This window comes from Bemisia tabaci, chromosome 4 (assembly GCF_918797505.1).
Source record: "Bemisia tabaci chromosome 4, PGI_BMITA_v3".
In the NCBI taxonomy this organism is placed as follows: domain Eukaryota; kingdom Metazoa; phylum Arthropoda; class Insecta; order Hemiptera; family Aleyrodidae; genus Bemisia; species Bemisia tabaci.
Genome location: NC_092796.1, coordinates 26,426,090 through 26,570,268, shown reverse-complemented (window position 1 = coordinate 26,570,268; position 144,179 = coordinate 26,426,090). Strand labels below are relative to the sequence as shown.

Genomic DNA, 144,179 nt, shown 5'->3' with positions numbered 1-144,179 from the left:
CAACCATGTTAAAGCCCGTATGAGGTACGGAGTACCGCGATGGAGCGATACCCGTGCGAACCCTAACGTAGCTTTAATACTTCGGGACTGTAATTAATTCATTAATGCCGGGATACGCTGCGATATGTGTCACTGCTCTTTCGTAGCGCTGCCAAATTCTTAAAAAATTCTCCCGGGTTCGCACCAACGCAACGTTGGAGACCCCGGTCTTCCGGCTGGGCAATGGGCAACGCCATCGTCTTCGGTGAACCGGGCAGCGAGATGTCCCGCACGATAACAAAAGAAAATAGCCCGAGCCCATCGCAAATTAGTCATTCATAGCCACACATGGCCGCGATCCTGCACGCGATTTGTTCTAACGGGGTTTTTTATCTTTATTATTTGTCTTCTTCTTTACTTCATGTAGGTGGTTAACCGCATCATTTTTATAGTATGACACTGATTAGCCGTCCATCAACCGAGAGTAGGAGGAGGTTCTGCCGATGCTATGCCGTGCAAAGTCAAAACCCCGAATTGCCGAGCGGTTTTTTATGGGAGATACACTGTTTTCGCCTTAAGCAGCGGCGTTGTTCCCCTTACTCCCTCATTTCAGTCTCCGGCTAACAATAGAAATGGACGTATTTCTATCAAACGGAACTATGTGCATTAAGGCATGAGCCCTGAGACCTATAAGAATACACGCATAACAGGGCTCACGTCATAATGCACATAGTTCCGTTTGATAGAAATACGTCCAAATAATAGAAGTCGCTCATGGAGAGACTCGCCGAAACGCGGCAGTAATGATTCTCGAGAACACGCGGCGAGTTAACGTCAAACCGATGCAGAAAATCCAATATCCAGCTTTCTCACGTTGAAATTATACGACCTTTCACTGAGTACTCCTGGATGGACTGCTTCTGCCACAATTTCTCCCATTTTCTAGAAATTACATCGAATACCGTAAGGATCGGTGGACGAAGTCAGAACTTAAGGTGATTCGATGGTTGCAATTTGTTGTGTCAAAGCGACGTGCGATATATCGCATCAATTCGTACCATAATTTCAGCTACTTGTCATTTTTTTCGAATTTTGAGATTGCACTTCTGTTATCATGAGACTAAAGAATTCATGTTCCGAATTTGACAGAGAAATTCAACGTAATAAAGGCAGGGTTTTTTTTAGAGGAAAAATATCGCATTCGATACTGATATCGAAACTGTGCTCGTATGCGATATTTTTCCTCTTGAAAAACCTGCCTTTATTACGTTGAATTTCTTTGTCAAATTCGGTACATAAATTCTTTAGTCTCATGACATCAGAAGTGCGATCTCAAAATTCGAAAAAAATTACAAGTAGCTGAAATTATGGAACGAATTGATGCGATATATCGCACGTCGCTCTGACACAAAGAATGGCAACCGTCGAATCACATTAAGAGCACTTCACAGGCCCAGAGATGGAAAGTGAAATTTCAGAAGGCTCGAATAAATTTCACAAGATTTGAAAATTGTTAATTTCCATCGGAATTATTCATTAAACCTTCGGAAGTCCGGAAAAAGTTTCAGACGGTCTTCCTATCGAGGCGGCAGTATTATGTTACCCGGCCGCCACGGAAATACGCTCCTAAGGTTCCGTAGTAAGGTCCGGAATCCGTACCTAAAAAATGTGATCATGCTGAACCACACGAGAGATCGCCGAGACGGCAAATTGCAGGAATCACTTCATAAAACTTTAACGCAGTGCAGAAAAGTAGCCATACGATCGCCGAGACGGCAAATTGCAAGAATCACTTCATGAAACTTTAACGCAGTGCAGAAAAGTAGCCATACGATCGCCGAGACGGCAAATTGCAGGAATCACTTCGTGAAACTTTAACGCAGTGCAGAAAAGTAGGCATACGAGTTTGCTTGACGCATGGGGACCTTACTATTTGAGGATGTCTTCATGCTGAACCACATCAGAGATTTTTAGATCTTTAGTGGCACACATTTGTTTTTTGCCTGGAATATCGATCAGAGGAAAACGCGATTCGCTACAGCTGCGAATGTGGCAATGTTGCTGCAAAAAAAGAGGTTGCCCAATCCTTGTACGGGAAAATGATGCGAAACGCGTAAAATTATTGAATTACGCAAAAAGTTGTGTCCAAAAGAGCACTTTCCGCTTCCTCTCATATAAAATACTAGGGGGCTACGCCCCCTGGCCGCTACGCGGCCCAACCCCCCGAAGGCGCTCCGCGCCATCAATGGGCCGCTTCGCGGCCCTATTTTTACCCTCCTATTAGTATTAGTTTTATTTTTCCCCTAAAAAAATTCGATATGAGGTATACTTAATAGAGTGAAATAATTTTTGGTTTTGATGAATAAAGAAAAAAAAAATTTTGAAATCAAAAGGACGCGTTTTGGAATGACTGCTTGATGAAATATTACAGTAAAACAACGATCTATTTAAATCGGATAATTATTTAAAGTCTCTGGAGGCGGGGATCGAACCCACACCTTCATCAATGTGGACGCTTCCGACGTCGTAGACGACTCGGCCACCGCTCGCCATGAAGTATCTGGCGGAAATCTTGTGTACATAATAAGTGTAGAGCTGATGCGCAGGCTACACACCTACTGCGCAACCTCCTCGACCACTGCGCATCCTCCCTAGTAGCACAGCTCCCCTATATTATACCCATAATATACATATATATACATATTTTATAGATGTTTTATACTTATATTATAAATATATATACCTATTTTATACCTATAATCTACCTATATTATAGGTATAAAGATTATATTAGTTTGCGCTATATTCTACATATATTATAGGTATAAATATATATTTTATACCTATAAAAGATGTATTAGGAATTTGTAGGCCGGTCCTGCTCCCCACCCCCCTCCCTTCAAAAATTTCCAGGACAATGCCCCCTCCCTAGGCTATGTAAGAGGTGAATGGTCTCAATGGTCCTTACCCCTACTTTTGATCATGATTAAAGGCTTGCGTATTAAACCTGCAAGATGAAAATGTTGTTCTATTAGGAGGGTATGCATGAGCTTTCAAAATATACTTGATGCCATGGGTTTCACTGCGACGGAAGACATTAACTTGTTGAGCTCTGGACATGCAACACAAAATGGATAGGTAAATGATGCAACTCACCTGCGAAGTTCAAAGTGGTTTTAAAAGGCGAAGTAGGCTGATGAATTCAACAACTGCGAAATGAATTTTAACAAAGTCTGCCTGGTTTGAGTTTGGATCAAACGGTCAGATTCTGTTAAAAATCTTATACGAACAGCTGTCCATTGATAAGTAGACATTCACATTTTGATCTGGTGTAATTTCAACATTCTTCATCTTACTTGCCACGGATCATACAATGGAGCAGAACTTAATACAATGAGGATGATGAGTAACTACAGATCCTGCTTTACATTACCTACATATGGTACCATTATCCTTGATTTTCCGTGCATTTCCCAATCATTTCTCATTACGTAATCTGACTCTTAAAATTGCAACACTTATCAGCTTCACCTAATTCTAGCCGTATCGGAAGTCAATCTCAGCCTACATTTCCATGAAAATCATACTCGCCTGAGTAATGAAGAAAGCAGAAACTCATGGTTATCGTCAAAGCGATCACTTAATCTGTGTCTTCTCTTAGCTGTGTCCAGGCACATTGAGCAATCTGCTTAAGATACTTAAGTTTTTCATTCTCTTTACCTCTAGGATTGTGAAAATGCTCAAATTGATGTTATTTGTCATGGTTTCTGGGGTGGTTAAACTAGACTGCGAAATATTGCATTGAGTAAATCAAGTATCTTGGCACGTCTCGAATTTTTCGCCTGAAAACAGAACAGTTGCCCCTGCGCACGAAGAATCATTCTAAACTAAAATATTGGCAACACTCAGAGAATTTAAAGCAAGATCTTTTTTGAAAGAAAAAAACCTTGCATTCGATGGAATTAGCAATAACTGTATTCGATGCAAATTTCTCTCCAAAAAGGATCCTGCTTTCATTTCTCTGTATTTGGCCGATTTTATGGATTGAATTATTTTTACGGCTCATGCCCAGGGGCTGTTGTTATTTTTTGGCTAGGAACCCAAAATCTGCCAAGATATTTGACTTGATCATTGCGATATATTGCACGCCAGTTTTAACACCCCAGAATATGACATATCACCTTAATTAAATTTTTCTACACAAAGAGCTGCCACTTCAAGGAGAAACCACACCGAAGTACACTAGATTTAATGTGAGAAAATGACTGAACACAGAACATAACAGACCGATAGATTTACACCCATCATCAAATAGGCATTGATTAACTCTCATCAAGGGCATTATACACGGTTATAGGCTTAGAACAAAAGCCATCACAAATTGAGACTAAAGTCAAGTATTGTTTATGTCATCACCCATCAGTACCTGTATAGTGCCATCTGACTGCATGAATTAACCTGTTAAGTAGTGCTGATTCAGAACTGAGCAGAGATTGACATTTTTCTCAGCATACGATGGCTCTGTTCCAATGAGCGGGCTCTACTCCCACTGCGGTATCATGTGAATATACTTCAATGAAGCAATTTAAGAGAAGGCGCACCTTAATTTTGGTGAATGCCCCATTATCAATTTTAGAATACTTCTGGTAATGCTTCTTGTTCACTGATGCGAACAGAGCCTAGCTTGCAGTGCTGAAAGAATGCGTCAGGCTGCAAGCTGTGTTGCTTATAACTGAAATACCTGCTACGGCTCTCTCTTATCTTCCTGCTCTCATTACCCGAATGTGATAATGATTGGATGACATTACCATGAACTAGCTTAAGGAGAACACCATGTATGTGCTTATGCAATAATAACCAGAGAGGAGTTGCTGAAAGTCATACGAACAATGGAATTAGCGCCTGTAGAGGAACATAGATACAGCCATTACTCCTAGAGAGATTGGGTAAAAGGTAATAACTGATGCACATGGAAACTTACAGAACCAGAAAATTTTCCTAATCAGATTTCAACGAGTATGATTGTGTTATGTAGGTACCACAGATTAGGTTAAGAAGATCAGATGAAGATGTTCACGCCAGAGGCTTCTAAATCACTGAGCACGTGAAGTTGCTTTGATCGGTGTTTTTGAAAGAAATAATTGAGAATTACAGAGAAAAAAGACACACAATACAGAACCAAAGAATTCTCGCGGCCTCTGAAGGAGCCAGGAGCACATAGAATTGAGTTTTAGTTCGAGCTTTAGAGCTCATTCGACCATTTACCCTAGGGTAGCAAACCATTCATCACGAATTCACGAAACAAAACCACAGATCCCCAAAATAGTAATGAGACTGGTAAGTATCTATGAACCGAACCACACATTTGTGAAATTACGAATTACATTACACAGGTACTTGATACTACACTTTCAGTAATTACACGCCAACGGTCAAAATGAAGTGGATGTGGATTGTGGATTGGAAAACCGTTGGCCGTTGCCGTTGGTTGAACCGCTGGCTTGATGGCAGCCATCTTGAAGATTTGCTGTGACGTAGAAAGGTACACGGACTGGCGCGCTGTTCAAATTTTCCGCGATCCTATTCCTAGCAATCAGAATGGTTCATTTTTAGCTGTGCCGTAGAAATTATAATGGGACAATAAATCGCATTTTTAGTGATGCATGTATATTCATAGATTGGCACTAACCGTCACAGCTGTGCCCGTAGTACGTACGTGCAAAATTCAATTTTAAGTTCCTCCAGTGGAAACTAGTAAGACTGTAATACATATTCTAACTCTTGAACCCTGCAAATTTTGGGGACTTTCAGTTTCACCTCCAAAAAGCTACACTGGAGAACACGTTATTTTTTGGGGGGACGGAGAAAAAAATGGGGGGGGGGGAGACAATTGAATTTGGAAGAAAAATCTTTTTTTTTGGAGGGGGGAAATTTTCTCGGGTTATGGAGAGCACAATTATATTAATTCGTCCGACAGGGAGACATATTTTCTAGGGGTGGCGGGAGGAATTTTTCCTGGGGTGGGGGAGGGGAGGAGTATTCTCTTAAGGAAAAAGAAAAATTTCCTGGGGGTATTTACCAAGAAGTAAAAAAAAAATCTCCCCCCCCCCCCCCCATTTCAAAGTTGAGGAGTATAGCTCGTTAGAAAAACTCTTGCATTGTACCCCTGGGGAAGTGAGAAAAAGGCGTGTAGTACCGATCCCCCCTGCCCTCCAACAATGAAAAATCCCTACCGACTACCTACCCTCCCTCCCTCCCCAGAACCCAAGGAATTTTTGACATTATATTATACATAGATTATAAATATAATATATATATTTTTATACGTTTTTTATAACTATAATATATGTATTCTAAAATTTTATATTATACATATATTATAAATATATTGTACATATAGTATACATATAATATGCATATAATATAGAATGACCTTTTCAACCCTCAGCTCAAAATATATTATATATATTTTATACTTATAAAAGATATATATTAAACATATATTATAGAATGCTCTATATTATATGTATATTATATGTATAAATTTTCAGATGTGCTACTAGGGCTCCCGCGCATAGCGGTAGCAGTCCCGGAGCACTCTGTAAATTCACTCACTTTAATAACGTGATTTTAAAAAAACCTGGGTCTTTTTTCCAAAATCTGATTAGAGCGGGCTCATCTAGAGCCTATTACCTGTCGATTTACGCAAAAATCATGGAAATCGGCCCAGTAGAATGCTCAAACGAACTATGACAAAACACATAAATTTACATTGTTTATATGGGAGAATTCGCAACTTTACCACGTAATATAAAAAAACCTGGGCCATATTTTCAAAATCTGAAAAGAGTTGGCTTATCTAGAGACAATTGCCCGTCAATAGCCGCAAAAATCATGAAAATCGGCCCGGTAGAACGCTGGAACTAAGCGTCACCAGTTTCGCAAAATTAGGAGGTCTTGGAGCTTATAGTATAGATAGATTATTTGCGGTCTGAGAATGCACTGGCGGATCCAGCAAATCGGCAACGTTGTTTTTCTCCATTTAAACCTATGGAAATGTATCGATTCTTAGAGGGGCCAGATGCTCCGACAAGAATCGATTTTCTCCAAAGGTTTAAATGGATGAAATCCGGTGTTGCTAAATAGCTGGATCCGCCTCTGTGAGAATGTCCTCTCGAAATAGTTGAGCACGACAAAAATAAAGGAATTCCGATTAAGTTTGGCAACTCGCTAACTGAGGCGCCTCCGATAGACCCGCCTTCCACTCTGGAAGCGCGATCTAATTTTACCTTCAATTTGCATTTAAAAAAGGATGACAAATAAAAAAATAGGATCTATTACCGTTAACTAGGGCCTCGCACGCTTAAATGGGCAGGTGTGTTGCGGCACGGATAGAGATAAGCAAGATTAAACGATTGCGACAAACGTTGCATCAGCCTGGAACTAAGGCGACACTGGGAGGCGTGGGTGTTTCAGCGGAAGAGTTAAAGTTCGTGATGGTTCAAACAATAATACCGTAAATAGGAGTCATTGTCAAGGTCGATCTTCAGCCTCATTCGCAAGAGGCGAAACGAATTTAAGCGGAATGCAGAAGCTTGCTGCGTATACTCGTATTATTTTTTATCTTGATTATCGCGGATAGACATATTTGGTTACCGCTCGCCTACTAGTTTTTGCTGGTGATTCGCTCTACTTTGTCCGTATGCGCCGTAGAAATGACGGTATTTATGTCAGTTAGAAACGTCTTAAGCACTTGAAATTGCACGGAGTGTCCTTAGCAAAGGTTACGGGCATAGGCGGTTCTAGACCTTCATGCTTGGGGGTGCCCAGAGGTAGAAAATGTCGTAGACCGGCCCCGAAGGGGAACGGTCACTCAGGGGAGGCCTAAGTTTCGGCCCTCCTTTCTCTTTTTCTCTCCTTCCTTTCTACTTAAATACCTCTAAATTCAATGTAGAAAATTTTTAGCAAAACTTTCCATCAAAACTACAACCTTACCATAAAAAAACAGTAGAATCTTTGTAAAACATGGCTATCAATATTAATTTTTCAAGTCATATCAACCTCATGATTTACCAGAAGTCAATTTTCGACGAGATCTCCCCTCCTCCCACCTTCCTTTGCCCATGATCATTGAATACTGGACACCTGCACATTTCAAAAATTTATGAAATACAAATATTGCCAACTGTTTGCGCTTCATAATGCGATTTTTTCTCGACGTTTTTACTTGCCCAAAAGCCTATTTCACGGTTCCGATAACCGTGCTTAATTTTTGCTTGGGGGTGCCCGGCACCCACTGGCACCCCCGTAGAACCGCCTATGGTTACGGGTGTGTAATCTTAGAAGGGGTGGATTGCAAGGACGTTATTATACGTCAGGGTTTTTCTTCGCGGATAGAGGGGTACCCCCTTGACCGCTTCGCGATCCGATCTCTGAAAGCGCCTCGCGCGTTATGCGTTATTGCTCATACGATTTTATGTTTTAGAGTAAGGTATAAGCAGAAAATTTCTTTCAGACCCTTTAAAATTGAAATATTCATATTATACCGCATGAAAAAGCTGTTGAATGAAACGATGAAGTCACTGTTTCCTAGGATGGAACTTTCATTTATATTTTTTTCAAACTTTTACTAAACTTAGAATAATAACTTGAAAAGCGAGTTTGGTGAGTTCATAAATTACATCGCACTTTTTCGGATTTAGGACCCCCTCCCTCCCCCTTGTAACGCTTTTGTGACGTAAGTCCCTATCCGTTACGCAAAAACATAAAGGCGTTATGCTCCACTGGACACCCTCCCCCTTAAGCGTTACGTAATTATTGGACGGCCCCTAAGACATGATCTGTCCAGCAATATCTGTAGTTCCAAACCCCGACTCAAATACTCACTTTCGCCTCATAATAACACTATCAATTACTTGAGAACAAGTAATTGATGGCAGTAAAAATTAGACTTTATAATGCATATAAGACTTCAAAAGGTGCAAGAGTTTTTGAAAAGCAATGAAATCATAATTAAATCAATGAAAATTAGAGCCTATTTTTTTAGACAATTTTTATCGGTGGTTCAAGCAAGTATACATCCCTCATGAGATAAAAGGAAGTAACATAAACGCGGAAATGTTTAATTCTATACATTGTGAATAGCTGAAATTAGCAGTTCCTATATACCTTGGCATTTGTAAAAGGTACTATGACTTCCGAATAAATGCATGCTCGGTCATACATTAGGACGAACAATTATTTATAACATGTTGAATCAAAAATGTAGTGTTTCGAAAAAAACCTAAGAGTCAGAACCTCGTGATCTATCAAACTATCCAAATGCGAGTGAATGAACTAAAGGAAATAAAATATGATGGATGGATGGTAAGTAATGAGTAATACAGCGTAATGGATGGATAAGCAGAAAAAGATTGTTTTTTTTTTCTTTCTTTTTTTTTTTGTCGCACTATATTAAGGCGTTTCTTTTTTTCGAGCAGGAAGTTGGACATTGTTCACGGAAGTGCAAATTTTGCTGTTGCGGAATCACATCCGCCCGTGACTTCGAGGGGTGCCTCGTACTTCTACAGATGTTTACTTGCTAACGCGTTGCGTGCTCTCACGCGCGATTCTTCATCATACTTCAGAGGAGCGTGAGGACGACTGCTAGAAAATGACCAGCATGGGATTAATGATGGTAAGTGCGACATTAATATCGGTAGCGAAGCGAGAATGAGCAACTATCGATATTTCCCCATTTGAAGCTATGGTAAAGAATCGATCATTAAGGTATCCGTTGCAACCACCCTGTTTATCGATCATTTTCCATAGGTTTAAATAAGTGATAAATCGATACATCACAAAGCACACAGAAAAAAATAGATGGTGTGCTGACGACAAAACCTTCTGTTCACAGGGCTCCTACAGTTTCTTTGTTACACTTACAGATTTTTTCTGTTGTGAGAGCAGAACTTCAGTCGTGGGAACAGAGTACTCTGTTCCCACGGTTTTTGTCGTCAGCACCATCTATTTTGTTCTGTGCACGTCACACCACTGATTAATAGAAAAGCAAGTCAATATTTTAGATTAGTACTTCCCAAATACTATAAAAAGACTATACTTTTAAGGAAATTTGGTGTTTCATATGTATTTTCTTCCCAGGAGAATAGATATGAAACACCAACTTTTTTTCCTGCAGAAACTTGCTTCTTATTTGATGTGAGCAACAACAAAACTCGTCGGAAAGGAAAGAAGCGCCACGGTTTTTAAATGGGGCAAGAATAGATCTTGAGTATCATCACTCCATCCAGGCTTGTTAAATAAAAAAGTCAGAACGGAACCTGCAGAAACTTCATTTGAACCTGGCGGATAATGATGGTTGTGGAAACTTACACTGGAAAAAAAAAACCCATTAGATCTAGAATCCAGACTCTTGAAGACATTGACAAGAAAAAGGACTCTTGATTCAATCAGATTTAAGCTTATATCAAAAGGAAATCCGCTCAAATTAAGAGGCTTGGTTCTTGATTTAAGCTTAAATCTGATTGAATCAGGAGTATTTTTTCTTGTCGATATTTTTAAAGTCTGGACTCTAGATCCAATGTGTTTTTTTTTTCCAGTGTGGTTGTGGAAACTTAGATGTTGTTTGCTACCAAGCAATAAGCGTAACGTACTTGACTCCACGCAGATTCCTATACAGGTGGGACGTGGGAGAGCGCTGCTCGCGGGATATTTTGCAATATATACCTTCAAAATTGAAGGCGCGGAGGAAACATTGAATCATGCACGATCTTAAACCATTGGCGCGCTATTTAATTCAGCTTCTATTAGTGATCTGTTTATCATTGCCACTTCTTACTAAATGAACTGTTTTAATATAGGGTGTGAAGAAGGTCCAGGGCAAGACTCAAAAGATGGACAGGTCTCTACCCATCACAATTGATCCAGCATTCCGGTCCGTTTCAAAAAATTCCACGAACTTCTTGATATGGAGGGTGGAGGTGAGGTTTTCAAGGCATTTTGCATGATTTTTTCCTTTTCGCTAGGTGAACTCGACGATCAAAGATTTAATCGACAATAATTGTCGAGGCTCTAAAGAAGGTATAACCTGTGCGCTCCAACTACCCAACTTCAACTATACCTAAGTGGTAAAAACGAAGCCAATGGATGGCTAAATCACCTCACCACTCCCAAACTTTCCCGCAGATGGGCATTATTTGTGCCAGAAACATTTTAACTAATTCAATTATTCCTTTATGGGTCATGTATTGTAAAATAATTTCATAGAAGAAGAAAAGTTAAGAATAGCTTATATTTTACGAGATTTTTTATCAATTTATTTCCAGGGTTAATTACACACTGCGAAACTTCTCTACTAGGTACAAACGATGAAACGCGAAAATGCATGTGAAACCTGGGGTAGAACGAAGGTTTAGGTATAAATTTTCCTCCTCTATCGACCAATAATGTATGGTCTCTCTAACTTATCCATGATAAACCAAATCATTCCACACTCAGGTTATCCGCACAATAGGTAAATTTCTCAACAATATATTTTACGCAACAACTTAGAGAACGGTTGGATTGCTGACATTTGCTACACTTTAATGAGTATTTTCAACTGCTATTCAAGGGAAAATGAAGGCTATGAAGGATAAATAAGTATCAGATGGTTTTTATTCGCCGAAAATGATGGTACTTCTGCTGAATGTTAAAGTACCGCTTTTACCTTTCCAGAAAATGCAACTTTTACCTCTGGCCAAATCACATTACGGAACATTTCATACAGAAGATGCGTACATAGTCTACGTAGCCGCAGAGCGCGGAAAAATTGCTAGTCATGACATGCCGGTAGGTTGAAGATTATTACCTACTTTCTCTCAGTATTATTTTTTCTTTCATACTTGTTATGAAGCTAATATCGGACCCACACAAAACTGCACAGTAGGTGAAGAAATAAGTCCAAGAAGAAAATTTTTGGTGCCGAAAGACAAGTAAGTACTTAAGGACACTTTAAAGGTCCAAGTTGGAACAGATTCGCTAACTTCAATAACCTTCATGAAAATTGACTGTCCTTAGTAAAAATTGAGGATTTTAGAGTTACCGAGGTGGTGTGTTTTCGTTCTCACCGATTCCATTGAGGATTGCTGGTTTTATAAATGCTCTCCTAAACATGGGTTCGAACTGACAAGATCTACATCTCATTCAATTAGGAGTGTCTTTTGTATACATGACAAGAATTCTAAACATTTTTGAGAAATTACAATCTTGAATCATGTTCTTAGTGAGGAAACTGAAATGAACTCGCAACGCGCAAAGTGGGAAAAGGGTTAGAAGTTTGATTAGATTCCAGAATCCCTGTCTTTCCTCTATATACCCAGCTCCTGAATTCACGTAAACGATATGCCAATATTCTCCGACTTCAATAAATCAAAGATCCATATGCACTGAAAAAGAATACTCCGCCCGTGAAAGTCGAAATTACGGGCTAAATAGACATACCGTCCGCGTTCCGGGCTCAGAGGCCGTAAGTCCAGGCGTAGCACCCAAAGCAACTGAAGCTACGGCTCCAGCACCCGGAACTTTCGGGCTCTGAGCCCGGAACGAACGGTATGTCTATGTAGCCCGTAACTCATTGTTTCAGTGTGACTATGGCAGGTACTAAATTTCTTCCATATACCTATTGTTGTGTGCCCCAACATGCCTATATCTATCTATACCAGCCTGGCGCCTGTCTCTCCTTTTCATCCTCTCAACCCCGCGCCAGGCACCTCCCTTGTCCGCGATTCCGCGACCTCGGAACTCCCGTTAGCCCGGTACCGCCTGGCACGGATGATTCCCTACCTGTTTCTTTCCCGGCTTTCCCTTCATGATGATCATCCCCTTGAACAGCAACCAGGAGACAGTAGAGCACACTCTGATTTTGGCATCGCTAGGGCCACCACGCCGCGCCGGGATCGCGACCTCCTGACATAGTCACATAGCAGTTAGATTTGTTGTCACCTCACTGTACGCCTATCGACTTATACATAGTTTGTACCCACGATACCTGTAGTTGTCTTTTCGTTCATTCATCATACCCATATTCGGTACCACCACGGTACACCTACGTACACTGGCCCAGCACCAGAACATTACAGTGGCGCAGTCGGTAAAAGAACTACTCCCTTGAAAAAGAACTCTCCCAACCATTCTGGCAGTCGTCTGGCAGTCGAAAAGAGGATGAGAAGACGGACATCCGAGCACTTCGCCTATTTTCTGGACATACTTCCATCAGGACTGCATCGTCGCGAAGTTTATCGAAACTAAACATTTTCTGGATACACTACGGCCAAGACCACACCGCCCAAAGTTCAACGTTTCAAAGCTCATCGAAATTTTGTGCAACATGTGTAATTTAGAAAACCCATCGCATTTTCTAAGTGTTATTCTTCCCTCGTTTTCCGGTGGTGACAGACACAATTATGGCGAATTCGTTGAATCATGTGAAACTATCATTTATTTTACCAAGCCTTTGCTTCGAGAGCAAGTAGTCTCTCAAATTTTAATTCCAAAATTAGCTTCAAATCTTAGCCATAAATTAAACGCAAATTCCATCAATTCTTGGGAAACTCTCAAGCATGCTTTAATTTACAACTTTCAGAGTGATTTAAAGTCTAAGTTACGGGAAAATTTTGGTAAGTACTGTCCGCAGTGTCAAACTACAGAACATAATCATTTAAATTGTAAAATTTGGGTAAGTCTGAATGTAGACACTATCTCTGATGCTAAACCTCCTTGTGCATTCTCCACGGATGAACCTCAATATTGTCGAAGATTAATAGAAATGGTTTCTCCCAGAATTTCAAAACTTACTGAAAACGAATATGATTTCTTAATTTGTGTATTTAATTTCGTCAAAAACGCCCTTTCCGAGCAAGCTGCAGTATGCTTCTTTCTAGTCATAAGTGAAAAGTTACCTCCAGTTATTAAAAATAAAATTCCAGAAGACTCATTTGAAAATTTAGAAACTTTTATGGAGACTCTGAACAAGCAGAAGCAAAAGAAAACATCTTCAATTTCTAACTCAAAATTCGCATATCCAAATAGGAATGTAGGATTTTTATCAAGCTACAAATATGATTCAAATCTCGATCAACTTTCAAATTCCATTTCCAACTGTACTTCTATTTTTGTTCCTGAATCAAATTTTACATCAAATCCTGATTCCTTTTCTTTCGAAACTCCAGACCATCGATTAAATCCTGATTCAAATTTTAAAACTACTTTTAAGTCGATCACTTCCTCAAATTCAAATTTTCATTCTAATTTTAAGTCAAGTCGTTATTCAAATCCTGATTCAAATTTTAAAACTACTTTTAAGTCGATCACTTCCTCAAATTCAAATTTTCATTCTAGTTTTAAGTCAAGTCGTTATTCAAACCCTGATTCAAATTCTCATACGAATTTTGATAGTATTAATTCAAATTCTCCTTCAAACTTTGGATCAAATTCTGATACAGATATTGAACCTAGTCTTAAGTCAAAAAAGATTTTAAATTCTAATAATTTGAGGTCTTTGAACTCGCACTCAAATTCTCAATCTAGTTTTAAGTCAAATTCGCCTTCAAATCCTCATGATCAGTCGCCGAACTCTGATTCACATTCAAATTCTAACTCTAGTTTTAAGTCAAAATCTGCTTCAAATCCTAATGATTTCAAGCCAAATGCTCATTCGCATTCATATTCTTACTCTAGTTTTAAGTCAACATCTCCTTCAAATCCTCATCATATCGAGCCGAATTCTGATTCGCTTCATTCAAATTCTTACTCTAGTTTTAAGTCCAAATCTCTCTCAAATCCTCATGATATTTCTTCGAATTCTGATTCGCTTCATTCAAATTCTTACTCTAGTTTTAAGTCCAAATCTCTCTCAAATCATCATGATACTTCTTCGAATTCATATTCAAATTCTCACTCTAGTTTTAAGTCAAAATCTGCTTCAAATTCTAACGATTTCAAGCCGAATCCTCATTCACAGTCAAATTTTAACTCTAGTTTTAAGTCAAACTCTCCTTCAAATCCTCATGATATTAGGCCGTACTCCGAATCGCATTCAAATTCTGACTGTAATGTTAAGTCTAGTTTTACTTCAGATCCTCCTGAATCGGATCCCACATCTAAAGAAGGTCAAAAACTCCCTTCTAATAATTTTAATGTTAATCTTAAGGAAAATCGAAATCAAAATAATTCTAATCAAATCAAAACTCTTAGTTTTAAGCAAACGTTGCATCAAACTTCATTGTCCGAAGATTCTCGCAAACGTACATTTAGTACTACTAGGCATAGCATAGATAATCATAGTATCGATAAGCATAGTATTGATAATCTTTCCAATACTCTGAACTTATCTGAAAATACTACTTCTTCGCCTGATCCTTCGATCGATTCAAGCACTACTTCCATGTGTCCCAACTTTAACCTTAGACCTACAGATTCTACCTTTGAACTCACCAAGCCATTGTTAAATCCTGATCTTAAATCTTCTATGAACAACTCAAGGTCATTACATTTAGATTCTAGCTCAAATTATGTTCATGAAAATCAAAATTTTCTCAAACCTGTGTACTCTGAAATTTCCTCTTCTGCTTCAAAATCTTCTATTAGCCATTCATCAAATAGTGACACTTTCAACTCTTCTAACGTTCATCCTGTTACTTCAGACTCTAAAACATACGTTCTTGACAATCGAAATTTATTAACTACATTTTTCCCAAATTTAAAGATAAAACATTCAAAAAGCAAAAATACTAACTCGCGTTCAAGTCGCATACATCATGATATTCAACAGCACCCAAGTTATCGTTCCCCTTCAAAATTCGGTAATCAGCAAAACTCAAGCTCGTTATATTTTTCTTATTGTAATTTTATCCCAAAATCTGATATCAACGTTCGATTTAATCACCATCCGAATAACCTTCAAAAATCTGAAAATCAACGCTTTAAAGATAAAAGTAACAAGAACTACAGTCCAAATTTGTATTTTCAACCATACAATTTAATCAAAAATTTTCAGAGCAATTCTGTCCCCAATCATCAATCCAAACAATTTCAAAACAAAATACAGTCTAACTCCAAAAATTATGTTAGTTCCGAGGCTAAAAATAATCGCTCTGAAAACCGAGGAAGGACTTCAAAAAATAAATCGCCTAATTCACATCCATCACAAAAATCGACAAAAAAGTCGCTCCCAAAACCGCAACACACTGGTAAAATTAAAGATGAAGTGTTAACTAAAACGCCCATAGTTTCCTCTCCTAACAATCTTAAATCCAATAAAACCACAAGCGAACATTCTCTCGATAAATCAAAGTGTAATTCATGTTCTAACATCAAAATTAAATTAGATCCAGCCATATTCATTTTCTCAGCTCTTTTTCTAAGCGAGTCCGTTTTCATCACCACGCTACTGCACTTACTTCTGATCCTTCATTTTCTCCAAGATTCTGTTAAAATCTCTGACAACACTGTTTTTAAGAAACTTTTAAACATGCTCTCCAACCTACCCTTTAAACTGCTCACAAAATTGCACTCATTCCCTAAATTTCACTCGGCAAATTTCAACGTAAAAAATCATCACCCAGCTACGAACGAACATAAAAATGAAAACCCCAATTACATTCGAAAAAGTAATCAGCGATCTTCAACCTGCGTTTCTCACTCACATTAATTCGTCTTCATTTCAATTCAACATACATTACATTTCTTCTGTTTTCTCCAAACTATCTCCTTACGTCTATATCTACATTCTACTTTCTTTAATATTCTCTAAATTACCTCCATCATTCATGTATTCTATACTACCTCTTCATTTTTCAATTATCCAATTTCCTTTAAAAAAAAAAAAAAAAATTAAAATTTCTTCGAAATTTTAATTTTTTTTTTCTTTCTCACATGGAGGGAGGAGTGTTGTGTGCCCCAACATGCCTATATCTATCTATACCAGCCTGGCGCCTGTCTCTCCTTTTCATCCTCTCAACCCCGCGCCAGGCACCTCCCTTGTCCGCGATTCCGCGACCTCGGAACTCCCGTTAGCCCGGTACCGCCTGGCACGGATGATTCCCTACCTGTTTCTTTCCCGGCTTTCCCTTCATCATGATCATCCCCTTGAACAGCAACCAGGAGACAGTGGACACTCTGATTTTGGCATCGCTAGGGCCACCACGCCGCGCCGGGATCGCGACCTCCTGACATAGTCACATAGCAGTTAGATTTGTTGTCACCTCACTGTACGCCTATCGACTTATACATAGTTTGTACCCACGATACCTGTAGTTGTCTTTTCGTTCATTCATCATACCCATATTCGGTACCACCACGGTACACCTACGTACACTGGCCCAGCACCAGAACATTACACTATCCACCTTTTTGGCCGTAAAATTCAGGCTTGCGTTTGCAAAAATTGCCTGACATGTCACGAAAAAGAGAAACTTTTCCCGACTTTCTGACTTTTCAGAGCGACTCCTCGACCCTCACAACCATCACTCAAAAAACAAGTAAGTAGTGACTTACCAGCCGAGTTATGGATCATGGAGCTATAAAATATAGTTCGTGGAGCCATGCTCATAGGTTCACGACCAATAAAGTATGGCTCAGAAAGCCATACTGTAGGCGGTAAGTCACTTTGGTTAGAAATTATGGATCTCCGAGCCACACTGGTGAAAAAAACCTCTTAAAGAGTGCAGTTTCTTGTCGCCAGATTTAAGAGTCTGAACTCATGTTTCAACGCAAAATCCGCTTAAATCAATGCAAAATCCCCTTGAATCAATGCAAAATCCGAAAACAAGAGTTCAAGACTCTTAATCCGGCGCCAAGAAACTGCACTCTTACGTCAATGCACCGCGGCATTGGTCCAAGAGTTTTTTTTTTTTTTTTACCAGTGCATTTTTTAAGGGTCTCAGAGTCTCATATACCTTTTTTTGAGTGCATGAATCGGAATGGGTCCCTTGACAAAGTAACGGCGTTCGATGTGCTTTTTGCCTATCGTAGAGTTATTCGCCGCGAGGTCCACTGGAGGTGCACATTCATTTCTGGCTGGGCGCTGAGTGCAGCACGGACAGCGCGACGATGGCTGCATACAAAAGCGTCGAACTTGACACGTATCTCGGAGGCTCACCGGTCCAGCATCGGGAGGTGCAGAATTCCGAGTCGCCTCGCTTCAAGTCATACTTCAAATCCGGCATAAGGTTAGCCACATAACGTACTCTCCCCGCTGTCTCGACATGCTCGTTGTAAAATCGTCAACCTCCAGAATGCTGCAAGCACAATCGGTGCACACTGGACCGAGTCAATCAGAGAGGTCGGACGCGAAATTTTTTACTGAAACTGCAAATTTTTATGTTTATTTCGTCACATTTTAAATTTTAAGGGGTGCCCCCGGAAGAAACTTTCACGAGGAAACCAATAATACCTCTCTCAGAACCCAAAAATTTTGTACTTACGGGGTTATGAGCTTTTAAAGTTTCAAAATTTTGTCCGACCTCTCCTATTGCCTCGGTCCACTGTGCGGTGTGCCCAGACCCAGGAGTAATAGTCAGGGCAAAATAGCGAAAAAAAGGGGGTCAACCCGGAATAAATTGCAACAAAGGTTTTTTGCGGGAATCTCTCTGGTTATACTACCTAAACAACATACTAAAAGTTCGACACGATCCAATGACCGGAGGGGGGGGGGGATGGCCCCAAAACGATAATATGCACGAAAAAATTTGCGGTTTTTTTTTGTTGATATTTTTGCATTTTTGAAGAAAAGTATCGGGTTTCTGCAACAAGTGCATAGAACTTTTTTAAAAGTACATTAAATTTGCTTCAAAATGAGTGGTCGCACAACCTTTATACGGAGAGAATGGTCCCTCGAAGGGTCTACACTGGAAAAAAGAGTATCTTCGATCCAGAGTCCAGAATCTTAAAAGAAAATTGACAAGAAAACATGCTCTTGATCCAATCGGATTTTTGCTTGAATCAAAGGAAATCCGCTTAAATCAAGAGGCTGGGCTTTTGATTCGAGCAAAAATCTGTGAGAATGAAGATTATGTTTTTCTTGTCGAATTTTTAAAGAGTCTACACTCTGGATCCGAGAAAACCTTTTTCATAGTGTCCATTTATGTTTGGCTTGGCCATGATTGGTTTCATAAAGCGCTCAAGATAAAAAAAAATTGCAAACACAGCATGCAGATTATTCAAAATCATAATTTAAAACCATTATCAGTCACCGAAGAAGATAATATTTCATTTTTTTTTTTTTATTGTCTTTTTACGGTTATATTCAGCACCAAAGAATGGAGGTTATGGTTATAGAAAGGTATAGATATCCTACCGCTCTACAGCCGAGCGTTTACAAACCGCAGAAATTGGATCTTTAGTCGACTTTTGCGAAAATTTCTCTTTCGGATCTCGTGAAAACTTGCTCAAAAATAACGACGTGCGCATCTGAAATAGGACATTTACTCTTCTCTTTATCAAAATTTGCGCATTTTTTAATTTCTAACTTTAAAAAATGAATGCAGTGCATGATTCGTGTTCTGTGATAATGGTATAAGAGCATTTATTTATTTGACGCCCTTCTGACACAAAGACGTAAGTACACTTCGCGGTAAACCCTCGCGTGCATAAAACTCAATGCTTCCCGCGGCTCATTTTCAAGTGCAGTTACGCCGTTTTGTCAGCCAAGCACCAATTTGATGCATGCAGATGACTTTTAGTCACGTCGGTCATTCAAATGGAACTTATGAATTTTACGATTTCATATTTTGCGTGTGGAAGTCTTAGCGCATTAGTGCTTCGAAGTTGGGAACTATACCACTATTATTGCTAAAGATTTGCATTTTTTAATTGTGTCTCAGATTACTGATTGGAGGCGTTGAATTTGGGCAGAGTTCACTGCGAATAGTGGAGCCAAGACTGTTCCAAGTGAGGGGCCGCCGATCTCCGGTGCTGCTGCAAATGCCTGAAATATCGTGGAGATTTTTCAATTCCGGCGATGTTTTCATTTTGGATACGAAGGACGTCATATTTGTGTGGATTGGAAAGTTTTCAAACAGCTTGGAGAAACTTCAAGCTGCTAAGGTAATTTTTTAATTCCGGCGATGTTTTCATTTTGGATACGAAGGACGTCGTATTTGTGTGGATTGGAAAGTTTTCCAACAGCTTGGAGAAACTTCAAGCTGCTATGGTAATTTTTCAATTTCGGCGATGTTTTCATTTTGGATACAAAGGACGTCATATTTGTGTGGATTGGAAAGTTTTCAAACAGCTTGGAGAAACTTCAAGGTACGACGATGTCTCCGCATGGATCATCAAAAAGGAGTCATGAACTGTAGAGTTAATTTTGTTCACCTTGCTGGTAAAAGTGACTGTTGAGGTTGAATCTTAAAGTAGCTCTCTAACCTTTTGGCTCAAAATTTAGAGCTGCATACAGGCATGAGTACGGTGAACACAGACAAGCGCATACGTACCTATTAAGCAAGGCATTTTTTGGAATCTATAAGACCAAGACCGTTTACCAAAAAAAAAATATACAGATGGTTATTTCATTTCGTCTGTTGAATATAGTAATCATTCTAAAGGTCGCACGGTTATGTTACCATTACCACCGAGGCAAGGCTGCTCAAGTTGCCGTTTACTTGTTTCCGGTGACTAGAAGACAGCCTCGAGGCGCAGGACAGTGGAAAAAGCGTGCTCCAAACTACGTAAATTGCGCACAAAGGTGTGGATTTTAGAATTATTTAAACAATCGTGATTTCCGTGCCAATTTACCCTTAAAAACTCAATTTACACGACTGTTTCTCTAGCGTGCAACTGACTAATTTTCCACTCGTAAGTTTTGAGTTTAACTTGATCTTGATCTCTCGCTTCCGTATTTTCAGATTGCCAAAAAATTGATGGAAGAGCACCACGCTCTGTCCATCGTATTTGTCGATGATGGCAAAGAGATGGATCTACCCCAGTCAGAGAAACTTCTTCTTGGTGTATATTTGGATTTAAACAAGAGGAATCTGGTTCGCGATAGGATATTTGACGACGACAAGTCGATGGAAATCCTTATAAACTCAAAATTGAAATTGTACCACTGTTCGGAGGAAGATGGAACTTACAAAGTTGTGGAAGCCAAAACTGGGCCTTTGCATCAATCGGATTTGCACTCGAGCGTGAGTTATTAGGATTTTCTCCCGGAAAATAAGTTCGGCTAACTTGTACTTTTAATACATACATCAAAGCTGCTTTCACAACACTCCCCAAGTAGCATGTTTCAATGTATAAGTTGCAAAATGTTGAAACAAAGTTGGTATTAGTTGCAACTTTCGGTCAAGTTTTGGTCGATAAGTACCGATTTTCGGCGATCTGATTGGAAGACAAAGTTGCAACCTGCTGACATTGCAAAATTGCTGCACCAAAGTTGTTTAAAATCTTGAAGGCAAATAGCAATAAGTTGAAACATGTTTCAACTTAATTGCAACTAGTTCCAACAATGATAGCTCCTTCGGGGGAGAGAGTAGGCAATCTGCACATCAATCTATTGTTGCAAGAATCAAACGATTTTGTTGCAAGTTGGTTGCAACCTCTGCTACTTGGGTCTCTGGCGCTTTACGACAACTAGCAATTATGATAATTTAGTTTATCCTCACGTAAATTTGAGGGCAAAAGAGAATAATTTCAGCTCTGAGAATGAATTTGCTTGCAAACTGCTAGGAGGAGTTAGGATTACACCGATTCAAATTGACTGTTGAGTTAAACATCACTAGGTAATTGTCATTGGCTTTCCTATTACAAAAGGGGCAGAAATTGTAGTCCCTAATATCGGAAAGAAGTCCATTTGATCTTCGCGAATATGGCTCGGCTAAACCACTATTCTCTCAGACAATGACTTCGCGATGCACTTACCGTGCACGTATTATGAAGGTTGGACATTTTTCATGAAAACTAAAATCTTGAAATTTCCAGCGAAATATTTCAATAAACTTCAGGAATGTACTACAGATGTCGAAAAAATTTTTCGAGGATACATGCAAAACATTGTGGCTACTTTGGTCAGTTGTTTTGTTGAATTGCATTTTGCATACTCAACCCCTGAAGATACGTTTCGTACTTTTCACAGCTTTATGAAAGTTCATGATGGATTTCACGGAAATTTCCGATCTTTTGAATAATTTATTTCACTTGTGCAACTCTGGATTACACTGTTAAAAATCGAGGAGTGAAATTCGGTGCCGGAGTCTCGGTATGTATCGCCCAAAAACCCCGAATGATATGAATAAGACGTGAAATCAGCGCCATTAAAGCTCATGATACCCCAAGAGAGTGGATTCCGCTCAGAAATAGCGTAAGTCTTTCCGTAAGGCAAATTGACTCCGCTCCGCATACATATCACTTGGGATTCTTGAGCGTTATAACTCCGGAACAGAATTTCAATCCAACTTTTTAACCGTGTACATGTAATATTGCGGAAATAGGGAATTTGCAAACACTGGGGGAAAAAAACACATTGGATCTAGAGTCCAGACTCTTAAAAACATCGAGAAGAAAAAAAACTCTTGATTCAATCAGATTTAAGCTTAAATCTGATTGAATCAAGAGTCCTTTTACCTGTCAATGTTTTCAAGAGTCTGGACTCTAGATCCAATGAGTTTTTTTTCCAGTGACCTAAAATTGTATTGCCTCACCTGAGATTGCTCAATGAACTAAGTTCGAAGTATTTTTCATATTTTTTTCAAATGGGAAATTGTAGAAAAAATATTATGTACTTAAAAGTGAGAAAATATGCCGCCTAGTGGCGTCATCAGGCGGCATTTCCCATTTGAACACATGTCTTTGAGTAGATCAGGTTATTTTATCATATTTCCTCCAATGACTGTACAATTTAGAGACCAAGAATATTCTCCTGCTCAGTTCCATTTTAAACATGAAATTACAAAATTTCAGACACCTGCAAATTCTCTATCATCCGTTTATTTTAAAGTGACGTGAATTTACGCAGGATTCGTTCATAATCGACAACTGTGGACACAGCGTTTGGGCGTGGATAGGGAAACATGCGTCGATGAGAGAACGAAACGAAGGCATCAGGAACGCGCATGGGTTCGTTAAGAAGAAAGGCTACTCGGCTGGGACACCCGTTTGTCGTGTTATTGAGGGTGGAGAGCCACCAGAATTCAAAGCACTCTTCCTCTCTTGGAAGGATAAGGATGATCTCAACTTCGGATTTACTTTACCTCATGGTGAGTACAAATCATCGGCTTACTCAATTTTCTACAATTTATCAATTTGAAATTAGACGATTGAGATCAATCCTTGCGTTAATGATATCTTAATGAAACGTGCAAACTTTTAGAACAATTGGATTACATTTCCTATTTTTGACTCCTCTATCAAGCATGTATCTACTTTGGGAAATCGGTATCGCATTATGCTGTTTCTAGAGCGAGCTAGTTGAGGCATTGTACTATTGCAAAATGTTTAGTCCAATTAGAATGCAATGAGCAATGAGGAATATTCATTGTACATTCATAATAGCACCCGTGTACATACACATACATACGTAGAGATACTGTTGGGTCATAAGGTGTCACTCAAATGAACTGGAAAAATAGTTTCTTTTTGCAAAATATGAACTAATTAAGATACATTGATTGCATGTTATAACGTAACATAAATCTGAGAATATAGGTACGCGTTAAAAATGTTGTCTTTGCAAGGCAATCTTGGATAATTATTACCACAACTTTGTTACGTAATGTAAAAACAAAACCCTCGGTTTTATTAAAAAATATGAGCAGAGCGGGTGCATCAAGAGACGATTATCTGCGGATAACCGCAAAAATCATGGAAATCGGCCCTGTAGAACGTCTGGACGATTTGTGACAAAAAATGAAAAGTATAGGAGGTCAGAGAGCATTTATTATATTCATAAACAACGGAACACGTTTTTTTGTGATTTTTGACCTCCCTCCTTGTAACGCGGAGGACCCTATCCTTCAACCATTAAAAAAATGGCATAACGCTCTTCTTAACCCTCTTCTGCCCCCTTAAGCGTGACGTAATTTATGAACGACTCCTAATTGAACTTGTGACATTTTTGGGATACAGGAAGTTACAAGGCATCACCAAAATCGGCAACAGTCAAGTTGGATGCAGCCTCTCTTCACAGACCTTTACGAATCCAAAACGGATCCATGGAGTCCATACTGAACATAATAGACAGCAAAATGGAAGTTTGGCGGGTGTCCAGATCGGTGCTCAAGGAGGTTCCATTCTCTGCAGTTGGCCGGTTTTACACTAACGACTGTTATCTCATTCATTACAGTTACAACTACGCCGGGAAGAATCACCATGTTCTTTATTATTGGCTCGTAAGTTAATACCGGCGTTTATTCCAGCACTGGAAACATTTATCTTGAGGTATTATTTTGACTTTAAGCGTCGTGTTTTGTCGACAAAGTTTGGTTTTTTTTAGTTAAAGCCGTGCGAATTCAATTTAAAGTCAGTTTTCTTAGATAAAAAAGCGTCGTATTGTTATCATGAAGTTTAAGTTAAAGAAACGATAACGAATCAACGTTTCTTTACCCAACAAGAAACACCAAATTTTGTTGACAAGAAACGACGTTTTAAGTTTAAATAATATCTCGAAAAAAAAAAAAAAAAAAAAAAAAAAAAAAAAAAAAAAAAAATTCAGAGCAATCTAGTTTTCTAACATGGAAAAAAAAGGTTACAGAGACTGAACTTTCGCAGTTCATATGGAACACCAAGTTTTCGGTTCAGAAGGTTTTTTCACTATGCAGCAAATTATTGAGAATATTTGAAAAGTTATTATAAAGTGAGATATATTAACATATAATGAATGAAGTTGAAAATAACACTTCCTAGCAGATTGTTATGGACTAAAAAATAACTCGAGGGTTTTAGACTTTCGTTCTTCATCGTAACATGCGTTAACATTTTCCGAAAAATGTAATCAATTTATCTCACTGCTTCATCCTCCCCGGCCACAAAATCGTGAAAAAGAGCAAAAAAGGGCTCCGAGATGATTATAAGGGTTTGAATTTCGTTATTACCGAGAGCTTTGAAAAATTCGCGTTCACTACGCGTGGCGTGGTGAACGCTCAATATCGCGGCTTGAATGTACAAACCTGTCCATGCGTGAAAAAATGTTGAAAATATTTTGACATATTACTTTATGTCTGGTGGAAAATTTAGATTTGAAGCGAGAAAATTTTGCTGCGGGCCTCTAGGCTCAAATCGTAACGTAGGCCGATGTTTGAACAACTGTTGAATTTCAATAAAGCCGTTAAAATTAAGCGCGGTCTTGCGTCACAAAAGAGCAGTAGGTAACACAGTCACACGCTTTTCCAAGCTTTAATCCGATGGATGATTTTTGCACAGCGGAAAAATGAGGACGGATTAAGTTATATAAAATTCATTTGAATTTAGCAGAGATAAAATTGAACGAATAAAGCAGATGCGATTCCAGATAATCAGGGTCTCAAAAGTATATTCTAGCGGTTTTTTGGGGGAAAGGGGAAGGCGCGGTCGCAGCGCTGATGACAATGGGCGATGAATATTAATTTTAGCAGTGCAGTTCGAGGCATTGTCAGATCAGTTTAAGATATTGGCCACATAATGAGAACAAAACTCTATAACTGTAATGTATAACTGTATGTTTCGGCTGTTGGCATCATCTTGAACATGAACGTCATTCAGTGTTTACGTCCGCAACCAAGTCCAAAATCCTTTACGAGAATGATTTGACAAACAATCATAAAAAAAGATGCCATGTCAAATTGGATAGGGTTGAGCAAACCCGCACAGACCCCATAACAAAAAAACAAAAAAATAAAAAGCGTTGAGTGGTATATGAACGCTCTTTTTTGGTAAATATTGCACCCACGCAGAATTTGTAGGAGTCTGGAATTTTTTTAATTACATGTTTAAGAAGAAAATACTAAGCGAGACGAGCACAAGAATATCCTCGATATCTAAAATCAACGATTATTATAGGAGATATGACCAAATGACCTAATCTGCATGTGTTTAAACGGGGGATGCCACCGCCTGCTGACGTCACAGGGCCCAGACTTCCTCACTTTCAGATCAATTTTTTTCGCTTCCCGTCTCAGGAAAATAATATGAAAAATACTGCGAGTGCAGCTAACTGAGCACTCTCAGATGCAGCAATAATCTGTTCCTGCACGGAGAAAAAAAAATTGTGCGTGGGACCCGAAGTTTAGGTCATGTGGATCTCTGAAGTTTTTGGATTGAGCATCTGAACATTTTAGGTTTAGCTATCGAGGTTCAGATCACACATCTGAAACTTCAGTTCTTACATCTGAAGTACTTCGGTTTTCACATCCGAAAAACTTCGGTCCTCACATCTGAAGTACTTTAGATGTAAGAACTAAAGTTTCAGATATGCGATCCGAACCTCGACAGCTAGACCTAAAGTGTTCAGATGCTCAATTTGAACACTTCAGAGATCCATTGACCTAAACTTCGGTTCGCACGCACGAGTTTTTTTCCTCCGTGTGCAAATTCTCCAACATGTTTCGCGTTTCAATTGCAAAAGGTTGGTATCTCGTTTTCAGGGACTGCACTCGACGGTGATGGAACAGACGGCACTGGCATACCACACGGTGGCGGAGGACGAGAGGCTGGGAGGGATCGCGGTGCAAGTGCGAGTGGTCGAGGGGAAAGAACCACCCCATTTCCTCCACATGTTCCGCGGGAGACTCCTCATAATGCAGGGCGATCACTCCGACGAGATGCCGAGGAATTTCATGCTCCAAGTCAGGGGCACATCTCAGGAAACGACTCGTGCCTATCAGGTAAGCCGCTACCATAGCGCTCTTTCGCCTCTGCGACACCCAGCGGCCAAAGTCCCTTACGCTCCCAAAGCCCTTCAGGAAGTTGGTACTCCCTCATTTCCTCAAATACCCCCTGTCGAAACCCTTTCACTTGGCGTCCCTTTCGTCTCCTCCCAGGAGGAACCCAAGCAAGTATCTTCTTCGGCAGCCTCTCTTCTGTCTTCCTGTTAACATGACCACACTGGAAAAAAAAAAAAAACACATTGGATCTAGAGTCAAGACTCTTGAAAACATTGACAAGAAAAGGACTCTTGATTCAATCAGATTTAAGCTTATATAAAAACGAAATCCGCTCAAATTAAGAGGCTTGGTTCTTGATTTAAGCTTAATTCTGATTGAATCAAGAGTATTTTATCTTGTCGATGTTTTTAAGAGCCTGCACTCTAGATCCAATGTGTTTTTTTTTTCCAGTGCATAGCAGCCAAGCTGTTTCGACAGCTGTTTGCTGACTTTCTTCAATACTCCATTTAAATCCATCGAATAAATCGATTCGAGGTGAGACTGCCTCGCCAAGAGCCGATTGTTTAACGTTGAGTACCTGTACAGCGAGTGTAAAGACAGGTGTGAAACTCCGAAAATCTATCACAGAATCTGTGGCGTCATCGAGTTTCTTGAGAGATATGACACTGAAATGGTTTGTTAAATATCTAACCCTCCGTTTTGGTAGAGACTCAAATATGCACAGCTGTTTTAAAACGATCTCAGAATTACACTTAACGTGCCTGATAATTTCGATACTGCTCAAGGGGAGCACATCACGTTTGATTGATTCTTTTGAAAGCTTCAAAGCTTGAAGTTTCACAGTTCACATTGTTGGCAGCAGTATTTGTATTGGTGTTTCGATGATGGAACTATAATTGAAATGTAACGGTGAGAGTGTTGGAATTAAATCTCTACTGACAACGGCGTATTTTCTTGGTGTCATCAAAATATACTCTAACGTAGGAAAACACAGCATGGCCTGATTCCTCTGTGTCTTATTTCGGGTAGATTTGAGAAGATACATTAGTTAATTTGCTCCAAAAGAAAAACAAATGAATAAAATACGATCGGAAACTTTGACACTTCGTGGTCAGGGTGCATGTTTCCCTGCGAATTAGGTATTTAAAACCTCTCTTTAAATTTTCTAGGTCCACTTGAGAGCTGCGTCGCTAAATACAAATTACGTATACGTCCTAAAATTAGGGAAAGATGAACAGAATTACATATGGTGCGGGCGGAAATCGACTGGAGATGAACGAGATATGGCCAAGCACATAGCTGAAAAGTACGCTCCACAACATCTCGTACTTTATGAGGGTAAGCGTTTCAAAACGACTCTTTGCTTTGAAAGTATATGAGGAAATTATTAAAAAGTAAAATAAAAATAAAGATAAATAAAGAAAGAAAAATATGTGATGTTGAATTACAGCGAAGACGGAAATGAAAAGTGTACTTACCTTTAATAGTGCATCGCCGCCGTGCGGTAGTGAAAAGAAAAACACACTTTGAAATTTTCCAACGATTTAGTTTGTTCTCTTCAGCCAGGATCTTGGCTGGACAAAGTGAGCGCTTAAAAGACAGGAGTATTTATAGCAAACTTTAACAGAGGAAAATTCTGTTTGCTGATTTTTAGGACAAGAAAAAGAAACATTTTGGGAGGATATCGGAGGAAGAGACATCTACTCTGATAAAAGACTACCAGAAAATCCGGTTCACTGCCTCTCGCCACGACTTTTCTGCTGTTCTAGTCCATGCGGATATCTCAAAGGTAAGCAAGTCCGATCTACTGCTTCTTTGATTATAAACAAAGAATTATTATTGTTTGATAAAAATGGAGTGGCCTGTTAAATGGGTTTATTTTCCCATGTGCTAGCGATTCATGGGATGGCAGAAACTTTCTAAAAGAAATTCTAGATGCGCATCACTGAATACTACAAACTATGAACAAACATGTTCTTCTAAACGGAGATTGAGATTCGAGATCGGATTTGCAATGATGTGTTTTTTCCCAATTTAATGTACTCCGGATCAAGTATGCTAAAATCCTCACTCTTAGAACGTGCGAATATAAATATTCGTTGTAAACTGTAGTGCGGAACTTAATTTTGGGGCCTGAAAAATTATGCACATTCTTTGCTATCCTTGCGTTTAAGTCTCTCAGGTAAAATGAATAATTTTCGCTGTAAAAATGTAAAATGCAATACGGAACTTAATTTTGGGGCCCGAAAAATAATGCATATTCTTTGATAACCTTGCGTTCAAGTCTCTCGGGTGAAATTAATAATTTTAACTGGCATGTGAAATGCAATACGGAACTTAATTTTCGGGCCCGAACAATTATGCATATTCTTTGATATCCTTGCGTTTAAGTCTCTCGGGTGAAATTAATAATTTCACTGTAAAATGCAATACGGAACTTAATTTTCAGGCCGAAAAATTATGCATATTTTTTGATATCCTTGCGTTTAAGTCTCGCGGGTGAAATTAATAATTTTCAATATAAAATGCAATACGGAACTTAATTTTGGGAGCCCGAAAAATTATGCATATTTTTTGCTATCCTTGCGTCTAAGTCACTCAGATGAAATTAAGTTTAACAAAAATAAGGTTTTGCTTCCATATCCGATTTCAAAATATTCATCGCAAACTGGCAAAAACATTCTAGGAGCTCGTTTAGGCTGTTCTAAAGTAAGATAGTACGTCTACCAAATAATTAAGAAGCGAATTGAAGTTCACTTCACTAGGAGCAATACTTTTTGACTGGGATTCTGAAATAATGATCTGTAATTTTTGACAGTTGAGGAGGTTGTCCATTATCAGCAGACAGATTTGATGCCAGAGGATATCATGATTATGGATACTTGGGAAACACTTTTCATTTGGATTGGTGCCGAGGCAAATCAAGAAGAGAAACGGAGCTGCATTCAACTTGCTATTGAATACTTGAAATCAGGTTGGTGGTTTGCATTAAACGTTCTGGTTGCTTCTTTACGCATCGAGTTGACTTATAATTATATTATGTATCAACATTTCCCAGTTTATATTTCATGTTAAGGCAGGTGCGTGCAATCTACATTCTATCTCATCAACAACAAAACATTGAAGGAATAGAATTCTAAAAGAGACCTACGAGTTTCAGAAAATTGGCCCTTTTCGAATTCCGACCGTTCACATCTCAGCATGGACACGTGACTAACTTCCAGTTCCCTCCAAAAAAATGTTGTTTACGTTCTCTTCAAAAAAGGTTGTTAAAGAGAGACGATGAGGGCGCAATTGGGTTTGTTCTTGAACGATCAGAGACATTGAAAAAATAGCTTCTGATGGCTTTATAAGGATTTTTCAATCTTTATATTTTCCTAGTTCTAGAATGTCCGCAGGCTTACAGGATACTACGAATATTACATCCGATTAATATTTTTCCTCTTTCATCAACCATGAATTAGGTATTTCACTGAAATAATGACGCAAAATTAACGTTTGAAACAGCTCAGACGAGCTATCACATATTTATTGAGACAGGATCATAAGTGCACAATTAATTACAGCTGAATGATTAAGTCCTCGATGGTACATGGCATTGACATTTGCAAAATGAATACACATAAATGAAAGACAAATACATAAAGTGGACTATGAAAACAAAAAACACATTTCGCAAAAACAAACAGAAGCTTTAAGAGAGGAAAATGTAAGAGGAATTCTCATTTATAATATGAGCCAAAAATTGATTTACACATTCTCGCTCCGCTTGTTTTTTTCCCTCCATACCCGCCTCCTCCATAAAACGTACTCATGTATCACAGAAATTTGTATTCAGTCTCCTAAAAATTTTACGTTTTTGTCCAAATATTTATCTATTTTCATAGAGTACAGAGTAATTTCACTTTTCCTTCTTCATTTAATGGAAGAAAGCTGAAGGATCGAGACGAAATCAGAATCTATTTAAATTAATTCTGCAGGAAGGGGTCTAATACATCTCTGATTGTGCAAATGAGTCGTAGATGCAATTTCGTGCAAACGTAAGGATCTTTCTACATGTAGAATGCTGAGTTGCTTTGTGGTTACTGAAAATTGTATTTTTACAGGACCTTAAGGCTCATTAAAACAATTTAAAGGCGAATTCCTTGTTAAAATATATGGCATTTCACTTCGATTTTTCAGATCCCTCCGGAAGAGATGTGAAAATTCCCATCGTATTGATAAAACAAGGACACGAACCACCAGTCTTCACCAGTTTCTTTGCCCGATGGGACGATGATTTATGGAAAGTAAGTGATTTTAGGCGGACAATGCTGCCGTGCTAAGGAGGAATCGCCGTATGAACATTCGAGAGCAGCCAAATTTACTTGAATAAAATGTTTATTTTTGAGGAAAATTATAAATATTTTTCCTTGGAATTTTCACACACTTTAGATAAAATTACAAACAAAATTATCTAAGAAATTGGCAGAAAAATATTCAAAAATTGGCCTGAAAATTAGTGATTTGCCAGAGGAAATTTGGCAACGCCGAAAGGCTCATACGTTCTTCCTTAGCACGGCAGAATGGACCTCATGTGGCATTAAGCGCGGAAGATTTTATTTTATTTTTTTTACTTTAATTGATTTATTAATTAAACACACAGGGTACTACAATAACGTTTTTAACCCTAATAATTTTAGCTTGGGATAAACACAAGCGATTATTGGGTGGGCCAGTGTCCTTGGCACTATCTAAGTGCATAATTTACAGTGACTGTGCATTATGGTTACTTTGAATGAGTAGTGTCAATGAAATATTTAAAATGAATTGCTTCAAAACTTATTTGGTCCCCCTACCCCGCATTTAAAAGAAAATGACAAAATTGGGAGTCTCGATGGCATTTGAACATTATCTAACGTTACCGTCCTAGGTTTAAAATATGTGTTTTGAACATTTAAAGGCATTTTAGGAAAACCCCGGATTTCGCCTTAAGATCCAAAAAACGCACAAAAGATAACAAAAATAATAAAATGACCAGATACATAATTAAATACTATAGGAAGCTTCAAAACAAATAAATAACTAAGTCAAACAAATAAGGAACAGAAACAAACAGTAAAAAAGTGATGCTAAAAGTTATCACTTCGCTCTTCATCTTGACATAAAAGAACGCCTGAAATAAGGGAATGATCATGACAGTAATGGATGCATGGGAACTTAACATCCCCTTGAAGTAATTGGCAACCCGGGCCAGGGATGGTGCGATTCAACTTTTGTCGTTGATTAAATTTAAGGAGGATTAGCCACACTTAAGTCAAGATAACTTAGAGAAACGATTTCAACCACGTCTTGTGGAATTTAACGACTTGATTGAATAGTAAAAGAAAATATTCAGCTGAGACCACGGGCACTCGTAAATTTTCAACTTCTTCATGTACCCAAATCCACGTGAATGTGTTACTGGAAAAGGCGATGATCAGTGCCCGCTTTCATTGAGACCGAATACTTAGACGCACTTAGGCAAAAAGTATCCGTCTGCATTTCCACGTGAGCCTTAGTAAACATGAATTCTCATGCAGCTTAGTTACCTCGGAGAAAATGAATCTTAACGGAGAATTTTAACCGTTGCAATTGAGACAACAATTTAGCTATCGACAAAATTATGTTCATAGAAATGGAAACCTACTAAGCTTGCTTGAGTGCATTTTTCTCAAAAGTAACAGGTAAAAAATTAGAACTGGATGGAGTTATAGTACATCGCGAAACATGCAGTTGTGTGATATCATTTGATTTTATTATTACTTCATTTATTTTTTCTTGGTCACCTCTAGAGCCACAAAACCTTCGGAGAGGTGCGAAAGGAGCTTGAAAACGCTAAACCGACGATTCAAGTGGAGTTAAAACTGAACACGGGACCAGCCTTTGATTTTGAGGACTACCCGAAATACCCTTTTCATAATTTGATCGAAAAGGAGCCCGAGAAACTGCCGAAAAACGTGGATTTACTTCACAAAGAGGTGAGCATTGCAAATGAGTGCGCCGCTTGAAAATTTTCAATCTTAGAAGAGAAGAACGGAAACAAGGAGCGTTTTACAAATGGACTGTATTCTGCAATTTGGAACTATAAATTCTGGCTCTTCTAGAAAAACACTTATGTGAATAGGGAAACTAATGGCACATGCGTTGTTTTTAAACCGGGCTAGAATTTATAGTTCCAAATTGCAAAATGTAGTCCAAATGTTATCTACGAGTACTTTAGCTATTCGGCGGTAAAAACAAGTGAAAATTATCGAATGAAATTTTTCCTCTGACTTGGTGCCAAGGGTGGTTTTTGGAGATGGACTTCTTCAACATTTTATCCAAGCCGAAAAATAGTGCGTTTTATGAAAGGAATATTTGAAAAAATAGTATTTGACCATGATAATCATTATTTTGTGTGGAGATGCAGTGGGAAACTTTCGAGACTAGAATAAACATAATGCATGCTGTAAAATCATACAGAACATGTGAGGAGACGTATGATATCAATATCACCCGCCATCTACTAGTGATTCTTAAGACAGAATTATTTTCCTTACTTCCCGTTTCGTTCGTGTTAAGAGACTTTCCGTTTCTCATACTTTTTATCTCTTTATTTTGCAGATGCACCTCAACGAGAAAGATTTTGCTGCTGTGTTTGGAATGCGGTACAAGGAGTTCGCGAAATTCCCGAAGTGGAAGCAGGACATCCTGAAGAAAGACGTCGGCTTGTTTTAACAAATTCGGGAACAACAGAAGCACGCCACGCCGCAGGGCATTACTGCCGTGCTAAGGCAAAACGTCGTATGCGCCTTCAGATTTTGTCAAATTTTCTCGAACAAATCACAAATTTTCGGAAAAAGCTGCGGATATTTTTCTCCCTATTTTTCTGAGTTTTGCTTGTAATTTGGATTACATTTTGCAATAAGGAACCACTATCTCTGGCTCTTCCGCAAAAGCACCTTTCTGCATACGGAAACCAATGGTATATATGTTGTTTCGAATATGGGCCAGAAATATAGTGCTACTTTATTGCAAAATGCGGTCCATCTGATGTAAGTGTCTGAAAATTTCAAGAAAAAATATTCGAAACTTCATCTTCAAAAAAAAAAAAAATTCTGGGAGAAAATTTGGTAACATTTGAAAGGTCACGCGGCGTATTTCCTTAGCACGGGAGATTGGGAGTCCGTCCCCACCGAGATTATCAAAAGGCTCCTTTTACACCCTCCGTTCTGCCGTGCTAAGGAAGAACGCCGTATGAACATTCAAGAGTTGTCATATTTCCTTCAGTTACAATTTACTATTTTTGAGAGAAGATACGAATGTTGTTCTTTGAAATTTTCAGGAACTACGGTGGAGTTGCGAGCAAAGTTAGCGGAAAGACCGGAAGGAAAATATTCATGAGTTTGCCAGGAAATTTGACAACGCCTTGATGTTCATACGGCGTTTTTCATTGGCACGGCAGCGTTGAAAGGTCTTGCTCTCCAAGCTTCATTCTGCGATCACTGGTTTCGCTGCCCGCCTCCCTCCCCGCGTTTCGCTCTAGGCACTGCTAATGTTCATTGAATATAATTCGCACATTGTTAAAAAAAACGTGAAAACGCCCATTGAAACATTTCGGGACCTTACACTGAGAGAACGTTTATAGTGAATAATTCCCGGACGAGAATGCTCGTTAGGTCAACCGGATACATCTTTGAAGTCACAGGTTGTCTCTTTGGAATGGCAAAATGAAACGAGGCGATTTCTTGTTGACTCAACGAGAATTCTCGACCGGAAATTCTTAATAATTGTAACCGGACTTGAGAAAGGGACCTTATCTTCGGCGAGAAGATTTTCCTAAACTTTTTGCAAATGCGTAGAGGTAGAAAATCTGGAAATTGCGACGCGGGTTTGATCCTTATCTTAAAAATTGAAGGAGATGTTAGTCTCGAAACTTCCAAGAGAATAACTGTTGGATTGTAAAAAAAAAAAAAAAAAAAAAAAAAAAAAAACATGATTTAAGGATTTGCAAAAAGGGAAGGAAACTTTTCTCAGGAGAACAGGTCCCTTATCGGTCACCTATTGATCCAATGGAGAATTTGCACGAAAGTGTTGAATGCTGCATCTGATGAGCTTCATGAGCTGCGTTCGCAGTGTTTTTCATAAGTTTTTAGTGTGAAAAATTGTAGGGAAACGCATTTAAAAGTGAGAAAATCTGCCTCTTTGCGACGTTAACAGGCGGAATTTAACATTTGAGCACGTGTATTTAAGCAGATTAGGCGTCATACCTCCCTTAATAATTGTCTATTTTCAAAACCAAGGATATTCTCATGCTCAGTTCACTCAGTAGTTCCTTCTTTAAAATGAAACTCAACTATTTCAGACACCTGCAAATTCTCCAATACGATTGTTCTCCGTGTATCCTTGGATACAGTTCGGTAATTAAAGACCTAAACACTGTTTTGCTTCGTTAGATTCGTATCTGCTTACCAAATTACCTTTAGAAGTTTATACTGACTTATACTGAATTTCCGCGAAGTTAGAATTAAACCGTTTGTTTCGCGCATCTGAGTTCATACTGCAAATGAACAGTAAATAATTTCCGAGTAAGTTGCTTAAGAGGCTGAGGTGGAGTCAGATTTATGGGTTTCAATGGGTCACTAAACCTTGTTTTTATTGTTTACTATTCTGAGAGTACCAGGTGCGTAGATTACGCGGTGATTTACTGCGTACTTTTGCAGCCAAAATCCCAGACAAGCCCGCTTTTAAAAAGTCTAAAGACTCGAAGGAACTTCGAACGTCCCAGAATGGGACTACGAAAGTCAAATCGCTCTCTTCGCTTATTTTCCACTGATGTTTGTGGGAAAAACACGAATTTCAACAGGAAATTGTTGCTTGTTGATACCACGAATAACATGGATGAGATTCATTGAATCTGGGGATAAAGTTTCGACTTTTTTATTATTTTCAAATACGAGGAGTTCAAAAGACATTGGACGGTCGTAGTCGTAGAAAGCCGTGCTAGCTTCTGATTGGTGCCGGATGTCATCATTCGGTTCGGTGCGAAAACGGGGCGTTTTGAATTTGCAGAAAACTTGCGTTTTTTGAACTGCGTATTTCTCGGTTTCTGAGCTACTATTTTGCGTTTTTAATGTGCGCATCGTGCGTGGTCCACGCGTCATTTACCTGAGGAAAAATGAATTCGACAGTCAAAATTCGTTCATTGTTTAGTGACTCTTGCTCCGATTAATACTTAATGGACTGTCAATGTTGCCTACTGTATGCTCCACATGTGAGGAATGACAAATAAGTGGACATTTTTCATTACAGGGGGATATTCAGCACATATTACAGTTAATTACAGTTAATCACATTTTTTAAACCATTGTATTTGAAACGGAGTGAGGTGAAACGCTGTTATATATTGATTTAAAAATGTTTTGTTGTTATCACTGAATAAAATTGTCTAAAAAATGCGTACGGAATGTTATTTTATACTAAACTGACATTATTCCTTAGCCAGGATGTGAATAAGTAATTTCGTATGTTTGTCACATAGTTTTCGCCTCAACGGCTTATCATTCTTTTCCTCTGAATCCGTTCTGTGCGTAGAAAAAAACTTCCAAGCGATTGCATGGCCAACATCTTTGGAAGTTAATGTTGCTTAAATGACATGGAAATGAAAACCACATAATTTTGATAGGTTCATGCGGAAAATTCCTGAACTCAAAAATTTCGGTAAACGTCTTGAAAAATAACGAATTTTGTATCTACATTTTTACTTTTGAATTCTATTAGCTTTCGATGGACATTCTTTTCGAGCACTTTCAAAGTTGACGATAGTATACGTTGAAAAATTATTCTGCCTCCGCAAAAAAAAAAAAGAAAAAAAAAAAAGTGCTTTGCTGCAACTTGTTGATATACTGGTCAAACAGGCAGGCCAGTAAATACCAGAGTAAGAGTGCATAAACACTGGAAAAAAACACATTGGATCTGAAGTCCAGACTCTTCAAAACATCGACAAGAAAAAATACTCTTGATTCAATCAGATTTAAACTTAAATCAAGAACCAAGCCTCTTAATTTGCGCGGATTTCCTTTCGATTTACGCTTAAATCTGATTGAATCAAGAGTCCTTTTTCTTGTCAATGTTTTCAAGAGTCTGGACTCTAGATCCAATGTGTTTCTTTTCCCCAGTGAACGCCACGCATAATAATGCCTTCTAATGCGAGGTAAAAAAAAAAGTAGAATATTAAACGTAACATAGCAGTTCAACATTGACATTTGTAAGGATGAAAAACTCCTCAATTCACAAATAGAGAGTAATGTGACATCACTGATCATACCTCCATCCATCCTTTCCTCTTATCAGGATAAATATATGCGTCAAAATCAAGCCAGTAATCCCTGGACACTTCACGCATCCTTATGCTTTTATTAATTTAGTAGTGCAGTTTTAGTGTTTTACAATTGGACTGCATTTTGCAATTTGGAACTATAAATTCTGGCTCTTCTGGAAAAACATTATGTGCATAGGGAAACTAATGGCATACACGTCGTTTTTAAACCGGGCTAAAATTTATAGTTCCCGATTGCAAAATGTAGTCCAATTGACCGCGATCGCGAGTGCGTTCGTACGGTTTTTATGGTAGTTAGCATACCTGAAGAGGCTGAGAAAATGACCGAAATGATCATTGTGTAAACAACCAACACAACGAGTTTCACATCGGGAATACAAGGTAAAAATCTCAATTTTCAGCAGTTCCTTGCCTTGAATGATAACATTTGGTCAAAACGCTATTGTTCAGATAACTGGAGAATTACATTAAGATATTTATGGGCTCCGACACTAGAAGTCACGAGCTATACCTCACCAGTTGGGACGGAAGGAATAGAATCGAATTATTCGTGGCAAAAGGACCTCTACGTAAAGTCCAGGTGCATAGCATGGAAATATACATTGGTACTGTGATATACTTGTGGACGACATGGCAACGTATACCCTCGTAGCCAAAATAGTGCCGTCGAATCGTTATCGTACAGATACCCTACTTTATAGGTATTTAATAGATATTTTTATGGGGTATAAAATATTACATAGTTAGTCTGTAAAATGGGATGACAGCTTAAATCCCTTTGCCGCCAAGTCCGGGTTCCGTCCACCTTTCCGCTCACCAGAGCAGCGCTTGGTGGAGGGGGAGTGGACGGTGCTGATTGGTCGTCGAGTTCAGTTAGGAAGGACGTTTCCGATCCAGAAAAGATGTAGTTCTCCAGTTTTTCTCCTTTGGGGTGATTGTTTTAGTTTTTATCCTTCGTGATGTGACGGGAGTGCGCGGCCCCCTAAACCCCTTAAACCCTTAAAACCGTGACTTCTCCTTTCTTGTTTACTTTTTACGCCTCGAAGCTCGGCGGTCGATCGGATGGCCCCCCGGAGCCGATCGGACTGCGATTAGTGTTTGTTGTTGTTGTTTTTTTTTTTTTTTTTTTTTTTTTTTTTTTTTTTTTTTGTTGCATGGTCCCGAGCCATTACAGATCAATCTATTTTATAGGTATTTTACATGATTTTTGAATAGGTGTATCTCAAAAGATATTTTATTACATATTGCTAGATTAAAAGCCAATTTCCTTCTTTAAGTTTCATGAATGGGAATTTTCATCTCTGCATCCGCGTTTCGTGATATAAATGATAATGGGCTTTCTTTCCTTTATTTTTCAAACAACCGAACCCCATGCATACCAGAACGGGCAGACGCGACGCGCAATCTCCAAATACTCACTACATATCAATAAGCACCCACTCTAGGGTAACCTCGAACTCCGGTGGTTATTGCTTTGCTCATCGCTCCTGGAGTGGGTACTCCAGATCCTCACTTCTTATGGCAGGTAACCCAATGCGACGCCATCTTGTCATACGACTGAAGGTTTGAGGTTATGTTTCCTTGATATCATGTGCTAACGAGGACCGAATGGAACGTACCTGCAGTGTCGGTAACAAAGTAACCATTGCAGGCAGTAGGACGGCCTACTCTTGAAAACTGGGTACCTTCCACTTGTGACGACAAACGCTACCACAAAATTAAGAAGTAAGGAATAGAGTGATGCAACAGTAAAGAGAGAACCCGCATTCCGATGCTCTGTTTCGAACCGAGGTGGTTCAACGACTAATAAACTACTGCGGCCCTAGAACTAATAGACATGTTTTCTGTTACAGACACTGCAGGTACGCAACACTCGGTTCCGCGTTAACGGCACTGGCGGGAAACCCTCGGTCGTTCGTTGTCGGGGAAGAATTTGACAATACCCGACGTAAATCATGGAAATTAATGATTTCTCCGGAATACCTATTTCGACATATCCGTAAAAAGTCTAAAAACTTCCTCGAACACACGTGTTACTACGAGGTAATCCCTAACTCTAGGAGAGTGAAAGTTTACCTGGATATCGAATGGCCCATAAATGGTGATATCCAAGCAATTATAGTTCTTTTCAAGGGCCTCTTCGAAGCGTACGTGAGAACAGTGATTAATCCCGGGGGCATTAGTGAATTTTACTGGGCTGAGGCGAACAGCGATTCAAAAGCATCCTATCACGTGATTGGTTGAATTGTGTTCGTTTAAATTTTATTGTTAAATCTAGTCATGTAATAGCTGTTCCTTAATTATTTTTTTAATCACCAAGTACCATGCCTGCTACGTGCTGTGCAGTCCAATGTTCGCACAATGCAAAAAATTGTAAATTAAAACGATTTCCAGTGAATGAAGTGAGAGCTAAAGTGTGGGAACAAATGCTCTAGGAGCGATCAGCGAGGCAATAAGCACTAGAGCTCGAGGTTACCCTACCCGAATCCTATTGCGACCGGACTCTTTGGGCCCCTATCACGCGGAAACGGATAGTTAGAGCGGGGCAGTTCAACCTTAACGTTCTGGGGTGATACGCTTTTCAAGTCACGGCCCGAAGTGGGCTTGTACGCCGCGCGTCGGGAACAAATCCTGCAGTCGCAACGAGCCGTATGGAACGGGCGTTTACCAGAGGGGAGCAGTTGAAGATGGATTCATCAATATTCCCATCCCATGAAGATGGATTCATCAATATTCCCATCCCATGGAGATGGATTCATCAATATTCCTAGCCCATGGTACCACGGTGTTTCGTCCATCGGTGCATGCCTCCCCCGCGCGAATCTGCGGGGGATGGAGGGTAGCAACCCCTAGTCCTGGCTCTTATAGAAAACCTCCAAAAATCAGGGGCAATCAGTCCTGCACCGCTTCTAGCGTTCACCGCCAGGTGTGTTGATTCTCGCGCTGATCATTCTCGATCTCCTCGCGATTTTTTTCGCTTACGAGTGAATTTTTTCGTATGTCTTGTGTATTTTTTGTGTTTTTAAAAATACACTCTTAATTTTTTAATAAAATACATTTTTCTTTGTGATGTGATTTATAAGGTAAGCTGCATGGTTTTATTATCACACCCTCCCACTTCTCACGCCCTCATAGCGAAAGTGTTAGTTTATAAGAAGTGACTTTATTTATAATTTTCTTGAGTGCGCGAATTTTTTTTCAAATTGCAAATCTGAAGTTTTTTATTTTAGAAACCGATCATTAGCAAAAGCGACTGTCCCTATTTTAGAGGCAAGAGTGAGAATGTACAACTTGACATTTTTTTGTTTTATAAAAGTGTAACATTTTGCAATAACGAATTAATATATTCAGGTGTTTCTAGAAAGTTTAAAAATAGTAGTTCCTTATAGCAAAATATGTTCCTTATGTGATTTTTAATTTGGCAGTGATACAAACTATTGGAGGGGTAAAATGATGGGAGAAGGAGGAGATGTGGACAAAAAGGCTCGCGAGTCCGTGGGAGTGGTGGATAGCAACCACCCCCGTGTGGCGGCCCTCCACCCCAGCGAGGCGGCCCTCCACCCCCGCGAGCCGACGCTCCACCCCCGCGCGAATTTGCGGGGCAGAAGGGTTGCGGGGAGCAACCCCTAGTCCTGGCTCTTATAAAAAACCACCAAAAATCAGGGGCAATCAGACCTGCACCGATTCTCGCGCTGATCATTCTCGCCCTGATCATTCTCACGCTGATCATTCGCGAACACCTCTCGATTTTTTTACCGCTAATGAGTGAATTTTTTAATGTTTTGTGTATTTTTTTGGATTTCAAAAAAAATACCTTCTTTATTTGTGCTTCTCAATTTATAAAAAATTTGTTTCAAACAAAAGAGGTATCATTAACATTCCAAATAATGATGGGCTTTGTCTTTCACGAGCAATAGTCGTGAGTAGGGCCCATGCTCATAGATTAGACAGGACTGAGACAATGGAAGAATTCAATTGGCTTTCCAGGTCAAAAGGGGATGGGCAAGAACGAGCAGCTTTACAGTTGTGTGACATTGCGGGGGTAAATTTGACATTCGGAGGAAGTATCGACGAAGTAAGATATTTTCAGGATGTATTGCCAGATCACACCCATACTGTATTCGACGATAGACGGGGCACAAGCATTGCATTTGAAGGGCCGCCATCCACCGATGCTCATCCTCGACGCCATATTGATCTATTCTATGAGGATGGTCATTTTGTGACAATCTCAAATTTAAAAGGTGTCATATGAAATATTTATCCATCAAATATGAATGGAAAGAAACATAGTTTTATAAGTGTATTGAAACAATTTGCATAGATTTTTTAAGGCTGGCTGTATCGGTTCATATAGCTAGCAGCAAGAATCCATATGGTCTCGGCCTCCTGTTCAACAGTTTAGTTTTCCTGCGTATTCGGCAACCTCCAGCGAATCCCTCGAAGAGTACTTCGAGCGATTCAAACTCAAGCTGCAACTTAGTAACATCCCCGATGAAAACTGTGCAAGCTACCTTCGCAAGCATTAAAATAATGACCATCTTCAGACCCCTGCCCCTACAACACCCTGAAAGACGCATTGACTACATCATTGACACTCGAACGAACTACGAAAGAGACTTTTTCTCCGCCAAGCCCCGAAAGACCGCTCCCCCTCCCCCCATAGAGATTATAGAGTTGGACGCAACACCATTTTCACAGACGACCTTTATGAACTTACCGATCCCTTCCTCCTCGGTATTCCTCTCCGCTTCGCTCTGAATTCCATTCTGCTCAAAAAATCGTAGATTGATTCTATTTTGGTAGTTGGGATGATTTTATTACACGATGCAATTTTTCCTGCAATTCTGGGGCCTACGAGTTTGAACTTAGGTAAACCTGAAATGGGGCGGGGGTGGCTCGTATATTTCGCGCTGGTCTCTGTCACCGTTTACAATATATACGTTTAGTTCGTTGCACAGCCAGTCGTCATACATTACTTCCAACTCTTGCAGATATTCCAAAGTTACGGCTTTTTCTTCCAATCTGTTTCGCTGTTTCATCCTTTCGTAACAAATAGCGGGGCCTGCTAAAAGTTACAAAGCAAAACTGTCTTGCAAATCATTTGCGTTGCAACTTTCGTGACAACTGATAAGTTGCCTGAATTTTGCGCATGACGCGCAAAATTCAGCAACGATTCTCAATTTCTTAAAAAAAAAAAAAATTGACTCACCTTCGCGGGTGCGTCAGACTCGAACCTGGACTCCCCCCGTTTTTTACCCGTTGATGGTTTCAACGCCGAAACTTAAATCCAGCTTTTCCTTTTATGACAATTCTAGCAATGACAGTAGTATCCTCACAGGCACCACTACATGTTTGATATTATCACCATCATTTAGTGTAGAAGAGAGCTTAGAGGATGATGTGTTCCTCCCTGACCCCCCTCCCTTCATTGAAACGACCGGCTTCTGCCCCTGACTGGACAGATACCCCAAAACGCCCTGGATCTACCGACGAACTTCTGACGCTGACTGACCCTATTATACAATGCAATGGAATGTACCATGAGGAATTCCGTACTCATGTTGTAAAATATGCCGAAGTCTGTTTCGTGTGTGTTTGAGGGAGAGTGGGGAGTGTAAGTGTGTGTGGCGAGTGATTGACCATTCTTGAAACTAAGTCTGTGTTACTCAATTTTTACAGGACACATCAGTGGGTTCCCTACGATGCATGCCGCCTAAAAAACGTTTTTTGGTGATGTACGGAGCAGGGAGACGCAAACCATTGCTCCCAGGACCTCCGCCAGCAACTGAGCGCCCGTCAACGCCGCAACCCGCACCACATCAGCGCTCGGCAGCCCCGCAACCCGCACAGCTGCAACCATCGAGGGACCAGACGCCGCGCCCTAGTCCTCCGCTCGTGGGTCAGCGCCCGGCAACTCCGCAACCCGCACAGCTGCAACCATCAAGGGACTAGACGTCGCGCCCTTGTCCTCCGCCAACTTTCAAACAAAAGAGGTATCATCGACATTCCAATAATGATGGGCTTTGTCTTTCACGAGCAATAGTCGTGGGTAGGGCCCATGCTCATAGATTAGACAGACCTGAGGCAATGGAAGAATTCAATTGGCTTTCCCGGTCAAAAGGGAATGGGCAAGAACGAGCAGCTTTACAGTTGTGTGACATTGCGGGGGTAAATTTGACATTCGGAGGAAGTATCGACGATGAACGATGGATGAAACGAAAAACTCAACGATCACAATACAAGCTCTTTTTCAACAACTTCTAGGTTAACATCTTTTTACAAAAGAAACTCCTCCCTTTCCGAAGCTCCATCAGCTGATGCCGATCGGGGCTTGGACAATCAGATTAAGGTTCGAGGACATCCTTGCCGGCAGACACCTGTATCAGCAAAAGGAAAAGTATCGAAAATGACAGATTGATTGAAAGAAGTCTGCGAAGATTTTGCGAACAGGGGTACCCTCGAATTTTTGAGGGGAGTGGCTCACAACCTGCAGTTTTACTCCTAAAAATATCTATCAGATGTAGAATCAGCAAGCAGCGTTACGTACTGTAAAAGACAATTAAAAGTGGTGTTTCACAAATGTTTTAATCAAAGCATTACGTCTCGGAAATATGAAGTGTTATTTTTCGTATCAATTTCGTGGTTTAAAAGTCTATTCGAAGCGGTGCTTCACAAATATTTTAAACACGCCCAATATACAACTTTTTCATGTATTGGCCAGTCCTAAGCCTGAATAAGTGTGAAGGAAATATTTGTGAAAATATTATATGCGGAATCCCCTTAAAAGTCGTGGAGCGGTGAAAAATCGTGGCGGTGAAAAGTCGTGGCGGAGAAAAGTCGCGGCGGAGAATGTCCGCGGTGAACTGTGGTACATTCAAACAAATCATCGTCGGGCATTCTGTGAACGAGAACTTTGCGACGCGCATCCACTTCCACAAACATTCCACTGCTCAAAACGGAATCGAGTTAACACCTACGGAGTGGTTTGAAGTTGTCGCCAATAGAGTGGAAATAGACGAATTTTTCCTCGACCATCTATCCTGCTGGGTTCTGCCTGCAGAACACTAGAATTCACCAGACTCTACTACAAGAGGACAATCATCATCAAGTCTGTGCCTGCAGCCGATCATTACCCTCGTCAAATCAGTTTCCAGGAGGAAACGTGGAACTTCTTGAAAGGAATCCTGACCATCGTAGACTCGTGTGTGTGCAAATGCTTGAAGAACGAAAAGAAGATTAGAGCTCTGTTTGACGCTATTTGTACTCATCTTAGGCACAACTTATCTTCTCACGACGAGAGCTCTGTTACATTAGCTTTGGCAAATTTAAAACCTTCTGATTTTCCTTCGTATCATAATGACTTCTTAAACTCCCCGGGAGACATAAAACTCTTCAGGTGAGTTCCGAGTTCTTCGCGACGTTCTGGCTGATAGTGACACCTCACAGCATCCACAAAAGGAGAAGCAATCCAGAACGGTCTCGAAAAAGTAGACACTCCAATAGTTAGACTGTCTGAATTAGCCATCCCCGAAATATCATGGATAGAGCGTGACAAAGACGTCTCCTTAAAGACCCATTTTAAACAACTTCTCAGACTCTATACATCGGATGGAACGGGCATGGAAACTTCACTGTCTATTGGTTTGGCATTGATCGGTTGTGTGGACTTAAACTTTTATTCAGATGTAAAATCCTTGTTGACTAAAGAGGCTATTTCGCTAGTTCCATTGAAATTAGCAGATTTTGTTGTTGAGCATAACTTTACAGTACAGTGGCAGGACGTTGGCGAATATGTGAATATGAACCAGCGTCATTGCATTTACGTTACTTCTTTGCTGTTAAATTTAATTGGCAAAACATTAAATCCATCTAATTATACTCCGTGGATGGAGCGGCGGACCAACTCATACGGAGCGGCGTTGGGTTTTGAGCGAGACAGCACCGAACTAATAAAGTATCAACCGTCTCTCGAGTTCTGCAGGAGATACAATGCGGAAATCCGTGCAAGGTGGCAATTGAGGCGTAGATGCTTCATCGAAGCATAGATCTTATCAACGAAGACCGGTCCGATTGGCACAGCGGCGTCGACCGTGCTAGTTCTGCTTCGAGGCGCAGAGCTAACGAATTTTGCTAGCATCGTTCAGCAGTTATTAGTTCTACACCCAGAATTGATGGGCTGGAATGCCCTAGCAAAATACTTCCCTAGTATTATCAAAGCTTACCGCAAATATGCTGCCATGGGGAAATATGCCGACTGGATTAAGCTCCTCCTACCTGATGAAATGGTCGAAGAATTTAAAACTACACACCTTAAGATCCCATTCACAATTGCTAGGGCGGTAGCAGAGGAATACGGACAGACAACTCTGTCCCAGGCGGAAGGGGTGGATCAGTCTCCCGCAATTCAGGAATTAGTACAAGAAGCGGTACTCATTGTCAAGATATCGCAAGGAGCTAGGACAATTGATACTCAATCCATAAGGCAGTGGCGTCTGGGCAACTACTCCAATAAACCTCTCATCTCTTTGTTGGATGGAGAGGAACATAACATCCTGCCGTTACCCCCTGTTCCATCTACTCCGACCATCCAGGATATAATGAGAGGAGAATAATCCCACGATCCAGAAAAACACGGTTGGTGTTGGTATTAATAAAAAAAAAAAAAAAAAAAAAAAAAAAAAAAAAAAAAAAAAAAAAAATGTCGGCCTCCTGTGGTGTAGTGGTTGTAGAGCTGGCCCTATGACCAAGAGGTCCCGGGTTCGATTCCCGGCCAGGTGATCTGAGTTTGATGGTCTCAGGCAATGGTCACCTGGGGCTGGGGTAAGAAGCGTGGGATTAGCCGATAGGCTATTTGAAATTGGCATTAATATAAAAATAAAAATAAAAAAAAAAAAAAAAAAAAAAAAAAAAAAGATAGTCTAGGCAACTACGTACTTGCGAGGTACGGTGTGAGAGGAGTCAGTGTTCTGCGCCTTGCATTTTCGCTTCCCTCTTTTGCGCAAGCGGCTGCCGTTGGTGATCTTACCGAATTTGGAGGAATGTTTTCCGACGCCAAAGTACTTGAGGATATCTATGGCGTCACCATCAATCGAAAACGAGAGGGGCCCGGGCACGTCACCACCACAATCAGAGGGCCCGGGCTCAATTTCCACTTCCACGATGACGTTCTGGGGTCGGGCACCCGTCACGCCATGGCGGTTATTTATAGTCGCATTCCTGATATGTGGAATAGAAATGCTAACGAAATAATGGAGGATTTTTCTCAATGATGGTCTTCTCTCATAGCTTTTGAATGGTTTATAGAAATGTTCCAGAATGTATTCTCTTCACCAGACATTGTAAAGAGATTTTTCGGTCAAGAAGAGGAGACGAATTCATTGGCTTACCGATGACCTTGTCTGCAGCATTGTGACTTACTATGTATGTATTCAAAATTATTGAAATAGTTAATTTTTTTAACTCAATCTTTGTTGCTCCAGCATAAAGTTTCCCTGAATGCAGCAACGCTGCGTATGTGCTTACAGTGTTAAGGATGGCGCTGCTGGCGATTCATAATATGCTAAAAATTTAGCTTTAGCTCTGTTCGGAGAAGAAGAGTTAAGGAACTCAACGGTCACAGGCAAGGCCTTCAAGGGCAGTAAAGAGGGGCAAAACCCAAACCGAAGCTTGACGCCAGAGAATATGCTCTTCTGAAAAGTAAGTAATTGTACCTTCAATTATTCTTACAATGGTTCAAATTAGTCTCCATTTGGACCGCGTTTAGCAGAAAGGAACCAAGCCACATCAGCTATTGCCAAACTTAACGAGGCAATTTAATTTTTTTCAAGACATCCTTTATGCAAATTCTTTGGACAATTTTTAGGAATTTGCTTCCTATGCAAATAATTGCCAAACTTAACGAGGCAATTTAATTTTTCTCAAGACATCCTTTATGCAAATTCTTTGGACAATTTCTAGGAATTTGCTTAGCACTATGCAAATAATTCGCTGTAATTTTTCCAAAAATTCGCACAACCTTCCTCGTGTAAAAAATTAAATTGTCTCATTAAATTTGGCAATAGCTGATGTGCCTTGGTTCCTTTCTGCTTAATGCGGTCCATTTATCACCTACAAAAGCACTCGCACTGCTTGTCAAGCTGTGTGACAGCAACTTCTGTTTTTCAAAAGAAAACCCTCTTAAGCTCTCTATACTGATACATCAATGGTCTGAGGCAGAGGCCGCATTGCAAAAAAAATCCTGATCACCTTATGTCCTCATGTATATTTAAGTGACTACTAATGTGTACATTTTTCCCTGCAAGGCTCTCCAATCATTAGTATGAAATTTTCATTGAATGAGTTTTGAGTCTTTAATGGAAAAACATGACTCACATAATTCAAAGAGATGAGATGATACACCCACACTTTCCCATCATAATTTCTGACAAATCAAGCCTAGGCGACTTTTTTCTGCTCTGAAATTTGGTTACTATGAGTCCCCTTCTGGTAAATTAAATGCTCTCACTGCTGCTCATTGCAATAAATAAGTCCCAACTTGGAAATAACTTTGCAAGGTAATAGCTTTCATAATATTTCCTTTCAAGAATGAAGAAGCTGAAATATGTGGAGTTTGTCCTCTTGCGTTTATTTAAGGTAACCCCATAACGTAATTAAATTATTCTATATTTAAACTGGGATATTGCATTTTACAGTATTTCCTTTCATCATGCCTATGTTTTTGAAACTAAAATTTTCTTATCTTTGCTTTTAGGTTTGTATGAGATGAGAGTCAAATCAAGCACGGTCGAAGGAGATGCCAGTGAAGAGATTCGCCTGAACAGTTTAAATGTGTACATTGCCGATAAAATACAAAAATTATGTTTTGGCAGACCTCGACTCTTCGGTTTCGGCGACCGTCACCTTGACGAAATTTACGACAAAGAAGACACCTGAAGAAACACCGACAATAGTAGGCACTATGATTTCAAAAGTCATTTACCATACTACACCAGCGACCAAAGTACCATTTGCGAAGATTTTTCTCATTGCGGGGAACGGATCACATTTTGTCTTTCCGGACAGCAATGTCATTATGTCCCGCGCAGACTTCAACAAGAAAACGTTCTCATGTGAAGTCGTCAATGAGCTCGGCTGTGTCATGAAAAGAATGTTCACGACCGACGAGGGCAAGATGATGAACCTTGAGTTCGACACGCCTTTAACTGTATATCAAATTACCTCATTTAATTATCACTGCAATGATACTAAAGCTCATGAGCTGGCTGCCCGCCTTGGAGTAGCCATCAAAGCGACTGAGGATTCCGAAAAGCCCTCCACTTCCAAAAAAGACACCTCTACATCTCCAAAAGTCAATGCTAATAAGAATGGCAAGCAGCCAAAGGGTGCCTCTGCAGTTCCTGATGATTCCTCCTCCAAGAAGAAGAAATCGTCTGGGGGCAAAGGCAAGGGGCCCGAAACTGAGAAGCCATCAGTTGAGGTACCTCCAGTAACCTCAACAACGGCTCCTCCAAAAACAAATGAATCTGTCAAAGATGATTTTGAAACTCTTGAGCAGCAATCAACTCCTGTTGATCAGCTGTTCATTGACCAATTGAAAGTTAAGTCAAGATCACGATGACGCGGAGTATATGACCCGGAAGTTGGTGGAGGAGTACCGCAAATGGGGCCTCGAGGTTGGAGAGAGATGGAAGAGATGGAGAGATGCCAGCTTCCGAAGGATCTCTACCATGACAGATTCCTGTGGAGAATAGGCGTCGCAGAGCGCCCTAGCGCGCCGTAAAAGCGGCTCATACATACATACATGTCAAAAGTCCAAGAGGAAATCTTAAGTTGTATGTACAGACCTGTAAATAGTATTCATTATCATTTGTTTTAATTCTAGATTTTTTTGGTGCAAATATATTGATTTTTTGCATTCAATTTTGAGTGAATCATTTTTATCTTAATAATTATATTTCATACAATTTATCCTATATGAATTCATATGGTCGGCCATATGAGTTCATATAGCCGGCTATATGAGTTCACATGACCGGCCATATGAATTCATATAGCCGGCTATATGAGTTCACATGGCCGGCCATATGAATTCATATAGCCGGCTATATCGAATCATATGGCTAGCAGTAAGCGAAAATACCGTATAAGCCTTATAGCCCATATGGCCCATTTTTACCAGGGAGTAGATTGATAAAATTTGAATTTCACCGTTCGGAGAACTAACAGTGACTCCAACCGCTTGTATACTATCAGTTAGACTTTGATAACTGAGAATTAAGTTAAACGGAAAGAAAATCAATGGCCATAAGTACTTCAGTACAAGCAGGGCTTGTATCATCAATGTTCTAACAGTTTCGATTTTTTCAATGTGATGGATCTCTGGAAGCTTCCTGCTGCTAGAATAGGGATAGCTTTTAGAGAGGGGGGTCATGGTCAAGGAACTGTTTATAGTGTAGACAAGAGTGGTGTTCTGAGAGATTTAAGTGTGCATGGGTCAGCTCTAATCGCATGAGCTAACGTCAACACATGAAAAGAGCAGTTTATTCACTCTTGTATGTACATCAGTTGATTGAGGTAAACCTGTTGCCAAGGAGAAATGAGAAATTCTCTTCATCATCAACACTTGAAGAAGGAATAAATATAAGGTCACGGAGTAGAATTTGAGTGAAGTACCTATTCTTAGTATCTAAACAGATTGTTGCCTGGCATTTCGATGGCGGAAGTGGGAAACTTCATACCTCCATTGAGATGTTTGAACTTTCCACTTGTAATTTTTTTTTTCAAAGAGAAACAAGCCAACCTTATGTTAAAGATACGTAAACTCTTGAATTTATCAGGAGTGAGAATTGTCGTACTGAATTATGTCCTCTTATTTCTCAACAGGGATACTGGAGGGCGCTCGGCGCCCTTGAAACGGCTGAAGCCGTCAACAAATTGGAGCCAACGGCTCCCATGCTCCAAATTGCAGTCCTGCTCTGTAAGTATAATGAAGAAGAGTACAGAAAGAATTTTAGTTAGTCTCCTCCTCTTGAGGTGGAATAAGTATCTCTAAGATTACAAATACTTCATACGTAAGAATGGAGTCCTTTGGTTGTCTATCAGGTCATCATCTCTTGTGTAGAATATTATTATAAGAGTCTGTGTACTTGTCATGTAACTACCACAGAACACTCACTTGTCGAGATGTTTACATCCGCTTGCATTGCGACACATGAAAATAGAAGCATTATCTCAGTCTTTAAGATTTTAATTCACGAATTTCTTTTTTTTTTGGGGGGGGGGGGAGGGGGACAAGTAACGAATTTATATTTGACGAGGCAAGAATCAAAACTGGAAACTCAACTGTCTAAAAATCTGTATGGCATTCATTTGAATTTTCCATATATTAAGAAGCTGTAACATCCGTTTGCGTGATTATTAAGAAATTGACTACTTATCAAGGAGAAAATGATGTCAGTATTTTAGATAGGAATTCATATTGCTTACTCCTTTATAATAAATTGAAAGATCGGGCAACATATCAGACAATGAAATGGAAATAGTAGCAGGTTTTGACCTCTGGTACTTCATTTATCTGGTGTCATGAACTGAAAAAAACCTATTGAAGTTGCCTTTTGAGTCCTTCATAATTGTTGGCAGCGCAGAGTGATCTTAAGTGAGAATTAAACTAGATGATTCGATTCCCAGTTAAGAGAGCAAAAATCATCAAAGAGGTCATCAAGGTCTGCTGTTATATTGTCTTTTTCAAATGCAACTTTGGTCTCAAGATCCACCAAATAAAAGTGATTCATGTTATTCCCAGCAATTTAGTAGTTATTTTTTTCTCTCTCTTTTTAGCTGAACATATTCCCAGCAGTGCCACCGAAAAAAGGGGGGTGTCAAATCAACACAGAGTTGTGTTGGGTTGGCACAACTGTTGGATTGGCCATTTTTACAGAACACAACGTAGTGTTAAATCAAGAAAATAGTTGTGTCAGATCAAGTAGACAGGTTGTCACCACTTAACACTCTGAGTTGGGTCAAGTCAAAGAAAGTAGTTGTGTTAAATCAACACAACCTACATTGGAAAAAAAAAAAAAAGCTTGAAGCAAAGGTGAAAAGTTACAGGATTAAATACGGAACTTAAATGGATTTGGTGCCGAGGCATCCTATCGTCACGTGAGCGATATTAAATCTCTATACAATTATCCGCATCACGGTCGTTCCCAAACGGTCTCCCATCTAAGTACTAACTGCGCCCGATGTTACTTAACCCCGCGATCGCCCAAGTGCCGCTGCAGTGGAGTTCCGGAAGCTCTCTTTACATGGTGGGGTAACTAAGCGTTCATAAGCGTCCTCAGCGCCAATTCCATGTTTGAAAGCAATGATATTCTCGGAAATTTCTATGCAGTTTCAAAGGAAGAAGTAAAATTAAGAAAAATAAATTTATAAAAAATAAATAAAATGAAATAAAACAAAAAATGAATAAATATATGGTAACTAGTATAAAGAAACAAAATAAAATAAAGTAGATTGAGATAAATATAAAGAAAATAAAATATGTCAAAATATTTGAATAAAATAGTATTGGTGGTATGTAGAATTTATTCGGCTCCAAAGTAACTTTTGGCTATAAGGCACCTCGTTTGCTCCAAGATCTACACGGCATTGTATCAAGTTAAAGCTACGATTTCTTGATTCAAATTAATTGTTCTCTCAATTTGAGAAACTTTATTGTGTTATTGTATCACAATGAAGATTTCTTGATACGAGAAAATCGTTTTCTCAATTCGAGACAATCAGTTGTGTTCTCTCATTACAAAAAATTGTGTTCATTCATGCCAACAGTAGCCGTGTTGACTCAAGAAAAATTGGGTTGAAATGACACAATATTGTGTTGCGCCAACACAAAGCCTCCTGACCCAACTTCGTAGTGTCAATTTAATGCAACTCGTATACTTCAATCAACACAACTTATTGGTTTGATATATCCCAACGATTTTTTTCAGTGTGACATCTTGAATTTTTTTGGAAAAACCTCGACACAGACAAGACCGCCCCCTCCGCCTCCTCAAGAAGAACGTCCTGTGGCTGCACCACAGCCATAGCAAGGTGGAACACAACAACAATATTATTGGTGTCCTCCATACTATGGTTTTCCTCAATATCAACAGTATCCACCAACGCAATACCAACGGGCCCAATCCCAGGTAATGCGGATTACTTCAGACAATTTTTCTTATCATTCATGCATGTGTTTAAGATCCTTGATTTATCAGAGAAGTTCTCGTTGAAAAGTTTTAAAAAAGATCTGATCATTCAAGGAAACTTGACAGCTATGCTTAATTTAATTCACTTTTAGACATTGCCACTATTAATTTTTCTTCATTTTTCCTGCTGATGTTCGTGACATACAACAATCAGACTGGTAGTGTAACAAGGGCTCGTAAAAGATCATTTAAAATATTTCGAGTAGTTAGGAATGACTCAGTCACTACAAACTGTAAAAATTTTAATCGTCATCACTAAAAATTGAACGCAGGAAAAAATTTACAAATTCCGTAAATTAGGCTTGTTTGCGGACATCGCGTCTTTGGGCGATTTTATACGAGGCACGTTAGATACCTACGATAAGGTGCCACTCAAGGCGACCGTTGTTGAGAGGATGAGATGAAGAGAGGAGACATTATAATCTGGACGTTAGGCAGAGGTGACTTGGCTAAAGAGCAGGTTTTCAGGGCATGGGGGGCGGTAGAAGAGTTGATCAAAACCCTCCCGGAAGGAATAAGGGGAATAGTGTTAGGGGTTAATGAGAGGATGGACATCAATGATAGGTGGATGGCAGGGAAAGTGAATAGAAGCATTGAAAACTTGAATAATAGGATGTATAGTCAGGAAACTGATTATGGCGAGGTAGATTATCTACCGAAGAGTTGGCCGCTGGACAGTGAGAAAGAGGCAAAATATCCTCTGCTGAGTCCCTCAGAAATAAAACGGCTAAGTGATAGCAACCACAATCTTTGAAAGATTGCATGTGAAATTATTCAAGTTTCTCGTTACGATAACAAGAAATACGGTAAGGTAGAACTAACATTCATAATTTTTAGGTGTTGTTCACTTTTCTAACTGATGGATTTATTTAGTTCAATAATATTTGTCTCCCTTGAAAATATCTAAGTATGACTCATCCAATGCAAAAATTGACTTGCTGCGTCGATGGTAAGACTTTTAAAGATGATTGATTCAGTTTTTTTCGACTGTGTTTTAAAATTCAGAGTGTTTGGGCATGACAGCCCACTTTGTAACGGGAGCAACGCCTCTTCCTCCAAGGGGAACAGAAGAACAGGAATCGAAAACCACTCAAAAGAATTGCCACAAAAAGAAAAATCTAGGTCACGCAGTCCTCATTACAACAGCCCTCGACTTAACGACATCCCATATAGTGATAGCAGCAATGTCTACGGCACAAGGCGATCATAGTCGCCTTAAAACCCTCATCAAGATGAAGTCGATTAATACAAAAATTCAGAATATTCTGCATTTTGTGAGTGAATAAGTGTGTATATATACACTTATCTCTCCTATTCACTTAATGAAAAATTTGTCAGGATACACTTTCCTACCCAAAATGTGAATGTTTATAAAAAATATTCTTTCACATTTTTTGGTGATTCGACAAGTTAATTTTTTCCATAATTTGTTGGATGCAAACTTATCGCTCTTAATCACTGACTTTAATCTTCTTTTGGTACGCTTTACTACCCAATTTCTGTTTATATGTTTATTATAAACATGCTCTCATAATAGAGATGTGTGGAGCAGAAGTGAAGAGCGACTCAGGAGCAAAATCCCGTCCAATCCTCCCATTGATTAAAACTCCGGTCCTTTCGCCTTGTGTTACCTCACCAAAAATTGACAAGACATCATCTGCTCCTGAAAAATCTCCTCAACTACCGCCCTCTACCGATAAGCCTGCCAACAATAACTCTCCTGCCGATGCGAACCATAGGGGTTCAATCTAAAGAGAGCTGCTTTAGGGTGATATTTGGTGCTGCTGAAGTTTTACCCTGTAGTGTGTGATGCTAAAATGTCTTCTCTTTAATTTATAACTGTGCATAAATTCCTCCGAGAGATACCTCGAGAGATGCTGTGAGGCTAATAAATCACGCGTCATCTTACCGTGTCACCGCTAAGACGACATTGCGTTGGATTTCACTAACCGGGAGTCCGAAGTGGCAAACAAGCAAAATGAATGTTCATACTACCGACTGTGTCTGCAGAGGGCGGCTGTGCCATCCGGGTCAAACCTCGGCTTGGACGAGGGATCAAATCAGAACCCACGCTCCTTACTACAATGGGACACCTGAAAGATTTTGTTTAGGCTTATACCTTTACAATCTAAGCAGGAGAGGGCAAAATCGACCTCCAGTCAGGAAAGGAGACTTAACTCCAAGGTATTTTCATTTAACTGTGAAGCCTACCAGACAAGCTAATTGTGTGGGATGCTTGCAAAACACGCTTGATCATACTTTCTCTCAGGAGAAAGCGGGATACACGCGCGCTAGGATATGCACAACAGCTGAAGGTGAAATTATTCACCACCGAGATAATGATAGGAGATTAACATCATTAGCTTACTCTACCGAGGCAAACACAAGCAGATTCTCCATAAACTCGAGGACAGCTAAAAGCATTGAAGGCGTGAGACCGATAATGTGTATAAGTTGCGATGATAGACTAGCATACACCTTAAAACGTAAAATAATAACAGAAGATGAGACGATGAAACACATCACTATCACATCTGCGTCAGCAAATGCTGTTGCATTTGGATTTGTTGTAGCTACTGGAACTATGTCTCAAAACGTTTATAAGGAACTCTGCGCCATTGGCGTAAAGCTAGAGAGATTGGCTCAGTATTTTTCGGGTAAAAAATCCGGTCGAGGAAATCGACGTGTCACTTCCTTTGAATCAAGTATACAAGATAGGCAAAAACCTTCGATGAATTCCCAGGGTCCACTAGGACTTGATGAGAGCATATTTTGCAATAAGCGATGGTTTGAGATTAATAACGGTTAACCTGAAATAAATTTATAAATCCATGCTGTTCTTTCAGGACTTACTGCATTGTTGATTTTTGGTCATTTTGTTTTAGTCAACGAAATGAGTGAGGAGGAGATCATCAATCTCCTAGCTCCACCTCCTTCTCCTCCACCACCACCCGCAATGGCAATTTATGGGTATCCAGCGTATCCATATGGATATCCCCCCCTTAATATGACCAGGGCCCCGTCAGCCGCCCCGGTAGCCTTCCCGCCAGCCGCCCCGGTAGCCTTCCCGCCAGCCGCCCCGCCATGGCCTACCTGGATACCCATATGCATACCCTTATGGATATCCTCCATTTTCTTCTTTGTTGGAAAGCAGTGCGATGACAAATTCCGGTATTTGAAAAATACATACATGAAGTACTTATCACCTCAAACTGGAGAGGAAAAATGAAGAAACCTATGTATTTCGATCTCTTGGACAGATACCTCGGAGGCAGTTAACTAACAGCACCAACATGCTTGTATGATTCCCTGGCTTCAACGAGCCAAGTTCCTCCTAACATTAACACTCCGGTGTCTGCAGGAACACCCCCAACTCGAGCAAGTCTTCTGGCTTCAGCGAGCCAAGTTCCTCCTGACATTAACAGTCCTATGTCTGCAGGAACACTCCCAACTCGAGCAAGTCCAAACAGTGGTGGATCAATATCTTCAGAAATGTTTGCCACGTCATCAGGTTCCACCAGTCAATCCTCTAACTCTACGGCCACTCCCCTTTCTTCCAATCGCTCTCGTTTTGAGACCGTGAAAGAAATTCTAAAACCGAAAGCTGCAACAGCTTGTGATATTTTGCATCATTATAAAAAGACGACAGAGGCATCACAAGCTCATGGCAGGAAGGTTCTGAAAACTGAAGGGTTACCCATCCTGCCTCTGATCGGAACCATTCAACCCCTTCGTTCCCGGGTCTTCGCAAGAAGAAGATACGGCTTCCTCAAATGTTCCCTCCGATGAATCGTGGGTTTCAAGGATACCTCCCGCCACGGCTCATGATAATGCTGTGCAAGGGAGTGACTTGTTGGAGAAGATACACCACCGGTTGCAAAAGGAAATCGGCGAGGTGAAAGTTTTCGCCCCTCCAAAATTTTCACTCCATGGCCTACAGTCAATTTTCCTTTTGAACGCATTCATGTCGATTTCTTTGAATTTAAATCTCTAAAAATTTTTATAATTTGCGACGCCTATTCCAAATGGCTTGGTATTGCCATCCGCCCCTCCTGTACAGCGGACGATGTTGAAAAACAGTTATTGACAGATTTTGCTTTTCTTGGTCTACCTAAAACTCTAGTCAGCGATAACGGACCTCCCTTTGATTCTCAAGAAGTTCAACATTCAGAAATTGCATTCCCCACCATACTCCCCAGAGTCTAATGGTCTTGCAGAAAAAGGAGTCCAAATAGTTAAACGAGGATTAGAAAAAATTCTGATGTCAACCACTGCAACTTCACCCTCTTTGTACCAGATTGTAAGTTTGTTCTTATTCAACTATCGCAACACCCCTAGCACTATTACCCTCAAATCCCCAAACGAAATGTTACTCAGTTTTCGCCCCCGTGCCATGGGAACCGCCGGAATAAGCGGCTCCGATTCTGACGATTCCTTCGTAACAGCGGCGCCCATGAACATCTTGTTCACTCGCGGTGACTTAAACGTTCCAGGCTATGCGGAGAGCGGGAGAGCCCTGTAGTGCCCTCCCCGGATAATGTGGCTCTGAACACCAGAAGAAAGGTATATTAACCCAATTCAATAGTTTTCGTATCTACAGGGGAAAAATCCGCTGTATATAGGACCAGACGCGAGGGATAATTTTATTGCTCAGGACTGTATTCTCAAACGGTAGTGCGAAAATTGATGGAGCAACTCGAGGCTGGAATGATGAAAAAGCTAGACGAGAAACTCGAATCGACAATCAAAGTAGGAGCCCAAAGCCAACCGTCAACATCAACTCTCATTCCCTCTGGTACACAAAAACAGCGCGATTAGAGCTCCCCTCCCCAAACGCAGCGCGCTTGAATGGCTTTTATCATGAAATTCAGCCTGAGATCTCATCGCATTTGCGTATCACGTAAGTTGTCTGCAAAACCAATCGAAATGAGTGAAGAAAAGCATCCCTTAATTATAAAGCGAGCGGCAACGTGATCAAGATCGCGAGATCGAGGAAATTCTACACCCCTGTGTGAAATAACTATATGCCTTCTCATGCGAGGTAAAAAAAGTAGAATATTAAACGTAATATAGCAGTTCGACATTGACATTTGTAAGGATGAAAAACTCCTCAATTCACAAATAGAGAGTAATGTGACATCACTGATCATACCTCCATCCATCCTTTCCTCTTTTCAGGATAAATATATGCGTCAAAATCAAGCCAGTAATCCCTGGACACTTCACGCATCCTTATGCTCTTATTAATTTAGTATAGTGCAGTTTAGTGTTTAGCAATAGACCGGGATCGCGAGTGCGTTCGTACGGTTTTTATTGTAGTTAGCATACCTGAAGAGGCTGAGAAAATGACCGAAATGATCATTGTGTAACTTTCACCTACTTTGCACCTACCTTTGTACCTTGTGTACTTTTGCACATACTCAATTAAAAACACCGTAGGCTTTGGCCAAACCTAAAGTTAATGAAATCATATTCCTTCGTGTCTTATAAAACACAAAATCTTCGACAAGTTTTTTTCGCCTAATAATATAGTGCAAAAATATTTTTCACTTTAAGATATCTGAGGGAATTTTAAATGAACATGATGAGGTGGACCTTTTTTGTTTGTCTTGTAGTATTTTTCTGCCTAGAATTCAGAAGAACCTCAACAGTTTTCTCGAATTTTATAATAACCATTCAATATGCACCATGTATGGAAGGACTCCAAAACAAGTGTAGACAATAAATATGCTGCAGCAATCCACTATTAGTGAAAATGGAAACAATAGAGATGATAAAAACTGGAATTAGGTATGATCAAAACTTTGGTGGTAATGAAGACTGCTATGATAATTGTAGTGAAGACTTCAAGCAATAATTGTGAATATTGTGGCAATCAGGAGAATGAGCCAATCGAGGTCCCTCGGTGTTCTCTCAGCAACGCAGAATGATTACATTCAGCTTTCTCTGGAATACTGCCTGACACCTTAATTGATCATGGCAAGTATGGTATTCACATATATGAACTTGCAAGGAATTATGTCTTGACTCGTCTCTCCGGACCTTGACAAGGCACACATATTTCACCGATTTGAAGGTAAAGAGAGAGAAAAAAATTTTGTTAAATGTTTGGATGCGTGTGAAAGTTGAATTTTTCAACAAGGGTTAAAATCTGTAAACCTTCGTACAAACCGACGAAAAAGAATGTGTTCTTAAAGCAGTATCACAGCTGATGAGATCATCGTTAAATCAACCGCGACTTGGGCAACTGGGGTGAAGAAGAAACTGCCTAGTCTTGACTCTTCCTCTGCCTTAATTACTTCCCGACCTGTCTTTGAAATTTAAGCGCCCGTGACTAAATCTTTGCGAACAGTGGTAATTGACTTAGGCGTTGTGAAGTTTTTAATTTCAAATTCTCACAATCAATTGAAAATCTTGCGTAGTGATAGTGGGTGGGATAAAATTCAGAGAGAAATTATTGATTTCAATGAAAAACAAGGTTTTGAATTTTCAACTAAACGTATCAGTCGAAAAACAAGATTTTTTGATGAACTCGGAATTGATTACACTGGAGACTCAGGTAGTTTGTTCAACAAATATTAAAACTAAAGTATTCGTACCTGTGCTTGATAATTTTTAGAGTTTAGTGTTGTTATCTATTTTTAAGATTTTTTTTTCAAAAATAAATAAGAAAAGAAAAGAAACTGAGAATTCTAATTGTTTTTCAATGTTTAACTCCCTATTCTTCCCTAAAGGAAATTCCAAATTTTTCAACTTTGTTTCATACTTAAAAGACAACTTTATTTACAAAAAAAATATTATATTTAGTATTTTTGTTCCTAAAGAGTTTATCTCGAATCGTATAAAGTCAGACTCAACTAACACCACAGAAAGAAAACTATTTTAACACTTATCTTAATAATTGATTCCTTTTTATCTTCTGCCGAGCTATAGTCAGCTTTATTATAAGATAGAAAGAAATCTAGACCTCTATCCGAACTCCAAAGTATATATTTATTCTCTAATTCAAAGTATATATTTTATTCTATATATTCAAGGTATATAATACATATTATTCTCTAATTGAATTACTTACTTCTGAAAAAATATCGAAGAGGGGAAGAAAATTATCAACAATTCTACTTTACCGACAAGTGCAGTCTTGTCATTATTTTACTTATCCAATATTTCGCGGCTTCGGCCGAGATTTGCGATTTCTTGGGTGTTTAGCCGTTTTCCAAGGAAGCACTGCTTTTTGTGACATTTTTCATTTGTGCCATTCTGCGTACTCGCCTTGGATTTCTTACCGTCCTACTGTTATGTACATTATTTCTAGTAAGTATAATTCATGCTATTTTTCTACGCTTAACGATAATTTTCTTATTTCTATCTGTACATTGGTGTCGGACCGCGAAGGATCCTATTTTCGCATTCGGCAACCGCGCGTGGCTTCTCTTCGAATGGGTTTATAGCTGAGGTCCGCAAGGTCGCTGTTGTTCCCTTGTGGTGGAGGTTTCTGCCTCATCACCCCTCTACGGTCTTTGACGTTCGAACTTGTTAAATCTCCGCCATAAAAAAAAAGTTTCAATTTGTCAACTTTTCGCTAACTTTGTAACCGCGCGTTAAATTCTCTGCTGAAATCATTGATCGCTTGACTCTCCGTAGAAATCATTCACTTTGCGTTCGAGTCTCTGTTAAAATCTTTAACCTTGCGTTGAAGTCTCCAAACCTTGCGTTAAAGTCTCCGTAAATCTCTAACCTTGCGTTAAAGTCTCTGTTAAAATCTGTAACCTTGCGTTAAAGTCTCCAAACCTTGCGTTAAAGTCTCTAAACCTTGCGTGTAAAGTCACCGTACGCGAAAAAAAATTTCTCTCTACAACTTGCCTAAACTTTTAACCATATTTCGTCTGACATCAACATCTGAGCGATTATCCTCGATCTTATCGCGATAAAATCACAATTTTTTCGGGCCGATAAAATCGCAATAAAATCGCGAAAAGATCGAGGATAATCGCTCAGATCTTGATGATCCGAGCAATTTTATCGCCGATAAAATCGAGGATAATCGCGATTTTTCCGGTTAAAAATGCTACTTGGGACGTTGGATTTATACGCTGCGTTGCTAAGTTCATGTAATGAGACCAAGATTTTTCGAACAGGTCCATTATGACTTTTAAACTTCATTTCTTTTTTTCCAGGTTGTGGGGACTTGTGCCACTCACAGATAAGGCAGTTGTAGCTCTAACTCTCATCTTAATCGTATTTATCATTGGCCTGCTAATTTACGTGTTTGAGGAGCACGAGGCCCTGGTAAGGGCATACCAAGCCATTAGGACACAGTATGAACGCTGCCTGGACTATGTGCCCTCGCCCTGGGCCACCCGGGCACCAGGCAACGACCGAAAACGCCCAGGCAGCGTCTTCCCTGCAAGCCGACTTTCTTAAATATAATGTCGCTTTAATTTTGTTAAGGATGGATTTTGGATTGGATTTTGTTGTAGTTTTGTTCTGGACTATGTTCCAGGTTGTGGGGACTTGTGCCACTCACAGATAAGGCAGTTGTAGCTCTAACTCTCATCTTAATCGTATTTATCATTGGCCTGCTAATTTACGTGTTTGAGGAGCACGAGGCCCTGGTAAGGGCATACCAAGCCACGAGGACGCATTATGAACGCTGCCTGGACTATGTGCCCTCGCCCTGGGCCACCCGGGCACCAGGCAACGCCCGAAAACGCCCGAAAAACGCCCAGGCAGCGTCTTCCCTCAAGTTCTACATGAAGTCTTATTGTAATTCATGATCAATGAGCTTTCTAACTAGTAACCTTACAGGAATTCAACCAGTAATAACTTCTAACAAGATTACATCTATTTTTGTTAAAGATCTGCCGTTAAATCTAGGAAGAGAGTAACATTTCAGAATAGATATCCAAAGTACTAGGGTACACTGTTACGAAGCAGAATGGCAAGCGGAGAAGCCTCAGTTAGAGTGGTATCCACCGTTCTTGAAGAGTCGCAACGAGCTATCAAGGCAGTAACTACCTCATTGCTTAAACTTGAAGCAACCCCTAGCCAAGCACCGGAGTTCTTAAGCAACTCATTCATCCATTTGGTGCCAGAGCCTGATCAGAGCTTACAGTCATTCTTGGAGGATCTTATATATCTAAATCAATGTGCAGTACCGAAGATGTTTGTCAGTTTGTCAGTAGGGACAGCGATGTTAGAAGTGGCTGATGCTTCTTTCTGGGCCCGCTTGAGATCAGTCCTTATCGACGCAGAATTTAGGATAGAAGAAAGGACAATAGGTTACTTGGTAGCTCTCTATCCAACATACGAGAGATTAATAGAACCTAACCACTATGCTTTTCGTGATGCTCAAGGGTCACACTATATCTTCGCCATAACACTCTTTATGACACTTATAGGTAAGTCCCTAATGTCAGTAAACTTTGCGCCATGGATGAGGAGGAGAAGGATGTCTTTCGCCGGACCTCTCTCAATCCCAATAACAGATGAATTATTAGAGAAAATGTGCCCAAGTATTCAAGTAGCACAGGCTTTCAACGAGGAAGTAAGGAGCTTATGGACTATACGTCGGGAGTTCTTCATAGAAATATGGAACCAGAGTGGTAAACCAAGTTTACTAGGAAGAGGATTCCAAGTGACACTAACCTTGCTAAGGTATGCAGAAACTACCATATGCCTACAATATGGCTAGTGTTGGCTAATCCTATCCTGCTTATGTGGAGTGAGTTGAATAAAAGATAAGGCAGATAAAGCCATTGAAATTTTAAAAAATGCCCCCGAACTTAAAGAATACAGCCTCGAGAATATTAAACCTAGGGGAGCAGTTTTCCGTATTTTTAACATAAACCATGACTTAGAAAAAGAAGATATAATAAAGTCAATGTACGGTAACTTCAGAAGGATACCAGAGATGACTGAAGAGAAATTTAATGAAGCGTTAAATATTTTCATGGATACAAAACGTGAAATTACAAGCCGATTTGGAGGAAAATTCACTAGGAGAGACATTACTATCAGAGTAATGGGAGGTTTAGAAGCGGAGTTCGCAGGGCGAGACGGACTAATAATTGACTTTAAATGGAGCCACATGACTCCAACAGTGGTAGTTACACCCTGTAACAAATGTGGATCCTTTGAACATAACTCCAAGAAATGCGTTGAACCTAAGGAACTATGTTTCAAATGTGGGAAAGATCAGCACAAATTCAAAGAATGCAAAGAAAAAGAAGCGAAATGTCTTATGCTGTCGAAATGCCTGGACTATGTGCCCTCGCCCTGGGCCACCCGGGCACCAGGCAACGCCCGAAAACGCCCGAAAACGCCCAGGCAGCGTCTTCCCTGCAAGCCGACTTTCTTAAATATAATGTCGCTTTAATTTTGTTAAGGATGGATTTTGGATTGGATTTTGTTGTAGTTTTGTTCTGGACTATGTTCCAGGTTGTGGGACTTGTGCCACTCACAGATAAGGCAGTTGTAGCTCTAACTCTCATCTTAACCGTATTTATCATTGGCCTGCTAATTTACGTGTTTGAGGAGCACGAGGCCCTGGTAAGGGCATACCAAGCCACGAGGACGCAGTATGAACGCTGCCTGGACTATGTGCCCTCTCCCTGGGCCACCCGGGCACCAGGCAACGCCCGAAAACGCCCGAAAACGCCCAGGCAGCATCTTCCCTGCAAGCCGACTTTCTTAAATATAATGTCGCTTTAATTTTGTTAAGGATGGATTTTGGATTGGATTTGTTGTAGTTTTGTTCTGGACTATGTTCCAGGTTGTGGGGACTTGTGCCACTCACAGATAAGGCAGTTGTAGCTCTAACTCTCATCTTAATCGTATTTATCATTGGCCTGCTAATTTACGTGTTTGAGGAGCACGAGGCCCTGGTAAGGGCATACCAAGCCATTAGGACACAGTATGAACGCTGCCTGGACAATGTGCCCTCGCCCTGGGCCACCCGGGCACCAGGCAACGCCCGAAACGCCCAGGCAGCGTCTTCCCTGCAAGCCGACTTTCTTAATATAATGTCGCTTTAATTTTGTTAAGGATGGATTTTGGATTGGATTTTGTTGTAGTTTTGTTCTGGACTATGTTCCAGGTTGTGGGGACTTGTGCCACTCACAGATAAGGCAGTTGTAGCTCTAACTCTCATCTTAATCGTATTTATCATTGGCCTGCTAATTTACGTGTTTGAGGAGCACGAGGCCCTGGTAAGGGCATACCAAGCCACGAGGACGCAGTATGAACGCTGCCTGGACTATGTGCCCTCGCCCTGGCCCACCCGGGCACCAGGCAACGCCCGAAAACGCCCAGGCAGCGTCTTCCCTGCAAGCCGACTTTCTTAAATATAATGTCGCTTTAATTTTGTTAAGGATGGATTTTGGATTGGATTTTGTTGTAGTTTTTCTTTTGTTAAAACTAATTTTGTATTTTTCTTTCATTAATAATACATTCTTTGTTTAAAATTTTAAGGTTTACAGGACCGGTGCGATTGATGATTATGATATGGCGTTTGCAACACGGGAAAGCACATACCAAGGGCGGCGAGGATGCCTGCAGCATGACCGGACATGAGAAAGAAAGACAGGTGGTCACTCGCCCATCGGCCAAACCACCCCAAATTCTTCTCATAGCCGCCCGAGTTTTTTTTATGGGCCGTTATCACTGTCCCGCTGCACCGTGCATCCTTCTTATTCATGAAGAGTTCCCTCCCACAAACAATTATACAGTTGATCCCGATATGTTAATGTATCCCGATTGTTTAAACGATGAGACTTATTTCGTGGAGGCTGAAGAATCCAATCGCTATCCACATTATCTATCATTCCCAGTTCCCAGCCAGGAATTTTTAATATTTCTGGTGTTGAGCCACTTGATATCATCCCCGAGCCTGCTTCAACTTATGAAGATTTTTTTGAAGAGATGATGTACAATGAAATAAATGATCTCAAAGTACACAGTTCATCCCTTTTCATTCATGAAGATTTCCCTCCCACATACAATGTCACAGTTGATCCCGATATGTTAATGTATCCCGATTGTTCGAACGATGAGACTTATTTCGTGGAGGCTAAAGAATCGCAATCGTCTGTACACTGTATAGTCTATCAATTTTAAACAGGATGGATTCTCAAATTGGGATCCACCTGAATGAAACTGATGGAACTATTGATCTTTGTTCTGAAGATGATGATGATTCTGTAGTCATCATTGAACAGAGAGAAAGTAGAAAACGATCTAATACCCCGGCATCTTGCAGTGACGAGACGGAAGCAACAGGTCCGTGGAAAAAGTCAAGATATAGTTGTGATGGAACATTTCATTTCGTTTTCAAGGAACCTGTTGCTTACGGACAACGGTTGCAGGATGTTGCGGGATTTTGCACAGATCCCGAAACTTGCACACTCAAAGAGAAAAAAACAATGAGGAAAACAAAATTCGATGAAAAATTTGAAGTAGATGTATCCGAACTTTTACATGACAAAATTGAGCTTTTTGAGAACTTTGTAGCAGAAGCACAGCAGTCGTCACCATCAGTGCATCAACAATCACCAACACAAACCTCAGAGGCTAGTAATTGAAATTTTGAAACTTTAAACGAAGAAGTTCGTGCATTTTACAAATTGGGTGGTGTACAGCAAATGATTTCTTTGGTTTTTAATGATATACCCGATCCTGATCATCAATTGCAATGGGTCCATCAAACATTTGAACAGTTGATAAAATATATGTGCATAGGTGTATGCAACACACCAATGCGCAACCTGGTGATCGTGTACAGCTGGAAATTATTGGGTGGTGTACAGCAAATGATTTCTTTGGTTTTTAATGATATACCCGATCCTGATCATCAATTGCAATGGGTCCATCAAACATTTGAACAGTTGATAGAGTATATGTGCATAGGTGTATGCAACACACCAATGCGCAACCTGGTGATCGTGTACAGCTGGAAATTACAAGTGCTAACCATCCAGAGTTACCACTTTTTATATCTCTCGGACGCGGTGACCAATTGAGTGTTGAGGTGATTGCATCTACACTCGAAAAAGTCCTAAATTCTAATGAGGAGTTTTTGTTGGCCGGTCCTTTGCGTGTGAAATTTTGTGTACTTAGACTACTCAACGGGCAAGCTCCGAATCGGAGGATAAGTAAAAAAGTAGGCATGACGATGTCTTTCGAGCAATTTTGAAAAACTAAAAGGTTATATATAATTAACCTTGAAAATAAAGACAAAATGTGTCTAGCTAGAGCCCTGGTCATAGGAATTGCACACGCACATAAAAATGAGAGCCGCTGAAAGTTAGCTCGTTACGAGAAAATTAGACGGATAGACTATACACTATACTATATTGTAGATCAAGTGTCATGGGGAATTGCCATTGGGAAGCCCTTAAAAGAATTTCATTCGTTTCCGACGGATCTCGCGCGATTCTTGGGAACATTACGTGTGCTTTCACCGCATTCCCGAATTTAAACGAGTATATCGCCCATTCTTGTATAAAGTCCTGCAAGTGCAGGAAAGTTCAAAAAGCTCAACAGCTACGATAGAACCAGCGCCAGTTTACATCAGGAATGACTATAATCACGTTATGAAATCGATTACTACAAGGGCATGCTTCCGTGACAAGCCGAATCCACTGAGGAAATTTGTTTTCAAAATTTGCGAGAGGATTATCGCCTCCGAATCTTATAGTCGTGCTATCCTGCTAATTAAAAATTTTCTCCGTGTAAGTAACAGCGAATACGAGGACCGAATGATTTCGCATCGTATTTTTTGTGTTCGGGCCGGTCGGCGAGTCTTTTTCTATAGATATCAGTGTTTTCTTGTTTTTCGCTTAAGTTCTTCCCCGAGCTGCACAAGCAGCACCGTATCAGTGTTTTGCAGGATGGATTTAGAGATTCACGATCTATCGCTAGAGGAGGAAATGGACAAGATGGACGAATTACTCCGCACAGATACCCCTCCAGCGCGACCGATCCAGAGACCAGAGCCAAACTCTTCCGAGCCAATCTCAGCCGCAACATCGGCGGCCACGAGGGTACGCACAAGGCCCAAGCTACCCCTCAGCTGAGTTTGCCCTTGAAATTTCATGTGAAATTTCAGTGAAATTTCAAAAGGCCTCATAAATTTCAATTTTTTTGAAAAATTGATTTATTGGCCCCTTAATTCCTTTTCTTCACTCATGTTCCTAAATTTAATAATAATTCATTTTCTTATTGTTCCTCACGCCTGTTCTTTCTTTCTTTCCAATTAGCTAGTCTTGTTACTCTCCTATAAATAATATGGCATCGTAAAACAATTGTGTCCCTCAAAAAAAATTCTTATTTCTACGTCATGTCTAAAACTTAAGATGGCTACATCGTCTCACCCCTCCTCCTGTCCGTCCCGGGCGTTCCAGGGTCGTGTTCGAGATTCCTGCCCACCTCCGCCAACGCATACCCGATAATCGAGCTCCACTCTATTACCCTGAAGAGCCTGTGGTGCTCAGACCAGCCATTGACACCCCCAAGGAAGAAGCGGAGAGAGCGGAGAGATACGCCCGCTGGCCGATCTACGACCCTCCATGGGAGGTCACAAATTGGGAAGCCGTTACCACCACTTATAGCCGCTATTAAAAATTTATCGACTAAGGAATTTTAAAGCACTCTATGTCATTTCTTTATGGTATTATGTTTTGCCGAACCTCTCTGGTCTGAGAAGGCGGAGCTGGCTGCACCACGCCAGAGTCGCACTCTTCCCTCCTATACATGTACTCTATGGTTTTGTTGTGTGCTATGTTTTCAGAAATTTAAAAATGCCGGATTACGTTCCATCGTGCCAGATTGTGATGCGTTGGCGAGAGCGGCGTTCCAGGGTCGTGTTCGAGATTCCTGCCCACCTCCGCCAACGCATACCCGATAATCGACCTCCACTCGTTTACCCCGATGAGCCTGTGGTGCTAAGACCAGCCATTGACACCCCCCAGGAAGAAGCGGAGAGGGCGGAGAGATACGCCCGGTGGCCTATTTATGATCCCCCATGAAAGGTCACAAATTGGGAAGGCGATATTCGCCCTCTCGCGGATTATGACGCTTGGGTAAGATTTTTATGCTCTGTATTCTGGAAAAACCACTTATAGCCGCTATTAAAAATGTATCGACTTTTAGCACATTTTAAAGCACTCTATGTCATTTCTTTATGGTATTATGTTTTGCCGAACCTCTCTGGTCTGAGAAGGCGGAGCTGGCTGCACCGAGCCACCACAGCCGAGCCCCTCCTATACATGTACTCTATGGTTTTGACGTGTGTTATGTTTTCAGGAAAAAATGCCTGATTTGATTCCTTCATGTGCAATAGTTCAGCGTTGGAGAAGAAGGTGCTCAAGGCTTGTGTTCGCCGTACCAGCACACCTCCGCCCTCACCTTCCCGACTCCCGAGCGAAGACCTCATCTTACCTACCCTGACGAGCCTTCGGTGCTAAGACCAGCAGTTGACAGCCCACAGGCTGAAGTGGAGAGAGCCGAAAGAAACGCATGGTGGCCAATCTACGACCCGCCAGTGGAGGTCATTAATTGGAATGGCGATGTTCGCCCTCTCCCGGATATGACGCCTGGGTGAGATTTTTATGCTCTGTGTTCTGGAAGAATCAATTATACCCGATTAATTATATCCTGAGTCGTCTGACAAGACCGAGATGATTGCGTTGAGCCACGTTCGCACTCTCCCTATAAAGGTCCTCTACATATGGATACATGGAAGGATTATGGTAATGATGATAATGCAACCATGGTCTCAGGAACATACTCGACGTACAATCCAGAATTTCCATCATCGAGTATAATGGAAAGAGAGAGACATAAGAATACGGAGGTTGTTGATTTGAGGGTTACCTAGTCTAGGGAGGAATGATGGCATTGATAATGACATAAATTATATAATAGACGAATACATCGATAATTACGTTTTTGATGGTGGAATGTTTTTTGATGCTGCTGATTTCGAAACTGAAAGAGTAGTGCAGTGCGAAGAGAGAGGTATTCACATGGTGTTTAACTCGTATCCTCAACCCTACGATGAAAGAATGCAGCGATTAGAATGTTGCAAAGATCCGGAGACCCGCATTTTTTTCACGAACATCAAGAAGCCCAGTTGGGACAGTGGAGACAACCTTTGTTCAGCAAGAGCTTTGGTCGTTGCAGTTGCTCACTGTCAAAAGAATGGCAGTCATGAAATGATGAAACGTTACAATAACATCAGGCTATCTGAGTTACTTTCCAAGAAACACAGCAATCTCCAGAAGTCGGAGGCTCAATTGCTGTGTCGCCGTGCTAAAGTAAACCTGGAGAATGGAGGTCCAATCGACGATGTTGTCTCATTCAGAACATTTTTGGTCGATTATACTAAAACTGTTAGTATACTATTATACTAGAGAACAGGTTGTCGCGTTGGCCTCGGCCACGAGATTTCGTCCCTTTTGGTCCCGCGGTCCGTGAGCTGCTTTGTTTCCGGCGATCAGAGCACTGGTCGCCAGATGGACCCGATGCAATGACGCTCGCAGGCTGAAGGGATTTTGCGGAAAGGAAGGGACTCGGAGTTTGACCCTTTGCGCCTCCCTTGTTCGAGTTTTTGATGTTTTTGCGGAATACACATGTCGATTGCTCAAATTAGATTTTTATCATAACCCCTAATTTTTCAGCAAATCACGTATTTCACCTACTTTAAACGGTAAAGATAGCGGACTCTTAATTCAGTCTGCATAGAGTTTTCAAAAACTGCAATTCTTGTCGAAGCGCTAGTTTTGTCGGTATTATTGACAACAAAACCTATTGTTCTAAGTCCAATTTCTGCTCTAATACATTCTCAAAATTAGACAGAGGTACTTTTGTTGTGACTATGTCTACTTTGAAAAATCATCTTCTTTCTGCAAATCACTGCAAATGAAGAGTTTTTTTTTTTTTTTTTTTTTTTTTTTTTTTTTTTTTTTTTGTGTTATCATTTCTGATTGTTAAAGTGAATAATTTTATAATGTTACTAAGTATTTGTTTTTGTTTATAGCCGAGGTCCTAAAAAATTTCTCAGGAAATGGCGGCGGGAGGACGAAAAGGCGAAGTGGAGCATTTGGCTCAAACTTTTTCTGTCGCGAATGTAAAATAGGATATCATAAAGTTGAAGCTCACAAATGTGCAACTCGGTGTCCTGCCTGTAATAGTAAAACCGCGCGCAATCAGCCCGTTGCAAGAGTAACTTGCAGCAAATGCAATCGATATTTATACGGTACAAAATGCAACGAAAATCATTTTGAGAAGTACGATAAGGAAGAAACCACTTGTGAGGCTATCAATCAATGCAACAGTTCTTTGAAAGTGTTTAATACTAAAAGCCAGAAAAAACCACATTTCTGGGGTGTAATTTTTGTTCGATATGCGGTAAACATGTATCAGTAGAACGCTTTAGTTGAATGCAGCCAATCAGAGAGCGGGTCTATAAAAAATCCGAGAAGAGAAACGCTGACCCAGATCCAGTCCAGAATCAGGGTAGTCCTTCCTGTAAACATGGGCTTGAGGGTAAAAATGAAAATTAATAATTTTTGTGTGTGTTTTACGATTTAAAGGCGACGCAATGTAAGAGGACTAATGTTAAGAACGAATATTTACACGAGCTGAACTTCTGTGTTGCTCGACATCATTGTAAGCATTGTTTGGATGATTTCCAAATTGACGAGGATTGTGAGGACTGCGGGAAAAATAATATGTTTCGAAGTTATGACCGTGAGGGCTCAGTCTTTGACAAGATTTCAACGATGGTTTAAGATTCTTCAGGGACTTAAATATAGAATTGCAGGATACACACTGATCGAATTGTTTTTTCCACTTTTCAATTAGATAATTATTGGTACCAATAAACCGGGCTGCTGCCTCGCAAGTGGGGAAAAATCTCGCCAAAAATCTCGGAAAGTGCAAGACTTCCGAAATAAAGACGAGCCCAGTGGTCAAGATGAAAATGTTTTAATCAACGAATATTGGCGACGCCAAGAAGGGCTGGGGGACGGCAAGGAAAGCGCATCATACTTGTACGGGGCGGAAAAGTTGTGGGTGGAATTCCCTGACAAGTGGTAGTTGAGCTATTGCGTCGCTCGATCGGATAATTTTTCTCTCTTCCTGTATCTACCGACTAGTATGGAACGCGTTGAATCCTTATTCTTGTAAGGAAAGGGGAATCGAGTTCTTTTCAAGAGAAATATTCCCAAGCATTTTCCCTCCTCATTTTGCCTATACACTACAAGCACTCGAGAATTTCTTATTTTTGTTTTCGTTGAAACGATCAATGCGATTAATAAGGACTTGGAGGCTCTACAGAAGAAGAAACCAGTCGAATTTCAAAGATTTCCTACCGAGTTAAAAAAAGACTGGAAGGCAACGGAATGCAGGACGTTTCTTTTTTACATCGGACCCGTGCTTTTAAAGCAATATTTAGATGTTCATAAATACAAAAATTGTATGAATTTGAGCGGCGCTATTCGGATCGGAGTAGATCCAAAACACTGTCAAAAAGAGGTTCCGAGAATGAGACGAATGATTCACGATTTTCGGAGAGGAGCGCACACGTTGTATGGTGCTAGAACTTTTGTATACAACTTTCATGCCTTGACTCATTTGCCAGATGATGTTGAGAGGTTTGGGTCCTTGGACAACTCAAGTGCTTTCCCTTTTGAAAATCACCTATTTATGCTAAAAACCCATCAGCTTAGGAGCATTATTCGACCAGCGGCTCAAATTGCCAAAAGGCAAAGCGAGCTAAACGGCGACTTTATAATATCCTTCCACCAACAGCTGAAGCATAAATGGGTAGTATTAAAAGGGAAGCGCAAAAGACCTTTACCAACAAGGGTGGAAGGGAAACAATATTTCCATTGTCCCTACAAAGATTTCACAATGCAATGTCGACTCCCAAACAATGTTTGTGGACTTGAGAACGGCGCCGTCATAGAAGTCACCAATATAGTGGAGGGAAAAAAGCTGTATGTCATTGGGAAGAGGTACAATGTCAGAGAGTGCAATTATTTCGGAGTTCCTCATGAACTAATTGACATGGTCGTCGTGGACGAGCTTCAAAATGCAGAGGAGGTATGGCGATTCAGTGAAATTAAAAAAAAAATATGTTTTGTTACCATTGAATAGGGGCTCTTTCGCTATTTCGATTATACACACCTCGTAAAAGCTATGAATCCAAAATTAATAGTCACATTACGCCAAGTTATTCTCATATATTACTGATGAGCCAAAAGCTTGTAGATTTTTTGGATGTCGGAAAGGTATATCGTTTTGCAAAGGCAAAACTTAGAAGCAATGTTGCGGAATTATTGCGAAAATTAGCGCAATTTTACTCGAGACTTGCGGCTGTATCATCTTTCTGTATCACTATAACATGACTCTGTAATATTGCTGCAACATCTGGAAAAGAAATAGCCGCGCCAATGAACGAGATCGAAATTGGGTGGTAAGGTGTTCGAACTTGGTGTGACGAACAGTTACACATACTTCGGGACAAAATATTCCAGCTTCGCGTGGCATAGAGAGGACATGTGCCTCTACAGCCTCAACCACCACCTGGAGGGCGCGCCGAAGGTGTGGTACACTCTTCCCATCGATGAATCAAAAAAATTTGAAAATGTTTTAAATAGGACGTTTTCTGAGGCAAAAAGGTGCAATGGATACTCTTGTCATAAGAGAAATGTCGTTTCGCCGAGAGTCCTTAAGAAAAATGGGTTCCACCCAAAGATGATCATCCAGAGGCCCGGGGACGTCGTGGTAACGTTTCCAAACGGGTACCACGCAGGGTTTAACCTAGGGTTCAACTGGGCAATGGCCAGGAACATAGGCACCCCCGAGTGGATACCCTTCGGAAAAGAAGCGGCCACCTGCGATTAAAATATTCCAGCTTCGCGTGGCATCGGGAGGCCATGTGCCTCTATAGCCTCAACCACCACCTGGAGGGCGCGCCGAAAATCTGGTACACTCTTCCAATCGATGAATCCAAAAAATTTGAAAATTTTTTGAATAGGACGTTTTCTGAGGCAAAAAGGTGCAATGGATACTCTTGTCATAAGAGAAATGTCGTTTCGCCGAGAGTCCTTAAGAAAAATGGGTTCCACCCAAAGATGATCATCTAGAGGCCCGGGGACGTCGTGGTAACGTTTCCATACGGGTACCACGCAAGGTTTAACCTAGGGTTCAACTGGCAATGGCCAGGAACATAGGCACCCCCGAGTGGATACCCTTCGGAAAAGAAGCGGCCACCTGCGATTGCCAGTTGGAACAGGGGTTCACATTCGAAATGAGCATTTTTGAATCGAGCTCCGAGTCCCGAGCACCGAGCCCCGAGCCCCCAAACTCCCCAGCCCCCGATCCCCCGAGCCCCGAGTCGCCCAGCCCCGGGCCCTTCCACGAGCGGCGAGACATTTTCCGTTTGCACAGAATGCTCCAGCTCTCAGCCGTTTTCTTCAATACGGAATTAAGTTACGTATGACTGCCTTGGAAAACTTTCTATTTAGTCGTGTCTCAAGGGATGCTCCTGGAATGATCTTTTTTGAAATGCAATCAGTTGACTAAAAAGGGAGACAAAGGTCAGACCGGTCTCTTGTACTAGGGTCGATAATACCCAAAATAATCTGGCCGTCCAACTACAAAATGACTCTTGTACGTTCATCTACTTTTTTGTAGTATTCACTTGAAAGGGACAGAATTAAACATTTTTAATTTTTTGCAGGTGGACACGGAAAATTTTCCCCCCATAGTTTCAAATGAAACAGGAACTTCTTTCAACTGCGGAGAGGTTCCAAACATTTCTACCTCATTTCTCCTCGAACCAAAGGAGGTCTACCATCACTCCTGCCCATACAAGCACGTCAAATAAAATTTTTAATGTTGGCCTCGATTCTGATTTCAGAACACCTGTAAGTAAAAATGATTATTGATGCGGAAAGGATACCATGATGCAGAGGTTCAAGTAAGATTGAGCTGGGATGAAGAAAACATGTTCAAGATGATTCGATGGAGGCCATTTTTTGTGTCAGAGTGACGTGCGATATATCGCAACGATTAGCCACATAATTTCAGCTCAAATTTTGAGATCGCACTTCAAACAAGATCATGTGAAGTCCAAAGTGCGCGTCTCAGGATAGGTCACACTTTTATCACTCACAGTCATATTATATCCAAAAAAAACCATCCCATCTGCCACTTCTGCAATTCATCACCTCTAACCATCAAACACATACTTATGGACTGCTCTTCCCTCCGATATCTCCAATCACAGATCTACTCCCCTACAATCAACAGAAATACAAACCCTCTTACATGCGATGAACCCAATATTACCACCAAAATTCTAAAACTCTTCACCTCTCTTAATTTAAAAATCTAAATTTTCGTTTATACTCCCATTTTCAAAATTATCTGTAAAGACGTTAATAGCCTGAGACATATATATATATTACACACGGTGAATACGGGACAAGCTGATATTCAAAAGTGCATCGTGTCGTGATACTCTGTATGCGAGGGGTGTAAGCGATCATCATACTTCATAACTTGCTCGGCCACCACGCCTTTGTGCGCGGCGTCCTTGGTTACCTTTCAACAAGTGTAACCGAGCGACCGATAGTGACCTTAGTAAATATGCAAGTTTCGACTGTTTTCATATTGTGAGGACGTTGGTGTTGTGAACTGTGAACTTATTACGAACTGCCTTAACTCAGCATTGAAAATGTCAATTTTACAATTACCCCTCGAGCGCAAGGAAGTTCAAAGGATCAATAACATGAGAATTCGAGAAGAGGAGCGTAAAAAACGAATATTCAGACCGAAATATAATATTTACGTGAGTAAGGGAGAAAAAGTACCGTTTTAGGTTTTGCTTTCTTAAAGTTGAACATCTTTTTGTCGGGCTGCATTTTTAAGAAATTACGAATCCACACTAATTAAAATCGGTAAGGTAAACACAGATATTGAATTTAATTGCAAACTATCAGTGTTCACCAAACCAAGTGGCCTGATGATGATGTGTACGTAACATCGAAATAGCTATCGCCTAAAATCTAATGACAAGTTTTGTTTTTGTTCCTTCTTCAAATGCCACTGAAACGTGAAGGAATGAAGCTACGAATACGGAGAGCAATCCAAGTGTTAAGTCCTTAATTTCAACATTAACGTAGACATAGCTTTCTGAAAAATAGGCAGATTGACGTCATGTACCGCGATGATGCATCTTATGGTTTTACCCCCCTTGGAATCGTTAATCGTTATTTATGAATTTATACTTGTTGTAAGACCTTCACGACCGTGGTTGAAAAAACTACGGAAGAGGAAACCATAGGAGGCACTGTCTGGCTCCATAACGTCAATGGACCACTAGACAAGGTACGAATTTCAGCATTCTGATACATGTTTCCTAGTCAAAATTTCACGTAGAACACGATACGCACAACGAAATTTACCGAAATTAACCTCCTTACAAAGATATTTAATGATTCTTGATGCGTGAATTCAAACCACCCGCTCATGAAAACTCAATGCTCTACGTGATTCACATCGCGCGCTAAACGTTATCATAAACGTCTCAGCGATATAAAAATCTGGCAACCTCAGTCTTGACGCTTTGGCTCAGCTATAGCAAATTGCTTATAGTTTGAACAACACATGGTGGGAAATGAACATTGCTCGGTTGAGAAGCTTGCTGAAACCGTTGTAGTGCGCGATTTGACTCACGTAGAGCTTTGAGTTTCTTGTGAGCGGCCAGTTCAAATTCCTCGTAACTGATGTGAAATAAAAACGTTAATATCTTCGCTAAGAGTTGGTTTCAGTAACTTTTGTTGCGCGAATCGTATTCTACGTGAAATTTTGGTTCAGAAACATGTATTAGAATGCTAAAATTCGTACCCTGTCTAGTGGTCCATTGCCGTGTTTTTCAGAGACAGCATCTTCTATAATAATGAAACTACGAACTTGACGTTTGAATGGCTCTTCTTATCTTTGCTATACTCTAAGACCCATAAACATGGCACACGATAATTTTTGAAGAGACGATATCAGGATATTCGATATTTTTCTCGGTTTCGGCCGAGTTTTATGCTCAATCTGAATTTTTATTAATTTTCAAAGAGACGAAATCAAGAATTTGATTTTTAAGGAAACGAAAAAAGCATAAGTCTTGTCTCTATATAATTCACCCAATTACTTTGCGTCTTCGGCCGAGCTTTATACTTTCTTGAGTATACAGTTGTTTCCCAAGGGAGCTTTCGCTCTTTGTGACACTTTCCATTTTGTGCCGTTCTGTGTACCCGAGCCTTGGACCTGTTGTCTGACGACCTTGCCTCCTTAATCCAGAGCAAGTTAAGAATATCAGGGTGTTTGCTGTACCAGGCTGGCCACAAATCAGTATTTTCTTTATACTTTTTCAGTACATTCTGAAGAAATTCAGTGCCTTTTCAACAGAAAGACTCCGTGCTTTTCCAGTACCTCCACTTGACGAAATTCTAAAAATTTCAGATACTTGATATTCTCGCTCGAAATTGCGACAAAAATAACGCAGACACATTTCAGGTGGCTTGAAGATTAATTGACTGCACAATTGCGATCTTGCAGGCAACACTACTCTAAGAATTGCACTGGAAAAAAAAGTAGCTTGGATCTAGAGTCCGAACTCTTGAAAACATTGACAAGAAAAAATACTCTTGATTCAATCGGATTTTTGCTTGAATCAAAAAGAAATCCGCTTAAATTAAGAGGCTTGGATCTCGCTTTGAGCAAAAATCCGATTGAATCAAGGGTATTTTTTCTTGTCAATGTTTGCAAGAGTCTGGACTCTCGATCCAAGCTACTTTTTTTCCAGTATGACGCGCAAGAGATTGCGTCCTTTCCAGGCTTACTTGAAAGGCACGCGTGTTATGAAGGAAACACTTCCGAACCTTCTTGCGGAATTTCCGCACTTTTTTAGTACTTCCGGACCGCCCTTAGGAAATCAATACTATTTCCGAAATTTACGGAAATTTCGTGCTAGTAGACACCCTGACCATGGAGTTATGTAACTCACTCTTGAGTTGAAAAATATTGAGTCGTTCGTTTATATATATTCGTTGCAGGTCGATTCAGAGGCGTTGAAGGCTCAAGCAGACGCGAGAAAAAAGGCGGAAATTTTGGATAAGCAACAAGACGAAGCGATTCAGCAGCATGAGAATTACACTTACCAACTGGCTGTTCGACTCGCTGAACAGGCAGAGAGGGTAATATTTTCAAAATCATATCTTTAGTTGAAGTCCAATTGTTTCGCAGTTCCTTATCGTTACTTTTTCTCCAAGGTTGATGCAAAAATATGTGTGGAATCGCTGTTCAGTCCCCCCCGACACTCGATATTATCAATGTTCTGCGAAACAGAATGGAGATGTTGCATGTGTGAGGAATTTGCGATTTGACAATTGATTTTTATGTAAAAGTTCGCGAGAAACACGATAGTGCCACTGGTTTTCTCTGAAATCAACTCCCATAAGCTCAAAAAAGCTCTCAAGTTGAAGCCGAAATGGAGGGGATATCCCACGCTATCCTGAGAGTTCACCTCTGCATCAAAACATACTCTATACTACTCCATAGGGAGCAAATACATTGACAGGGCTGCTACTTTACTTGGGGACTCCAAAACTGATAACACGGCAACCCTGTCAATGTATTTGCTCCCTATCTTTGCATGGGGAGTTCGTCTTGATGTAGAGGTGGACTCTCAGGGTAGGGGGGGGGGGTGGGGGATATCCCCTCCATTTTGGCCTCACTGAGAGCTTTTTTTGAGCTTGGGAGATGATTTCAGAGAAAACCAGTGGCATCATCGTGTTTCTCGCGAACTTTTACATAAGAATCAATGGTCAAATCGCAAATCCCTCACACATGAAACATCTCCATTGCCAACTTGAGTTCCACTTTTGACTTTAAATATTGTAGGGGGTTGCGCCCCCTGGCTTCTTTGCCGCCCAACAACCCCCCCCCCCCCTCAGGCGTTTAGCGCCTTTACCAATCGTGATCTGTTTGTCTCCTGGTAACCAATCAGACATTGATTGTTTACTGGTTGTAGGACACCGCTCTAAATAAACCTCTTCCAGCAGCTATTATTTCGATAACAGTGAAGAAGTGAGCTGAATTTATGTTGAAATGAAACAATGGAAATAAAAGTCAGGTAAAAATTTAAAAGATGAATACGCTCAGTTTTTCTGCGTAAGGAAACGAAAGGAAAGGAAGTCAGGAAAAAAGACCTCACTAAATCCTCCAAGAAAAGGAAAGGATTTAGAAGTGTTTTAAACGAAATCTTCACCTACCCGGCCCACTGGTAGGACTTGCCGAATTAGGAAGGCCCTGGAACTATATTCCCGTTTGATGAATTAAAAAAACTATTGGGGTAAAACAAGAGTAAGAAAAAGGAGGATAATAATAAATAAGGGAGTGGGATTAGATGACCAAGAGACAGAGAGGCAAAGGAAGGAATCGTGGAAGTTCTTGCTTACGCAAAATGGAGCGATAGGTTATGTAGGTGTACCTGTGCCACAATGGAGCGATAGGTTATGTAGGTGTACCTGTGCCACATCGAATTCTTTGATATGAAAAATTTGTTGATCCCCTGTGGAGAGCTGGATTCCATGTCGAAGCAAAATGTGTAAAGTGATATTGTATTGTAAATTAAGTGGGATACCTAGTCAGTGTAATTAATTTTACTTACTGGAAACTTTCTTAGACGTTCACTCCAACTTTCTTGATTTACTTTAAAATGTATTATTAACCATTTGAACATAATTATGAGATAGAGCTTTACCATCTTTAAGCCACCCAGTATATTGAGTTACATGAATGAAATGAAATTAATTTTTACAAATATGCGCTAAGTGGTGGTATAATTTCACTTTCAACCAAATCAGAGAAAACTCAAATCTCTGCAGAAGAAAACTCCCTTCTGATCAAATCTCCCCGGCAGTGACGCCATAATTACATATTGACTTTTAACTATAAAGGTGCCATACAGATCATGAGAATTTACGCAAAAGAAAAGAGTTACGTGGGAAAGGCACAAGACACTAGGTCGCTTTTATTGCAAGGAAAGAAACGATCGGAGTTAGAAAAATCAATTGAGACAAGCGAACAATTCTTTTTTCTTGTTCGAAGAACATCTTTCGTAAATAAAAGTCAAGAAAAGAGATATTGGATTAATGCGACTAATTTACTTCGATGGCTAAGAAAAGATGTCTCAATTTGATTGGTGTGATTTTTTCATTCGTGTTTCAAGATTTCCCTTCATTCCATTCATAGCGTTTCTTTAATTTCTTTAATGTTAGCGAAAGCGACAGTACAATCAAGAAATCACACAGTACCATCAACTTCATCAACGGCCAGAGAGTAGACGAGAATTCGATCTGAACGACCCCGATTACCTCAGGAAATCAAAGCCGGCAAGAACGTCCGATGATGACCCGACTTTGACAATATCATCTGCACAAATGTGAGTGTAATGATTATATAAAAGTAAGTTGTTCTTTAAAGAGTTCTTTTAGGAGTTTAAGTAGGTAAGTTGTTTCCCAAATTAAGTTGTTCTTTTATTATGTGTACTTTGGCTGATTAAGTTGTTTCTCAATGATTATATATTTATACTTCGCCTTTGACTCTAACATCGTCCTGCGACCTAAATTGCATCTCCTTCGGAAAGGCAGTCTCAAGGCTTTCAAATTCCGGGCAATATGCCTCCTGAAGTCCCGGGCTAAATTTAACCTCAGGATGTTATAGTTTCTTCTTCACTGCAGGGGCTGAGAGGGAATTCGCATGTCATATTTGGTCCTTTCAGGAGGACACGCAGTAAATAAAAACATATGACGAACCGCAAGAAAGACACCCTAGGGAGGGAGATTGATTGGTTACATTTCCGCCAAATACAATTGAGCAGTGGCGTGGCGTGAATAATCGATTATCGATATCTCGCCATTTGAAACCATAGTAAAGAATCGATTACTAGGGTGTTCGCTGCGAACACCCTGATAATCGATCTTTTTTCATAGGTTTAAATGGCATAACGATCGATATATCGCAACTCACGCCACGCCACTGCAATTGAGGAAAGAGAAACCCCACCCGATACTCATTTGCGAAAATTTCTCCGGCCCTTTTAAAGAAATTAACATCGAAAAGAAGAGCCCTAATTTTTCCAGACCTAGTTTCTCCTCGCCCACCGCGATTTTTGAAATTGAGATAACCAGCAGCTGCGCAAAGTTACACGTCTAAATTGCGCATGCAACTCGTCCAAGTAATTATATCCAAATGTGCGCGTGACACAGCTACGTCTGGACGAGTGACGCTGTTATTTTAAAAGTTGGTACCACTGCTTTCCTTCTATTTAGACCCATTAAAACTATCGGTTTTCGGTGAGGCAAGCTGCCTTGCCAAGAATCGATTATTTCACGAACATCGATGCTTACTTTCAAGAATCGCCACTGAACTTGTCCTGGTAAGTCCATCCAATCGTTCTAAGATGAGGTTTACCTTTTAATCAGTCATATTTTATCAGGGTGTCTGGTATTTTTTAATTTTGAAAAATCCTGAGATTTTCCTGATTTTTCCTGATGTTTTAAAAAAGTTCCCGATTTTTTCATTTTGAAAATTCCTGATATTTTACCGATTTTTCTCGACTCCTGGCACGGTAGGCAAAAAGCAGTATGACTTCCTCCACTGAGGAGATTCGCGTAGGACAAATTCCTGATAAAACGTCCGATTTTCCCGATTTTGACCTGATCGGCCAAAATTCCTGATATTTTCCGGTTTTTCCTGATCTTAGACACCCTGTTTATGTTCGTATTTGGGCTTTGTACAGTTATTGTTGATTATCTGTTTAGATTCGAAGGAGAAGACAGATCTCTCACCGAGAGGCGAAAAAGACAGCAGGAACAACAAAAAGAGTGGCTGAATCGACAGATAGAGGAGAGGAAAAATACTTTGGACACCGAATTACGCTCGAATCATGAGTATTTCGAGTATTTACTCGAGCGAAACCGTCGAGCGATACAACTCGACGCTCTGGAGAAAGAATGCAACAAACACATGCTTCAGACTGTGCAACACTACAATACGATTTTGGTGAGAGGAATGAATTAGAAGTTCCGTTGAACCGCGTTAAGCAGAAAAGGAACCAAGCCATATCAGCTACTGCCAAATTGACTTGCCAATTGAATTGGACGATTTAATAGTTTTCATGATAACGATTGTGCGGATTTTTGTGCAAATTTCAGTGAACTTTCTGCATAAAACGAAGAAAATTCCTTGAAATTTCCAAAGGAATCCGCGAAAGCGTTCTCTTGTAAGTAATTAAAATGCTCGGTTCTTGCACGGAGAAAAAAACTTCGTGCATGGGACCCGAAGTTGAAGTCACTTGGATCTCTGAATTTTTCTGATCACGCATCCGAAAATTTGAGGTCGAGCTGCCGAAGTTAGGATCAGACATCGAGGCACTTCGGTGTGTACCGGAGTACTTCAGATGTGTGACCCGAACCCTTCGGTATAAATCGAAGTACTTCAGAAGATGTCTGACCCGCACTTCGGCAGCTAGACCTCAAGTGTTTAGATACGTGATCCGAAAACTTCAGAGATCCATACGACCTCAACTTCGAGTCCCGCGCACGAAGTTTTTTTCTCCGTGTGGCAACAGCTGATGCGGCTTAGTTCCTTTCTGGTAAACGCGGTCCATTTCTGCTTTTAATCTTTCATTCCGAATTTTAATTGAATAGCAAGAGATGGTCGTAGTTGGAGAGGTACGTAGCAGGAAGGGCTCATGGTGTTTTTTGCAACTTTGGACGTCGATTTACCATTGATAGTCGATGTTTTTAGAATTGTACGTAGCCGATTTAGGGACAGAATAATGTTAAACGGGGGAAAATTTGTCGAAAAAAGCTACCGCTTGGCGATATTTAACACTTAAGAAAAACGCTTCAAATATATGTTTTCAATGCCCGCGGCGATTACGACTGAGGGCACCGTGGATAATCCGAAACAACATAGCGCGGCAGGAAAAACAAACTCAAAATTTTGAGAACAATATTTAAAAATAGGGACGCTTACTGTCAGGTTTCAAAAAGAGGTAGAGCTATTGGTTCAAAATAGATTATTTGCGTATACCTGTTAGATCAAGTATGGAGACATCACTCGCAGATGAACTTTCTGAGAAAGTTTTGGGATGCCAATGTGCACTCTCTTTAAACTCTTGGAAACAAAGAGGACAGAAAGCGCGAAAAAAAAGCCGCTCAGAGTGACCGCATACAACGGAAGCGCGGATAAATCGAATCTACTAACGTGAAATTGCAGTTCCATGAGATTCCATACTCTACGAAGGCTGGTGTGAAAATGCAGACGAAGTTTTTGCTTAATGACGTCTCATTAATGAGACAATAGTGCCTGTAAATATTTGCAGGTTAACCCAGCGATGCACTTATCAAAAAGCCAGAGTTCAGTTTTGAATATTGAGGCCTAAAAAACACGGCGAATGGTGTCACGTTTGTATGCTTATAACGTAGAAGATAAGTATTCCGGAGCACACTTAAGCGCAGTGGTGACATGGTCGTAAGTATACAGAATTAAGCGAGTTTGAAAACGATTTGAAACGCCTTCAAAATGACGAGTAGGTAACATGTGAGGCAATCAATGGTTTGCAGCGCGTAATGAAAGACCCACACAATGGCGGCCGAATTCAAAGAGATAAATGTGTGGTATCTCATTCGGAAGAGGGGGGGGGGGGGTTGTTTTTTTTTTTTAAGTTAGTACATTTCGCGCTTAGGTTGAGGGAAAAATATCTCACGTTGAGATGCTCCTTATGATAATAAAGCTTCGTACAGGTGGCATCCAAAACTGTCATGATCTTTTCCAATTTCCAAAAGATTTCGGTAATTTCTTTGAAACAGGTTTGATTTTCATCTTCCGTTGAGTTTAAAAAAAAAAAAATTAACAGAAAAAATCAACAAAAACACCTAAATACGTTTTTAAAAACGTACTGAAATAGTTCTTCTTGAGGTAACGGAGAATGTTACCAACAAGAGCTCTAGGAAAATTGGTTTTCCTTTTAATTTTGGATCATATTTTGATGCCAAAATGTATCAATAAAATTTTACCAACAGCGTCATTCGTTAGATTCATAAAAATACAAAAGACATGTTTACCGACGGATTGGTAGAACAAACAATGTGTAAAAATAGAGAGTAACAAAAAATTCATGCGATCGCGTGAAGACAATGCCACGTTATTTCGTTTTTGAAGACGCGTTTGCAGCTCAGGCCGGGTTTTCACATCTGAGTCGGGGATGTCGAGGTCTTCATTCTGTGGAAAGTTCTGGAATTTCTAGCTTACCTTATCCACCACGAATTCAGATTGTGCAGGATGCTTGATGCTGTAGGCACTTGCTTGCGTTTTAAAAAAGAGAATTCTTCACGGAAGAAAGTTCAGCGTTGCACGTTCAATTTTCCCGTTCAGTTCTCCAGCGACGAAAGAGGCTTGACGAGAGCGACAGTGGTTTTCTTGCTGTTCTTCGTGCGACGGATGAGCCGATGAGCATCAACGAATTCCTGCGATAGTCAAATTTTCTGGTTAAAAAATGTCGTTTGAAATCTACATAAGGCATAATGGACCACTAGACAAGGAACGAATTTAAGCGTTCTAATACGTGTTTCCTAACCAGAATTTTACGTGGAACACGATTTGCGCAACGAAAATTACTGAAATCAACTCCTAAGGAAGATGTTAACGTTTTTATTTCACATTGGTTACGAGGAATTTGAAAGACACAAGAAACTCAAAGCTCTACGTGAGTCAAATCGCGCACCACAACGGTTTCAGCGAGCCTCTCAATCGAGCAAACGTTTATTTCCCACCATGTGTTGTTCAAACTATAAGCAATTTGCTATAACTGAGCCAAAGCGTCAAGATTAAGATTGCCAGATGTATATATCGCAAAGACTGTCATGATAACGTTTAGCGCGCGATGTGAATCACGTACAGCATTGAGTTTTCATGAGCGGGTGGTTTGAATTCACGCATCAAGAATCATTTAATTTCTTCGTAAGGAGTTGATTTCGGTAATTTTTCTTGTGCGCATCGTGTTCTACGTGAAATTCCGGTTAAGAAACCTGTATCAGAATGCTGAAATTCGTACCTTGTCTAGTGGTCCATTAAAGCAAAAATAACCCAACACCAACGACAAGGAGATCATGCAGAGAAATAATATTGTGTAAGCATAAAAACAAGGCAAAAGCCACAAAAACAAGAAACTTCATATAATTTCTAGTCACTCATTGGTGAGTCTTGTGGGTGATTGCGGGGTTTTCGTTCATGCGAGTCAATTAGGATCATTTATTTTTGCGTTTTTTGTCAATCTTATTGAAGCTTTGGAGCTGTTGTACGTGAGCGTAATTTCGTCTCAAACGGATGGACTTTAGAAAATCTGACCAGGCCTCAATCTTATTGAAGCTTTGGAGCTGTTCTACGTGAGCGTAATTTCGTCTCAAACGGATAGACTTTAGAAAATCTGACCAGGCCTTCCAAAAATTCGCTAGAAATCAGTTGCGCGGGAAGATTCGACCGATTAATAGGATTCTTCGATTGACTATTATGCCGTGCTAAGGAAAAACGCTGTATAAGCCATCAGGCGTTGCCAAATTTTCTTCGATAAAATACGAATTTCCAGGTAAACTTATGAATATTTTTCTTCCAATTTTTCAGGGGATATTCTTTGAATGTTGATCTAAAGTTCCTGAAAGTGTCAAGGAAAAATATTCATAACTTTCCTCACATATAAACATTTTATCAAAGGAAAGGCTACTCTCGAATGTTCATACGGCGTTCTTCCTTAGCATGGCAGTATTATCGTCGTTTTCATGCACTGAAAAAAAATTCTCGGCGTTTTTACCAAGGTCCGTTGGTACCTTTACCCTTCACCATCTCACTTTTTTTACCAATTATTGGTAATTTTACCAAGACAGACTGGTAAGCTTACCTAAAAACCTGTATTTTTACTGTTTTTTCAGGTAAGAATACCACTTTTATTGGTAATCAATTCCCGGTAACTTTGCCATTTTATCTCGGTAATTCTACCACAGTAGATAAAAAATATTGGCGCTTTTACCAAGGTCCAGTAAAATTACCGAGAAAGTTCAATAATTTTACCGAGATTTCTCGGTAAAATTACCAATTCCATAAATGGTAATTTTACCAAGAAAAAACTGGGATCAAATAGAACCCTGAATTCTTGGTAATTTTACCCTTTTCTTAGTAAATACACCGAGATTTTTTTTTCAGTGTGTCCTTTTCCGTTGGACTAGCTTCATATGAGAGCTCTCCTCCACGTACAAACTTAGCTCACTAGAAAAAAGTCGCTTGGATCTAGCGTTCAGACTCTTAATAACATTGACAAGAAAAAATACTCTTGATTCAATCCGATTTTTCCTTGAATCGAAGAGCCGAGCCTTCTAATTAAGGCGGATTTCCTTTTGATTCAAGCAATAAGTCCGATTGAATCAAGAGGTTTTTTTCTTGTCAATGTTTTAAGAGTCTGGACTCAAGATCCAAGCTTACTTATTGTCCAGTGCTCTTAAATAAGCTCATCGATGTCTTTCCTGGCCCTCTTATTGGTGAGGTTTTTTTTGTTTTGGGCCTGAGCGTACTTTCGTCTTAAATCGGATAGACTTCAGAAAATCTGGTCAGGCTTTCAAGTTATCAAACGAAATTCGCTGGAAATAAGTTGCGCAGCAAGATCCGACCGATCAGGATTCTTCGATTGACCATTTTCGTCGTTTTATATTCTTTTCCATAGGACTAGCTTCATGTGAAAGCTACTCTCCGCGCAGCTCTCAAATAAGCTCATCAATTATGCGTTTTCCGGCTCTCTTATTGGTAGGGAGTAATCAATGAGCCTCTAGGAGGCCTCTACGTGGAGAAGAACCTTGGTAAAAAGGATATCTTTAAAATCTCACGACTGTTCAATAAAAAGTCAAAAAGTCCTATCATGCAGTCTGAACGAAAGTCTTAAATGTTTCACGTGTTCCTCGAAGAATTCTTTTGAGTTTCGGGCATTTTCGCCGGGGTATGAGGTCCCTTATTACAGATCCGGTCACAATTTATTATGAAGCGCAAAAAAACCTTTCTCGCATATTCAGAACAATGAAAAAGAGCTTGGTCTCGTTTTCGCTGACTCAGAGAGTTTGACGCAGAGTAGAAAAGTTGGATGGGGCGAAACACGTGATACAACTGTTCCGACTTTCAGATAGGTACAATTTCATATCCACGAAATAAAGGAAAATGTGCACGTTTTTCGGCTAGCTCAAAGACTTTAACGCGGAGTAGAAAAGTTGGATGGGCGAAACTCGTGATACAACTGTTCCGATTCTGAAATTCATCCACGAAATAAAGGAGAATGTGTATACGTTTTCCGGCTAGCTCAAAGACTTTAACGCGGAGTAGAAAATTTGGATGGGGCGAAACACGTGATACAAATATTTTGACTTTCAAGTTCCGAGAAGATAAAATTACACATCCACAAAACGAAGGGGGACATGATGTTCTACACCTCTATCATCCGGTTAGTCAAACCCAACTTTCAATTCGCATAACTGAACTTATGATGTTCCGCAAGAACTGATCAAAGAAGTTCGGTTGCACGAATCAAAAAATCAAGAAGAATTGTCTGCACTCCTGGCCCGATTACACGGCATCCTATGCTCTATTGTCCCATGTTCATTCTCACTAATCACAAGTTTGCACTTCCAATTTGTGTTGTGATTTGGCATTTTATTGATCCTTAAAATGATGCATACAATGGGTACGAATACAAATAAAACAATATGCGACAAAGGCTTATTTCCCACCACGAACTGTGCTCTTGCTTGGCAGGGAAGTAGTTTTAGACTTCCGCAATTTTCTGCAACGCGCTGGGTTTTCGCAAAAAGGTCGACACATCACGCAGGTCAACACTTTCCTTACTTTTTGGCTTATTTTTGGATGTGTGCCAAAGTCTATCACCCCACCTAAGTTGATAGTCTTAGAACCTTCAAACAAAGAAAAAGTACTATCTCAGCCTCCAAAATTATTATACCACGCGGTCGAGAACAATACATTGGACGTATTTCTGCTAAACTGAACTATAGGAGTGGGGAAGATGGGGTGTGCTCTAGAAATCTGCGTGAAGAAACAATGTAAAAGTGGGCGAGATTCTCTTTGAAGAGATGTAAAAGCGAGATTTTACATTCTGGAAAACGGAACGGAGCGCCAACTGTGAAGCGGCACTCATGAGCCATGGAAATGTGACAAGAACGTTGCGAACAGGGCTCATGAGTTAATACGTAGCCGGATGGTAGCGCGACGGTTCCGTCGTTGCCGCTGACGTCACTGGCGCTTTATAATTCCCTCTCATTCTAACAGCCCTCAACTAACGAGCACACCCCTCCTAATCCCACCTGTCTCTGGCTCCGTTTGACAGAAATACGTCCGATGGTACCCTTGCTACACTGGAAAAAAAAATCTTAAATTTGCCGCCAAGAAGTATTTCTTCTTAAATCAAGAATTTTGCTGGTTAATATAAGCTACTTTTTTGCTTAACCCAAGCATTATTTTTCTTGAATCAAGAAAAAGTCAGCTTGAAACAAGATAAAGAAAATTCTTGGCGGCAAGATCAAGAATTATCATGCTTGATCCAAGCTACTTTTTTTTCAGTGTATGGTCTACTTGAATTGCACACTGTTTCTGTCGATTTCGGTCTCAACTTATGATCTCAATTGCAGGCAGAGCAAAGGAAAATGGAAGAACAGCAGCGGGAACGCCAGAAAATTGAAAACGATCGGGCAGAGATGACGAACACTGCTAACAGCGACCTTTTAACGGAGCCTTTGGAAGTGGGGTTCATGAGTGCTTTTGGACCGGGGAGAATCAATTGTCCCATGTACAAGGGAATGACAAATGCGATGATTCAGAAAATAAGAGAAACCCAGCACGTTCAAAGAGAAGAGAAAAAGGTATATTTTGCCGTGTCTTTTGCAATCCGCGTATAATTTTACTGCTCGTTGTTTTTCTTTTATTTTTAGTACCTATTTAAGAAAGATGTGCTGTTGAAAAATTAATCTCGACCTAATATTGAGTCTTGCTATATTCAAGGGTTCTATGCAACGTGCCGTCGGTAGGTGCCCGTTGAGCCTTCAAAGGCTGTAAAAAAATTTAAACAATTAACTACTATAACACATTTTTTATCTTTGGGGCTTATTTTTATTACTATTTAGATCCGTAACCGGTGGATGCAAATCATGACTTTATAATTACTCGAAATAATAAAGTTGAAACAAAGAAAAAACATCCTGTTCGTCATGAAATCTTGGAAATATGGATGAATTGTTTATCATATTATCGGCGCTGCAAAACGAGATGCGAACTGCGAATTGCGAAAATTTTATCGGTATAGACATTTGCGGGATTGACATCCACGATGCCTATAGGTGGAAATGTTTTTGGTGGAAATTTGGCATCATTTAGCGACGCTGCCGTGATGCAACACGGCTCATTACTGCCGCGCTAAGGAAGAACGCCGTATGAGCCTTCAGACGTTGCCAAGTTTCTTCAAATAAAAACCAAATTTACTGGGAAAATTGTGAGTATTATTTTCCAAAATTTTCGGACAATTTCGTACGCATTTCTATCTAAAACATATGAAAAGTTCAAAGAAAAGTGTGCATGAGTGTAGTCAAAAATACATGTTTTATCGGGGGAAATTTGGCAACTCTCGAATGTTCATACGGCGTTCTTCCTTAGCGCGGCAGATTAAAACTCCGAGGATTTCATGGTAAACACGATTGTAAATGCGACGAGGACTTCACGGTAAACACAATTGTAAATGCAACGAGGACTTCACGGTAAACACAATTGTAAATGCAACGAGGACTTCATGGTAAACACAATTGTAAATGCAACGAGGACTTCATGGTAAACACAATTGTAAATGCAACGTACCTAGAGAACCTGTTGGTGTGCCGTGTGGTGGTATGGTAGATGGATGGTGAAAAGTCAATAAAATGAACGGAAAACGAATCTCGTGACGAACAAATATATATGAATAGATGAATGTACAGTACAGCAGGGTGGTACTAAAAACTATCAGCTGGGCTGCAGGAGCGACCGCACCGGATGAGTGGTGGCCCGAGCGGTGGCCAAAATCAGAGTGTGGGTCCACTGTCTCCTGGTTGCTGTTCAAGGGGATGATCATGATGAAGGGAAAGCCGGGAAAGAAACAGGTAGGGAATCATCCGTGCCAGGCGGTACCGGGCTAACGGGAGTTCCCGAGGTCGCGGAATCGCGGACAAGGGAGGTGCCTGGCGCGGGGTTGTGAGGATGAAAAGGAGAGACAGGCGCTAGGCTGATGAATAGAGGAAGATGTGGAAAAGAAGCCTGGCCTGACGCCATACTACATGTATAGTTGAAGGAACACCACAAACCCTGGGCGCTTTCTTTTTCTGATCGGCGGAGCCACCGGTGGAAATCCACCGGTCGCCGTTTTCGTACGAAATTGCCCGCGATCAGTCGGGAGTTTAAGAACGCACTTCCCACCAATGTAAACAAATGGCTCGCGGACGATTTGCAGCTCATCTACGAAGAATCAACCTAGCTGACTCAAACCTGTGCGCTTGTGGACAAATTGCGACTATCGACCACATACTTCTTCAGTGCAATCAACTCAGTAAATTATCATCACTCATCGATCAACTGAGCCAAATTGGCGTCTACTTCCCTAACAACTCAGCCATCCTATTAGCTGATCCATCTAAGAACAAATACTCCATTCTGAGCAACTTCATCCGCTCCAACAAAATAATTGTTTAACTTTAAACTTCCACTCCCAACATCCACACATGGAATAATCCAAGCAAATAATCAACATCCTAGTTTCTTCTACCACCAATAATCAATAATCTAGCTATCTACTGACCATATATCTTATTAGTGGCTGTTTGTGCCCATGCACTAAGGCCAAAGCACCGTTACAGGGCAAAAAGTAAAAACTAAAAAAACTAAACAAATGGCTTTCTTCCTCTCTTCAAACCTTTGACTCAATGATACTGCAATAGTGTAAATATATACTCAATGTACCAGCATTGACTCCTTTTCTGCCGTAATTACAGTACGAGGAAAAATAACACTATAAAAACCTGAATATTACATAATCCAATGCATAGGCGACAGTGACGATGCAGAAATATAGGACTCGGCAGCGGCGGCGCGCGAAGTACCCACGTTTTCTCGTTTGTTAGTTTATTTTTGGCCTGAGGTTAGGCTGAAGTAGGGTTAGATTGTCCACCGGTGGACCGGTGCACGGAGAAAAAAAACTCGTGCGTGGGACCCGAAGTTTAGGTCATATGGATCTCTGAAGTTTTCAGATTGAGCATGTGAACACTTTAGGTCTAGCTGCCGAGGTTCGGATCACACATCTGAAACTTCAGTTCATACATCTGAAGTGCTTCGGTTCTCACATCTGAAGTACTTCAGATGGAAGAACTGAAGTTTCATATGTGTGATCCGAACCTCGGCAGCTAGACCTAAAGTGTTCAGATGCTAAATCCGAAAACTTCAGAGATCCATATGACCTAAACTTCGGGTCCCACGCACGAGTTTTTTTTCTCCGTGTGGATTGAAAGTACAGGAAAATCTCCGGTAATCCGAGCGGTGATTTGGGCACGATTCACCGGCGCACGGTGGATCGAGTCAATTAGCGAGGTCGGACATTAAATTTGTGACTAAAACTGCCAATTTTGATGTTTATTTCGTCACATTTAAAAATTCGAAAGGTGCTGGTAGAAGAAAATTTTACGAGAAAACCGATGGAACCACTTTCAGAACTCCAAACTTTGTATAAAAGGAGTTATGAACGTATAAAGTTTCCAAATTTTGTCCGACCTCTCCTATCGACTCGATCCATTGTGTGGCGGTGGCTCCACCGGTCATGACGTCAGCACAAACCAGTGAGTTAAAAAACGCGCCGATCGGTCGTACCGCCAGTCAATAAAAAAAAAACCCTCTTGAGAACTACCACCACAGCCGTACGTTCTTATTCTTAAGAAAGCCAGAACGCCTGCAATTATTTGTGTATGCAAAATGGACATCCTGAGAACACGAATAGTTGCATCCGGACCAGACCTTACCAGATTGACAGAAAAAATTTCTGAGGCAAAATTCCGTGATTTTTCTGACTTACTTCGCTGAGTCAAATTGTTTCTTTAAAGTTGTTTTTTCAAGATTTGAGGTCCTCATTGGATAGCAAATTCATCAGTATTTTTTGGCGAGCTTATTATAATGGACCACTAGACAAGGTACGAATTTCAGCATTCTGATACATGTTCCTTCACCAAAATTTCACGTAAAACACGATGCGCACAACGAAAATTACCGAAATCAACTCCTTCCGAAGATATTTAATGATTCTTGGTGCGTGAATTCAAACCACTCGCTCATGAAAACCCAATGCTCTACATGATTCACATCGCGCGTTAAACGTTATCATGAATGTATCTGCGATAAAAAAACCTGGCAACCTCAATCTTGATGCTTTGGCTCAGCTATAGCAAATTGCTTATAATTTGAACAACACATGGTGGGAAATGAACATTGCTCGATTGAGAAGCTTGATAAAACCGTTGTAGTACGCGATTTGACTCACGTAGAGCTTTGAGTTTCTTGTGAGCGGGCAGTTCAAATTACTCGTAACCAAGGTGAAATAAAAATGTTAACATCTCCGTTAGGAGTTGGTTTCAGTAACTTTCGTTGCGCGAATTGTGTTCTACGTGAAATTCTGGTTAAGAAACATGTATCAGAATGCTTAAATTCGTACCTTGTCTAGTGGTGCATTAGCAAATAAGCATATTTCATCAAGCTGTATTGAAGGTTTCCATCTATTTTGGGAGTTATTACGTTAATTGAACTTTTTTTCAAAAATCGTTTAGAAGCAGCGTGAAGCTGAGGCAAAAAATGAAAGAAGATGGCAAGATCTGATGGAAACTCAAGCAAAACAAGCAGCTCAGGAGATGGATGTAATGCGTCAAAAACAAAGGTATGAGAGAGAAAGGAGTGCATTTTGTGAGAAACAATAAACCGACCCCTTTTTTCCCCTTCTGAGCAAGTGAGCTAATAAACACGGACATTTTTTTTTTTGGTGTGAGCGCAAACAATATGATATGAGTACCAGAGTTTTCATTGCTTTCACAAAGAATGATCTCAGCTTCTGAGGATGTTTGACTCGATAAAAACCAACTTCACTTTCAACAAAATGAATTGATTGGTAGCAAGCATTTCATTGCACTAATTTTTCTTCTGAACAACATGAAACTAATTGTGAACATTCTCAAAACTCTAATCATACATGGTCCGATGAAAAAATAGAAAGCGGAACGTTTCCATCTATTTTACATTGCTTTTCTTTGTTCACTTAAGATTAAGTTCATCATTTTATAGTTTCACTTTCAACAAATGGGATGAAGTTTTCAAGGCTTATTTGAGACAGAGAGGACTGTCTCATTACAATCGCAATAGTCAAACTATTGGGAGGCTAACCTATATTTAAACTGTTCCTTCTACTTCATGAATAGAGAGAGAATAGAGTGACCTAAAAAAATTGTGTGTATAATTTTTGGCGAAATCCTCAAAAGGACAAAAGAAAAATTACACACAATTTTGCACAATTACGGCGATCAGTCAACTGTTAAAGAGGTACAGTGAAACAAATTAAGATAATTGATTTCGTAGTATACAATAAAAATGAAGTTTCAATAGATTTTCTTCTCTGCTTTTAGGGAGACGCAATACAGAATAGCACAAGAGAATAAATTCTTGAGTCAAGAGCAAGAAGAAAAACTTAACAACTTTAAAAAGTATGTGAATGTGAATGTTCCAACAGCTGAGTACTTCAACAAATTTGGGACAAGTTCTCGATAAAGAAATCCTTTGATTATTCATGAACGCCGCTTTAGAATTTCAATGGGGGGTAAAATTTGCCTCTGACAGATTCATTCTACCAGAACATTAAAAACTCATTGAACACGAAGATGAACACTGAAGTCATAATGCTGGCACATGGTGAAAACTATCCACCAAGACAAGTAATAGCTGAATCTTCCCTTGTGACTGAGAGCCTGCTTGGCCCTTGGCACTAAATGCACTCTCATTCTCTTGGAGTAATTTCTCATGAGGTTTTATCATCTTCAGAGCAGAATGATAGAGAGGATCTCTAGTTATGGTCCTTCATTTTAGACTATTCCCACAGTGTACCACAAGAGGAAGTTGTGTTGGCTATCTAGTTCCGCACAACAGCTTCAAAATGTACTGGTCTTGGGAATAAACTGATAAGGGACGTATTATCCTTCATTGATATCAAATTAGTCATTGTTCCTTCATTTCTTTCATTTTTCCAAAATGTATTTTTATCTACTTCAATTCTATTTTTGAGTTGACATGAACACGGATCATACTGCTAGAAAGATGTTATTTGTATTGTTGATGACTTATGTGTACTTCAAAGATTTAACATTTGATAAGAGTTCGCAATTTTTGAAGAGCATTCCAAAGAGGCAATTCTTATAAACATGCTGCAATGACATAAGAGGGTCAGAGGCTTGATGGGACAAATATGTTCAGAGAGGCTCTTTCTTTAGGAGAGAAAGTGGTTTTTTAATTATTGATGCCTATCATTTACAAGAGTAAACAACCAAGCAAGCCAATCAAGGATCACTCAGTTTTCCACACCTTCTATCCCGGCGAAGACTCAAAATAAGCTAAGGCAAGGAGATTTAAAAACAATTCGATTTCTTATGCTTGGACTAATTCACGGAGTATACATGACAAAAACAGTTGCACTTCTTAAACCTGGTAAAGTACTGTTAAAGAGACCATGAGGCAAAGTCAGAAAATGGGTTACTTGCAAATGAAATGAGAGAAATAAATTATCTTTGAAAATTTTATTAAAATTGCTTTTGTTAGCGAGGTTTTGGAACAAAATGTAACAGTTAATGAAAAGATCAAAATTTTAGAGGAATGAGACACACTTATTGCATCTGGATAGTTCAGAGCACAAGGGGCATGCTTTAATTTATCTTAACTGAAAATTTAAAAACTAAATGTTAAAACAAAAGGAACTTTAAAAAAGGAGAAAGCACCCCGAGATCATATGCATTACTCTTGCACTCCACCACCACTACTCAGTAGTTTTCTTTGGAGAAAAAAGATCGAAAAGAGAAGAGGGAGATTATTGAAATTCTGGCTGAAACTTCATAAAAATGATCCTTAAATGAATCTCACTTTTACAAAAGTGACTTGTCCCTGCAATTTCTATCAGACTGTGGCGTTTTGGGGGAGGGGAGACAGACTGCTCCATCCAGTTGCTTGGTCCATGGAAAGGGATACAATCCCAGGTCTTAAAGGGTCTTTAAGGGTACAAAATAGGGCAACACAATTAATGTTATCTTGTCAAAATTTTGCTTGGAATACGATGAATGCATTGACACTTTCTAAATTCAACTCATAAAATAAATGATACTTCTTGTATGCGCAAATTCACACTTTCGGCTAACAAAAAAATCAGAATCTACTCGCGTAAATCGAGCACCAAAATAATTTCTTCATACTTTACAATGGAAGAATTTTCTTGTGAGCAAACTTTTTGTAAACAAGCTTAAAGGCACCTCGTATTAGAAGAGGAAGGCAATGTGTGTGAAACAAAGATTTAGTTATTTTTCCTGAGGTCAGATTGATTTCAATGCCTTATTTGACGTTTTTTTTTTTTTTTTGCAAGTGAATTTGAATTTACTGTTTATAATGTAAATTATATACGTTCATTTCTCACTGATGAGTTAATTTTGAAAGTTTCTGATGTGTTCAATATGTTTTGCATGAAATTTTGATGCGACAGCAAATCCTGTTGTGCCTAATTTTGTTACCCTACCTGGTGGTCAATTTTTAGGTTCTAAATGAATTAAAACTTTCGTTGTGATTTTCAAGCCACTCTCACCGAGAAACAACTCTTCTTTTGAGGACACATTTTGTTCAAAAAATACAAATTGAATGCATCTCAATTGAATATAGAATACAATAAATTTATTTAATGTTAAAAATAAATTGTTTCTGGGTTAATTTTTGCTTTTTTTTTTTTTTTCACTCCATTCTGAGCAGCAAATAAGAAAGCAACGTTCAAGGTTGCAACTGAAAACAATGTTTCCTATTGTTTTCAACAACTTTTCTGAGTGGTCAACATTTCTTGGTTTATCGAAAGAAAATACTGTCAAAATGTATGCTGTGAGCTAAAAATAAATAAGTAAAGAGAAGAGAAGAGAAGAAAAATATCCCTTGACCAATCAAGCCTAGAAGAGTTAATGAATCTCACCAACTATCTTGATATTAAGTTCAAAGCCTCTAAATTCAGAATGGATCTGGAGATGATTTCTGCTGTTTTCTTCAGGTAACCACCACTGGTTAACATTACAATAGGCACTCGCCGCTCTCTGGCTTTCATGAAAACTATTTCATCCCTCCTGATAATACCCTGTTAAGACAATCAAAGAAAGGATTTAATGAAAATATTAGTCGGTAATAGATGGAACCAAAACAAAATGGGGCACAGTGGCTTAAGAATTACACAATTTTAATTTCCTCAAAGAAAACTTTTACAAATACACTCTGACTAATAACAGGGTTGCCACAGAATTTATGAAATGAATGTTCCTACCACATTTGGCCAGAATTCCCTGACAATTGGAGGTGCACCAGATGGTTAAAAATGCATCATTTGAAATGGTTTTCAGGCTAAATTTGTTGTTAGAAACATCAAGCCCATTCTGGAAAAGAGATAAGGGTGTCTGAATAATTGTTTTCTGACACTTTTGTTTTTCCCTTGACTTTCCGGATTTTTCCTGACATTTCTTGGTATTCACTGAATGTGGCAACTCCCAAAAAAAGCTTTCAAAAATTGCAGAGGATACTTCATCACATTAAGAATTACTCAATAATACATGAAACACATAGGTACTACATAAAGAGGAAATTTTAGGTCAACGAGTGGTTTTGACATTTTGGAAAAGATCCAAACAGATCTTAGATTGCAGAGGCCAAGAACTTTCCACACCCTTACAATATTGTGAAAATAAGCATACCCTGATTAAATTTTTCTTCTATGGCCAGAACGCTTTAAAATCTGCGTTGCAAATGATTGAGCTGATGAGTTTTGAGCCCTAATATTTGCCAGAGAAGTAGAATTCGTAGAGCTGATCTCATTCTTTCTTGGAGGCAAAGTATAACTAGATCATTATATATTATATATATCTTAAATAGATGGAAGTATAACGTTGTTAGGAGCAAAAAAGAAAAACTTGAAAGTCATCTTACCTCAGCAGAAATATCTAAACGCCCTAGCGGATCTCCACTTAAAATATCAGTCCCTGCATTGTACACTAATATATCTGGATGGAATTTATGTAATGATCTTTCCAACTTCCTGCAAAAAAAGAATTGCCATGTGATCATTTATAACATAAATGCACAACGTAATGACAGAGTAGTTTGAAGAATTGCAAGCCATGAAAGTCAAACATACACAATTCAAGAAAAAGAGGAGACAACTGAAAAAAACCAAGAGAATATTTTTACCTTCTCCTTTGAACAGTCAGTTAAAAGATTCGGAATGAGACCATTTGCTTTTCCTTCGGTTTCATAGTAGATGTCAATTGGATGAACTGACAATGAATAATGCTATGAATGGGGAGAGGTAATGAAAAGAAAAGAAAATCTGAAGATGGGCTTTTGTTTATTCAGAGTGAAAACTAAAAAAAAAAACTACATAAAAAAAAGAAAACTCACAAGATTATTCATAATGCCTAGCTGCCTGAATGGGTCAGTGACACCCAATTTTTTAATTCATTTTCTGAAAGTATGATTGTGAACTCGAATTCTAGAAATTTTCTTGATGAAAACTATATTTTTTGCTGGTTCTGATGATGCAGCTATGCGGGGGAGCGGCATTTGCTGATTGGTTGAACTCAACTTTCCGTATCACCTTGCTGCATCAACTCAACTGTTGGCTCTTGATTAGCCTCGTCTCCCCTTTAAAATTATTTTCGGAACTTTTGAATAAACATGTTGGATTTTTTCACGATATTTCACCTACGAAAAACTATAATCTGACTCAGCAAAAATTTCTAGACCCCCAAAAATTTCCCTATTGACTGATAATCTCAGCAATACCAACTCCTTTGGCCTTGCAATTCAGAATATTTTCTTTCTATTTGCAAAGATTACGCATAGAAAAATAAAATTCATCGGAATTGATGTAAGCTCTTACCTTTCAACTAGATCAAGATATTCTGAGTCAGACGTGTATGACTCTAATTCCACCATACATTTAATGGCTTCTTTGGCCGGCGAGTCTCGAGGGTAAATTTCTCTGTTAAAAACATCCATGATGAACACTTTTTCATCATTAAAGAAGTCTCTTTCATGTCCATTACCCTGAAAAGAGAATTTTTATTATGCAGTTGGAAATTAGAAATTTGACATAATAACTGCCAAGCCAGTCCCAAGGGACCAATAGTGGTTGGTCCATGCATGCCACAATTTGCCTTAAAATTTACAGCAATTTGAAAGACGTGAAAAATGGGCAAGTGTGAAAGAAATCGCTCAAAAATGGCGGTGCAATTATCGTGTTAAGAAATGTATACAAAAATGCATTTATAATGACATGACTGACACACTGATCACTATGATCGGCCATTCACTGTTGATATGGATTGAGAAATACTATTTAGGCATGATTTACATAATTTCTTCATTTTCAAATCATCGGACTTTCCAACTATTGCTAGACTTCATACAAAATTTTCACTTCAAGAAATTCGAGTTATGGAACAAATTACTTCACGTTGTTTCCACTTTCTCAGATTGTATCGGACGACTTTGCTATGTAACTGTGCCTACTCCTCACTAACTTCCCCGACTTTTACAGGAATTCCAGGTTGCTGCAAATTCTTGGACTTCCTCCATTTTTCTGACTGCCAGAAACTCTGCTTAAGTGACATTCACCGATATTTTACAGATCCATGTAGATCTACCACTCAACACAGCTTCAATTGAAAACCTGAGTGATTAGACTATCCTTTTTCTAGATTCTTTCTACTTTTAACTATAATATTTCATTCAATATACACGGGAAAAAAAAAATTGCTGATTCAACAATTCAATTGCTAAAAACAGTGAGTGCAATGTTTCAACGCAGATTTTACAATCAAAAAATGCTACTTTAACCACACTGTAAACTAATTTAACCACAGGGGTAGTTAAAGTAGCATTTTTTTGTTGTAAAATCTGCGTTGAAACATTGAACTCACTGTTTTTAGCAATTGAATTGTTGAATCAGCAATTTTTTTTTTTTTTTTTTTTTTTGTGTAGGAAATAATAAATATCTTCCTCAGTTGAAGGCAACTTTTAAAATCTTCAAACGAGGAAGAATCGAGGGATACCTTTTTAAAATATTTCTAAAAACGACGAAACTATGAAACTAAAAACTATAAAAGCCCATTTTACAAATCTTCTACCTCCTTCCCTATCAGTATCTTCCTCTATCAGTATTCAAAAAGCAGGTCTCTTACTTGATGAGCGTCAAGGTCAACTATCATTGCTGTTTTGACTCGTTGCGGATAAAATTTGAAGAGCCATTTGATCAAAAGTGTGATGTCAGCATAAGAGCAAAATCCTCCACCTTCATTCCCGGAGCAATGGTGAAATCCACCGCCTATATTGATAGACCATCCTCGATGGATGGCCAACTCTCCAGCTAGAACAGAACCGCCAACTTGAAACCTGAGAGGGAAAGAAACAAATAAACAATAAAAACGAATAGACCAATAGAAAAATTAAGAGTTACTTGGATGGATGACTGTAAGACCAGTTTTGTTTACAAGAGCTAGTATAGTCTGTAAGAGCACATGACCAAAGAGAGCATCTTTCGCTCATCATATTTACTTATTCTAACTGTGGACAAACAGACACATGAGAAAACTGTGGTCGATAAGAGGGTGCAATCAAAAATCTATCATGAAAAAATATAATTCGAGCCTTCTCATTTTAAAACCTTTTATCTCATTCCAATATTTTCAAAGTGATGACCATCTTTTTGACACCTTACTTTAAAAAATCCATAACTGATAAAAAAATTCGCCATTTTGAACCTGAGGCAAGCAAATTTTTCTGTATTCAAGACCCCCTTGTACGACCCTCCCATTTTTAAATCCTGTTCTTTGGATCTTCCAATTTTCACATGCAACTGAACGCACTCTGCCAGTTGCATGGCCAGGAAGTTTCTCCACTTAAGAGTGCTACAGTCCAACTTACTAAGCTATACATATTATTATCCAAGTTAGGCTCTGCAACAACTAGTGACGACATCAGCTCCAGTTTTGATAAATTCGAGAAGCACCATTACTAAGCTTCTTTGAGAGTTAAGATTTTCTATCTTAACTCGTTGTTCAAACACAAAATTTATTTTTTAATGGTGATAATGCTCATTCAAAAAGAGAAAATCATAATTGTTTACATTTGTGAGTCATTTGAAGCAAAACACTGGAGAAGCTCTCCTTACTGGCACGGAAGAGGAGGAATCGAATACATTTTAATTCAACCTCATACGTCTCATAACTATCAACACAGCACTTTGAGTATTTTTCAACAGTCGAAGGAGGAATATATATGTGTTCAGGGTCTCTACCTCCTAGCGTATTAGCATCAGCTGGACGTCTGCTGCAGGACATGATGCACACAGCCTTCAGTGGTAAAATCTGCATGTGGTTCTACTTTGGTTATGCAGCACTCTTCAAAGAAAATTTCTTTCTTGGATTAAATTAACATGACAAAGTTGGTTATGCATGCAGCACTCTTCAAAGAAAATTTCTTTCTTGGATTAAATTAACATGACAAAGACTACATGGCACACTCTATGCACAGTAAGGCTCTACAACATAGCAGCTTCCGAGATAGATATTAAGTTGAAAAAAAAGGAGAGGGAAATACCTCATAGGTTTCAGATACCGCTGATTAATGATCCAATTGGGAATGATCGCTATTGCAGGGATTTCAGTTATCTTGGCAACTTTCCAGCTCCACTAGTCAGAAAAAAAGAAAAAAAAAAAAATTATAAACAAGAAGAGGAAAAATTTTAAAGTGAGAAACAAAAATTGAATCTTCATCATTTTTTACTGATTGAATTTTAAAGCGGCAGGCATTATTTTAATTTACAGGAATTTCAAAGAGATTTAAAAAGATGGGATTCAGAGAAAACTGCAGTGGCATAAAACAAAGATAACCAAAATGGTATCCAATGAGGGGTCAGGTCTCCAGAGATTAAGGCAATCTACAACCTCAGCTAAATGCTAGAATTTATGGAAAAATTCACACTTTAGTTGAAAGTCATGGGAGGCGCAGAAAAATTTGGAGAAAATTTTAAATGATTTGGAACATTCTGCCTTTAGGTTGATCACTTTTTTGACTAATGGAAGTAACCCTTCAAATTGCACGATTACTTAATTGGGGGACAAATAGATTGAAAAAATTACCTTCAAACTGTTCAAGTATTTTTGAGTATGCACTAATAACAACATTTCCGCATCTGCTTCCACTGGGGTGGAGACAGTCTCATCTGACAGCATGTTTTCTTTCTTGAGATTCTGAAACAAAATTCTAGGACCATAGTGAATCACATTCTTTAGATCTCCTTATGTTTGATGTACAACTGTGCAGGTAAGATTTCCATTACATTAAATGCATAGAGACAATTTGTATACGTGCTCTATAAAAATCAGAATACTATCAAATTCTACTGCTTATCATTCTTGATTTTCCACCATAAATCTCCTCACAAATACTTGATTTTTCATTCATTTAAATAAGAGAATTTAATTACGAGAAAAAGGATAGTCAATGGATCTTTCGATCGAAAATTGAAATAATAATAAAAAAGTATAAAAAATTATCAAATGCCTATCTCCTTCTTCATCAGTGTTTTCAACTTAACTTCTTGCTATTTCCAAGTCTTTGATTGCGCCAGGAACATTCAACTTCCAATCTGCATGAATTCCCAACTGTTCTGGACAGTCTCTCTGCACTGAAGTTTCTCAATCCATTTTAGCAGAAAACAGAGGGAAGTTGGGTAATAAGGGAAAAACTTAAACTCACCAAGAAAATATGCCTCCATTTCTCTGCATCAAAAGGATGAAGCTTTTGAAGTCCGCACAGTTTGACATCATATTCTTTTGAATACACAATTGGCCACTCATTTTGACTTCTCCTTTTACCTCTTTTATCCGTGAATTCATTGATTTTCTGGTCGTCTTGAGACATACTGAAATACAGAAACCAAATTCAAAACTTACATGAAGGACTAGCAGGAAAAATATGAGCTATAGATTAATCTTCTTATCTCTCAATAAGATGTCAGTCTTGGGTCATTGTATGGCCACTAGATTCTACTATCACTTGATCAAATTTTATCATAAATTGACCATGCATGATCTTTTCAGAGTCATGTTCCACACGGGATGATGATACAGAGAGCTTAATCAGCTTCTTACACAAGAAAAGTTCAGCTTCCAGAGGCTCGAGTAAGCCAGATTGAAGTGAGCTGACCTCAAGGATTCAGAAGTTTATAATCCTGAAACCCTTACATAACTCCTCGGGTGAAAGGGGGTCCTAGTATCGAAAGTTGGTCTTTTCATGGAAATTAAAGATCCATACTATAATAATTAGAGAAATATGTTCCTATTCTCTGGAGAAGTTACCAACAAATGTTTTTATTATTTTGAAATTTATGAAACAGTGACCAAACATAATACATATGTAGACTTTCATCTTTTTTCAATGCTTAAATTGCCTGGAAATTAAAGAAGTGTTGTATGTAGAAACAGTGGATGTTACTTTTGGTACAAATCACTGTAGCTCTTTATTTTGCACTTAAATAAATCTTCAAAGGGGTATTTCTTAGAAGAGAATCCTCTTAGAATTGAAGGTAATACAGTGCAAAACTTAGAGAAGTTAATAGGCAATTGTTTTAAAACTCTAGAACTCGACATCTGCCTGCTACTCATAGATACTACTCTTAGTAGAGATACTTCTCACATAAGTGTTAGTAAAAAAGGGTCTGCTAGCATGATTCTAAGGCTGAACTCCTCAACAGAAGCGAAAAGGACCAAGGATACAAATCAGAATGGCACGGCCTGGAGCTTTTAGGCAGGAAAAAGAGAGCACGGAGATATCATGTGTCTGGAATCAATTACTTGAGTTGCGCTAGCCACAATAGTTAGTCCTAACTGTTGCTCCTCTCATTAAGATCTAACAAGACTCCATAAAACGCACTATGTCCAATACACATACCTGAGTTCAAAATCACATAAGAGGAGTTGTTACAGGCTTCTCTCAGCTCGGGGGCAACATGGCATGTGAAAAATTGTTGCTCATATAACAGAGAACTGGGGAAAGAAAAGAATAGACTAAAGTCACATCAGTCTGAATGCATCAATCATCAGTTGGCCCATTGGTTAGCATGTAAATATCTGTTGAAGGGTGCAATTTTTGGTTGTGACATTTGTCTATTCTTTTCTTTTCAAAGTTCTAGGGGCATATCTTGATTTCTGCATGAGCCCCAGAAAGCATATATTCACTTTTGAAATAGAGCTTCTGCGGAAATGGAGATACACCCTGACGTTAGAAGAGCAATGAAGTAAGGTCTACCACTTGCACTCTCAGATTCATTCATCTTCCGCAGAACTGTCTAAAAGTTAGAATATCAATTCTGCATTAAGGATACACTGGATACGTGGAGAGGGAGAATGTGGTAAAGGACCTCGCACACTCTTTAGAGGCAATGTGCGCCCTGTTCAATTCTCAATTTTCTTTATTGCATTGAAATCGTCTGAAGATGCTGATGAAAAGTCATCATTGCGCTGACTTTGTACTAGCCACTGGCATTGCACAATCCGCAGTTGAAGTTTCAATAATTCCTTGTATAAATGAAAGTAAGTAGTACAGCAATATAGAGTCAAAGAGATCACTCATCCCAGCACATCAAGTACGGTTCCAGTCAGGTGTGTGTAAATCACGCGAACAGGGAAACCGATCGACAGTCATATCTCAGATCCCACATGCATTTCTTTTCGCCATCCAAATCAATTTCTTACTCTCTCTCACTCTACTCTTCTTGACAAACGGACAGCATTGCATATGGATCTAAGCTGGCCTGTCCTGGATATCATCAAATGTTCAATTGCGGATGGTGCAAAAACGGTGACTTGTATAAGGGTTGGCCAGCAATTAAAAAATTGGAAAACGAACAGGGTACACATTCTTGCAAGGGATGTGCAGGGTCCTTTCGACTGAAGAAGTCAGGTTACTTGTCTGGAAATGGCATTACTCACCTCATTGTGGTTACTCATAAAACTAAGTAAGGCATGGTGAGATTTCCACTCTGCGTTATAAGCACTGATGGCTAAAGAGCTGCTTTCGGTTACTTCCTGGAGGACTGTGTATTCTCCTTGCATCTTCGCGCAGCACCTACAAGTACTATACTACACACGATGAAGACGAATCTTGCCGAGGAACTCTTCTGGCGACAAAACTTGGCTCACGCTCCGAAGGATTACCACGTGTTTTCATGCCTTTCCGTTCGAAGCAAATTACCGGCTAGAATGAATTTGCGAATGACAGACTGCTGAAGTGAGGTACAGAAAATGGAAAATGAAGCGGGTAAGCTGGAGAATTATTATAAATAACAGAACAACAAAGAGTACTTGAGGAATACAGCGGAAAATTACGCTGACGGTCGGTGCTCAGGTGACGGAATTCCGTTGAGTTTCCCGGAAAATGAGAGAAAACAAAGAAAAAAAGAAAAACATAAAATGGCGAATGACGATGGCGGCGTGTGGCGCCAAAAACCGGCAGGGCAGGTGCTTTTGTCCAACCTAACACTTTAAGTTACACTAAAACCTTTTATAGTGATAAAATTTTTTTGTACTGATCACACGCATCTTGGAGGGAATGACATGTTGAACTATTTGTAAAACAATTTTCTGATTCTTTTTTGCAAAATTTGGGGCGAATGTAACAGTTAATTTGATAATGAGAAAGTTATATGACTTGTCATAAGCTACTCCACATGAACTCTGATATGGATTTTATTTTTCTTTATCAGTAATTTATTACGTAATTCATGCGCTGCTGGCGCCATCTTATGGACAGACACCATGCTTGCTCACTGTTGTTTTGGTCTTTATCACACGCACACAACTTTGCGCTTTCGTTTCGTCAAGTTCCGCGCCGCAGCAAGACTTTTACGGAAATAAATACGGAATCCTTACTGACCCACAGTCAGTCAGTTATTTACTTATCACTTCATTCATTTAGATTTTGAGATTATTCGAACGTTCACTAGTCTAACAAGATTCATCAGATTGTCACTTTTTCCTCTGACTGTTTGATAAAGGTGTAGTTTTTTCGGCTCATCCTTGCTCGTGCTAGTGTTGTGGTCCACGAAATCCAGTTTTTCTTGCTTGCTGTCGTGTTTACCTCCGCTGCGATCCTACCTTGAAGCTAGCAATTAATCATCCTTCCGTAAGCGAAGATCCTTTTTGTGGACTCGAGATAGTGAAAATGCTCGTTCATCTCTATAATTTATTAAATATCAGAAAAACAATAATTTAATCTGACTGTAAATGAACTGATACTCTGGTTTCGGTAATCGTAACGTAAGTCGCCGCTCGACGAACGTCTCTTGGGAATGGGAAGTCCGGTTTAATTTTTTGGTTAAAAAATCTGTGAATGTTTTGATCAGAGATAGAACTAAATCAAGACGGATGAATAGTGAAACGATTCTGCGGGTCATCATTCAAACGTATATTCAGTTTACCTAATAAACTGTTCAACACAAGCATTTCGTACTCATACAAACTTTGAACACGTTTTTTCCAGTTCAGTGAGAGTATTTACAACTCGGCGAATTTCAGAGCTTATCACTTATCAGTGTCCATAAGCAGGTCAGTAAAATTTCAATTTTTTTTTTAGAAGATGAGGCACTTGCCATTTTACGCTATCACTTAATATCACCTCTGCATATCTTGCTATCCTTTGAAGGCACTATTGTTTTTGAATTTTCAGTTATACTTTGATGTAGCATGTTACTTTCCAAAAATGAATGCTCCTAATCAAGCACACATAGCAGTACCCAAATGCAGTAGGGATCAGGTCTCCATTCTGAAGTAGAGGAGTTGACACAACGCAAGCTGGAATGGGGGTATCCTGCTTTAAAAATAGCCTTGAGTGCTGGCATCTCAAAATGAAGCAGTCCAGAGCTGTGCCTGCCATTTATATTCTGCCTCTTTAGGAGGGTTGCCCTGAGCATTCGATTTCAGCATCTTACTACAACCTACCTGGACTCACAGGATTTCTGATTATCTGGTTTCTGAATGATCAGTGTAGCCGAAGATTGAAGCTTCATGATTTTATATTGGATTCGTTTTAATGTTAGTCATCAAAAATTAGAGGTTAACATACCTATGCCAAAACAGAAGTAGGTCTCTAATGCTGGAGGTGCTGATATGTCAATTGTTGCAAGTGAATATACTTAATTTGAAAAATTAACAAAGTTTTGCGAAAAATTGCAAAAAAAAGGTAGACGTGAGTGTTGTAGAAGGCTGTTCCCCAAACTCCGAGTTACGACAGTCTCCGCTCGGTACATTTTTATCACAATCAAGGAAGCGATAAATATGGGATATATATGCAAGGAGAGAAGCAAAAATGACCATCATATGGAAACAAGAAACATTCTAGTGAGAACAACAAGAAAGGTTGACTCTGGCTGGGACAGGGATAGCTTGGAGTTTAGGGGAGTCAGGTTTTTCAACAATTTATCTAAAGAGTTGAAAGAGATCTTCGTCAAAGCTGAGTCGCCAAATTTGTTCATTAAGATATTTAAAGAACACTTTACAAAACGCTTACCACACCTTGCAAGAATTTTTAAGTTTGTAGTATTCATCTGTTTTGTAACTTTTTCTAATTCGCCTTGTATTGGGCCCTTCTGCAGCCCACAGACTTTGACTTCCATCGATATTGATAGAACTCAAAGTCTGTCAGGTCGGGCTGCTGTTCAGGCTAATGAACTAATCTTTAAAAATAAAAATGAAATAAATACTTTTGCTGCACTATTGGGGTATCAATCAAAACAACTTTTAAAACGAAGTAAATAACATTATAACCAGACCATGTGCCTGGGTTTATGACGTTGCAGTCTTCCTGTCATACTCTATTCTTTGAATGGAAAACTAATCAATATCAATTATTGTAAACTTCCATGATTTTTCTTCTCTGTGAAAAGAAAATTCTATCAACACTTCCATGAATGATATTGATTTGTTCTTGTTCAAAAAAATAAAATGGGAGCAGAAATTTTTTAACACTGCAATCAAAATATGTGGTCTGGTAGTTTCACTGTCTATTTAAACCATCATTTTCTTATTGTACAAAATGTAACTTGCAGATCATTGATGGCAAAGTTTCAAGAAATCAAATCTCCATCACATTATTTCAAATTTCTGTTCCTGATTACGTATTTGTTTAAGTACCAAAAAATTACCCAATTTATTCATATGAAATAATTAAAAACTATTTCTCTCAGTGAAAAAAAGAATGCAAAGGGTTCTGCAACGACAAATATTGGTCATTCTGCATAGAGATGAAATGCAACAGGAGAAATCTCAAAATACTTATTTTGATTTTCAAAAATATTTTGGACAACTCAGAAGGCAGGCCCAATCTAGAATGGTATTTAATTTCCATCTGATTGTGTACAAATATGAATCTTTTTTCCATTTCTAAGTTGAAACGAGATCCATCTCCATAATTTGATAATGGAACTTTTCCAAACCCCTTTCAGACAACTGACAGTCAGATCCCTACACTGGAGGCTCTCAATCTAGAAACGTCATGAAGTTAAGTCCAGGTCAACCATGTTCACTGGCCCTTTTTGTTGCAGCTAGTGCTGATCCTACCTAAACCACTGATTTTAACCCCCCCCCCCCCCCCACCGGTCAATTAGCTCTCAACAAGATGGTAAAATAGTGTTGGGGCCACACTATGTTGTAGGGAAAGCAAGGCCAAAAATTTCAATCAGAGTTAAAAATGTTCGAGTGCTGATTCTTAAACTTTTTTTTTTTGGCAGCGCTTTCCTAGCATAAATATAGCCAATTTGATTTCTCTTTTTCAGCAATTCATTTTCAAGCCTATCTATTGCCAGGTGATCCCTCTGCTCACATCTAACTCTTTCATTGGCTCCCATATCCTTTTACATTTAAGAACGCCTCACCTCATCGCTAGGAGTGTACTACTTCATGTTCATTCTGCTATCCATTCCTGTTTTAACTTCAACAATCTTTTTAGGGGCCGTCCATAAATTACGTCACTCAAGTAAGAGGGGGGGAGGGGGTTTCAAGCCAAGGATGGCGCAAGCTTTCCTATAGGCAAAAAGGCAGAAAATGCTTGCTTGAATTTTAGGGATTTTTCTAATAAATAATTTCAATTTTTCTCAAAGCAATAAAGTCTGCATTGTTTAATTTTTGAGCCAGTAATACATCCTGGCCTTAATTATTTTCCTTTTTAAGAGAACCCAGCATATGTTAAGTAATCAATAATAGAAATTATCAATTTTCTTAACGCTGCTGACTACGTCTACTGATTTTTATCGACTGTCTGCGTTTAACCTCATAAACGGGGGGCTCGCTGAGGATGACGTAATTTTCGGAGGGGGGGGGGGGGTCTAGCAGCAGTGGATGACGGTTGGATACAAGGAGGGAGGGGGGGGGGGTCGAAAAATTGAAAACAATAGGTGGCGTAAGCTATGGACAGCCCCTTATTATCCCATAAGTCAATGAGGTCTCTCCAATCTTCGTTGCACATACAATTTTTCGTAGTGAATTGGAATCAGAATCAGACAGAGTGCCTTCATATTTTCATATAGGCAAAACTACATTTCTCCGGACTTGCAGTAGTTGCGCTTGCGTTTCTCAAAAATAATAATCAACCCGCAGAAGTCCCTCACCCACCAATCTCTATCGCAGGTATGGGGAAAGTTTTCTGCCCACCCATTTTGCCGATTGTCCCTCTCATGCTCTAAACCTTTTTTCCACGAAACGTTTTCAAAGCGATGACACATTATTTTTCCTCCCTCCTTTTTTGTTTTTGAATCACCGTAATTCTGCGGAAAACACGCGATTTTCATTCCTGGCACTAACCTGGCGTTTCACTCTTTGGAACTTTCTTAGGCAGAGGTGCAAAAATTGTCATTCGGCCAAACGTATCATACGATCCGGGATTCTTTCCTCGCTCACTTCCGGACCTCTTTTTCCCAAATTTTTCAAAGTGATGGCCCTTTTTTCTCTCCCCCCCCCCCCTCCCTCATCTCCTCTTAACTTTTGAAACTTTGCTCGAAATGTCTCCCGCAAAATCGAAGAGATCGATTAACTGTCGGAATTTTTACCGAAAATTTTTTTCTGTGTCGTTCTGGTCAAAAATTTGTTCACCGATCATGCGATCTGATAATCGGACAGATTTTGCACCCCTGTCTTCAGGGCCTTCCCATTTTTGTAAAGGGTCAGTTGGTCGCGTGGTCGAAAAGTTTCTGCCCCGTGCCCACTGAAACACGAGTGGACGACACTGTTAGTCGAAGGTAGCACCTCAGAATCAAACAAATTGCCTTCAGAATTTAGTGTAGGCAATACTGCTTCGCTCTCGGGTCGAAATAGTCGCATAACTCAAGGTCCATCCGGAGTTGTTCGGGATAAAACCCTCTTACCCTCAAAATTTTCAAATACTAACTTTCCATTCCTCTCCTCTGTTTTCTTTTCCTTTCCTCTGTTTTCTTTTCCTTCCCTTTTTCGATCCGTTCGTTAAAAATTATCACACTTCAGCAGAAAATCATTTTCTTGTCATAAAATACGAGCCTTCTCTTTTTGTCTCCCGACCGCAATCGCGTGATCGAGAAGTTTGTGCATCCATAGGGTGAAGGGGGTTAGACGCCGGAAATTTTAACCGTTACAGCTTTTCAGTGAAGGACGTTCCGTTTTTGGAGGGGGAGGGGGCGTCACGATAACGAAGTGCTGAAACCACCCGTCAGCATACGTTTTAAAATTGTAACGCCTTGACATCAAGGAGGAAACCGTCTATATTCTAAGGACTGGGTGCGCCACGGAAAGTTTCCGATCAGGTTTTATAATACTAATTCTGTTAATCCGCTAAGCCTAGAGGATAGTCCAGACATTACATATCAATGACTAAAGTGCGTGACCGCGTATCTCCGTGTGCGACGTTGTGGACTTCCAGTCTAACCTTATTTTTTCCTGAGAAAACTAGTCAACGCAATTTCCAGGGTTGCCACAGCCAGGGAATCCCGGGAAAACTAGGGATTTTAAAAGTCAGGGAAAATAACGAAAATGTCAGGAAAAATTATTGGGTCACCTTTCTTTGCCGTCTTGAATGGGGTTGACGTTTCAAACAACGCATTCTGTCTGAAAACTATTCCCAATAATGGCTTATTAACCGTCTGGCATATCTTCAATCGTCAAGGAATTTTACCAAAATGTGTTGAAGAAATGTCAAGGAATTTCGTTTTCTAAATTCTGTGGCAGCCTTGAATTTCTTGATAACTGCCGTGGTTTCACTGCTCTGTAAGTAGGATACTCTCACTGGTAAAAAAAACCTCTCGGACCAATGCCGCGGTGCATTGACTTAAGAGTGCAGTTTCTTGTCGCCGGATTTAAGAGTCTTGAACTCTTGTTTCAAGCGGATTTTGCATTGAAACAAGAGTCCAGACTCTTCAATCCGGCGACAAGAAACTGCACTCTTGAACCAAGAGGTTTTTTTTTTACTAGCGTGAGTAAGTTTCAAGCTATAAAGCTGACTTGTTCCTCCTCGAAAAAATAATCTAGGAGCGAAGATTTTGAAACACCGCAATGGAGATACGTTGTGTCGCACTTCAGTCGTAGATATGCTTTTTATGGCGCTAGCCTTAGAAAAGCGTATCGTTAGTTTTCAAGTTGTTAGTAAACGAATCCCCCCCCCTCCTCCTCCGCTCCACCCTCTCCGCCTCGAATACTATGCCTTTTTGCTTATCAATGAAAGGGCAATGATCGTGAAAGTACTGAACGCGCTTCACTCTCCTACCTAAGCTTTATCTTTTGTTTTCTCATGTTATCGACTTTTCCTTTTGTGCTCAATTATTGTCAGAAAAGGAGGGTCGTAAAGTTTTCGAGTGCAGTCAAAAGTTGACAACGAGAGTCTCACGATAAGAAAGAATAAAATTATTAGTCCGCATTGTCAGTTGAAGTTTTCCTCTGTCCACAGGGTCAGCTCCACTTCACTCACTCCTTGTTTTAACTGGAGGTAATTGCTCATGTATTCCCAAAAATTATCGATTATCAATTGGATTGCATTTTGCAAAAAGGAACCACAAGCATTCCGGTGTCGCTAAGATTGTGCAACTTTTTTTGCCTTGCATATAGAAACTGATCATCTAAAAAAGTTTTATCCTCACTCTCTATAAATTATGAATTCAAGACAAAAATCACGTTGGTGAATAATTTTTGTCATGATTTCTGTAATTTTCTGCAAAGACTTTAAGTTGTTCAATCCTAGCAACATTGGAATGCTCTTGGTTCCTTTTTGCGAAATGCAATCCAATTGACCAATAATCAACCTTACTTCTTCAATGGTAATGAACGCCGCAGAGATCACATTGTTCCCATTCTATGTTCACATTATACCTACCAGTGGCGTGGCGTGAATGATCGATTATCGATTTTTCTTCATTTGAAGTTGTAGTAAAGGATCGATTCTTAAGGTGTTCGCTGCAAACACCTTAATAATCGATCCTTTTTCATAGATTTAAATAGCAGGTCATTCGATTTATTGCAACGCACGCCACGCCACTGATACCTACCGATGACGAAATTCATCAGTGATACTCCCAACCCATGTAATTTATTTGTCGTGTTTAAATATCGCCGCCCCGTCTCATTTATGAAGGAGAACGAATCAGCATTATTCCCTGAAGTTTTCTCAGAATCGTGGCTTTACAGCAGAACAAATTTAAAACACCGCAATCAAGATCCATGTTGTCGTGGTTTTACGTCGATGAGTTTGCCTCAATAGTGGTGGCCACCTTTTCCCATTGTGAAACTATAAACATCTCTCAATGGTCTGTTGCAGGGTCTGCCATTCGCTCGGGGAAAGGGATAAAGGCTGGCGAAGTATGGATAGCAAAATTCCTCACATTCCGAAAACTTTACACGAAAGCAATCTGGAGGAAGGCGCTACCCACATTCTCCAACACATCAGACCTGAATGGAGTGCCGACAAAGTTCAGTTCAAGGTGCGTGGCTATTCCTCAATTTAAGCTCAACATGAAGCAAATGAACGCGTACTGCACTGCCGTGCTAAGAGAAAACGCCGTATGAACGTTCGAGAGTTGCCAAATTTCCTCGGATAAAATATTTATTTTTGAGGAACATTATGCATATTTTCCCCTGAAATTTTCAGATATTTAAGATTGAATGGCGAAGTCAATTGTCCGATTAATTTGGAAAAAATATCGCCTATTTTCCCAGTAAATCCGATCTTTATTGAACACTGAGAAAAAAAACTCCGGCCGTGGGAGCCGCAATTACGGGCTATATAGACATACCGTCCGTTCCGGGCTCAAAGGCCAAAAATTCCGGCAGCTGGAGGCGTAGCTTCGATTGCTCCGGGTTCAGAGGCCGAAGCTACGGCTCCAGCAGCCGGAATTTTTCGGCCTTCGAGCCCGGAACGGACGGTATCTATCTATACTATAAGCTCCGAGACCTCCTAATTTTGCGAAACTGGTGACGCTTAGTTCCAGAGTTCTACCGGACCGATTTTCATGATTTTTGCGGCTATCGACGGGCAATTGTCTCTAGATAAGCCAACTCTTTTCAGATTTTCAAAATATGGACCAGGTTTTTTTATATTACGTGGTAAAGTTGCGAATTCTCCCATTTAAACAATGTAAATTTATACTTTTTGTCATAGTTCGTTTGAGCGTTCTACCGGGCCGATTTCCATGATTTTTGCGTAAATCGACAGGTAATAGGCCCTAGATGAGCCCGCTGTAATCAGATTTTGGAAAAAGGACCCAGGTTTTTTTAAAATCACGTTATAAAAGTGAGTGAGTTTACAGAATGCTCCGGTACTGCTACCGCTATGCGCGGGAGGGTGCGCAGTGGTCGAGGAGGTTGCGCAGTAGCTGTGTAGCCTGCGCATCAGCTCTACACTTATCTACACAAGATTAGCGCAATTGCCTTCACGTTGAGCGGTAGCCGAGTCGTTTAAGACGTCGAATGCGTCCACTGTAAACTCGGTGAGGGTTCGATTCCCGGCTGATGAAAGACTTGATTATTACCTGACTATCCTTAATCATTGTTTTACTGCAATAATTCATCAAGCAGTCATTCCGAAACGCGTTCTTATAATTTTAAAGTAATTTGAAGTAAAGTTTAGAATTAAAGTATACCTCATATCGTAATTGTTTAGGGGAAAAATAAAACTAACACTGATAGGAGGGTAAAAATAGGGCCGCAAGCGGCCCATTGATGGCGCGGAGCGCCTTCAGGGGGTTGGGCCGCGTAGCGGCCAGGGGGCATAGCCCCCTAGTGTCTATATAGCCCGTAATTGCGGCTCCCATGGCCGGAGTTTTTTTCTCAGTGAAGGAAATATGGCTCAATACACCGGTGCTTCGATTCGATTATCCTAAAGCAAGCAGTAACGTAAGACATATTTTCTGCAAGCTTTAGGTCCTGCGGCGTCGGGCTGTGAATTAATCATACTAGGGATGAATTCCTTTTCTGGCCGGACTTTCTTCTAACTCCTCGGCGAAAAAGATACAAATGTGTTGAGATGCGCGCTCGAATTTTTTCTAAAGTGACCATGAAACGATTTCGTCTCATTCGTCGTTCTTAAATCAGAGAAGGTGAAACAACACACACACACACACATTTAAAGACGGCAACGTATCTATACTATAAGCTCCGAGACCTCCTAATTTTGCGAAACTGGTGACGCTTAGTTCCAGAGTTCTACCGGACCGATTTTCATGATTTTTGCGGCTATCGACGGGCAATTGTCTCTAGATAAGCCAACTCTTTTCAGATTTTCAAAATATGGACCAGGTTTTTTTTATATTACGTGGTAAAGTTGCGAATTCTCCCATTTAAAACAATGTAAATTTATACTTTTTGTCATAGTTCGTTTGAGCGTTCTACCGGGCCGATTTCCATGATTTTTGCGTAAATCGACAGGTAATAGGCCCTAGATGAGCCCGCTGTAATCAGATTTTGGAAAAAGGACCCAGGTTTTTTTAAAATCACGTTATAAAAGTGAGTGAGTTTACAGAATGCTCCGGTACTGCTACCGCTATGCGCGGGAGGGTGCGCAGTGGTCGAGGAGGTTGCGCAGTAGCTGTGTAGCCTGCGCATCAGCTCTACACTTATCTACACAAGATTCGCGCAATTGCCTCTCACGTCGAGCGGTGGCCGAGTCGTTCTAAGACGTCGAATGCGTCCACTGTGAACTCGGTGTGGGTTCGATTCCCGCTCATGAAAGACTTGATTATTACCTGACTATCCATTGTTCATTGTTTTACTGCAATATTTCATCAAGCAGTCATTCCGAAACGCGTCCTTATAATTTTAAAGTAATTTTAAGTAAAGTTTAAAATTAAAGTATACCTCATATCGTAATTGTTTAGGGGAAAAATAAAACTAACACTGATAGGAGGGTAAAAATAGGGCCGCAAAGCGGCCCATTGATGGCGCGGAGCGCCTTCAGGGGGTTGGGCCGCGTAGCGGCCAGGGGGCGTAGCCCCTAGTGTCTATATAGCCCGTAATTGCGGCTCCCATGGCCGGAGTTTTTTTCTCAGTGAAGGAAATATGGCTCAATACACCGGTGCTTCGATTCGATTATCCTAAAGCAAGCAGTAACGTAAGACATATTTTCTGCAAGCTTTAGGTCCTGCGGCGTCGGGCTGTGAATTAATCATACTAGGGATGGATTCCTTTTCTGGCCGGACTTTCTCCTAACTCCTCGGCGAAAAAGATACAAATATGTTGAGATGCGCGCTCGAATTTTTTCTAAAGTGACCATGAAACGATTTCGTCTCATTCGTCGTTCTTAAATCAGAGAAGGTGAAAGCCGTGGCCACATTTTAAAGACGGCAACGTAACTGTTATATTTTTAAACATTCAAAACATTATTCGCAAAATTTACTATGTCACGATCAAAATCAGTAATAGTTTATCTCATCGGCGCAATAAGCAAGGCTGGCATCAAGTCACGGGGTGAGACGTGAGAGAAACAAGCAAAGCAGCGTCTCAGTCAGTTAGTATCTTCGAATGCGACGAACACTCATCTTAACTCCTGAATGCAACTATTCGGGCTTCATGGATGTCCGTGTTGCATACGCACAGAGTTGAAGGCGTTTTGACTGTCGACGCACTCATCAAGTCACCACTTCACCCGCGGCGTGGTGCCAAACGGCGAGCTTTACTGCGACGATCCAAAATGGCAGAGCGTTTTCAATTCTTCTTTTGTACTACGAAGGTAGCAACTCCTAGGCGCGAATAGTCGCATACAGGCGTAGGGTTTTGTGTTTCAATATTGGTATCGTGATGTCCTGATCATGATTTTTAGAGCAACTAGGTATGCCTAAGAGATCTCTTCGAAGTATAATGAAGAATTGAAGGCACTCCGTCATTTTAGATCCCCACCGTAAAGCCCACCGCACGACGAAAAGAGTCTTTTTTGGAGGATGGACATGAAACATGTGTTCGACCACGACTGCAAATCTTCATGTTACTTTCCTCACATTTTTAATTGTATGGGATGCTTCTTGAAGAACTTTTACGAGAAAAACAATGAAACCACTTCTAAACCCTCCACGTTTCGCATTAACATCGATATTAGCTTTTAATGTCTCCTCATTTTGTGTGACTCATCTTAACTGTCTCGCTCCACTGAGCGCCGCCAGTGAGATGGTTGGTGTCTGAATCAAAACGCCTTCACTTCCGTGGGTATGCAACACGGACATACATTTAGTCCGAATAGTCGCATCCAGGCGTTATAATGAAAGTCGTTTAATATCCGTCGCATGCAACACCGACTGAGGCTTCGATTGTTTCTCTTACACCTTTACTTGATTTCAGCGTTGCCTATTATGCCGACTATGTAACCCATCACTGGTTTTTATCGCAACATTTTCGATTTTCGGAGAATATCAACAATCCCTCAATAAACAATCCTGATGAATTTGATAAAATAAGATGACCGCATTCGTCTTCATTCGAAAAAATGAAATGCGACAGGAAATCTGTAACATCGCAAGCCAATCTACACGTGTATGATTTCCTAGGTGCACTAGCAAAACTAAAGCACAATTAAGTCTAGTTAATATATTAGTGATAATTGTAGTTATGTTCTGCTCTTCTCCTCCTGAGATGTGGGCCTCGTCTAGTTTAAAATGAATTTAAATGGAAGAGCATTAACTGGTGGGCGATAGCCCACCCGCGTCTATTTAATTTTTTGAGCCTGTCTTAAGTTGAGTGTGTGTTACATCTTATAGTAAGCATTCATACTTAACAAGTGTCATGATAAAACCTACGTGACAGGAGCATGTTCCAACAATGAATTTCAATGTCATGTGCCCATGGTGTGCCAAGGCACCAGGTTTTCCGCGTCGAAGACGCGACGGTTAAGAGCATAATGTGATGCTTAAATTTTTGTTTTAGATAACGTCCCTCGCCCTCAGCACTTAAAAAAGAAAGAGAGAAAAACTGCCGCCCCCCCCCCCCCCCCCTCGGTCCCACTGCGAGCGTTAAATGCAGAAATCCGGCTGGGGCTTCTACTGTGTAGTTTACTTTCCGTTTGACTTTTTTTTTTTTTTTTTTGCTGAAGAGAACTATGTGTAAAGGAATTAGATAAAAAGGAATTATGTATATAGGGTTTTTGTGTCACATAATTTCTTTGAATTCAATGCAATCGCTCGGAGTTCGTTTTAGTTTAAATGTGTCCAATTTTTTCCCGTATTTGGTCCTGTCACATATTTCTAAATAAGCACACTGAAAAAAAAGTATGGCAATTTCTTTAGAAGGATGTTAAATTCTAGATGAGATAAGATAATATTTTTTTTTTCTTTTTTTTTTGCTTTTTGCACAATGAAAAGGCTACTACAAATACGTCATGAATTACCCTACTACTAAGGGCCGATTGTAAGACTTCTGGCCAAGTGCTTGTCAAAGTGGTGGTTTGAGCTGACCAGAGCTTGACCAGAGGTAGGTGTGTATGACTCCCGGTTTTCTTCAGGTCAAGTCCCGGTCAGCCTTTGTTTTTTCTCGCAAACCAGTAGTTAGGCTGATTAGCAGATTGGCTGCTGGTCAGAATCTGATCACTGACTGAGACACCATGGTGGGTGGTAATACGAAAATAAAACATGCCGTATTCTATTTTCATCGGAAACATTAAAGATTTCCTGTATCATATTTTGCATTATACTTTTGTCCCCATGCACACGTAAGAAACTTTAATCCTAACCGCTTGCAATCTCAGACAATAGCCATTGAATTACTGATTATGAGACCTTGGACGGATGAGGGAGAAAAAAATTTTTTTTTGTTTTTTTTTTCCTGCACTAGACTTAAATCCGCTGAACTTTACCTTGAAGGTACGTCTCATTGTCGTGTCGTCTAATCTGAGCGCGACTATTGCGTTTTAAAAATTTCTTGCGTCCAATAATGCCCCCCCCCCCCCCCCATCAATTTTCATCAATTTTGAGCCATAAGACACATGCCTCTCTTTATAACGTCTTTATGTTTCCAAAATTATGTTTCCAATTCCTCAAGTCCACATTCGTGCGTAGGTAGTGTCTCTTATTTGCTCTCTACCTACTTTGCATGATTAATTAATAATTATTTACACCTGAATGGACGTATAAGGCCAAAAGTGATCCATTCTCACCAAGCAAGGTTGCAGCGTTGCCGCATAGTAGAGTGGTAAACAGGAGAAGACAAGAAGGAAATGTTCTCTATGAGTATCGATAATGATATGTCAATGCGATACTCGATTTTTTCTGCAGGCAAAGTAGTCTATTTTAACTCAATGCTGCGGTATCTTACTGTTACACTTCTTTGACAAATACGCTAGTACGTAGAAAAAGAAAAGGATGGGAAATGAATGAAATACTCCATTGTTAGTCAGACCAACGTGTAAAAAGTAAAATCAAATGAAAATTTAATGCATTTGGAATTGAATACTGTGCCCATAATGTGCGCGGAATAGGTAATCTTTGTGAGAAAAATATTTTTGTCCGCATTATGTAGCATCTTGACCTTCTGTATCATGATAGGCAATGACATCATCACACTTCCTTTTGCTTGCTTCGCGTAAAAGCTACTGAGTTTTTTCAGATATGTTTTTTCATAATATCGAATATTTCCCCCAACTGACAGGATAAAAGTATAGCATCAATCAGTAAGCAACGCCATGTATTTTTCAGAACTCGTCCTTAGCGTGCCCCAAAATTTCAACACTTTACCTGAGCCCCTGAACATTTCTCGTTCCAAATTTTTCGCGGGATTTCCAAATGGCAAATTCCTGAAAATTTCTGAAAATCTAGTTCAAGGGATGGAACGGTTTTTTTATAAATAAATAAATAAATGCCGACAGTGACTTTGAAATTTGACAGCCACGTGTTGGCGAGAAACTCGTCAGCAGTGCCAGTGGGTCAACACGTATCCGTGACTTGGATGAAGATGTGGAAACCTGACTGCATTCTGCATCATTCATCAAGCATTCAGCTACACCTATACGTTGCGTAACTGGTGGAAGTATCGCTGAAAAAGAATATTTAAATCGAAAAAACATCCTTGTTTTTGTTTGGCTGCTAGTAATAGCTTGTATGGCCACTATTTTCAAGGCCAGTGCTACGATGTATCCTGCCGTGGATTCGCATTTGTTTCTCTTTTTTATTACTTTTTATTTTGGGGTGAAGTAAGGTCGCTACCTAAAGTAACAAATCAGTACAAAAAGTGGAAGTACTGATTTTTAATTTTGCAGTTTTAGCATTATAATACCTCCACCTTTCACTGCGAAAAATTTGCAAATGTATGAAAGTATGACCAATGAAATATGTTGCGAGTTTTTCTTAAAGGAAGATTGTGTGGTCCGTTTCAGATAACTTGTCCTTTTTCCGCGCATACAGCGAAAAAAGACCAATTGTTACAGCCCGTCGTTGGTAAAGCACGTATCTGACATACTTTTTGCAAAAATGTATTGGTTTTTGCGGAGATCGCACATTTATGAACATACTTAGCCATTTGGGTTTGATATCGGAATCTGAAAATTAGCAGTGACATTTTTCGTTTTCAAAGGTCGGCTGTTCATTTTGGCCTCGAGAGTTCCATGGAGGAGGCAGAATTCTGTCGTTCACTGGAAAAAAGTCGCTTGAATCTAGAGTCCAGGCTCCCTTATAGAAACATTGACAAGAAAAAATACTCTCGATTCAATCGGACTTTTTACTTAAATCAAAAGGAAATCCACCTAAATCAATTCAAGGAACAATCGGATTGAATCAAAAGTATTTTTTCTTGTCAGTGTTATTAAGAGTCTGGACTCTGGATCCAAGCCACTTTTTTTCGGGTGCGTGACATGACATCCCCCTGCGATGCATCCACCCCATAGAGTACATAGAGTCGTAATGTAATTGGGAGAGCTGGCGCCTCTTTTAAGCATTTTCCATGTCCCGAATTCCGAGTCTCCTGTGTGACGCCGCACGGTGTGGCGATATGGGTAAAAGGTCGGACATGGGCGATTCCGGGATTGTGAATGTTTAGGACCGGAAATGTGTTCTACGAGTACTATATTATATGGATTTGATGATAGTTTTTAAATTTTCATCCCCCATATTGATGGTACAGGCCTCTAAAGTCCGCTAAGTCGGCAATCTAAAATTTCCTCTAAAAACGCACCAATGTTTGTACATTCTTTAGCCTATTTTAAAATTTAATGAGACCTTTTCCAATGACGTAATCTTACTCTATGCAAGCTGCTGATCATTTTTCACTACTAAAATGTAGCCGTAAATAGGTTTGAATACGATTTATGCCGTCTGAAAGTCCTCGCGCCGAAAATGCTGAAAATAAAACTTTATATTAACTTTCGTTCCAAGTGCCAAGGAGTGCCACGCTGGGACTTGTTGAGGCAGACCCACAGGACCCCTGAGAAGCCTCCTAAACAATTTTTAGCTGCTAATATCTGCTACTCCGACGGCAGCATGATATTATCTGATATGAAGTCGGTTGCGCGAAATCGGTTTTTATCACTCCGCGCAACCAATTGTTGATATTTCTCTAAGATCCATCACGCAGGTAAGTGGTCAAAGGTTAAAATAGGCTAAGTACGTGTAAAAAAAGTTACTGGATGCAGCAGTAGTAGTGTAATTTATTTACTTCTATGTATAGGATATTTCAGAAATTTAAATTGTTTCTGTTATTTATCATACTAATAATGAATGGTAAAGAAGTTAGAACTGTTATTATAAGTTTAAATAATGTGACTACTACTCGCGCTGGTTGGTATCCTCATGTTATAATAATTATAAACACGGCAATTATAGAAATTTCGAATATCATGTAGAATATCATTAAATTTCACCTGTAGAAAGTCAATATTAATAGAACTAATATTGTAAATATATACTTATTACAATTTTAGTCTGACTAATTTTACCAAAAATTAAAAAAAAAATATTCATATTGATAAATTAAGCTGGATGTAGCTAATTAGCTGGATATGGTAGTGGATGAAGTAGTCGAGAGTTAACGTTTCGTTTGGTCATGAAGGGCAAATAGATATGTTGTTTAAAATCTCGTTTCTTCTATTTTATTCAATTTTTTTTGTTCCTATATTAACAGCAGTATTAAGATATACAAATATGAATACGTACAATGCTGCTCATAAAGCCAGGTGGAAAGAGAAAAGGATGGCTGCAAATATTTTAAGAAGTGTCGAACGTTTAAATTATAGAAATGCATTCATTTGCGAGATGGAAATCAATGTTTTTAGTACTTTTCAGGAACAACTTATGTAAATAGCAATTTTCTCGGATTTTCATCACTCAAATGGTAAAAATAAAGGCAGATTTGAAATCTACAACAAAAATTACCCATGATCACGCTCCTTGATTCAAAATGATGCGTTTTAAAGCCACAGTTTCGAGGTGGTTCAGGAAATAAATGTTTTTAGTCTTCTTCAAGTTATTAGCAATTTTTCTCGGATTTTCATTACTCAAATTGTAAAAGTAAAAGCAGATTTGAAATCTACGACAAAAATTGCTTCAGGAGTGTCCTCCTTACTTAAAAATGATGCGTTATAAAACCGCAGTTTCCAGGTGGAAATCAATGTTTTAGTATTTTTCAGGAACAACTTATGTAAATGGCAATTTTTCTCGAATTTTCATCACTCTTATGGTAAAAATAAGGGCAGATTTGAAATCTACAGCAAAAATTGCTGGAGGAATGTCTTCCTCATTTAAAAAGGATGCGTTTTAGGGCCACAGTTGACAACAAAACGCAAGTTGTCGAGCGCATGTCCGGGCAAACCGGCCTTTCGCCACACCGTGCGCCGGGTCACTTTTTCGATACATAATCGATTGTTTGCGGTACAATTGTACACGGGTACCCGGCCCTCCGATGACAACAACAAAGGAGATAGGAATTACCACCTATTCCACACCGCCATTTTGGATCGAAAATGTATCGAAAAAGCGACCCGAACTCGGCGCACACCGGGCTCGGAATTCGTCGAGCAGAACATGGCGCCAGCTCTCCCATTTACATTATGACTCTATGTACTCTTTGATCCACCCTCATGTAATCTACCTAACCTAACCTAATCTAACCTAATTTAACCTAATCTAACCTAACCTAACCTAACGGCTGGGTGGATGCAACGTCCTGAGCCCCTTATTTTCCACTGTTGAAAACTACCGAAAAGAGTATCTTGCCCGCTTTCCGTGCTCATCGAAGGCATTCCTGCCGTGAAATTGTTTTGAAAATAGACTCTCAACATGGACTGTCTTATCGTTTTTACTCGTCATGCAACCATTTGCCCGTCCGTCTTCTTCATGAAGCTCGTAAAGTCCGTGTAAACACTTAGCGGAGCGCAATATCGTTTTTCATCCTTGTGTATTTATTGCCTCTCTTTGCATTCGTCCGTAGCCTCATCCCTCTCTACCACCCTTTCCTCCGTCTTCTTCTTCTTATCCGCACGTGATCCGACCGGGCGTCCTCGTCTGTTTGAGCCCGTCTCGGCTCCTGCCTTTGCAAACTGCAAAGCGGTGAAAGTTCAACAGTTTAAATTCCGTTTTGCTGTTGCTCACAAAAGCTCCTGTTGCTCAACTTCTCTCAACTTGTACCTTGTATTCCACGCTCAGAGCTGTTAGAGCACCGATAGGGTAGGAATATCCGCACATTGATGCTGCTCTCAGAGCGGTCACTCTAATTTTAGTTACTTCGCGCGGAGGCAAGAGACAGAAGCATGGGCAAAAGCCATGGTGTCTTTTGGACCAGGAGAAACCGGGACTAATCAGGGAATTTTAGGGAAAAATCAGGGAATGAAAAATTTCAGGGAAAAATCAGGGAATGAAACATTTCCGGGAAAAATCAGGAAATCTGTTCCAGAAACCACAAATTTCTTCTTCAGGGTGTCTAGCATCAGGAATTTCCTGATTCTATCAGGATTTCAGACCAATTTAGGATTTAATCACGATTTCGTCAGGATTTTGAAGAAAAATCGGTCGTAAAATCAGGATTTGAGAAAAGTCGGCCGTCCGATCGGATTTTTTTATCGAGCTTTTTTTATGAAGTTACATTCGTTAATTCTTCTATCAATTTTTCTCCGGAAAAAATCAGGATTTGGAAAAATTATGAAATCAGGATTTAGCTGTCAAAAATCAGGAAAAATCAGGATTTCCCCAAATGAAAAAAAAAAAACTAGACACCCTGTTCGTGTACCGCTGAGAAGACCCTTCGTTTCCAAATTTGGCGAAAATTTAAAATACCGATTGATATTAAGGTTCATTTCACTGCGATCATAAATGAATCGATGAAACAATCGATTCTTGGTGAAGCAGCTTGCCTCTTCTCAGGCCCGCCACATCCCATCTCGAGCCCTGGTACCAGTTTTCTGGCCCGGGCCCCTAGTACAGAGGGGGGTTCGGGGGGCCTCCCCCGGGAAATTTTTAAAATTTTAAATCTATTTGGACGCATTTTGAAGCTCTTATGATGGAGATTTTCCATCAATTTCTGCATAATAATTACGCCTTTTTTTTACTTTCAGCACCAAATACTTTCGAATTGTTGCATTCAAAACATCTATACATTTTTTTTGAGGGAGGGCAGATGATACTTTTCAATTCTAGGGGGAGCCGGGCCCCCCTGGACTCCCCTTTCGTACGTCTATGGCAAGGAAGTTGAGCCATTGAAGTCGAGGATATCCAGACAGGAGCCTCTGAGCATCCGACAACGGAAGAAAATGAAACGCAGTTACTAAAAATATCATTCTAAATACTCAAAATTTTGAAAATAGATAGAAATCTCTAAAAAAGTAAGACAAATTTTATAGTGCCCTAGCGTGTTTTTGAAACTTCATTCACCTTTTGCGGAATTTTTAGGGTGATTTTTTCACTTTTCCTTACGAGACAAGGGTTACACATGAATTCGTAGTGGTTTGTCACCTGCGTCACGGGCCCCTCCAGGGCCCGGGCCCCGGTACCAAGGACCCAGTATCCCCCCCCCCCCCTTGTGGCGGGCCTGCCTCTTCTACAATCGATGTTTTTAATGGCTTTAAATCGAAGAAAAATTATGATTGAAAAAAAAATTATGCATTTTATGATTTAAACGAATTTCTGACTTCAGCTGTTGAATAACATTCTACCAACCACCACCTAATTTAACATTTTCAATTGTAATTTACATTTTTAATTATTGTATATTGTAATTCCTAGTGTTTTTTGACTTGTGACATAGCTCCAATAATGGGGCTTTCATGTACGTAAATATAATAAATAACTAACAGTGTTGCCAACTTGGAAAATCGCCACTGCCTGTGTCATAAGTGCAATGCCGTGGCAAAGTGAAATCCGAGCTCGGTGATATAGTCCGTGCCTGCCCAGCCACACCCTACCTGGCTAAAAGTTCGCCACCCTATTTACGATTAAAACGACACTGATAAACTCTCGAAAACGAAAGTGACTAAAATAGATCCACGTAACCGTCAAATTCCAGTGCATCGCGGTTTTACTTTCGCTGTGACTCGAGTGTCATTCAATTTCAATCAATGTATTGGATCTTTTTCCTAGATTTTGTAAATCCTACCTCGTATCGGATAGTTCTCATCAAGGGAATAATGATCCGCAAAACAAATAATTACGTCGGTTAGATATTCACTAAACCGATGCCTAAAATGTGGTGATTATTATAGATAGCTTTTAAGTTCATTACCAAAATAAAAGTTCCTTCACACTGCCTTTACTGATATATACGATCGTGTGTATTAGTCATAAAGGACCTTTCGAATTGAGATGAAAATTAACGTAGGCAGAGCAAAAGAAGCAAAAGTAAGGGCTACATTCATTATCATTCCTTAAACAGCATCTTCACTTGGAGAGGCATGGCTTAAATTATGCTTAAGGTGGATTTATAAGGTCCCAAGGAATCAGAAAAATTGTAATTTTGACGAATTTGAAGAATCCGTAAAATTTAATGAATTCAATTTGCAAATGCATCTGTAAACAAAGTTCAATAATTTTCAATGGGAAGAGTTAGAAAAATAATATTAAGGTAAGGGGAAAATCGAAAAGGAAAAATTATACCTCTTCAGCGAAAAAGTAGATTATCTTTGCTTTTAAATGTCGTTCAAAATGGTATGTACAGACTTATCTTTTGTATTTTTCATGCATGGTAAGTAACTAGGTACGATTCTCTGTAAAGATCCATTAACGAATTCATTTAAAGTTATTTCATTAGGCAAGTTCGACGAAATCGTCCTTTCTCTTAAAATTCTGCGTGATAGGCCTTCTAAAACTCCGGAACTTAGTCCAGGTAACTGAAAGTTTCAGTTACACCCCAAGCAAAACTTTAACGGGCTACATAAATTCAACCGCAATTTTTTTTTTATTATTTCATTTTGTTCCCTCCGTGTAGGTTATCATTTTTAATCAATAGCATTCCAACTCGTGTACAAATCACCTTTTTATCCAGGCCTCTTATCAACTTCTGCAAGGTCGTTGACAAAATTTTGTTCCTCATATTGCAGTCTCCTGACCCAAAGACACGCAGCCCTTTCCGAAATGAGCCGCGATGTATAGCATGCGTTTCGATCGTTAAGACGCTGACATAAAACTTCGCCGAGCTTAACTTTTCAGAGCTTCGTGAGTCATTCCCTTCCAAAAATAACAAAAATTTAACATATTAACGTTTAAAAACCGATGATAAGCATAGGGCCGGTCTCTGAATCGCTATACAATGGAACCAACAATTTTCTCCGAAAACCCATTCTTCATTGGCGCTGTGCTTTTCCTTAGTAGGGCAGCACCGGGGATTGAAAGCAGGCAAAATCTGCGGATATTATCACGGCCATAAAATATACATGCTGGACTCGATTTTTCTTATTTTCAAGTGTATCGAGCAGTCGGCGAAGATTCCACGGTGTCTAGGACCGGGAAAAATCGAGAAGCATCAGGGAATGAACAATTTCGAAAAATTAGGAAATCTGTTCCAGAAAATGGGAATCTCTTACTGTATATGCAGATTAAAAATGAAATATTTTAATCTGCAAGTCATCAGAATGATTGAGAACACCAGATTATAAAAAGATCAGGAACGCTTTCGGAATTGAAAAGTTGAATGGGCATCTATCAATTGGCTGAAAGATGAGAAAAATCGATATTCATATCCGGAACTCCGGATAATTGTAAGGTCTTCCACAAGAAAATTCCGGGGAAGTGGGAAAAAATGTTGGTTTCCCATCAGGGAAAAATCAGAGAATGAACTTAAACATGGTCAACAATTCTAGACACCATGCCAAAAGGAGCTCTTTCATGAGCCAGGTATTTGCGATTCGTGAGTTGAAACTGACTCCTGTGAAAAATGTCGCGAGGAACACGATGGTACCTCTGGTTTTCTTTGAAACGAACCCCAAAGCTCAAAAAAAGCTCTCCAAGTTGAGATAGTAATGGAGGGGATATCCCACGCTATCTTGAGAGTCCACCCTCTATCAAGTAACAAAACTCTCCATGCAAAGATAGGGAGCAAATACCTTAACGAGGCTGCAACTTTGTTTGGGGACTCCTAAGTTGGAATCACGTCAACCGTGCTAATGTATTTCCTCCCTATCTTTGCATGGATAGTTTGACTTGACATGGAGATGGACTCTCAGGGTAGCGTGGGATACCCCCTTCATTACGGACTCGACTTTGAAAGCTTTTTTGAGCTTTGGAGTTCGTTTCAGAGAAATTCAGTGGCACCATTGTGTTTCTCGCGAAATTTTACGAAGTAGTAGTTCTTAAATCGCAAATCCCCCCCCCCCCCCCCGCACATGTAAGAGCTCCATTGGTTTTTTTGAGTGGCGATTGGCGTTTTTCGATTATCAATGTTTACCCATTTGAAACTATGGTAAAGAATCGATTATTAGCGGACACCCTGTTTATCGATCTTTTTCCATATGTTTAAATAGTAGATCAATCGATTTATTGCAAAGCACGCCACGCCACTGGCCCCCCCCCCCCCCTAATTCGTTACCCCCGAAAAGACTAATCTCCAGGAAGGGAAAGGACTGAGAGTTGTGGCTGACATCGTTACACTAATCTTTCCATGATCGATTCCAATTTACCGGGGGACAATTGAATTAATACATCGGCGGGGAGGAGTGTGGGGTGTCATAGGGGTGCGGGGCGCGGTTCGGCGAGGGCTGAGAGATAGAGGATATAGACGCTATCAGTGGCGCGTCATCATAGGGATTCGCCATAATATCGAATTGGATCCAAACGATAACATCGGCATAACCTCTTTCAATGCTACCGATGCGAAAAAATCGATATATATCGCTTTTCTGTGACGTGGACCAATCGGGATCGAGCAGAAGCGCCCGGACAGCGATGCTCGGTGCTGGGTGCTCGCCCTCGTAGTTCTTGCTCGCCTCACCGACGATAAAGACGCGAAACTCGGAAGATTAACAACATCGCGTGCAGCTCAGCAAGTTCGGGACCCTGAAATTAAAGCCAGTCTGGGTAGTTAAACAGATTTATTCTTTCTTGCCGCCGCCGCTGTGACCGAGGTGACTTGGTACAAAGTTGCACGTGCAAATCCACCTTGCCCATTCCGTTTAGGTCGAAGGACAACTCCGGAAGACGGCAGGACAGACGAGGATATCACAGAAAACGCGATGGAGTCGGCCTCCCAAACCCAACTTCACCCCCACTATGGGACTTATCGTTCATGAAGCTGGCCAGAGGGGGCTGATTATTGAAATTGATAGACAAAGCGACAGACAAAAGGATATAGTGAGTTTGGAGCGATCCTATTGGTTGAAATGTGTGGCTCCTATAGACTAAGGAAGAAAATGATGGACTAACTGTCGGGTTTCTCGTGGGTTGCCGTTAGTTAGTCTATTACCTACTGCCATTGTCCATTGCGACCACCCGCTTCCACCAATAGTATCCCTCCATATCCCTCAGTTCCTCTTTGTCTAGAGCCTTGTCTATCGATTTCAATAGATCACCCCGCAGGAACCAGTCATGAAGAAGAGGTATCGGCAAGAGCCGTTTTTGGGCCCACTCCAGCCGAATTTCCTTTTTTTCTCATTAAAAATCTACATTTTTCGGGAAAAAATTATGATTTGGTCATTTTCGGTATCTATTCCGGTGTAAGTCTAGCCTACATTTCCGACTGTAAAGGCCGAATTTGACGAAAAATGCAGATTTTTTGACATTCGACCGCAAACTCGCAAACCTTCGTTTTTCGTCAAAATTGTCCATTAGATTCGTGTCTAGGTCAGTACTGATCCTCGAAAAGAAACCGAAAATGACGACATCGAGTTGTATTTACGCAAAATATAGACCCTCAGTGAGCGAAAAATCGTAGAGGACCCAGGAAGGAAGATCAAATCGTAGGAGAGCCGTAGAAAAATCGTTGAGGAAATTCAAGATGGGCCCGAAAACGACCCTTTTCGCTGTACTCCTTCCTTTTGTCACTATTGACAAGGAAAGAGTTCTGAGTTAGCGTAATAACACGTAACGGGTACAAGAAGACTCGTCACCGTTACGCTACGCTGGCCCCGTCACTGACGAGGGGATGAAGGAAGGAAGAAGAATAAAAGATCTATCTTAGCACGCTCAAACATTCGGGGATTTTCCGACAGTTTTAGTTATTCACTGGAAAAAAAACACATTGGATCTAGAGTCCAGACTCTTGGAAACATCGACAAGAAAAAGGACTCTTGATTCAATCAGATTTAAGCTTAAATCAAAAGGAAATCCGCTCAAATTAAGAGGCTTGCTTCTTGATTTAAGCTTAAATCTGATTGAATCAAGAGTATTTTTTCTTGTCGATGTTTTCAAGAGTCTGGAGTGTTGTCATCCGATGTGGTTTTTTTTTTCCAGTGTTGAGTAAAGCTGGGCAACGATTTAATTCACAAAAAGAGGAGGTCATGAAGGGGAAAGTTATGTATTTTGGTGAGAGGGGGCTCAGATCGGACTGTCGAGTGAGGATCTAATTCAATTTCGACCCATGGCATTATCTATTCGACGAACAACCACCGGTGGTAAACGATAACAATCAATGTATATGCGACAGTACGCCTTCATTTTCGTCTGATACTGTGCAATACTCCTGTGGCGGAAAAGTTGCTCAGAGCTCCTTCAGTGGTAACAAGTTCAGACGATATCAAGGGTGCGAATTTCTCTAAACCGCGCGACTGCGTGGTTGCAACCTTCGGCATCCTGAATACCTAGTGATCCCTAGATGCTGGCTTGGCTGTCCCTCTCGTTAATTTTACATCCTGAGACTAGAAATTGACTTGATTGTTGAGACAGCCAAGCCAGAATATAGGTACCACCAGACAAATTGTTCACATCCAGAATGCTAGAGCAGTATATTATTTTTTTGGTTTGCTCTTGAGAGTGTGTAACTGTGTATGTTACATTGTACGGTCTCTAAATGGAAGGAAATTCTTTAGATATATTAGGGTCGCCCCCAGGAACAAGTTATCTCCATTTTTTTCCTCTACGAAGAAAGCAGAAAATTTGGGGGAAAAATGAATTATCATTTACACTGAAGAACAAATCGAACTTAACCCTAGCTAGTTTTTGTTCAATTGTAAATGTACAATGTAAATTATAAAAATTTATCTATTTTTTCCTTTGCACTCATTTGTTGATTTCACGTTTATAAAATGTGTGTATCGTTTGCATATATTTTTCTTGTCATCTTTCAAACTGATTAGTGTTTTTTATCTCCTTTCAGTTATTCACGGACGGAATAACCAACAAATTAATGGGCTGTTTTCATGATGACCACCCAACTGATGGAGTTCTTGTCAGAGTTTATGGTCAACAAACAGATCTTCTCATCAACCGCGCCAATGAGATCAAAAATTTTAAAGTAAGCTTTTTGATTTTGTTGATTCAATGCTCTCTTTCACCCTGTGATTTTTTTTCTTTTAAATATATACATTTAAGTGGTGTATGAATGTGGTGAAGTTCTTTTAGATTACCCCTATTTTAGGGAATAATTTAATTTAACCTCATACAAAGAAAAAAATTAAAACTGGATTTTCAGCCCTGCGTGTTTTACTCAGAATACAATAATAAAACAAATTTCACAGCAGGTAACAGCCTGTAGCTAATTTTCAAGTAAATTTCACCAAAACGTTCCGGCTGAATACTCAACCTTCCTCAGGTGGATAAAACAGTAAAAAATTGTAAAAATATAAAAACCTAGTACTTGGCTGTACCTTTCAAAGCGAAATCAATGTTGTTAGATTACCCCTACATATTAAGAACATTGTTCTCGCTTTGGAAGGTACAGCCAAGTACTGCGTTTTTATATTTTTATCATTTTTTACTGTTTTATCCAACTGAGGAAGGCTGAGTTTTCAGCCGAAACGTTTCGCTGATATTTACTTGAAAATAGCCTTGTTACCTGCTGTGTAATTTGTTTCATTACTGTATGTCTTGTCTTAAGCTCTGGAGCATCAATCATATCTCATTCACTCAGCATATTTAACATATACTGTATTTCTCAATTTTCTACCCTGTTTAGTGCGTACTGCGTTGTTCACGTATTCACCTTAGGTTTCTGTCCCACTGTTATTCTCTTTTTTTTTGCACCTCGGAAGAGGGATCTCTTCCGGTATAAGTAACACTGACGGGCTACAAGCCAAAGTCAGCAATACACATTTGCTTGCTTTAATTTAACTACTTGAACTGCTTTACTACTTATTCTCTATTATTATTGTTTCAGTTTTTGCAAAAAGCTGGGTTTGCTCCCAAGCTGTACGCAACGTTCAATAATGGTATAGCTTATGAGTTCGTCTCGGGAGAAACATTATCACAAGATTCTTGTAAACATCCATCAGTTTACCCTCTGGTAGCCCGAACTATGGCCCAGTTTCACAAATTATCCTCTGATGCAGATTCACCGAAAGTGCCTGTTTTATGGAAGAAATTTAGACAATTCCTCGACCTTGTGCCAGAAACATATGATTCCCCTGACACTCAAATAAGGTATTTTTTAATTCTTCTATTTTCGTCTTTCATCTATTTTAAGTTGTTTGGAAATACAGTAGAACCCCAGTCATAAAGGCTCGCTGGAAAAATCGAGGTCAAGAGAAGATTCCATCTAATGCCGAGAAAATACTGCATGATGACTCCATAAATGTGCTTAGTCACTACTAATGATTTACGTTCTAAATAATATGAAGACAGATTACCAAATTTATGAAAATTGAAAACCCATTTTAACTTTTAAAGGAATTTTCAAAGAGTTTGAAAAGTACTTAAATCAGATATGGAGAAGGAACTCAGACAACTCTAAAATCTTGATACTTCCTCTCGAAACGTAACTAGCTTTATTATTTCAATGAACTTGAAACCTCTCCTTCTCTATTGCTAATGATTAATATATATAGTATTCTACCTCTCCTTCTCTATTACTAATACATACTAACATTAGTAAATATTTATATCCAAATTATATATTTAATAATATTATATTATTAATAATTATATAATAATCCTCCCTTCTATCACTATGTGGACTGTAGAGGAACTGATTTTTTAAACAATTTATTACAGATTTGAAGAATGTTTTCCAAATGGAAAAAGCAAGATAACCAGCGAAGTTTCAAGTTTGGAATCAATACTAAAACATGAAAAAAATTTGCCTGTCGTCCTCTGCCACAACGATTTATTGTTAGCAAATATTTTAGTCACTGGGAACAATGAAAATGTAACATTTATTGACTATGAATATGCTGATCACAATTACCAAGCATTTGATATTGGTAATCATTTTGCGGAATTCGCAGGTAAGATAACTGACACACTTATTTTTTAAGAGGGTAATGAATATTTTTACGCTCATGAGTAATAAATTGAGTATGCCGAAGTAAGTTATGACCTTGCAAAAAGGAGACTGACCCCCTTCCCATCTGTCAAAAGTCACAAAGAGCAGCTCTTGTTAGTACAGAAATTAATGTTATGATCTTTTAGCATGTTGCATATGAAAATGTGTCATCATTTCACCGTAAAATTTGGCTCATATTTTAGTTGTGTTTTGATTGCTTTTTGAGTCGATTAATACACTGAATTGACTGAGGAAATACTGTACATTTAGAAAACATTCGCTCTTGCTGTGTATTTTCTTAAATCCCAAGTAAGTTATCCAGAAGCCTAGTTGTGCTCCTCTCCTACAGTCTGCTGCCTCCCCTGTATGCCGTATGTCCAATGAACCCACAAATTTGGCATTGAAACCTAAAAGCCTAAAGAGGGGGGAAGGCTAGGCAACCATGGCGTCTAAAAAATTCGATGCACCTTGCAGTAGATCAGGTTTTTTTCTAAAAATCATATAGATCCGCTTCAGATGAACACGGTTTTTTTTTTCTTCATCATTTTTCCTACGTTTCTTATACTTAAAATTTTTCAGCTACTAATTTCTCACTTATTCTTTCTCCATAATATTCCTCAAGGAAGGTCAAGATTTGTAGCAATGTATTAACGTTTTAATTTCAGTTGATGCCTTGTGTCCAACTGCTAGGTGTTTCGCAGCCTGATTTCTCACTGTACCCAGATGAGGAGTTCCAGAACAAGTGGCTGCGATGTTACCTAGAAGCTTACTTAGACACCAAAGTCCTTGACAAGGATGTCGATCAACTTCGAGACCAAGTCAACAAGTTTGCCTGTGCTGCTCACTTGTTTTGGGGTGTTTGGGCATTAGTACAGGCACAGTTATCTACGATAGACTTTGATTTCATTCTGTAAGTATTATGTTTTTTATTTCAGTTCAATGGAAATGTATTTCTCCTATTAGGTTGATAAATTATCTGTAAGGCTCTCTATTTCATATCAAACAGAAATATCTAAATCAAATTAGTGTAAAGATATGTGTCAGTCACACTTTCAGCTTTAAAAATAATTGAAGCTTGTAAAAATTGAATCGACATATGCGAAAACATCTGTTGTCCAATACAGGGTTTCATAATTGTGGTGGGTTTCTTTTGTCCCACAACACTGATGAATAGGATCGATCTCTTTTGTAAACGTTTGATTATAATTAGGGGATTATTTATAAAATCGTTCTACATTCCTAATGTCTTAAACCATCTTGTGTCGTCAAGTTACAACGAAATCGTCCACTTAAATTCTGAAACACTGTCATGGACTTCGGACGTTTTCGCATACGTCGATTTAATTGATCCAGAGGTTGGCAAGAAACTGAGTCTAGTCCGGTCTCCTAGTTATTAATTGAAAGGAATTGCTATTACTACAAGCATAATGCTTGTTTACTTCAGGAAACTAAGATTTACCAGAGATAGCTCCTGCAACAAATTTTACCCTAATTTCTCAATTTATGGCCTCCAAAATAAAGAAAGCTAAAAGTAAAGGCGTAAGATTTACTCTGATTCTTATATTTTCGGATTTAATTGGTATGACGTATTAGGTCGACTAGTCAGTGAGAAAATCAGGGCTGTTTAAAATATCTGCTTATGCAGCACAAGAGTTGACCGTTCAAAGTGATATCAGATTGCTCACCCACAAAATTACCCTTCTCTGCCATGTGAAATTATGTTCACAGCCTTCCAAAAATCAAATGATGTATAATTACAAAAAAAAATCAAGGAGGTTTTTAATATTACGCAAAAAATGTGATGTGATGGCAGAATATTGCACCAAAATGACTTGATCTAAGTTGGGCCAAGCCGTAGGTGTAGATCTATGCAAAAAAAAAAATCGGATTTTTTCGCTAACTGATGAATTTAAAATGTTCAACCAATACACCCAATTGAAGCTGAAAATATCAGGATCAAAACAATCTGAAAACCTCTGCTTTCAGCTTTTTTCCCTCCCAAGAAAAAATTTGGGAAACTTCAGCACAATCTGCCTAGTGCACCAGGAGCTCGGTACATGGCAACAAGGGGTTCTCTCTGTAATATTGAGGTTCCTTGTGAGCCTCTGTACCAATTTTTTAAAACTTAAAATTGTTTTAAAGCTGAAAGTGTAGCTGACTTTGGGAAATGTGAAATAATGCACCTTAAATTATGGATAACTCTTCTAAATGATTAATGATAACTCTTTTAATTGATAAATTGAATTATCATTGAAGTGAAGTAAAATGAATGCAGCAGTTATTTTTAAATGACTTATTTTCTGTGCAGTATTAATGTAATCAGTCTTGCAATCATTACCAGTGTAAAATTGGTGGCTTTCGTAAGTTTTTACAGAGTTGAAAGGTACTTGTATCAGTCATTTTACTATGCAGACTTAAACCTGAATACTTACACACTTAAGAAAAATTTGAATGATAGGGAGGTGAATACTCCCATAATGAATGACGATTTACTCTTGTTACAGCACAGCCTCACTTTTGAAACTTTTTTGTAGTTTTAAAGTGAACTTAGTATAACATTAGTGGCAACATTGTATTTATACAAGATTCTATGTAGGGTTTATCGGTCGTATCCTTTTCACTTGTAGAAGCTGGTTTATAAAATCAAATAAGTGACATTTTATACTTGCAAAAGATCAGGAAATTTCATTTAAAATATTAGGAAAAATCAGGAGAATATCAAGAAAATCAAAGATGAAATTTTATTAGACACCTTGTGCTATGATCATTAATATAAGCCTACTCCTCTCAGTCTTCAGTTATTTTATTAAATGCCCATCCTACTTTATAGTGTCTGCAAATTTTAATTTGAAACATTTTCTACCTCTTTTTCAGGTACGCAAAGAATAAATACCAGGCGTATTTAATAATGAAAGAAAAATACTTATGTAGTTAACAATGCCCTTTGTTTTGTGATTTAATGAGAATCGATGCCATACCTTATCTTAGTCTTATGCAGTATTGTGACTCTTGATATAAAGCATATTTTATCAAAATGTGAATGTGATGTACTTAAGTATTGAAAATCAGAACAAGCCTTGGTATCTACTTTTGTGATTTTTACCTAGTGATGTATCGATCAGTACCAAAGTTATATTGATTTGCCATCATATTGCCATTACAGCAAATAGTTTGATTTGCCAGTCCTACCTTTCTTATGTTTTCAGTCATATAAATTTGTCAAAATTTGTCACTTTCTTCTGCAAGTCGATAATCAAAACTCTGTTACTTTATCAATGGACCACTAGACAAAGAACGAATTTAAACATTCTGAAGAAATTTCAAAATTTTATGTAGTGTACTATTTAAGCAACGTAAATAATTGATATCAACTCTAAACTGTGATAATAACGTCTTTATTCAGTATTTGCCATTATTTACGAAAAATGTGGATTGCCTGCCCACAAGAAAAACATGAGTCTGCGTGAATCAAATCGTGTACTTAAGCAGTCTTGGTAGGCTTCTCAATCAAGCAGGGATCCTCTCCCACTCTGTGTTGTTCAAAGTGTAAACAATGTGCAATAGCCGAGCCAAAGTGCTGATTTTAAGATTGTCATATTTTCATTCTGCAACCACTGTCACAGTAATGTTTAGTTTGCGATTTAACTCAAGTAGATCATTGTGTTTTTTTTTTCTTTGAGCGGGAATTTTTAGTTTATGCATACAAAAACATTAATCTCTTGGTAAGAGTTACTTAAAATCATTTTTGTTGTACAAATCATGTTCTACGTGAAATTTTGATTAGAAAACTTACATCCTAGTGCTTACAATTGCACATTGTCTAAGGGACCATTATTCCAGGTTGAAAGTCAAATTTTCACCTTAATTACTGTTCAAGGTCTTTGATGAGCGATCAGTCAAGTTTGAATGATCAGTCTGCTGGATGAATAAAATTAACTCTTTGGAGGTTCATCTTTGTATGTTTCTGACTCTCCATTGATGAATAATGTCAACAAAAAAATTGCACATTATCTCACATACTTAGCTAAATCACTCAGGCTTTTCCTGCACCAATTTGACCTGTTTGCCGTTGATTATTTTGTTTGCAAATAGTAAACCAATGCATTCTGTCAAGTGGCAGAGCTGAAACAATAGAGGCTCTATCAATCGCTATAGCATGGCTAATTCCAGCTCCTGATATCAAGAATAAATGCAAAGAAGAAAATTTTGATGTTAAAAAAGTCAGAAAAGAAAGAAAAATCAGTCTTCTTTTCAGAACTGGTTGAAAGGCATATTTGCTTTTAGTTGGAACTAGTTTTTTCAGACTCGTAAGGTTTGAGGTATCAGTTGAACATTGTAATCACTCCGTGTTGAATTATGTACAAGGAAAAATATTCATGCCAATAGTTTTTTATCATCTTGGGACTCTCGCACGCAAAGGAAGTGATGGATATTGTTGGAACACTTGTACTTATCAATAAATTTGTGTAACCCATCGCTGATATTTCTGAGAACTCAAAAATGTTTTGTCTAAATTTTGAAGCTACATGAGATCTTAATTTGATCAAATGCTTGGTTATTTGGTTTGCCTGCATTAAATACTTACAATACTAAAGGGAATTAACCACGTGTTTTTTATTCATTCCAAAGTCATTAGGTAGTTACCATCCAGAAGATGAGTCTTTGTTTAATTGATTGTTTTTGATTTTACTTTTCTTGAAACCATGATTGTCTACTTACCTGCTCTAATCTTGTTTGCATTTTAATTTTTCTCTAGTGAGAATCATAAATTTCTCCCTCCCATCTTTTCTATCCTTTTTTTTTTTTTTTTTTTTTTTTCTTTAAATCATCATCCCTCCTTAATTTAAGTATGCAAAAAAGAGACTGGTAAAATGGTGCATATCTTCTTAGAGTTGAAGGTGCAAACCTTTATTGCAGTCTATGCCTGTTTTTATTTTTGAACCAAAAAAAAAAAAAATCCTTAATTTAGTGAATGTACTTAGTCGAGAAAAAAAAAGTTTTTACTTATTTTAACTACAAACTTCATTGTTCTTATACAAATAAACTTTATTGTTCTTATTATGCATGTTTCTTTATTTTTTTCTGCCTTTTTGCGTAACTAAATCCAATGAGAACCTTCGTATAACGTACCAATACTATGATAATAAAATGAATCTTCATATGCTTTTCTTCAGCCGAAAAATAATCACTCTGAAAAGAGAATGAAGTATTATAAATTTAAGGATCTTTCCACAAGAAGTTGAATAATTATAGAACTATACCCACTTAGCCCAAAGCCCATGTTCATTTTCAGCAGTGCAGTGCATTTAGGTTCTCATTTTTGTTGGTGTTTACCTGCTCAGTAGCCACCCTTCAAGGAATCTTGCAAAATAGATGGTTAACATTATAATTATTGAGATTAAGTTTCACAAACACCTGATACCTATTTGTTTGCAATGAATAGGCAGAGGCATTTAATTTTTTCCTTTAAATCCCTCTTTCTAGATTTTAAGGCCAAAGAAACTCAAGGTGGAAGAATGTCAGTTGATGACAGGTAAATTAGATTTTATGACAAAATCAAACTCTCCATCAGTTCAATGTTGTAACAGGTAAATATCCATTAAGAGAAGTTTAGATGGTCACAATTAACACTGAATTCAACCTAAGGAATGTAAATTACGATGAGTTAAAATAGAGAAAATTTTCTTAGTGTCTGGATTTTTACTTTTTTTTGCTGGAAGAATCAAATCACCAGTCAAGCTCAAAATCACTCCCAACCCACTTTTTATTGTTCACTTTTATCGTTTTTTATCACCCTTTGAACAAAAAAAATGTGAGCAGAAATTTTGAAACGTCACAATGGAGATTTGTCAATATGAAGGTATAATTATAAGTAAGGGTCAGAGCTAGGTATCAAATTGCAAGGAATAGAGGGTAGGTACCCAAGTAGCACCGCGCAAAAAGTTTATCAAAAGAAAATTGCAATGTAGTGCAATTGATAGGTGATGCATTTTTTTTTTTTTATTACCATGAAAGTGCAATACATAATTTGGTTGATGAGAGCCAATTTTAATCCGTTAATGAGATGAGTTCCAAATGTGTACCAGAAAGATCGGAAATTGGCAATGCAAAGAAAAATAGCAACTTATTTCAATTTCATTGTAATCACTTTCAACAGGAGGTGTCCCTTCAATTAGAAGGTAGGCAACATAGGTATGCAACACCAAGATTCTAATATTTTTATTTTTATTTTATTTTATTTTATTTTTTTTTTTTACCAAGTGCGCGCTAACTTAGTCGTTCTACTTGGGTAGGGGGCATCGCTTGAGTGATTCATCCACACATTTTATGAGAAATAGGAATGAATCCATTTTCCTATTTTGATAAAAAAATTTGCTCCTTGCCAATGCAATGCGCTTCCCCAGTCCCCTGCACAACCACAACAATCCAATGGGCTCTGCTCTAACTATTAAGTAAAGCCTGTTTTAGATGAGCAATGAGCATACCCTTACTGGTTCAAATACTAATGAGCAAAAGTTAGAAATAGGCACTTTTACTTAAACATTGGCAGAACTAGAGTTTCTTATTATTTATTTATTTATTTTTTTTTTGGGGGGGGGGGGGGAGGGCAGTTAGTAGGGCAACTCAGCAAATAAGACGGAAAACCAGTCAGTGGTGGCGCGTTTATGGGCCGAGAGAGAGAGAAGCGCTCGACGTCCCCAAGGTTCTGATTTTTTTTTTTTTTTTTTTTTTAAATGTTATATTTTACCGTGAAGACAACCGAAACTTGCGTCTCGTGGGTTCTCTAAATTTTTCTCGTGGAGAACCTCTCTGGTTGGGAAAACCCCCATCCAGAACTCAAAGGCTCTTTTTTTTCAAATTCCCCCCTCCCTCCTGAAGTTCGGTCCGTGCGCTACCTACCACCGAACACTGTGAAGGAACCCCCCACCTCCAAAAAGGGAGGTTCGAGTATGCGCCCTTTGGTTTGCCACCCTCTCCTTCTCAATCCCATTCTAAATCCGTGCCACTATTATTAGCGGTCACGCCGTATGCCGTTGACCTTTCGTAAAAGCCGACAATTATTTTCAATTTAATTTGCGCTTGGACGTTTTTCAATCAGAGCCTCTAGACAGGTATCTATTTCCTCAGAGGTTTGATTCGACTGACTGTGCTTCTCATCCGAAATAGAAATCAGCAGGAAGCTAATCTCCATGGACGAAATGTGATTAGGCACCTATTGGCGAGATCACTGACAGAATGATGGATAAGGCTTCCGGGTTCGATCGTAGGCTCCGAGATATAGGTTCGATGCAATGAAAATAAGGAGAAAAATACTGCGATTTAGTGCAATATACAATTGAATCTTTACCATGACATTGCAATATTTTTAAATCATTCGGTCAATAAATGCCGATTTGTCGACGAGATGAATTCTATGTATTTGAAAGATGGCAATACTAAGAAAAAATTGCAACTAATTTAAATTTCATCTCGATCACTTTCAACAGGAGGTGTCCCTTCAATCAGGAGGTAGGCAACATACCTTACACTCCGATACTTCGACGACTCCTATGCTGCAGGCTCCAATTTTACCATTTTCGTAATTACTTTTGATTGCATTTTGCCAAGTACTTGAGTATCTTTCGGACAGTCATTCAACCCACCGCCCAAACCAGAAGGGAGAGGGCTTATTGTTCCGGTTACCTTCAACCTTCAACATTTTTCTTGACTGTTTCTGAAGAGGAAACACAGTAAAAAAGGTAATTAGATAAGGTACCTCCTTTTCACTTTTCACCTCAACCTCGGAGGAGAAAAATTATTGCCTGCTTACAGAAGGTTTTTTGAAGTGTATTGGGCGTAAATATCGTGAGGCATTGACGGCGACAGTATTATTGCATTCGCGATAAATTTATCAGTATTTCCTAGTAATTTCCATCAAGATAGGGCAGACATTGAGGGTCATTGTCACTCATCCTCATTCTCCATTTCGTTTCGAGGACTTTCGTGGACGATTGTTACATCGAAATATCGAGCTACAATTCATCCACACCATCTCTTGGTAAGTTTCATGTATGATTTAAAATAACTTAACATGATTTCCTGTTATGGCCATGGATGGAAATTCTTTTTGATACTGGAATAACAAAAATTTCCACTCCACCCGAAAGGGTTTGCTATCCACCCTAACCTAACCTCCCTCTTCCTTTTGCAGGGCACCTGAAGTACCTTCAGATACCGAGATTTTCTTAGCTGGTAAAACTTGTACTCCTCATATTCCAGTCTACTTAATTGAACAATGGTTGGCTGCTAGATTTTTTTCTGATATCCATCATTCTCTGTTATCGCAATGGATTTTGAGGATCGCTTTCCCAAATTAATGGAGGAGCTTCAAGGGCAGCCGTGGTCCAATCTGAGGACAAAGTTGGACAATCTTTTGGAAGGTATTTCACTTTGATTTTTCATTCTTAGAATTTAAATTAACTATTGCATCTATTTTGCACTGTATTCTAGTCTGAACCAAGTAAGCAATTGATGGGAACAGGAGTAAAAATGTAGGTCGTACATCTGTTCCTCATCCTTCAGACTTGGTTTTAGTTCGGCCTCTCATTCCAAATACATCAATTTTCTCCACTGGAAAGTTACAATGAAATTCTAGAGTGTCTAGAAGGGGATCTACCTTAGACATAGTGCTATTAATTTTAAAGATAAAGGATATGAGAAGTCCGTAATGTTGCAAATCGAGACTCCCAGTCTCGGAAATAAAAGGAAATGGTCCACCAGTCAGTAAGGGTCTGTTCTGAGTATTTTTTTTTTTTTCATTCTTTTCTAGCGCAGCGTCAGAATGTTCCACCTTTAACTCCGAAATCGGTCAATTAGAGTTTGTCGCCCCTCTTAAACTACCATCTCTATTCCTTATCTTGCTCCTTGTAAATCTGCTTCCACTCATGAAAAGAGATCATCTACCTAATTTACCTCAATCATCCAAAGCTGAACTGAGAGAACTTTACCTCAGTTTGCAAGATTGCAGACTACCCATCATACTATACTCATTAATTGAGGAGAATTCATCATTGCAAATTTTGAAAAATTTGTATGATACGTCCAGGATTTTATATTCTCCTCAAAACCTCTGCAAGAATCAGAGTCCTGAACATTCTCCTTCTCAATCATGGGTTTCTGTTTAATATGATGTATCTCCTCTCTAACATGAATGCCACTGTGATATCTGTTGAATTAATAAATTTAATCATTAGGTGTTAATAATGATATCAATAAAATTGTGATAATTTAATTTGAATTTGTGACTGAATGAAATTATTTTATCGATTCAGATTTTCCAGATGAAGAGAAATCTGACAACAGAAGACTGATAGAGACTAGATGCGGGAAGCTAGATAAAGCCGGTAAGAACATCTTAAAATTTCTTCATACATTTTTTAATTTTACTTAGTAAGGTTGTTCAAAGAAAAAACTGAAAACATGAAATAGCTTTCATGTACCTAATCTACTGATCTTATCATGGACAGAAGGTGAACTTTGAAATGAAACCGTTATAAGGATTTCTATTTGTAGTGATAAGATGAAGTGGATTACTTACACTAAAATTATACCTGGTGTATTCAAAAAGACTTTTAATGAAGACGCTGTAATGCACTTTCATGTAGCGGAATTTTCAACAATAAAACTTGGATGAGTTTCAATTAAGTAGCTATCTAATTAAAATTGACCTCTATCAAATGTCTATGTTTGAAAACTTTACTACACAGGCTCCTCATGAAAATGCTAAGTATAAAAGTTCATACAGGGAGAGGTAATTGTATTCACACTCCAACATAGCCTGAAAAAGATAAGAAAAACAAGTTTTTGAAATTTTCCTGTATTACAAAATTTTGATATCCTTTAGGGGTGCATAAAGGCTCTCAGTAAGTCCTATGAAGAATGAATTTTTATTTTCCTTCATTATTCCCATAAAGAATAACACAAGTGTGCATAGTATCCTGAACCATTGTTTTTATTTTTCAGATGTTGCTATCTACGGTTGTTGTCCCGAGTTGGAAGAGTTAGTCGTTGTTCAATGTAGAATATGCTCAAAAATAGTCAAAGCTGAAGCAATAGAATATCATTATGGTGAGAATTTTATCTGCATTATTAAGTTAATGTCCTCTTCAATAAACAGCTAGATTTTTTCGCATCATATTTGCTTATCAAATTTGTGATTATGCTTGTAGGTATTCAAATTCTTACAAGCACTTTTTCTCAGTTTCTACCATCTCATGATCTAATATTAGCAGTAACAGTAAAACAAAACTCAAATGGCAGACAAGAAAAGAAGAAAGAAGTAAGTAAATAAAACCTACAGCACTATCAGAAATTACTCAATTGAAGGAAATTCCTTCATTAGTATCTTGTCTATTATACTCCTCAAGCCCTTCAGAAGTTCACTCCAGACTTGGATAATTCGTTAAGGCCATGTTACTTGCTGTCACTAGATGCAAGTATTAAATAAGATTTTTAAAGAATTTTTGTACGGAAAGTTGTGTGAACAAAAATTCTTTTCTAAGCGTTCAGAAACATTATTCTTGCCAATTCAACATATTACTTCAAGCAGTCATGTAACCATGACTTGCTTTCTATTAATTAGAGCTTCTGAAACAGTTATCACTTTGTATATGGACTTTTTGCCCCTCAATAATTTCTTCAGGAAATTTGCTTCCTCTCCGTTTTACTTAAACTTTGACACAATCAAATAAGAAACAAAAAAACAAAAATTTTAGAAGCTGACTAAGATTTCGATGATCGGACAGCTTTTTTTTAGGTCACAGTGAGTAAATGGAGTCTTGGAGCAATTTTTTAAGAATAAATCAGAGAATTTGAAAAATACGATCATAACAGTGTAAAAAAATTTTTGAACACTTAAAGTATGAAAATCACTGAAGAGCTATTCATGATTTAGATGTAATACACTTGATCAGACCATCTCATGTATCCATCTCTCAGGTTTATGGGTCAGTTATGGAAGTGTGAAAAAGTGTTCAATTTAAAAAGAAAAAGATATATTTTTACCTATTTTTTATCATTGATAATTATTTTTCAGAAACATGTCATGAAGAGGCGCATAAATTAGTGGTTAAAGCAGTGGAAGATAAGCGCACATCCACGGCAGAATTGAAGCAACTTCAAGAAACGCTCTCTACTTTTTCCATTAAGCCTGCCACTACTGTAAAACCAGGGAAGCAGACTCCGTCGGGAAAATCTACTAGCTTAAAAACTCCTGTTTCAAAATCTAAAACTAAATCGAAAAAATTGGTTATTGATCCAGTTGTCCCTTCCTCCTCCAAAGCCTTGTTCCCTCCTTCGCCGCAGTCTAAACCGAGTACCTCTCAAAACAAGCTCCCCATACCTGTGGCGAACTCACCTCAAAGTCAAAAGGTAATTTTCCTTTTTTTTACTTTTCTGTACCCATAAGCGATTCTTTAAGTTTACTATCTAGCGACTGAAGCAATCATGAATATAATCATGGGCTGAGCACTCACAAATCTATTGCCAAAAATAGGATACCGAACATCAGGTAACTAACTTTAAAAAGCCTCCCTAAAAGTGAATATCACCAACAACAATTTTATTTGCAATTACAAAAGAAACTGAAGAATACTTTTTCCTCTGAACTATGTCGTATCTAACCTCACTTCAAAGTGATTGACATTTTGGATTCTTTTATCGTTTGTTCATATCAGGCTCTTTTTAAAGAGTATCAGTATACCTTAAAACAAATCTGATTATGAACTACTTGGATGAAATATTCAAAAACCTTATTGCAGCCTAAGAAGCAATTCTGACAGGGAACTTTTACTTCTAGTAGCCGTTGCCTCTAACTCGAGAGCCAACTTGAATTTGCAATTCAATTTTTGTTCTGCCTCAGTTCAAAACTTATCAATTATATTTGTAACAAGAACTAACAGGTGCAGTGTCAGTAGAGGGTGCTAACTTAGTCAGCCAATTTGAAGACCTAATGTATCCACTTTCCGAGGAGCCCCTGCATGTAAGCATTCTAATGGACCTCAAGCTTTGTCAGCAATTTGATATGTTCGGTTTTAATGTTAAATGAATACTTCAAAATGTTTTTCTCTGATTCTGATTCTAATCTAATTTTTCCTTTTTCAGAACACTGTGATACTCGAAGTAGAAAAACCCAAATTAGAGCCAGTCATTTCACTCGTCAAGATTGACGGCAAAGACGGGAGTACTGAGAATGAAACCCCTCTGTCACCACCTCAACTGACACCGCAAGTCCATGTTGCGCCTCCTGTCATCCCTCCAACTAGTTCACACATCAAAACCCAGTCTAAATCAAAGCCATTGCGAAATCGGAGCAGCAATGGTGTCAATAGCACCACCGTCATCCCTAACATCATTAGCCCAACAACAAATAATGTCGTCAGCAGTGTGACCAGCCCTAGTCCAAAGGTGGAAATAGACTTAGACAAGCATTGTGGTGTAGAAACAGACGGTGTACAATGTGCGCAGCTATTATCATGCAAGCTTCACACTTTAGCAATGAAACAGGAAGTCAAAGGAAGAAGCAGAAAGCTTGAGGTCTTTTTACCGGAGCATGTCTCAGAGAAAGAGACTGTTAAGAAGAAGAAGGAAATCAAAGTAGTGAAAGCAACGCCAGATTCGACTACGCCTCTCATAGCTCCATTTCCCACTCCAAAAGTGGAGGTCACCCAGAAGTCGGTTTTAGAAGCTGCGAAGAAGTTCACACCTATTGTATCTTCCCCTCCAGCACTTAGTTCGGCTCCTGTAATACCTAGTCCTGTAAGTTTATCTATTTATTGAATATCAGTTGAAATTAATTGTGTTGAAATCTTTGCGTACCAGAAAGATTTATCATAAAAGTTAGGTTTTGGTATCAGCGGATATTTGGTGATAATTTTTTTTTTTTTTTTTGTTTGCTCATAAAATAATGCATAAAAACGGGGAGTGAACAATTGTAATTGGTATAAGTATGGTGTAATTGGCTTGTTGCGGATCTGTAGGCCAAATAATGATAGTTTTTTTATGAGCACCTGCAGATGGATGTTTGAAAACCAGAATTTTCAGCCAAATTACCAAGCGGTGTAGCTGTATGCGGTTCTAACACAGTGTAATATTCTGATTTTACAATGTTTGCAGTGCTAATGCTGTAAAAAAATTGCCAAGGACAATGTACAAAACTCAATTATTTTCTGTTGGTGGCTCAAACAGTTTAATTTATGAAATCTTTCTTTTATCCTTTCAGGCCTCTGCCAGAAAAGAAGATTCTGAGGAGAAAGCGAAGAAGCCTGCTTCTGTTGGGACAGTTTGTACAACCAATAATTTCCCACTTGAGCGGACCCCTGCGCCATTCTTCAAAGCATCCTTTCTGAAAGCTTTTGAAGACCTTCCTCGCTGTTATTGGCCTCATCGTTTCTCCGGAAACTCAGATATAGCATCACCATTGCGGATTCATCCGTTCATGGTTTGCTACTCACTCATGCATCGAACGCGGAGAGGCATGAAAAGCATTCGTTACTATACGAAAAATTATCCCTCTGGTTCATTGCGATCAAAGAAAGTGATTAATCCGTTTACGTCTTTATCCCGATTGATACCCAAAGATATTAAACCTGTCAATACAAATCAGGTTAAACCTATGGCTGTGAGTATTCATTAAGTATCCTCAATTTTTTTTCTTTTTAATGGGGCTAGTGAGGTGCTTTACTTTTCTATCCTCTTTTAAAGTCTAGAAGTAGAGAATTATTAGTAAAATGCCTGTGAGTCCATTTGGAAGAAACCTCTCCAATAAAATTTCTATGAAGACATAACCAGCAGCACAGTAAAGTCTAGTTGAAAACTACTACTCAATTCAATGTATTGTTAATGATCAGCCATAACTATAATTTCTAACTAACAGAAACATAACAGTAGCCTGAAACATGTGATGAGATAAAAACAATATGAAGAAATG

General features: G+C 39.3%; 6 protein-coding genes across 16 annotated transcripts in view; 5 read left to right on the top strand and 1 right to left on the bottom strand.

The window, feature by feature from the left end:
- LOC109044549 (advillin) overlaps positions 1-36,272 on the top strand; it is a 52,060-nt gene extending 15,788 nt beyond the window's left edge. For 2 of the 4 annotated variants that reach the window (XM_072299579.1, XM_019062342.2), the window contains exons 2-16: positions 9,459-9,655; positions 10,839-10,958; positions 11,695-11,808; positions 17,989-18,185; positions 19,839-20,061; positions 20,862-21,143; positions 22,970-23,210; positions 24,079-24,341; positions 26,571-26,810; positions 27,980-28,148; positions 28,465-28,599; positions 29,629-29,784; positions 30,993-31,099; positions 32,624-32,809; positions 33,435-36,272. In XM_072299579.1, the coding sequence (XP_072155680.1) occupies positions 9,632-9,655; positions 10,839-10,958; positions 11,695-11,808; positions 17,989-18,185; positions 19,839-20,061; positions 20,862-21,143; positions 22,970-23,210; positions 24,079-24,341; positions 26,571-26,810; positions 27,980-28,148; positions 28,465-28,599; positions 29,629-29,784; positions 30,993-31,099; positions 32,624-32,809; positions 33,435-33,548 (2,571 nt within the window). In that variant the 5' untranslated portion in view covers positions 9,459-9,631 and the 3' untranslated portion in view covers positions 33,549-36,272. The other 2 variants (XM_072299580.1, XM_072299582.1) reach the window with 2 other exon arrangements.
- Positions 36,273-46,040: 9,768 nt separating this feature from the next.
- Positions 46,041-48,999, top strand: LOC109044550 (uncharacterized). Its single transcript, XM_072299036.1, has 2 exons — positions 46,041-46,848; positions 47,903-48,999. Exon 2 carries the CDS (start codon positions 47,978-47,980, stop codon positions 48,767-48,769), a length of 792 nt encoding a protein of 263 aa, XP_072155137.1. The 5' UTR covers positions 46,041-46,848; positions 47,903-47,977; the 3' UTR covers positions 48,770-48,999.
- Positions 49,000-67,013: 18,014 nt separating this feature from the next.
- LOC109043461 (Histone deacetylase 11) lies at positions 67,014-103,375 on the bottom strand. 5 transcript variants are annotated; one of them, XR_011899740.1, is made up of 10 exons: positions 102,902-103,375; positions 100,668-100,833; positions 100,049-100,159; positions 99,507-99,598; positions 98,090-98,300; positions 96,787-96,953; positions 95,835-95,943; positions 94,837-94,995; positions 82,791-83,005; positions 67,014-71,834 (listed from the first exon to the last, which is right to left on the bottom strand). XR_011899740.1 is itself a non-coding variant. In XM_019060663.2 (9 exons), exons 1-8 carry the CDS (start codon positions 102,904-102,906, stop codon positions 94,840-94,842), a joined length of 1,017 nt encoding a protein of 338 aa, XP_018916208.2. In that variant the 5' UTR covers positions 102,907-103,375; the 3' UTR covers positions 82,373-83,005; positions 94,837-94,839. The 5 variants fall into 5 exon arrangements, 3 of the variants coding, with proteins under 3 accessions (XP_018916208.2, XP_072155678.1, XP_072155679.1); XR_002010202.2 differs by lacking the exon at positions 67,014-71,834 and adding an exon at positions 74,676-78,902; XM_019060663.2 differs by lacking the exon at positions 67,014-71,834 and having other exon boundaries at positions 82,373-83,005.
- On the top strand, positions 73,196-94,843 carry LOC109043365 (RIB43A-like with coiled-coils protein 2). Of its 2 annotated transcripts, XM_072299575.1 has the most exons (7): positions 73,196-74,262; positions 76,523-76,663; positions 78,749-78,912; positions 80,294-80,534; positions 87,212-87,442; positions 91,409-91,515; positions 92,255-94,843. In XM_072299575.1, exons 1-7 carry the CDS (start codon positions 74,149-74,151, stop codon positions 92,394-92,396), a joined length of 1,140 nt encoding a protein of 379 aa, XP_072155676.1. In that variant the 5' UTR covers positions 73,196-74,148; the 3' UTR covers positions 92,397-94,843. The 2 variants fall into 2 exon arrangements, 1 of the variants encoding a protein (XP_072155676.1); XR_011899739.1 differs by lacking the exons at positions 78,749-78,912; positions 80,294-80,534; positions 87,212-87,442; positions 91,409-91,515; positions 92,255-94,843 and having other exon boundaries at positions 73,196-74,371; positions 76,523-76,658.
- A 371-nt stretch (positions 103,376-103,746) lies between the features above and the next one.
- eas (ethanolamine kinase 1) lies at positions 103,747-135,031 on the top strand. 3 transcript variants are annotated; one of them, XM_019060661.2, is made up of 7 exons: positions 103,749-104,515; positions 110,736-110,898; positions 128,111-128,248; positions 129,110-129,372; positions 129,943-130,175; positions 130,904-131,123; positions 133,088-135,031. In XM_019060661.2, the coding sequence occupies exons 2-7, from the start codon at positions 110,779-110,781 to the stop codon at positions 133,146-133,148; spliced, it is 1,035 nt and encodes a 344-aa protein (XP_018916206.1). In that variant the 5' UTR covers positions 103,749-104,515; positions 110,736-110,778; the 3' UTR covers positions 133,149-135,031. The 3 variants fall into 3 exon arrangements, with proteins under 3 accessions (XP_072155677.1, XP_018916206.1, XP_018916205.2); XM_019060660.2 differs by lacking the exon at positions 103,749-104,515 and adding an exon at positions 109,755-109,910; XM_072299576.1 differs by lacking the exon at positions 133,088-135,031 and having other exon boundaries at positions 103,747-104,515; positions 130,879-130,980.
- A 1,938-nt stretch (positions 135,032-136,969) lies between these two features.
- Positions 136,970-144,179, top strand: part of LOC109043452 (uncharacterized) — a gene marked incomplete in the record, with an annotated part of 20,210 nt that continues 13,000 nt past the window's right edge. Inside the window, 7 exon segments of the mRNA XM_019060652.2 lie at positions 136,970-138,251; positions 138,405-138,633; positions 139,525-139,596; positions 140,216-140,320; positions 141,288-141,622; positions 142,355-143,008; positions 143,472-143,870. Of these exon segments, the coding sequence (XP_018916197.2) occupies positions 138,540-138,633; positions 139,525-139,596; positions 140,216-140,320; positions 141,288-141,622; positions 142,355-143,008; positions 143,472-143,870 (1,659 nt within the window).

Excerpts from the sequence above, each read along its gene's own strand:
- LOC109044550 (XM_072299036.1), top strand. The coding sequence starts at position 47,978 with ATGTGTACATTGCCGATAAAATACAAAAATTATGTTTTGGCAGACCTC.
- LOC109043365 (XM_072299575.1), top strand. The coding sequence starts at position 74,149 with ATGTCAATTTTACAATTACCCCTCGAGCGCAAGGAAGTTCAAAGGATC. Across the intron at positions 76,664-78,748 it reads TCGCTGAACAGGCAGAGAGG|CGAAAGCGACAGTACAATCA; the intron begins GTAATATTTTCA and ends CTTTAATGTTAG. Across the intron at positions 91,516-92,254 it reads GTAATGCGTCAAAAACAAAG|GGAGACGCAATACAGAATAG; the intron begins GTATGAGAGAGA and ends CTCTGCTTTTAG.
- LOC109043461 (XM_019060663.2), bottom strand. Across the intron at positions 99,599-100,048 it reads AATACTTGAACAGTTTGAAG|TGGAGCTGGAAAGTTGCCAA; the intron begins GTAATTTTTTCA and ends TTTTCTGACTAG. Across the intron at positions 96,954-98,089 it reads TTGACCTTGACGCTCATCAA|GGTAATGGACATGAAAGAGA; the intron begins GTAAGAGACCTG and ends TTCTCTTTTCAG.
- eas (XM_019060661.2), top strand. The coding sequence starts at position 110,779 with ATGGATAGCAAAATTCCTCACATTCCGAAAACTTTACACGAAAGCAAT. Across the intron at positions 129,373-129,942 it reads TCCCCTGACACTCAAATAAG|ATTTGAAGAATGTTTTCCAA; the intron begins GTATTTTTTAAT and ends AATTTATTACAG. Across the intron at positions 130,176-130,903 it reads TCATTTTGCGGAATTCGCAG|GTGTTTCGCAGCCTGATTTC; the intron begins GTAAGATAACTG and ends TCCAACTGCTAG.